Genomic DNA, 103,232 nt, shown 5'->3' on the forward strand with positions numbered 1-103,232 from the left:
GGGCCGTCCGCGGGGATGGGGCTGAGGGTCGGTTCCTGTCCCGGTGCAGCCGCCGCCGGGCAGACCGCCTGGCTTGGCCGCAGCCACGGCGACATCTAGCCCCGGTTCTGCGAGGCTGGGCGCGCCAGCCAGCTTGGGAGTTGCCCGGCGCCTGTAGCTGGGCGCCCAAGTGGTGGAGCATGGCCTGGGCGGCCTCTGGATCGCGGGTGCGCCTGGCCTGAGAGCCCGCCAGACCCTGCCCCGCCCGGCTCCTCCTCTGCCAGAGCTCCAGACCTCTAGCCAGGGGCCCTCTGCAGCCACTGGGGACGGGGCTGAGGGCCGGTTCCCGCCCCTGTGCAGCTGCTGCAGGGCAGACCGCCTGGCTTGGCCGCAGCCACAGGGACATCTGGACCTGGTTCCGAGATGTGGGGAGTGCGGGCGGGCTCCGGAGTTGCCTGGAGGCTGCTGCCTGCACACAGAAGGCGGCTGCAGCTTGGGTGCCCAGGTGGGCTGGAGGTGCATGGCCTGGTCGGCCTCGGGATAGCCAGCGCTCCCAGCGTGAGGGTCCCCAGGCCGCGCCTCCCGCCCACTCCTCCATCTGAGGGAGATCGGGGCCGCTGGCATGGGCACTCGGCAGTCACCCCGTGTCGGGTTGAGCGGCGGGTTCTCAGTTCTCGCTCCTGTGCAGCCGCCGCAGGGCAGAATGTCTGGCTTGGCCGCAGCCACTGGGACACCTGGCCCTGGTTCTGCGATGCTGGGAACGCGAGCGGGCTAGGGGGTTGCCAGCCAGCTGCTGCCTGCACACAGAGGGCGACTGCAGGTTGGGCGCCCAGGCGGCGGAGCATGGTCTGGGTGGCCTCTGGAATGCGTGCGTGCCAGGCCTGAGGGCCCCCCTGGTGGTGCCACCTGCCCCGGTCTTCCTCTGCCGGAGCCTGGAGCAGCTGGAATGGCCACTCTGCAGTCACAGGGGATAGAGTTAAGTTTTCTTATCCCACGCATGCACACGAAAAGGTAACTATTCTGTGAGGTAATTAACATGTTAATTGACTACATTTTGGTAATCATTTCAGAATGTGCATATAAACGCATCACATGTACAATTTTTATTTCTCTATCACACCTCAGTAAAGCTGAAATAATGCACAGGATTGAAAGGATAAACCCACAGTTCTATAGTCACAGTTGGACGCTTCAATACCTCATTTTAATTAATGGATAGAAAACCCAGACAGAAGCTTCATGAGACATACAAGACTTAAACAACAGTATAATCCACTGAGAGCTAATACACATATACAGAACAGTCCATCCAACAACAGCAGAATATACATTCTTTTCAAGTGTATGTGGAACTTTCTCTAGGATAGGCCATATCTTCGTCCACAAAATATGTCCTAATCATTTTTAAAAGTTTGAAATCATACAAAATATAATTTACAACCACAATGGAAGAAACAACAGATAAATAAGTGAAAACTGGAAAATTCACAAAAATGTGGAAATTAAACAATACGGTCTTCAACTACCAGTGAGTGAAAAATAAATCACAAGCAAAATTATAAAATATCTTGAGACAAATTAAAATAAAAACAAAACATACCAAAACTTGTTGAATGCAGTGAAAGTAGAGTTCATAGGAAAATGTATGGATATAAACAACTACATTTAAGAAAAAATCTCAAATCAATATCCTCACTCTATACCTAAAGACAGTAGAAGAAAACAAAAAAAGACTAAATCCAAAGCTAGCAGAAGGAAAGAAACAATAAAGAGCATAATTAGAGCATAAATCAACAAAATAGAAGGTTGGAGAGCAGTAGAAAAAATAAACATAGATTCTTTGAAAGATCAAGCCTTTCACTATATTGACTGAGCAAAAGATGGAAGACTAATTATTAAAATAATAAATGAAAGCAGAGCCATTACTACCAACTTTACAGAAATACAAAAGGATTACGGGAGTACACTGTGAACAACTGTCTAACAACAAATTAGGTGCCCTGGATGAAATGGACGAATCGCTAGAAAGACACAAACTACCAAAGTGGCTCAAGAAGAAAGAGAAAATCTGAATAGACCTATAACCTAGGAGACTGAATTAGTAATCGAAAGCGATTACTTGTTATTCATTAATAAAATGCAAGACAAAACCAAAATGAGATGCCACTTTGCATCCACTAGTAAGGCTTTCATAACAACGACACAGAACATAAATGTTGCTAAGGAGGTGGAGAAATTGGAGCCCTCATGAACTGGCTGCTAGGAATAGAAAATGATGCACTTGCTGTGGAAAACAGTTTGGTGGTTCCTCACAGAATCACACGGAGAACCAGAAATTCCACTCCTAGGTATTATTCACACACAAAAAATTGACAGCAGGGTCTGGAACAGATATTTTTATACTGAAGTTAATTGCAGTATTATTCGTTATAGCCAAAAGGCAGAGACAACCTATGTCCATCAACAAATGAATGGATACACAAAATATGATACATAAATAATAGAATATTATTCAGCCATTAAAGAGGATGAAGTTCTGATACATGCAACATGGGTGAAACTTGGAAACATGATGTTGAGTGAAGTAAGCCAGACATGAAAGGACAGATGTTGTATTATTCCACTGATATGAAATATCTAGAATAGGCAAATTTGTGAAAATAGAATGAAGATTAGTGTTTCCCAGAGACTGGGGAGAGGAAGCAATGCTGAGTTATTGTTTAATGGGTACTTTATTTCTGTTTGTGATAGAAATGAAGATGCTGGTTGTACAAAACTGGGAATGTACTTAATGCTACTGAATTATATACTTAAAGTTAAAATTTTAACATAATTTAAAAATTTAAATATAGATCTGAGAATTATTCCTATATCCATTTTTATTTAAAAGTTATTTGCTCAATTGCCAAATATTAAGGTTTTTCTGAATATATTTTTGTTATTGACTTAATTTAGTCCTATTTTGCTCAGATACAAACTCTGAGCAAAATTTTGATTTACGATTTAAATCCTTTTATATTTATTGAGAATTATTTTATGGTCCAGTATTTAATCTATCTTGATTAATGTTCCACATACACTTGAAAAGTAGATCTGATGATCATCACCTTTACTCTGTTGATGTCTGTTTCACACATTTTGAAGTTTCACTAGGTTCACCCATTTAAGATTGTTAATTTTACGAACTGGCCTATTTTGATTATGACTCGACACCTTTATCTTTGGCAGTACTCCTGTTCTGAAGACCACTTTATCTAATATTAATATAGGCACAGCAACTCTTTTAGGATTAGTATTTGCATGGCACATTTACATCTATACTTTTGCCTAAATGTTGTGTCTGTATCTAAAATGTGGTTCTTGTGAGCAGCATAGTGTTGGGCCTTGTTTATTTATTTATTGTTTAATCTCATCTGAAAATCTGAACTTTGAAATTAAGATATCCAGTCCTTCTATATTTATGTTTTAGAAACAGGGTCTGGCTCGGTCACACAGGCTGGGGTGCAGTGGCATGATCATTGCTCATTGTAACCTTGAACTCCTAGGGTCAAAGGATCCTCTCACCTCAGCCTCCTGAGTAGCTAGGAATGCAGGGATATAGCACTGTGCCTGGCTAATTTTTTAGTATTTAAATTTTTTTTTTGCAGACACAGGATCTCACTATGTTGCCAGGGCTGGTCTCAGACTCCTGGTCTCAAGTCGTCTTCCCACCTCAGCTCCCAGAGTGCTGGGGTTACAGGTGTGAGCTATGAAGGCTGGGCCCTTTTATATTTAATGTAATGGTTGAAATGACTAGATTTAAGTGTACCCTGTTGCTATTTGTTTTCTGTCTCTGTTTCTTTTTTTCTTGATTCTGTCTTTAGTGTGATTATTTTTTAGTCTTCTGTTTTCTCTCTTCTGCTGGCTTTTTAGCTATATCTGTTTGTTTCAATTTTTTAAATTGTTAGTTGAAAGATTACAATACATAGGCCAGACGTGGTGGCTCACACCTGTAATCCCAGCACTTTGGGAGGCCGAGGCCTGCAGATCACATGAGGCCCAAAGTTCAAGACCAGCCTGGCCAATATGGTGAAACCCTGTCTCTGCTAAAAATACAAACCAATCCAGGCGTGGTGGCATGCTCCTGTAATCCCAGCTACTTGGGAAGCTGGGCATGAGAATCGCTTGAACCCAGGAGGTGGAGATTGCAGTGAGCCGAGATCACGCCACTGCACTTCAGCCTGGGTGACAGAGCGAGACTCCGTCTCAAAAAAAAAAAAAAATTACAATATGTGTCTTTATCACAGTCTACCTTGAATTTATATATATATATAAATATATATATATATATATTTTTTTTGAGATGGAGTCTTGCTCTGTCGCCCAGGCTGGAGTGCAGTGGCACAATCTTGGCTCACTGCAAGCTCCACCTCCCAGGTTCACACCATTCTCCTGCCTCAGCCTTCCGAGTAGCTGGGACTACAGGTGCCCACCACCACGCCCAGCTAATTTTTTTGTATTTTTAGTAGAGACGGGGTTTCACCGTGTTAGCCAGGATGGTCTCGATCTCCTGACCTCGTGATCCACCCGTCTTGGCCTCCCAAATTGCTAGGATCAGAGGAGTGAGCCACCGCGCCCGGGCTGAATTAATATTTTAACACTTTTGTTAAAGATAAGAGCCTTAAAATGGTACAATTCCAATTACTCTCTTCTGTCCTTTATGTTAGTTTTGTCACTTATTTTTTTTCTGCATGTTTGTTGTGAGTTATCAGGAATTATTGTTGGATTTTGCCAAAATTCTTTTATGTCTTTTGACATGATTCTATTGATTTTCTACTTTATTTTATTTATATGATGTACAATGTTCATTGTGTTTTAGATAGTAAACCAAATTTGCATTACTAGTATTAATTCCAGAGACATGTAGTGTATGATCGTTTTACATACTGTTGGATGTAATTTGCTTCCAGGTTGTTAAATACGTTTGGATGTAAACTTATGAGAGATATTGTTTGGCACTTTCCTTTTCTTCTGATATCTCCATCCTGCTTTGGTATCAAGCTAATACTGGCTTTCTAAAATGTTTTGGCATATCTTCTCTTCTGTATTTGCTGGAAATGTTTGTGTATGACTGGTATACTTTCTTCTTTAAATGTTAGATGGAATTCATGGGTTAAGGCATCTAGCACTACACTCTTCTTAGGGGGAATATGTTTAATTACTAATTCAATTTTTTTTTACTTTATATACATCTATTAAGATTTTCTATTTGTTCTTTAGTCAATTTTGCTACTTAATGTCTTTATTGGAATTTGCTTATTTCATAAATGAAATTATGTTCCTCATAATACCTTAAATTCTTTTAAAATTTCTGTTGAATCTGTTGTGAGGTTCTATCTTCCACTCTTTTTTTTTTTTTCTCTCAGACAGAGTCTCGCTCTTGTCACCCAGGCTGGATCCAGCATCCTGCTACTGGATATATAGAAAAAAGAGAAATATTATATCTTTGAGATATGGAATCAACCTAAGTGCTGCTCTAAGCATACAAGTGCAGATATCTTTTTTATATAGTATGTCTCCTTTATGTATATATCCAGTAGCAGGATTGCTGTATTCCGTATCTTCATGATAGCAAAGATATGAAATCAATCTAAGTGTCCATCAATAAATGATTGGCTAAAGAAAATATGGTATGCATACAGCGGAATACTATGCAGCCATAAAAACAACAAAATCCACAATATTCTTACGTAACAAATCTGCACACGTATCCCTATGTCTAAAATAAACTTCAAAATTTAAAAAAGAATGAAATTATGTCTTTTGCAGCAACATGGATGGCAATGAAGGTCATCATCTTAAGTAAAATAACAGAAACAGAAAGTCAAATACTGCATGTCCTCACTTATAAATAGGAGCTAAATAACACATACTCATGGACACAGAGAGTGGAATAATAGTCATTGGAGGCTCAGAAGGGTGTGTGAGTGAGAGGCGTGAGGGTTGAGAAATCTCCTAGTGGATATAATATGCACTCTTCAGGGAATGTTTACACTACGAGTCCAGACTTTACCACTACGCAGTATGTTCATGTAACAAAACTACACTTGTACCCCTTAAATTTATACAAATACAAATTAAAACATGCATCAGAGAGGACCTTAATTTTTCTTTTCTCTTTCTCTCTTTCTTTCTTTCTTCTTTTTGACAGAGTTTTGCTCTTGTCACCCAGGCTGGAGTGCAGTGGTGTGATCTCGGCTCACTGCAACCTCTGCCTCCCGGATTCAAGCGATTCTCCTGCCTCAGCCTCGAGAGTAGCTGGGATTCCAGGTCTGTGCCGCCACTAGTAGTCTGTGCCGCCACTAGTAGAGACGGGGTTTTAACACGTTGGCCAGGCTGGTCTTGAACTCCTGACCTCAGATGATCTGCCTGCCTTGGCCTCCCAAAGTGCTGGGATTATAGGCGTGAGTCACTGCGCCTGGCCAAAATCAGTTATCAATTAATTTTTAAACATGTAACTAGCAGGGGTCCCAGTAGTGGGGGGACCATTATTGCATGCTTTGAAATTTGAGGGTCCCATTCTGCTTATTAATCTCTAGGGAGCAAAAAACAAAACAAAAAAACAGAACAAACCAAAAAACTCTATGATGCCTATCAGGGAATGTTTAAGGTTTGTACAGTGTTTTGTTTTACAGTGTGTTTGACACAGAATTTTGTTTTACTTGATGGGCAGGCTGTGATCTAATTGCCTAGTTATGACAATTTTTCCCTAGATGCATAAATTTTTTTCTGAGACTGGCAGACCACTAGGGGTCACCTTGCCTGCCTGTGTACTGGTTAATTAATCCTTACCCAAGAGACTTTTCCTTCCAAGACTTTTTCTTCCAAGACTGTCCTAATAGCTTTTTAATTTTTTTTGTTTGTTTTTGTTTTTGTTTTTTAGACAGAATCTTGCTCTGTCGCTCAGGCTGGAGTGCGATGGCACAATCTCGGCTTACTGCAACCTCTACCTCCCAGATTCAAGCAATTCTCCTGTCTCAGCCTCCTGAGGAGCTGGGACTACAGGCATGCCCACCATGCCCAACTAATTTTTTTATTTTTTCTGGAGAAGGGGTTTTCCCATGTTGGTCAGACTGGTCTGGAACTCCTGACCTCAGGTGTTCCACCCGCCTTGGCCTTCCAAAGTGCTGTAATTGCAGGCATGAGCCACCACACCTGGCCCCTAATGGCTTTGAAAGGGTTGACTCAGGCTCACCTTTATAGAAAGTAGATTTTGCTCTCAAGAAACATTTAGGGCCAGGCGCAGTGGCTCATGCATGTAATTTGGGAGGCTGAGGCAGTAGGATCCACTGAGGCCGGGAGTTCAGGACTGGCCTGGGCTACATAGTGAGACCCTGTCTCTACAAGATACAAAAAAACCAAAAAATTAGCCGGGTGTGCTGGCATGTGCCTGTAGTCCCAGCTGCTGGGGAAGCTGTGGCGAGAGGATCACTTGAGCCCAGGAGGCCGAGGCTACAGTGAACTATGATTGCACCACTGCACTCTTGCCAGGGTGACAGAGCAAGACCCTGTCTAAAAATATGTATATATTTTACACTAGTTCCTTATTAATTTTTTAAATATGATTTTCTGCAGAATCCTGGCAATGTCTTTTTTTAAATCTATGAACATGAACACATAACATTCTCACTGATTCTGTTAACATAATTTATTACATTAATGGATTTCCAAGTGTTGACTCTCCCTTGCATTTCTGGCACAAAAGGCAGTGGGATTATGATGTAACGTTTCAATGTGCTCACACAGTGGCTTCTAGGTGCTGACACAATGGCTTCTAATATTTGAAAAGTTTACATTTATATTCACATGTCCTATACTTTTGTAATACATGGCTCAAACCAGGGTAAGATCTCATATCACCTTTATGCACCCTTCCTGAAAACTATTGGGAAGATTGACTAAGACTTGAATAGTTTAGGTAACATCAGGTTATCAGTTAGTTTACTAGTAGAATTTCTCTCTGGATCATATGAATTTGGTGCTTCTGTGTATATGAGGGACTCTGATAAATGTCTCTTTTTCTTTTATAAATATTGTACAGTTTAGAATCTCTCTCTCTCTAGGGGTAAATGTTAATAAAATATATATTTATAGAATATATAACATCTACATTTGATTGTTAATTTACATTGGAACGCCCAACATTGTTCCCATTTATTTTTCATATCAGTATTTGACTTCAAGTTGCTGTTTGCACTGTAATCTGTTCACATATCCTTCTCAAGTTCCTCGCATGATCCCATCTCTCTGTTCACAGTGAAATAATAGTTTGGCTCAGGAATCTGAGGATTAACAGAAAATTGGGTTTTCTGTAGGGGAGCATCTCAGGAAAGCACAGACTCCAGTAAGACACGTGTGCTCTGCTGCCAGCCCCTAGTCTAAATTCACACCTTCCTGCTCCTTCCCTTGGAGCCCCTTCCTGTTGCCTCCAGAGATGATGGAAAGCAAGAGCCTCTGCCAAACACTCTCATCTTGCTAGAGATGCCCGCTAGAATGTGGGGAAAAGAAAGAGAGAGCAGACTGTTACTGTGTCTATGTAGAAAGAAGTGGACATAAGAGACTCCATTTTGTTCTGTACTAAGAAAAATTCTTCTGCCTTGAGATGCTGTTAATCTGTAAGCGTAGCCCCAAACCTGTGCTCCCAGAGACGTGTGCTGTGTTGACTCAAGGTTTAATGGATTTAGGGCTATGCAGGATGTGCTTTGTTAAACAAGTGCTTGAAGGCAGTATGCTTGTTAAAAGTCATCACTACTCTCTAATCTCAAGTACCCAGGGACACAATACACTGCAGAAGGCCACAGGGACCTCTGCCTAGGAAAGCCAGGTATTGTCCAAGGTTTCTCCCCATGTGATAGCCTGAGACATGGCCTCCTGCGAAGCGAAAGACCTGACCATCCCCCAGCCCAACACCCATAAAGGGTCTGTGCTGAGGAGGATTAGTGAAAGAGGAAGGCCTCTTTGCAGTTGAGACAAGAGGAAGGCATCTGTCTCCTGCTCACCCCTGGGCAATGGAATGTCTTGGTGTAAAACCCAATTGTATGTTCCATCTACTGAGATAGGAGAAAACCACCTTAGGGCTGGAGGTGAGACATGCTGGCGGCAATACTGCTCTTTAATGCACCGAGATGTTTGTGTATGTGCACATCAAAGCACAACACCTTTTCTTAACCTTGTTTATGACACAGAGACCTTTGTTCACGTTTTCCTGCTGACCCTCTCCCCACTATTACCCTATTTTCCTGCCACATCCCCCTCTCCGAGATGGTAGAGATAATGATCAATAAATACTGAGGGAACTCAGAGACTGGGGCCGGCGCGGGTCCTCCGTATGCTGAGTGCCGGTCCCCTGGGCCCACTTTTCTTTCTCTATACTTTGTCTCTGTGTCTCTTTCTTCTCTCAGTCTCTGGTCCCATCTGATGAGAAACACCCACAGGTGTGGAGGGGCTGGCCCCTTCATAGAAAATTGTACTTGTTTTTGGTAATTGGTAACTGGGACAAAGTTTATGGAAATATCTTTAGCTCCCCAAATGTGCACTGTCATTGTTGCCACAGGTGAAATGCTCATTGCAGTGATGTGAAAAGGTGAGGTCACAGGACACAAACCCATATCTGAGACCTGGATGCCTCCCTCCACGCACTTACCCACTGGCTGTCCTGAGCATCACCCTGCACCTGTTGTCCCAGCAACAAGGGAAAAATAAGGTGAGTATTTTCTATTTCAGTCTAGAAGGCATAGCCTGCAAGGGAAGGAAGTGTGCTGGGAGATGGAGCAGGGCTTTTGTCTGGAAAACAGGATTCTGGCCTAGAAACTAAGTCAGTGCCAATGCAATGCAGGGAAGGGGAAATCATCACTGGGTCATGGGCTGTACTCGTGGAGAAGGAATGAAGGTCAAGACCATAAACCAGCCCCTAACTGCTTCTCATTTAATGTAATCCTCACTGTTCATCATTGTTGGTTTGAATAAAGTCATGAAATCTTTTTTTTTTTTTTTTTTTTTTTTGAGACAGGGTCTCATTCTATTGCTCAGGCTGGAGTGAAGTGGTGCAATTGTAGCTCACTGCAGCCTTGAATACCTCAGCTCAAACGATCCTCCCACCTCAGCCTCCTGAGTAGCTGGGACCACAGGCAAGTGCCAGCACACTCAGCAAACTTAAAAAAAAAATTTGTAGAGACAGGCTCTCCCTATGTTGCTCAGGCTGGTCTCCGGGCCTCAAGCAATCCTCTTGCTTCAGCCTCCCAAAGTGTTGGGATTATAGGCATGAGCCATCACACCCAGCCTATTTTTAAGTTCTCTAATATAATCTGGAAATTAATTTGCCAGCTGCCCTGTCTTATCTGCATGAACATTTCCAAGATTTGTAGAGGTGTTTCTATGACACCTCCATGCCTGTGATCATGTATAAGATGTAGCTGATTGAATTACCTTATTCTGTTCAGAAATAGTAAATATAGTGTTTTCACCAACTCTGTGCATAGAATATATTAAATGGAGACCATAAGTGTGTCATGACAGAAAAAATCTATTGTCTCTTTATTATGGTGAGACTCTTTTCCCTCATGAAATCAGCAAAGAAAAGTAACTGAATTTAGCTTTTTGTGTCAGAAAAAAACATTATGCTCTTCAGCAGTTTTCAGAATTGCATTATTTTTGATCTTTCCTCTTGTTTGAAAATGTTTTCATGTCATCCCCAGGCTCAGTGCTCATCTTGGTACTATTTTGGGTCAATGTATAATCATTACCTCCAGTTTTTCTTGTGCATAATGGACTTGAGTTTTAATATAGTGAACCATTCTGACATTGAAATACTATATTTGATATTTTCATATTCACAAGTCCTCATTTTCTTTCTACACTCATGGTAATTTAGTTTCTCCTCTGCAATGTTTTCCCTCCTACTCATTTTCCTGCCCCCTTGCTTAGCACACGGTCATTCCATTATGCCCTCCTTCTTGGTTAAGATGGAAAAGAACCTCCTCTTTTAATTCCATTTGTGCATTTAAGAAATTCCATTTGATTGTATATAATTATTCTTCTAAGATTATGCTAAGATCAGCCCATCTATATTTTACTTGGATCTCTGATCACTATAGATATTTGCCTATAAAACAAGCATTGGTGTTTTCAATCACCATCGAAACGAAAAAACTCAAAACGATTCTTTTAAAAACTCACAAGAGATACAAAAATATTTTTTAAATACATGGATTGTCTTAAAAATTATCTCTCTCTGTTGCTATGACAGCATAGTGGTCAAGTCCATTGTCAGCTTCTGACACTGCCTCTTACAAGGAGGTGACTTTGGAAATGTCATTCAGCCTTCCTGTGCCCGAAATCACCTCACCTGTCAAATGGGAACAATAAAGCACTTCAAAGAATTGTTGTAAAAGTTCTATGTAAAACACTTCTTATAGTACTCTTATGCTAGGAATATATATCTATACACACATATATTTTTATAGCGAAACTCTCAGGAAGAGGAAAATGAAGTTTAATAGGAAATTAATGGCTTGAAAACAATGGTACATGGAAAAGAGTGGCTTTCAGTTGCCATGGTACAACAGGCCTCTTGTTTCCACTCCGGATCCTCTCACTCTGAATAGGATGATCAGTCATTGAAAAAAGACAAATGGCCTCCAGGGATGTGGCAATAGGAATGATCTTCTTATCTCAGACCACAGTAGGATTCCTGGGCAATTGCTTTCTTCTTCACCATTATAGTTATTTATTTCACCAGATGCACATTAAGGTCCACAGATCTGATTCTGCAGCACCTGACTGTAGCCAACTCCTTGGTCTTTCTCTCTAAAGAATGCTCCATATCCTTGTCAATGCTTGGTATTGGAAATCCTTTTAATTTAAGTCATTCTGGTGGTAGTTTTGGTATCTCATTATAATTTCAATGTCCATGATACAGCTATTTTTTTTTTTTTTTTGAGACAGGGTCTGACTCTGTTGCCCAGGCTGTAGTGCAGTGGTACCATCTCTCTCACTGCAACCTCTGCCTCGCAGTTTCAAGTGTTTCCTGTGCCTTGGCCTCCTTAGTAGCTGGGATTATAGGTGCACACCACCAAGCCCAGGTAATTTTTGTATTTTTAGTAGAGATGGGGTTTTGTCATGTTGCCCAGGCTGGTCTCCAACTCCTGGCCTCAAGGAATCCACCCACCTCGACCTCCCAAAGTGTTGAGATTACAGGCATGAGCCACTATGCCCAGCCATGACATAGCTATTAATATAGAACTTTTCATGTGGGCCTATAGGTCAATCTAGGAATTTGCCCTTTCAGAGGCTATTCATATTTATATGCATATTGGTACATGGCAGGGGTTGGTGTATACACCTTGGTGTATGGCTGAGCCATAAATGGAGCACACCTGAGAATAACCCTCTTCTAAGTGTGTTTGGAGTCCCAGGCTAAGGAATCCAGGAGTAGGCAACACTGAGATTCACTACTTATCTATGAAGGACAGCCATACCCCTGCCCCATCCCTTGGAACACAGGCTGTACAGGTGATCAAGGCCCTTTATTTTGGGTTAAATGGAGATTGCTAGAAGGAGGCTTCTAAGTGAAAATGCTATATGGACTACATGCTTTTCTTTTTTTATACAAACGGTAGCGTTTCTCCAGGCCAGCCCACCACCACTGGACCACCCCTGTATGTAACTCCTGAATAAACATGATGTTTCCTTCACTGGTTCTGTCTCTCCTATAGTGCCATCCCAATCGGAATCAATGGGGATCCGGAAGGACAATTGGCCATTTAGATAACATTTGAAAATTAACCAATGTAATTGGTTGCATTGCAACATTATTATTAAAATATTATTTTTAAATTATTATTATATAACAGTAACATATTATTATTAAAAATACATATGAACATTTCAATAAAGGCAGAAAAAGCACTTGATATTGAATGCTTTCCTCTTGATTTTACAACCAAGACAAGGAAGCCCATTATCACTATTTCTATTCAATAGTGGACATACTAGCCAGCAACAAAACTAAAAGGTATAAAGATTACAGGAAAGTTAAACCCATCTCTATTCATAGATTGCAAGATTGTAATCACATAAATTCCAAAAGACTCTACAGAGTCTTTTGGACTCTCTTACAAATAATAAGGGAACTTAGCAAGATGCTTGAATATAACATCGATATGTAAAAATCAATAGCATTTCTATATTCTTACAACAAACGAGAATATAAAAAAATAAAATGCTATTTAACATCGCATTTAAAACACTGCTCAAGAATAAATCTAATGAAAGATATGTTTGATCTCTATACTGCAATCGATCCAAGCACAACTTGGATCCAAACATTAAGATATAAATATGTGTACAATCTGCAAAATATTGCCAGGAGAAATTAGAGGCCACTTAAATAAATGGTGGGAAAGAATGATATTAATGGATTGAAGTACTTAGTATTGTTAATATACTAGTTTTCCCCAAACAGATCTACAGATCCAACGCAAGACCAGTACAAATCCCAGTAGTTTTGTTTTTTTTTAAACTGACAAGCTAATTCCAAAATTCACCTAGAAATACAATGGCCTTAGAATAAGCCAAAGCAATCTTGGGAGAATAAAGTCACAGGACTTCAAGACTTATTATAAAGCTACATGAATTAACACAGTTTGGTAGTGGTATAAAGTTAGAAAAAGACCACTCCCTCCAGCTCCCCACTCTGCCCCCATCCCTGGAAGGCGCTGGCAGCTTTCCCCATCCGATCTGCATGGGTCAAAGGGCGCTGACGGAGGGCCTGACCGACTGGGGTGGAAAACAAAGCGGCCCTGAGATCACTTTAGGCCACATTCTGCCCCTCAGTGGTTTCGGATAGAAAAGGTTTTCCTTCTTGGTCTAGGAAGCCCACTAAGAAGAAAGCCTGGGCTGTGGAGTTATGAGGAAGGGAATGAATAGTACGCGGACGCCAAGCGCGTCTCCCCAGGAACCAGAAGGCCTTTAGCGCTATTAGTTCAGAACGACTTCCAGCGAGTCCCAGCCCTTTTCCCTTCCCAGCGCAACGATCGCGGGAACCGAGGCGCCATCCAGGCCCCTCTGTTCCCTGAAAAGACCACGCAGCTGCCAGTGACATCACGGAGACGAAAGGGCTTGGCTACCTGTGGTAGCCATGATAACACCTAGGGAAAACGGAGCTCGAAGTAGCTTATGTTATTTATTTATTTATTTATTTATTTACTTATTTATTGAGAAGGAGTCTTGGTCTGTCGCCCAGGCTGTGGTGCAGTGGCGCGATCTCTGCTCACTGCAACCTCTGCCTCCCAGGTTCAAGCGATTCTCCTGCCTCAGCCTCCCGAGTAGCTGGGATTACAGGCGCCCACCATCACGGCCCGCTAATTTTTGTATTTTTCGTAGACGGGGTTTCAACATCTTGGCTAGGCTGGTCTTGAACTCCCGACTTCATGATCTACCCGTCTCGGACTCCCAAAGTGCTGGGATTAGAGGCGTGAGCCACGGCGCCCGGCCCGGAGCTTGTGTTACTAAAGGACACGCAAACGCCCTTAACTGCTAAGCTCCTGAGGGGTAACAGTATGCTACAAAAGTGCTTCTGAGCTACTACTCCTGGAGGCTTGGTCGGAGTGACCGCGGCGGTGAGCGCAGTGGAAGAGAAGGAAAACGTGACGGCCCGGGCCTCCGTAACCATGGCTGCGAGGGGCGGGGACTGGGAGCGCGGGTCCCGGGCCAGGGTGCGGGCTGGGAAGACTCGGTCCTCCACTGCCCCAGCAGGCCACGCGCCCGCGCCTAGCCTCCCGTCCCGCTAGCAGCACGCTGCGTGGCTGCTCGTTGGCTACTTAGGACAGAAGCTCGGTTGGGGTTTCTGCAGAAGTTTCCCTCTTGGGCGGTGGCGGAGCCGATAAGCGCGCTAGTAGCAGCTCTGGCGGAAGCAACAGTGACTACGAGGGATGGCGGCGGCTGCAACAGGACCTGCAGCATCCCAGAGGTGCCTGTTTTTCCTTCCCTTTGCTATTTATTTTATTCCCCTTTCCTTGGCTAGTGGGTCCTGCTGAAGTCGTTGTTTTCCTGACAGGTTTTTTCCAGAGCTTCTCAGATGCTCTAATCCACGGCGGCGTTAGAGGTGAGAGAGCCTTTTCTGCTTCCTCCACCCCTGGCTGACGCGCCTCCTCCCAGCAGCACCTGATTGGGACCCAGGGTCCTGTGGATGCTGCGTCTCCGCCCCAGTATTGAGATTCTCAGTCTCCTTGCGTTATCTCAGACTCCTGTCTTGCCCTTTCCACTTCCAGACTCTTGCATTCCTGCAGCTTCTGAGAAAAACCTCCTCCATTTCTTGGGAGCATGGTTGACAACTGTAGTTGGGCTGAAAGGATTTTTTTTTAATGGCAGTTATGACTAGATGAGAAAAGCGGACTCTGGGCTCGATGAACATTAATTTTTTCGTTTGACAATCATTGTTGCCATTCTTATGTAAAACTGTCGGTATGAAGTCAGTCTACTGGAACAAAAACCTTTTCCCTCACGTCCCTGAAACTTTCCAGATGTCTTATCATAGTTCATATTCACTCATTTGTTTATTCTCAAAAAATGTTTTAGGAGTTGCAGTGTGCAAAGGCGCTGTTTGCTATGGGTTAGTCTTAGTTATATACTTAGCTAACCTAGAAATCACTTGTTGTAGGTGTGCAGTGAAGACAAACTATAAAGCTGTAAAGGAATGTAAAAGAGCAAGAGTTAAATAATAAGAGATAAAGAAGAGCCTAAACTAAAGATAAATGATGCTGTGGGTCACAGAATTTAACCAGGAGGTTTTTTTGTTTTGTTTTTCGTTTTTTTTGCTTTAAAACACAGAAAAAAGGAAACCCTGTTTTGTTGTTATGATCTAACATAAGTAACATTAACAATTTGAGGCAAGACAGCGTCTTTTCTAGCTATGGCTTTTATAAGAAATGTGCCATAGGGTGCTGGAGCCTCTGTTAAGGTGATATTTGAGCAGAGACCTGAAGGAGCAAGAGAATTCGCTTAGAAGTTCTGTGGAAAGAGCATTCCAGGGAGGACCAAGAGCCAGTGCAGAGATCCTGAAGTAGGCATGAAGTTAGCCTGTGTATGGAGCAGCAAAAAGGCCCTTTTTATTAGAGGGCCCATTTGATTAGGAGATAAGGTTGGACAGGAAACTAGGAGCCAGGTCCTGTATGGCCTTTTAGGGCCCAGGTATGTTTTTTGAATCTAAATATATAGACCTTTAGATACCAGCAATAAGGCTTCTGGGATCAGTTTTGGGATAATGTTACAGGAAGCAGTGAAAATTTTTCTCTGTAATTCCTTATATTAGATAGCTATTACTTTGAATTAACATTTCTTAATTGTCATGTTAGGGCTAGTGCATCCTTTGGAAATCCAGTTTATATAAAAGTTGCTTTTAGGCTGGGCGCGGTGGCTCATGTCTGTAATCCCAGCTCTTTGGGAGGCCAAAGAGGGTGGATCCCTTGAGGTTAGGAGTTTGAGACCAACCTGGCCAACATGGTGAAACCCTGTTTGTACTAAAAATACAAAACAAACATTAGCCGGGTGTGGTGGTGTGGATCTGTTGTCCCAGCTACTCGGGAGGCTGAGGCAGGAGAATCGCTTTAACCTGGGAAGCGGAGTTTGCAGTGAGCTGAGATGGTGCCCCTGCACTCCAGCCTGGGTGACAGAGTGAGACTCTGTCTCCAAAAAAAAAGTTGCTTTTAAAGAATATTAATAAACTTCATTGTCACTTTCCATCTTATTTTACTTATTAATTTTTTTTCTGACACAGAGTTTCACTCTGTCACCGAGGCTGTAGTGCAATGGCACGATCTCGTCTCACTGCAACCTCCGTCTCCCAGGTTCAAGCGATTCTCCTGCCTCAGTCTCCCAAGTTGCTGGGATTATAGGCGCACACCACCATACCCGGCTAATTTTTGTACTTTTTAGTAGAGATGGGGTTTTGCCATGTTGGCCAGGCTGGTCTCAAACTCCTGATCTAAGGTGATCTGCCTACCTCGGCTTCCCAAAGTACTGGGTTTACAGGTGTGACCGTGCCTGGCCTTAAATTTTTTATTGAGGCATATATGACATATGTAAATAACACAAATTTTAAGTCTACAGTTTGATGAGTTTTTACATATGTGTACACCACCCAGATCAAGATATAGAGCATTTCCATTCATAAAGTTCCTTCATGCTCCTTCCCAGCCAGCAGTTCTTCTTACTGTCCTGCTGACTGCTGTTTTGACCTCCATCACCATCTGTTCATTTTGCTTGTTCTCGACTCATAAACAGAATCATACAGTAGGTGCTTTGTTCAATGTAGGCTGTCTGTTTTTGCTTTAATCATTCCATGAGTATACCTCCATATTGTGTGAAGCAATAGTTCTTTTGCATTGCTGTGTAGTATTCCATTGTATAATTGTATAAATATATGTTGTATAAATGTAAGTATAGCACAATTTATTCTAATTGGACATCTGTTTTATTTCTAGTTGCTAGCTAGCATAAATAAAGCTCCTGTGAGTACTCTTTTGTGTATTTTGGTGAACACATGCATTTCTTTCTTTTGATTGTATATACCTAGGAGTAGAACTGGATAGAATAGTCATGTGGTTAGCACTGGTACCTTGGCTTTTAATGTGTGGCTCTTGGGCCAGCAGTAACAGCATGACGTGGCAATTCACTAGAAGTGCAAATTCTTATTGAAAGTCCTTATGGACCAGGCACGGTGGCTCACGCCTGTAATCCCAGCACTTGCCTCAGCCTCCCAAAGTGCTAGGATTACAGGTGTGAGCCACCATGCCCGGCCCTAGAAATGCAAATTCTCAGGACCCACCACAGACCCAGAATCAGAAACCCTGGGTGTGGGGAGGATGATCATGATAAGAACCAGCTGTGTTAAGAAGAAATGTTCTTTTTAAACTGTGAGATGACCTCACAAAGATGAACAGGTCAATGTAAATTATTAAATAATTGGTAATGATATGTAGGGCTGAAACATTGATGATGAATGTGAGTGTATTTCTCCTGGATTGTCCCAAGGGCTACTTTAACAGCCATTTGGGATTCAGGTCACTTGGTATCATGTGAGTTAAAATGTGTATATTTGATATAAGGTCATCCAATTAGGAATAAAGGGGAATATTCTTATCACATAGGCTGTTTCACATTTTTGATTCATTCAACAAAGAATGAACATTGAGTGGTGAATGTTGTACTGGAAATCAGGAATCTAAGGATGAATAAACTTGAATGAGTGAGTTTTCAGTCTAGTGGAAAGACAAGTCAACAGATCATTAAAATATAAGGTAACTACTGTAATGGGGTTGTGTATAAAAGAGCATAGCAGAATAGAATCTGACTGAGGGAGTTAAAAACTTTACAGAGGAGGTTGCAAAATTCAGTAGGGAGAGAAAACGTGTGAATTTTGAGAATCGTTCAGGGCCCAGTATGTGTGGTGGTTAAGAGCCCAGGCTCTGGAGTCAGAGACTCTTGGGTCAAAATTCTGGTTTCATGATAACGGTGTAACTTCAGTAAGGTTCCTGTCATCAGTCCAGAGCAGACTTCTTATCTGTCAAATGGGAACAAATAGGACCTACTTGAAAGGTTTATTATGAAGATAAGTGAGGTACCCTGTATCATATGCTTAGTACAGTGCCAGGCACATGGTAAATACTACGTAACTGTTTGGGGAATGATACAAGTTGTTTGGTAGTATTAGAACATAAAATGTGAGGAGGCAAGTGCTAGGAGATAAAGGTTAAGCAAGTGGAGAGAGGCCAGGCCATCAAAGGCATTAAATCTCAACAGATGTTTTTCAGTTTTATCATATGATCATGGAGACCTGTGAAGAATTTGGAGGAAGGAAATGCAATTTTCTGAATTACAAAACCTACTTTAAAAGCAGAGTAGATAATGAATTGGAGGAGACACAAGGGATAGTGGATAGCAGGAAGATGGTGGTACAGACCAGGTCAAAGATGAATATCTGCATGCAGGGCAGTGATTGTGGGCATGGAGGGGAGTTGTTTTATGTAAAATGCACTGGACTTGGTGATGATTGGAATATAAGGGATGACTCCCGAGTTTCTGGCTGGGGGAATGTAGTAGGAATTGGTGCCTTTCACTTAAATAGCACCTAGGATGATAGCACTTAGAAGATTGCATTCAGCATGGGGGAATAGGTTTGAAGAGAGGAATTAGTTATAGATTTTGAATATTCGTATATGAATTGCCTCTGGGACATTTCGGGTGAAGTCTAGAGAAAACTGCTGATATTGCACAGGAGCACTGTCTAGGCTCTCAAGATAGACTTGAGTCATCAGGATGATTCAAGACATAAGTGAAGCCCCCGACACCACTTAAAGAGTCAAAGAATGTTTCTAAAGGGGAGGAAGTCTAAGTACTGAGCCCAAGGGAAACATTAGGTGTTTTTTTTTTTTTTTTTTTTTTTTTTGAGATGGAGTTTCACTCTTGTCACCCAGGCTGGAGTACAATGGCATGATCTTGGCTCCCTGCAACCTCCGCCTCCTGGGTTCAAGTGATTCTCCTGCCTCAGCCTCCCAAGTAGCTGGGATTACAGGCATATACCACCATGCCCAGCTAATTTTTGTATTTTTGGTAGAGATGGGGTTTCGCCATGTTGGTCAGGCTGAGTCTCGAACTCCTGACCTCAGGTGATCCACCTGCCTCGGCCTCCCAAAGTGCTGGGATTACAGGTGTGAGCCACTGCGCCCAGCCTGGAAACATTAGTTTTTAAAAAGCAACAGAATGGTAAGCTGAAAGGTCTGGTTATTGTCAGGGGCCACAGAGAGATCAAGTCAGATAGGAATCAGTTGGATTTGATAAGGGGTGACTGGTGGCTTTGAGAAGATTAAGACTAGAGAGGCAAACATTTTTATATTTTGTGGCAAAGGAGATGTGGTCAAATTAGAGATTGGGGAAAAGGCGGAAAAAGTCTGCAAGGAGAGAAATCAGTACTTTTCATTGAGTGCCTACTGGATGCCAGGTATAGATCTTAAGTAAGCCCCAAATCCTGGAGTGATCTTCAATTTCTCTTAGCCCACATTGGCAAGTCTTGCTGGCCCTAATATATTCCAGCTCATGTATTTCTCTTCATCACCTCTGTGGCTAATATCCTTTTCTGGCCTAGACTTAATGTATTAGTTTCCTAAGAAGTCTCCGCTTCCAGTCCTGATTTGTTATAATGTATTCACCATACAGCAACCAGAATGACATTTGAAGAGTAAATTGGACCATTTCTCTCTCCTACTAACAATGAACTTTCCATGGCTTTCCATCACACCTAAGGTCCAAATTCCTTTTAACAGCCTGCAAGGTACAAAGTGAGGCCCTTGAAGTAGCATCTTATAGCTTCTTTGCTCTCTTAGTTTGAGCCACACTTTGGGTTTCTGTTGATTGAATGCAACCCCAGGTGAATTGAGGGGCATCTGTATTCATTGCTTTGTGAGAATTATCTATTAGGTTAAGGCAAAGTCAGTGACACATGTGGCTATTGAAATAATTTTACCATTTAAGAAAACTACCAAATCCCTAGAGTTTGTAGGTAGTTGGCAGAAAATAAGTGTTCCTGTGTTCCTGCACCTGTCCTTGATCTCCCTAATTGTGTAATCTCTTACATCATTATTTTTCCAGCTACCACACCTATATGTTGTGACTGCACAGGGTGAAAAAGTTTTAATCTCTCTAATGTTAACTCTTGATCAGTTGCCATAGCCATCTATTAGATTATATCTGGGTTTTGAACAGAATGTTTAATTGCATTTTATTAGAGTTGTGTGCTATTGATAGAGAATAAGAGAGGGCCAGGTCAGCTTGATGGTGTAGGTATTAATTGTCTTAACCTCTCTGAGCTCTATATTTAACTTTTAGTCTTTTTTTATTGGACAGCTTCACATTTTCTAGGAATTTCAAATTCTATATCATGTTTGAATCTTCTCCAAGTTAGAAGGAGAAAATCTGTAATGGTCAATGTATATCAATTAAACTCTTCAGAATATGTGAGGTGATAATAATTACCATTTATTGAGTTCTGTAGGTCAGGAACTAAATGCTTTTTTTTTTTTTTTTTTTGAGACGGAGTTTCACTCTTGTCGCCCAGGCTGGAGTGCAGTGGTGTGTTCTCAGATCACTGCAACTTCCGCCTCCTAGGTTCAAGCAATTCTCCTGCCTCGGCCTCCCAAGTAGCTGGGATTGCAGGCATGCGCCACCGTGCCTGGATAATTTTTGTTTTTTTAGTAAAGGTGGGGTTTCACCATATTGGCCAGGCTGGCCTTGAACTCCTTACCTCAGGTGATCTGCCTGCCTCAGTCTCCCAGAGTGCTGGGATTACAGGCATGAGCCACCATACCTGACCCCTAAATGCTTTACAGTACAGAAATACTATGTTAGATTGTCTACTTTTGGGAGGAGGGGCAGCAGAAGGGGAGATCCTCTTTTTTTTTTTTTTTCTGTTTTAGCTTTTTATTTTGAAATAATTTTAGATTTACAGAGGAGTTGCAAAGCTAGTATAGAAAGTTTCAACATACCCTTCACCCAGCTTCTCTTAATGTTAACAATTTATGTAACCCTGGTTCAAAACTAAGAAATTAACACTGGTACAATACTAATAACAGAACTACAGACCTTATTCCAGTTTCACCAGTTTTTTCACTAATGTCCTTTTTGTGTTCCAGGATACCACATTGCATTTAGTTATCAGATCTCTTTAGTCTCCTATCTGTGAATAGGATAATCTCTGACAGTTTCTCAGTCTTTCCTTGGCTTTCACGACCTTGACAATTTTGAAGATTACACGTCAAGTATTTTGTAGAATATTCCCTCAATTTGGGTTTATTTGATGTTTTTTCATGATTAACTGAAGTTTTGCATTGGAATAATTTTTTAAATATTGATAGTATCCATCTATCTATATATAACAGATATAGATATATAATTCTGCAACTTTCTATTTTCATTCAAAAATATGACTGAGATATATCCATGTTGATACATGCAGATCAAAGTCACTTCTTTTATTTTTTATTATTATTATTTTTGGAGACAGGGTCTTTCTCTGTCACCCAGGCTTGAGTGCAGTGGCACGATCACAGCTTATTGCAGCCTTGACCTCCCAGGCTCAAGTGATCCTCCCACCTCAGCCCCCTGAGTAGCAGTTGCAACTACATGCTGGAGCTACCACACCCGGCTGATTTTTAAAAACTTTTTGTAGAAGTGAGGTCTCACTATGTTGCCCATGCTTCATTTAAATTCTCTATAGAATTTTATTATATAAATATTCTACATTTTAGTTAGCCATTCCCCCATTGGTGGGCATTTAGCTGATTCTAAATTTTCTTTCTCTCTTTGTCTTTTTTTTTTTTTTTTTGAGACAAAGTTTCACTCTGTCACCCAGGCTGGAATGCAGTGGTGCAATCTCGGCTCACTGCAACCTCTGCCTCCTGGGTTCAGGCGATTCTCCTGCGTCAGCCTCCTGAGTAGCTGAGATTACAGGTGTGCGCCACCACACCTAATTTTTGTATTTTTAGTAGAGACAAGGTTTCACCATGTTGGTCAGACTGGTCTTGAACTCCTGACCTCATGATATGCCAGCCTTGGCCTCCCAAAATGCTGAGATTACATATTCATTCTTTTTATTATTGATTTGTTAAGAGTCCTTTATAGACAAATCCTTTGTCTTTTGTATATTGCAAATAGTTTTCCCCTTATTCTGTTATCTTTTAACTTTGTTTTCAGTTTTTTTCTAGTTATTCCATCTCTCTGATTTTTTAAATTCTTTTTTCTGATTTATTTTTTAAAACAAAGTTCTTGATTATAAAAGTAATACAAACACCGTAAGAAATTAATACAAAAGTACAAAGAAGAAACCACCCCATCTTATCACTGAGAGAAAACAACATAATCAATTACGTATTTCCCTGTAGTCTTTTGTGTGTGCAGTTTTTTTTCACAGTTGTGATCACATTCATTTGTGTGTGTCTGTATATTTGTTTTTCTCTCAGTACCATAGTCTTTAGACACAAACCCCGGCCTTTTTTCGTTTCTTCTTCTTTTTTTTTTTTGGAGATGGAGTCTCCCTCTGTTGCCCAGGCTGGAGTTCAGTGGCATGATCTTGGCTTACTGCAACCTCCGCCTCCCGGGTTCAAGCGATTCTCCTGCCTCAGCCTCCTGAGTAGCTGGGACTACAGGTGCGTGCCACCATGCCCAGCTAATTTTTATATTTTTAGTAGAGATGGGGTTTCGCCATGTTGGTCAGGCTGGTCTTGAACTCCTGACCTCAAATGATCCACCTGCCTTGGCTTCCCAAAGTGATGGGATTACAGGTGTGAGCCACCACATCCTGCCACCCTGGGCTTTTTTCAAATGCACTTGGTTTAAAGATTGTGTTATGCCAGCTTCCAACCCCTATTCCTCTTTTCCATATATCTTGAGAAATTTAGAAGGTGAGGGGCCCAAGGTCTATCCTCAGCTGACCTGAAGCGAAGTTGGCTGAGAAGCACAAGAAGGGGTAGATCTAAGTGCTCTGGCGGAGCACTTATTAAAAAGACGCAGAGGTTCTGGTTGACTGCAAGCCCAATGTGAGTCAACAGTATGGGTGCCAAGAACTTTATCACACGAGTGCAAAGCGATAGGTCCCAAAAGGAGGAAGCTATAGTCCTGCTTTGCTCTGATGATACCACAAACATTTGGTTCAGTCTTGGGTGACGTATTCTAAAGAAATCACAGACAAATCTACCATTTACATGAGAGGGATAAAGACCCTCAAAACCAGGGCAGAGGAGGAACAATGGAAGGAACGGGAGACACTGATGTGGAATGAGAAGACCTTGGGCAGAGGTGATAGAAGTAAAGTATCTGAAAAGTCAAAGGTCCAAGAGAGATTAGACGTTTGTTCTCTGTGGCTCCAAGGCATGGAATTTGGGCTCTGAGAGTGGAAGTTTAGACACATTTTCTCACTGGTGAGAGCTGCCCGGACCAAGGAATTCAGTCCTCTGGAAATAGCTGGCTGCAGGCCGGGCACGGTGGCTCATGCCTGTAATCCCAGCACTTTGGGAGGCCGAGGTGGGCGTATCATGAGGTCAGGAGATCGACACCATCCTGGCTAACATGGTGAAACCCCGTCTCTACTAAAAATACAAAAAAATTAGCCGGGCGTGGTGGCGGTCGCCGGTAGTCCCAGCTACTCGAGAGGCTGAGGCAGGAGAATGGCGTGAACCTGGGAGGCGGAGGTTGCAGTGAGCAGAGATCGCGCCACTGCACTCCAGCCTGGGCGACAGAGCGAGACTCTGTCTAAAAAAAAAAAAAAAAAAAAAAAAAAAAAAAAAAAAAAGAGAAATAGCTGGCTGCTTTTGCGGAGTCTTCCTGCTGAGTTGCTGGTGGTGGGGTGAAAATTTATTGAGTGCTTACTGTGTACCAGGAACCTGCTGAGGGTCTCACCTATATTGTGTGATTTCATCCCGTCAACACCCTTTGATGTGGGGACTGTTGTTCCCCATCCTGGTGTTACAAATGTGGGCACCGGGTATAGGAGGTCAGGTACCTCACCCGAGGTTACAGTTTGTAAGTGGTGGTACTGGGACTGGAACTCGTTCTGACAAATTTTAAAGCTGGTGTTTTTAGCCCTCAAGGGGATTCGAGTGTGCCATGGGGGTGTGGACGCATGAGGGGCCTTGAGGTCCATTAGACCAAAACATTCTGTGACTCCTCCCAAGGAAAAGCTTCTTCTGGATGAGACACAGTGGAGAGGTTAGCCCGGGGCCCGGCTGAGGGGCGCAGGCAGAATGCCAAGGGATGGAAACCCTCAGAAGGGCAAAGCTGGTGTTCCGTCGTTTGAAGATCTCCAGACCCGCGGGACAGACAGACGCAGCACGGTCAGGGAGTGTCGGCTTCGCCGAGCTCTGCGGCGGAGCTGGAGGACGGAACAGCGCGCCGGTCCCTGGGCGGGCGCGAGCAGGGGGGCGGCGCGGGGCGGTGCCGGGCGGTGCCCGGCGGCGGAGGCGGGGAGGGCGCCCGCCGAGGCGGCTGCGGCAGTTGAGCGCTGGGATTGTTGCGGTGCGCTGGAGCCGGTGAGTGCGGCGGCACCCGTGGGCTGGCGGGAGGGGAAGGAGCAGGCGAGCGGGGAGCTAGGTGGGGAGGTGCGCGGCCTAACACGCGACCCCAGGGTAGCGGCCGCCGCCTGCCCCCGCCCCCGTCCGCCAGGGACCATGGCCCCCAGGCCCCTCTCCTTAGGCCGAGTCCCCGCCAGCGCGCTCGCGGACGCCGCACGCCTCCCAACTCCCTCGGTGCGGCCCCCGCCCCACGGCAGCCACTTCCTCCGCGCCGCCGCGACGCCTCCGGCCCATGTCACGCTCGCGCCGTTGTTTCCCAGCCGCCCGCTCGCTGGGACCCCGCCTCAGCCCTGGAGCGCGGCCGTTCGCCGCGTTCCGCCCTCTCCCCCCTTTCCTCAGTCCTGCTGATGTCCTCCAGCTGATTCCAGGCTGTTCCCAGCCACCCCTGAGGTCGTTCTTTCGCTTCTTGTAAAAGCCTCCCGGCCCTCTGAGCTCCCTCGGTCGCCTCCCGAGAAGCCAACGGGCCTCTGGTGGAGCGCCAGGTTGACAGCATTTTAGCAGGACCGCGAGAAACCGGGGAGCTCCTCTTACGAGGAAAAACTCCAAGATTACGTCCCTGTTATCTTTCCTCCAAATAGTTTCTGATAATAAGTTATTTGTTTAAAAATTATGTTTTAATTAGAATTTGATGGCTTTTAAAAAACTTACTGACACTCAACATGTTTGTTTTTGTAGGAGCTGACCAAGGCTTTGGAACAGAAACCAGATGATGCACAATATTATCGTTAAAGAGCTTATTGTCACATTCTTCTTGGGAATTACTGTGGTAATTTTTCTTATAAAGTATATTGCCCCTTTTTAATAAGTTACTTATACATTTTACCCATGACCAATTAATCAAATAAAATAAAGGTTGTCTTTGAGGATTTTTGAGTTGGTCTTTCATACAAGGTAAAGTAGCTCAAGTGCGACAGACATGTTGAGCAACACCTATTTAAATTTTATGGATGTCTCTTTTTCCTTCAGTGGGTGGATAATGTATATAGGTTTCATTCATAGTTATTGAGTAGGCTGATAAAGAATGGTGTCACATTTACTATTTGACAGAGTATTAAAATGACGTGCTCTTCTTTGTATTTTTTTATAAAAAAGAATGTGGCATGGTGGCTCACGCCTGTAATCCCAGCACTTTGGGAGGCCAAAGCAGGAGGATCACACGAGCCCAAGAGTTCGAGTCTAGCCTGGACAACATAGCAAGACCCTATCTATATTAAAAAATAATGTATTCCTGTACTGTGTAACTTAAAAAATTATTCTGATGAAGAATCTGGATAGGGAAAAACTGAATATCTTTTTTTTTTTTTGATGGAGTTTTGCTCTTATTGCCTAGGCTGGAGTGCAGTGCCACAATCTCATCTCACTGTAGCCTCTGCCTCCTAGGTTCAAGTGATTCTCCTGCTTCAACTTCCCAGGTAGCTGGGACTACAGGTGCATGCCACCATGCCTGGCTAATTTTGTATTTTTGGCAGAGAGGGGGTTTCACCATGTTGGCCAGGCTGGTCTCAAACTCCTGACCACAGGTGATCCGCCCACCTCAGCCTCTCAGAGTGTTGGGTGCTGGGATTATAGGCGGCAGCCACTGCACCCAGCCAAATTACATAAATGATGCTAATGAGTAAAGGAGATGAATTTTGTCACACAGCTTTATTCACTGACCGAAGAGAGCTTTAAGAAGGAAGCTAAATGTTAAGCCAAAAGGAAGGTACAAGAGTAATATTTATTTGAATTCTGTGTTGGATTAGCTTTTCCTAATTTAAAACCATTTGGCGTTTCTATTAACTCGAAAACTTAGAAATCTAAAACTGATCCGTATTCTGTGTGTATTTGCTAGAATCTGTAAATAACTGACAAAAAACCATCTTTTTCTTTTTTTCTTTTTTTTTTTTGAGACGGAGTCTCGCTCTGTTGCGCAGGCTGGAGTACAGTGGCACAATCTTGGCTCACTGCAACCTCTGCCTCCCAGGTTCAAGCGATTCTCCTGCCTCAGCCTCCTGAGTAGCTGGGACTACAGGCGTGTGCCACCAGATCCGGCTAATTTTTAATTTTTTTTTTTTAATAGAGACAGGGTTTCACTGTGTTAGCCAGGCTGGTCTCGATTTCTTGACCTCGTGATCCACCTGCCTCGGCCTCCCAAAGTGCTGGGATTACATGCGTGAGCTACCATGCCCAGCCAAAAACCCATCCTTTTCTACATAGTTGCTGTTGCTGATGCAAAGAAGTCTCGCGAATTCAATCCAAATAATTCCACTGCTGTGCTGAGAAAAGGGTATGCAATAGCTACTGTTTTTGTTGAGCTTGGACTGTAAATAGGAGATGTGTAATTTGTTGAATGAGTTCAGTGTAAGCTTTAAAAGTAGTAAAATTCTGTATTTATAGCAGAGATATGATTCAATGTTAAATATAAAGTTATAGTTGTTTTGTTAACCATAGTATGTGATGGAGATCTATACTTAATATATTTAAAAATAGCGATGATTGAAATAACTGCAAAGTATAGATGAAACTGACGAATTTCACATTCTTTTTTTATTTAAAATTTGGAATTTACCATATTTAACTGACTAGGGGACATCCTGTTCTTCAGCCAAGCTGAATAGGCTACATTTAATGGTGTGAAAGCTCTGTATCTATGTGCTTTATATCCCATCTTGTTTCTGTTAATAAGTTAACTTTATTCTTTAAGTAAGAAACTGCTTTAATTCCTTTGTATATATTTTGGAATAAGCAAGTACGTAAAATTAAAGTGAAATTCCTTCTGAAGTAAGTTCTAAAATTGAATTTTACTGGAAATTGTACTAGATGTTAACAGTATTTTAGAAAGTCTCTTGGCTTACTAACATATACTTAAAATAAATTTTTTCTTTCAACAATAGAAAATACTAAGATGTTTTTATTTAGAAAGAAGGCTATTTTCCAGATCTTGTGTGTGTGTTAATTTGTTTTAAATATGTTCATGCAGAATATGTGAATACCATTAAAAAAACTATGCTGCTGCTCTAGAAACTTTTATAGAAGGACAAAAATTAGTAAGTATTAAATTATGGTTTTATAAACTTAACCCATTTCTGTCTTAAATACCAAAGCTGAATTTTGTTAATGTTAATCTCAAGTTAATTACAGAAACCCAATACCTGTTTTTCTTACCTTAATTACATTTCATATTGATTACAGATATGAGATCACTTAAAATTGGTTAAATTAGCCTTTTAGCATTTAAACCACAGATAAACTTACCATTAGAAGTAAAAAACTATATGGAAACACTTAACGTGCTCTCTATATTTAGTCTGGCTTTTTTTTTTCTTTTCTTTTGTTTATTTTATTTTATTTTATTTTTTGAGACAGAGTCTCGCACTGTCACCCAGGCTGGAGTGCAGTGGCGTGATCTCGGCTCACTGCAACCTCCGCCTCCTGGGTTCAAGTGATTCTCCTGCCTCAGCCTCCCGAGTAGCTAGGACTACAGGCGTGTGCCACCAGGCCCAGCTAATTTTTGTATTTTTAGTAGAGGTGGGGTTTCACAATGTTGGCCAGGATGGTCTCGATCTCTTGACCTCGTGATCCACCCGCCTCGGCCTCCCAAAGTGCTGGGATTACAGGTGTGAGCCACCAGCGCCTGGCCTGGCTTTGTTTTTTCTAATGGAGAAATGAAAGTTTAATTTGCCTTCTTGGTCAGAAGTCTGTTCATTTTAAGTTAAGAATGCTGAGATGGGAAATCTTAACAATAAGGTTTTTATGGAGAAGTGAAGTGTACATTTGGATAAATTATGAGAGAGTACAGAAGAAACGCAGAGTTTTGAGAGTATTGTTAGTTTTTAATGTTATATTTTTGAGGGGAATATATGAAAATTATCACAGCATTGTGGATATTTAGACATATATAGGAATTGTGAGAGCAAGAATTTTAAAATTGGACAAATACTAAGACAGAGGTTGTGAGTAATCCCAGAAAATTGTAGACTACATAATCCTACTTGTACTATTATTTTATCTTTATGTTATGATAGAGTTTTATCACAATTCTGTAAAGCAGTGGTTCTTAACTGGAAACAGTTGTTTCCCTGGAAACTTAAGGCAATGTTTGAAGAGATTTTTGATTATCATGAGTGGTGGATGGGGGATGAGTTACTGACATCTAATGAGTATAAACCAGGGAGGTGCTACGAAACAGCCCATAATGGCCAGGACAGTCCTGCCCAACAGAGAAGTATCTGGTTCAAAATGTCGTTAGTGCTGAGTTAAGAAACTCTGCTCTTACGTGTTATATATTAAATTCTTGCTCTGTACTGCTTTGAATGTTTGCTTTTCTGCTGTATACCTACTCAAAAAAGGGATTTTAGGCCTGATTACACAAATGGAAGCTACAGATTAGGAAAGGAAAGGTCTGGGTGACAGGGTTTATTGTCAAATTTGCTTATCCCAGTTTCAGTTTTGGTATGTGAATAATAGGGCTATTCAGTCAGGAAGACAGCATATCTACACTCCTAGCAAATTCCAGAGTCAAGTTATCTAGTTCTTTGATACATACTTGAAACCCCTGAAAAAACATGAGTCATACCATCCTCTACATTTTCTTTTTTTTGAGACAAGGTCTCACTCTGTTGCCCAGGCTGGAATGCAGTGGTGTGATCTTGGGTCACTGCAACCTCCGCCTCCTGAGCTCAAGTGATTCACCCACCCCAGCCCCCCAAGTCACTGGGGCTATAGGCACGTGCCACCACATCTGACGAAATTTTGCTTTTTTTTTCTCAGAGACAGGGTTTCACCCTGTTACAAAGGCTGGTCTTGAACTCCTGGGCTAAAGTGATCCACCTGCCTCAGCCTCCCAAAGTGTTGGGGTTACAGGCGTGAGCCTTAATGCCTGACCTCATCCTCTGCATTTCTAGGCCTTATTACTTTTAAGAGCAATAGAAAAGTTTCCTGCCTAAATTCCTTTCTTTTTTTTTCTTCTTTTTGGACCTGGGGGCACAGAGCCTTACTCTTTCACCCAGACTTGAGCGCAATGGCACCATCATAGTTCACTGCAGCCTTGAATTCCCGGGCTCAAGCTGTCCTTCTGCCTCTGCCTCCTGAGTAGCTGGGAATACAGGCATGTGCCATCACACTAAGCTAATTCATTAAACATTTTTATGTAGAGATGAGGTCTCGCTACATTGCCCAGACTGGTCTCTGAACTCCTGGCCTCAAATGATCCTACTGTCTTGGCCTCCCAAAGCGCTGGCATTACAGACATGAGCCACTGCACTTGGCCCCTAAATTCTTTCCTTGAGTTTTCTTTCTTTCTTTCCTTTCTTTCATTTTCTGTCCTTCCTTTCCTTCCTTTTTTCCTTTCTTTCTCTTTTTCTTTCTTTTTCTTTTTTTTTTTTTTTTTTTGAGACAGAGTCTCGCCTGTCTCCCAGCCTGGAGTGCAATGGTGCATTCTCGGCTCACTGCAACCTCTGCTTCCTGGGTTCAAGTGATTCTCCTGCCTCAGCCTCCAGAGAAGCTGGGATTACAGGTGTGTGCCACCACACCCAGTTAATTTTTTTATCTTTAGTAGAGGTGGGGGTTTCACCATGTTGGCCAGGCTGGTCTCAAACTCCTGACTTCGTGATCCACCCGCCTCAGCCTCCCAAAGTGCTGGGATTACAGACGTGAGCCACTGCGTCCAGCCGAATAATATCTTAATATCATGCCATTGAAATTTATTCTCTAATTACTTCAGAGGTGGCCTTCAGAAGAAGGCCTCTTTGGTAAAATTGCTATTGAGGATATTTCACTAAAAAACAAATTTATCTTTAAATTTAAATCCAGGAAAAATGTAAGTTAAACTTTTAGGCTTCTATTTTTATCAGACAGGGTAAAAAATTTATAACTCAGAATATTACCTTTTCCCCTCTTTGTGTGATAGACTGCTTGGTTTTAGTTACCGATTATTTAAAATAATAGTTATTCAAACCCTCTTCCCTAAAATATAGTGTGAGTGAGAGAGTATATTTAAAATTTTTATTAAGGCCCATGTAGTTGTATTTCTTTTATAAATTAGTAAATTAGAAAATTTTGTTTTAAGAGATTTTTTAATTTAAAATTTCCAGATTACTCTTGGCTGGAGTTAACTTGAATTAGTAGGCTTTTATTTAGAGTACTTTCAATGTTTTTAATGTATTTCATTATGCACTGTGTATAAATGTAATCATTGTTCTGTGTCTCCAGAAATGAATAATTTGTTTATGCATACATTTACACTATTATCTGTAAGTATATAATTTATTACCTGTAGCCTCTTGACCCCCATGTAACTTGGATATATGAGAAAACTTCACAGAATTTAAAGATGCTTCTTGGTGTTGGTAGGAAAGGGATGGGAACAGATAAAGCCACTGAGAGAATAGTGGACTGAATAGGTAGCCGCATTGAAGAGCAAGCTGGGGCTGGGAAAGGCTTATGGACCTCAACTCAGCTCCCAGTTACCAAGCCTCCTCCCCACCCTAACTAATGGCATTTTGGGAGTCTGATTTAGATCTGACTTTGTTGTGTGGGTGAGGAAACTTCTCTAAGGGCAGAGGGATTGAGGGAAATGTACATTATTTATATCTATGAAATTAGTGAGGTCAACTGTAGATAAAATTAATTTTAAAAAAATCAAAATGTTTCAGGATGAAGAACTAAATGTTAAACTATTGATATGTTTATAGCTATAACAGTTTGCCATAAGTTCTGTTAAGACAGGTTTTATTCACTGCTGACTCCCCAGTGCCTAGAACAGTGCCTGGGATGCAGTAGGTATTTAATAAGTATTTGCTGATTAATAGGTTATGCAGATGAGTGATGTGATAGGTTTTTCTTTCTAGGTGCAGATGCTAATTTCAGTGACTGGATTAAAAGGTGTCAAGAAGCTCAGAATGGTATGTAGATCTCCCATGGTATTTCAATTTAAAAAGAAGTAAACATTTGAAATTTTTTGGTTTAAACAAATTTGTTTTTACCTTTATAATTTATTTTATTTTATTTTATTTTTTTTCAAAACATGTTATGATAAACACGCACAATTTTAAATTTTCCTTATGTACGTCTTCATCTGGCTGTTCATTTTTATCTTTTATACTATTTTTTTTTTTCATTTTTAAATTTATTTTGAGATATAGTCTCTGTCACCCAGGCCAAAGAACAGTGGCACAATCATAGCTCACTGCAGCCTTGAACTTCTGGGCTCAAGTGATCCTCCCACCTCAGTCTCCAAAGTAGCTGGGACTACACCCAGCTTTTTTTTTTTTTTTTTTTAAGTTTTTTTTGTAGAGACAAAGTTTTGCTATGTTGCCCAGGCTGGACTTGAACTCTTGGCCTCAGACAGTCTTCCTGCCTCCCATAGTGCTAGGATTACAGAAGCGACAGCTCATTTTGTTTATTTTTTGAGACGAGGCCTTGCTCTGTCACCCAGGCTGAAGTGCAGTGGCGCGACCTTAGGTCACTGCAACCTTCAAATCCTGGGCTCAAATGATCCTCCCAACTCAGCCTCCTAAGTAGCTGGGACTACAGTCATGTGCTACCATGCCTGGCTAGTTTGTATTTTTTTTTTTTTAATTGTATTTGTTGATCATTCTTGGGTGTTTCTCGGAGAGGGGGATGTGGCAGGGTCATAGGATAATAGTGGAGAGAAGGTCAGCAGATAAACACGTGAACAAAGGTCTCTGGTTTTCCTAGGCAGAAGTCCCTGCGGCCTTCCGCAGTGTTTGTGTCCCTGGGTACTTGAGATTAGGGAGTGGTGATGACTCTTAACAAGCATGCTGCCTTCAAGCATCTGTTTAACAAAGCACGTCTTGCACCGCCCTTAATCCATTTAACCCTGAGTTGACACAGCACATGTTTCAGAGGGCACGGGGTTGGGGGTAAGGTTATAGATTAACAGCATCCCAAGGCAGAAGAATTTTTTCTTAGTACAGAACAAAATGGAGTCTCCTATGTCTACTTCTTTCTACACAGACACAGTAACAATCTGATCTCTCTTTCTTTTCACCACTTTCCCCCTTTTCGACAAAACCGCCATCGTCATCATGGCCCGTTCTCAATGGTCGCTGTCTCTTCGGAGCTGTTGGGTACATCTCCCAGACAGGGTGGCGGCCGGGCAGAGGCGCTCCTCACCTCCCAGATGGGGCGGCCAGGCAGAGGCGCTCCTCACCTCCCAGACGGGGTGGCCGGGCAGAGGTGCTCTTCACCTCCCAGATGGGGAGGCCGGGCAGAGGCGCTCCCCACTTCCCAGATGGGGCGGCTGCTGGGCAGAGGCGCTCCTCAGTTCCCAGACAGGGCAGCCAGGCAGAGGCGCTCCTCACATCTTAGACGGGGCGGCCGCCAGGCAGAGGTGCTCCTCACCTCCCAGACGGGGTGGCGGCCGGGCAGAGGCTGTAATCTTAGCACTTTGGGAGGCCAAGGCAGGCGGCTGGGAGGTGGAGGTTGTAATCCGAGATCACGCCAGTGCACTCCAGCCTGCAATCCCAGGCACTCGGCAGGCTGAGGCAGGAGAATCACGGGAGCCCGAGGCAGGGAGGTTGCAGCTAGCGAAGATCACGGCAGTACAGTCCAGGCTTGGCAACAGAGGGAGAAGAAAAGAAAAGAAAAGAAAGAAGGAAAGAAAGGAGGGAGGGAGGGAAGGAAGGAAGGCTATAATTTATTTTAAGTAGTACATGTTTCCTTAAATGTAGACTTTCAAAAATATACTGTTTTTTGCCTAGCTTCTTAGGTTGAAAAGGAGATTTGGGTGGATTAGCTGGTATGGCATATCGGTAAGAAACTACTAAGGAGTCTAGGCTGGGCACAGTGGCTCACACCTGTAATCCCAGCATTTTGGGAGGCTGAGGCGGGCGGATCACGAGGTCAGGAGACTGAGACCATCTTGGGCAACATGGTGAAACCCTATCTCTGCTAAGAAAATACAAAAATTAGCCGGGTGTGGTGGTGCGTGCCTGTAGCCCCAGGTAGTCGGGAGGCTGAGGCAGGAGAATCCCTTGAACCTGGGAGGCGGAGGTTGCAGTGAGCTGAGATCACGCCACTGCACTCCAGCCCAGGCGACAGAACGAGTCTCTGTCTCAAAAAAAAAAATTACTAAGGAGTCTAAAATGAATTCAGGAGGCAAAATGAACCCACTTTTCTTTAGTTGAAAGGTATGGAGAATTGGCTTGCTTAATCAGTGTGTTTGTGCAATAAAAATCATATAAATACCTTTGCGTTTAAATGTGCTGTTAACTGAAAATGCTTCCTTTTTATGTTTTAATAGGCTCAGAATCTGAGGTGGTAAGTCCAGAGTTTTCATTCTTCATGTTTTTATTTACTTAGGTTAAATTTCAAGTACCAAATATATTTGAGACAGGACTCAGGATGAGCTCTTTGTCAGTTAAATATTAAGCAATTCCATTTAAGTACTGGTTCCTCTAGGAACTGAAATAAAACCATTTTTTCATAAATATGGAAGTTTCTAGTCATGAAATTTATTGGGCTAGTTTAATGAATTTATTGTGTGGTTAAAATCGATTTGGTATGTTTTAGTATGGTCAAAATGATTATTTATCTGTTCCTTACTAAAACCTTATTACATTTATTTAGGTCCAACAGTTTGAATCACTTGTAGGGCTTTTTATGATAGGCTAAGACAAAAGTTAAGGAAAATTGGAAATGTTTATCTTTAATTCAGTATAATGTTTATTGTTTTGGGCATGAAGACCTTCAAGTCTTTTCAGTTATTAAAAATTATGGTGGAATTGAATAAAAGTAACTTTTAGTTTTTTTTTTTTTTAAAAGACAGGGTCTTGCTCTGTTACACAGGCTGGAGTGCAGTGGTGCCATCATAGCTCACTGCAGCCTCAAACTCCTGGGCTCAAGCAGTCTTCCTGCCTCAGCCTCCCAAGTAGCTGGGACTACAGGTGCATGTCACCCCACCAAGCCTGCTAATACATTCTATTTCTTGAAAAAGGTTTTTAGGCTGGGTGCAGATTCTTATGCCTGTAATCCCAGCACTTTGGGAGGCTGAGGCAGGCGGATCAGTTGAGGTCAGGAGTTCAAGACCAGCCTGGCCAACATAGTGAAACCCTGTCTCTACTAAAAATACAAAAATGAGCCAGGTGTGGTGGTAGGCCCCTGTAATCCCAGCTACTCAGGAAGCTGAGGCGGGAGAAACCCTGGAGCCCAGGAGGTGGAGGTTGCAGTGACCCAAAATCATGCCACTGTACTGCAGTCTGGGTGACAGAGCGAAACTCCGTATTAAAAAAAAAAAAAGACAAACTACCATAAAGATGAATCTGCTTTTTTGTTTTGTTTTTTAATTACGCTAAATATTATGTTACTTCATTATGAGGGAACAATGAAAAATTACAGTTTAAGTAATTAAGTTTTAGATTCCTTTATATTTTCAAAAAGAAAGCTATACAATAGAATTAATATTCAGAGAATATTTAACTATCACTCAAAATATGTAGATAATAGCCAGGCGTGGTGGCTCACACCTGTAATACCACCACTTTTGGAGGCTGAGTTGGGCAGATCGCCTGAGGTCAGGAGTTATACACCAGCCTGGCCAACATAGCGAAACCCTATCTCTAGTAAAAATACAAAAATTAGCTGGTCGTGTTGGCATGCGCCTGTAATCCCAGCTACTCTGGAGGCTGCAGCAGAAGAATCACTTGAGCCTGGGAGATGGAGGTTGCAGTGAGCCGAGATCACGCCACTGCACTCCAGCCTGAGTGACAGAGTGAGACTCTGCCTCAATTTTAAAAAAAAGTGTAGATAATAGTGTAATTTAGTAAGAAAAGTACTGAACTGAAAATCAAGAAATCTGACTCGGGATCTTTGATAGCCCTGAGAATTAAGTCTAGGCACAAAATGACTATGACTAAATTTTTAGTACCTTTGAAAGGAAGTCCGTGGACCAAATGAGCTCTGGAGTCCTTTCAGCTGTAAAATTGTATGAAGGTATAATGATAAATGAGTTCAGGCGAATAAACGATATAGGTAGGCTTTTTCCATGGCTACTCCTTTTTTATGTTTAATTAATTAATTAATTTTTGAGACAGAGACTCTCTCTGTTGCCCAGGCTGGAGTGCAGTGGCCCAGTCTCAGCTCACTGCAACATCTGCCTCTCTGGTTCAAGCGATTCTCCTGTCTCAGCATGGCTAATTTTTGTATTTTTAGTAGAGACGGGGTTTCACTATGTTGGCCAGGCTGGACCCGAACTCCTGACCTCAAGTGATCTGCCAGTCTCAGCCTCCCAGTGTGGGTGACAGTGAGACTCTGCCTCAATTTTTTAAAAAATGTAGATAATAATGTAATTTAGTAAGAAAAGTACTGAACTGAAAATCAAGATATCTGACTCTGGATCTTGGCTTGCCCTGTGAACTTAGTCTAGGCACAAAATGACTATGACTAAATTCTCAGTACTTTTGAAAGGAAGTTCGTGGACCAAATGAACTCTGGAGTCCTTCAGCTGTAAAATTACATGAAGGTATAATGGTAAATGAGTTAATGTAAATAAATGATATAGGTAGGCTTTTTCCATTACTACTGATTTATTTATTTATTTTTTATTTTTATTTTTTGAGACAGCGTCTGTCTGTTGCCCAGGCTGGAATGCAGTGGTACAATCCCAGCTCACTGCAACCTCCACCTCCTGGGTTCAAGTGATTCTCCTGCCTCGGCCTTCTGAGTAGCTGGGACTACAGGTGCCTGCTGCCATACCCGGCTGATTTTTATATTGAGATGGGATTTCACCGTTGTTGACCAGGCTGGTCTCAAACTTCTGACTTTAAGTGATCCGCCTGTGTTGGCCTCCCAAAGTGCTGGGATTGCAGGTGTGGGCCACGGCGTCCGGCCACTACTCCTTTTTATACAAAGTCCTGCAGCAAACTGTGTTACTGTTTATTAAGTTGAAGTTCTAAGGACATGTGAAGTTTCCTATTGTGGAATAGGATCAGGATTGGCCTGTGTCATGAAGAATGATAACTGGGCCTGCAGAAAGGAGACAGGTTCGGAGGGTTGGAGCAGGAAGTGCGAAGTGAAGTAGTTTTTTGCATCTAGCTAAAAAGGATCTGCCTATTTATTCATTTAAAGATTATGAAGAACAGAGCTGGTTAATTATGAGGCAGATTTATGAAATAGCTGCTTGGGACAATAGAAAGTGAGAAAAGGGATGAAATCTTATCAAGTTTTTTGTTTTTTTTTTTTTTGAGACAGAGTTTCGCTCTTGTTGCCCAGGCTGGCGTGCAGCGGCATGATCTCAGATCATTGCAACGTCCACCTCCTGGGTTCAAGCAATTCTCCTGCTTTAGCTTCCTGTGTAGCTGGGGTTATAGGCACACGCCACCATGCCTGGCTAATTTCTGTATTTTTAGTAGAAACGGGGGTTTCACCATGTTGACCAGGCTGGTCTCGAACTCCTGATCTCAGGTGATCCACCCACCTCGGCCTCCGAAAGTGCTGAGATTACAGGTGTGAGCTACCATGCCCGGCCCTTATCAGGATTTTGGTCTATCTCTGGTCCTGTCCCCATGGTGTAGAATTTGTTTAATAAAATAATTTTGAGTAATCAAGCACAAAACTCTAGGTAGATTTGAAAGGGAGATATTTCTGAAAATTATAAATTTGATTTTTTTGGTGTATGTCTATCAAGAGATTGGTAATGCATGTCCATTTGAAGTAATTTGAGTGTGAATAAATGATAAATGACTTAAGAGCTTGTATTACTGAGCCATCTCATATACTGGTGGAAGAATAGCATGTGTGGTAAATACACAGATCTGTGTGGCTAGAGTTGAGGATGTAATTAAGCACTCATCTCTCATTCTTTTTTCTGTTTTGTATCTTGCATTTGTTGATTTTGACCATTTTTCAATCCTACTTAGTATGTTCTCAGTTTGCCTTTCTTCTCCTTTCATCTTCAAATGCTAAGCAGCTACTTTTCTTCCTTGTATAGTAGTTCGTTTATGTATACATTTCATATCCCTCATTCCTATGTAAGTCTCTGAGGTTAAGAAGCATGTCTTTTTTTTTTTTTTTTGAGACAGAGTCTCACTCTGTTGCCCAGGCTGGAGTGCAGTGGCACGATCACGGCTCACTGCAAGCTCCGCCTCCTGGGTTGATGCCATTCTCCTGCCTCAGCCTCCCGAATAGCTGGGACCACAGGCACCTGCCACCATGCCCGGCTAATTTTTTGTATTTTTAGTAGAGATGGGGTTTCACCGTGTTAGCCAGGATGGTCTCCATCTCCTGACCTTGTGATCCATCCTCCTTGGCCTCCTGAAGTGCTGGGATTACAGGCGTGAGCCACTGCACCCGGCCAGAAGCATGTCTTGTTTGTATGTTTGTATGTGCCCCAGTTAGGGTTCACAGATAAAGTACAGCATGCTCAATTAAGTTTGTATTTCTGATAAACAATGAATTATTTATTTAGGTGGGTTTTTTTTGTTTGTTTTTTTGTTTTTTGTTTTTTTGAGATAGAGTCTCACTCTGTCGCCCAGGCTGGAGTGCAGTGGCCCAGTCTTGGCTCACTGCAACCTCTCCCTCTCTGGTTCAAGCGATTCTCCTTTCTCAGCCTCCTGAGTAGCTGGAATTACAGGCATGTGCCACCACACGTGGCTAATTTTTGTATTTTTAGTAAAGACGGGGGTTTCACTATATTGGCCAGGCTGGATTCGAACTCCTGACCTCAAGTGATTCACCCGCCTCGGCCTCCCATATGTTGGAATTATGGGCGTGAGCCACTGCACCTGGCCTATTTTTTTTTATTATATAAGTGTGTTCTGTGTTGCATTTTTGTTTGCTAAACTTGGCAGCCCTTGCCATGTGTATTGCACAGTGGGTGCTTAGTTCAGTGAATCAATCAAAATTGAGTTCTAGTTTTAGTCCTGTGACACTGGCAGAGTATTTTTATTCTTAGTTTTGCAGGTGAAAAAAAATCTGAAGTTAATCGACTCTAAATCTTTCCCCAAGCTTACCTAGTTAACTAATTGCTCAGCCTGGCCCAGGACACATACATACACTTGACTCCCAACCAAACTAGTACGCCTTTGCTTAGTTTTTTCCTCAGTTTTGAATTGAAGAACTTAGATTCTAAGAATTTGTTCTAAAGGATGATTATTTTTCTTGTCCTGTCCCTGGAATCTCCATATTTTATACATATATATATGTATAATATATATACACATATGTGTTATATATATTATATGTATTAATATATATGTAATATATATACACACACACACACACACACACATAATCTTGTTAGATTACTAACTCTAAAAACTATTTGGGGGAAAACAAATTGAAAGAAGTTTTCTTAATTATGTCTTAAGGGAAATAAATGATAAAAATATTTCAATTTCCTTTTTTATACAGTAGAGGGAGACAGTATTCGAATACGGAAAATAAAATCTGTGGGTTACTGAGGCTTACTTTGTGGACACTAAGAGAGAACAGTACTAAAATAATTTGCTGTCCATGTATTCAGGTATCTTGATTGTATTTCACTGTTCGGATATCTTGGACCTTTGTGCATTAAGAAAAGATGCATTTTGCTGGGGAGAATCTGCTTAGTATTAGAGCTTCTGTAAAATTTGCAGCTTAAAAGGGTGATTTCTGTGCTTTTGAGAATTCTCTTTTCTTTCCCACCTTCAAGGTTGAATGAATGTTGCATGTCCATGTGTAGTCGGTGGTTAAATGTTATTAATTTGAGTGATATATAATTTGCGATGAAAGTAGGAAGAGAAAGAGGTAAAACCCTGAAATTAATGAAATAGCATTTCTTAACTGTTTTACGATATAATATCTAATATGTTTTTTCCAAGCCAGGGTTCATATTTTTTCAGTGTCTCTGACAGTTATTTCTACCTTTTGCTGAATATCACCTTTCACGTTAGCCTATTAATTTTTTAGAAATTAAGAAACTATAATTTTTTATTTCTTCTTGTTAATTTAATGACACTCTTCTCTGGTCACAGTCTCAGAATTGTGACTTTAGTGTCACCTATATTGTGAAATATTCATTTTAAAAATTAGGTTTTTTTTTTTTTTGAGACGGAGTCTCGCTCTGTTGCCCAGGTGGAGTACATTGGCATGATCTCAACTCACTGCAACCTCCACCTGCTGGGTTCAAGCAATTCTCTTGCCTTAGCCTCCTGAGTGGCTGAGACTACCACAGGCGCACACCACCATGCCCAGCTAATTTTTTGTATTTTTAGTAGAGATGAGCAGGCTGGTCTGGAACTCCTGACCTCATGATCTGCCCGCCTCAGCCTCCCAAAGTGCTGGAATTATAGGCATGAGCCACCGCGCCTGACATTAATTTTTATTCCTTTTAAGAATTAGAATTCTCAGTCTTTTGGGGTGAATTTGCCCTTGTGGAAATGTTGTTTTCTTCCTATTTTTAGTCAGAATAATTTTTCTGTATTAATACAAAATGTGAAAGCCTGGAATTGTGGGAATTAAAAATGTATGTCTTAGAAACAAAATAGCCTCCTTTTCTCTCCCTAAAATTTGAGAAGTTTTAAAGTAATCCCTTTTTTTAATGTTCAGAGAAGAATATTTGTATGTTAAAGAATCCTGGTGATAATGTAATGGAATGGGGTATCTGGGCATGGTGCTCCTGCTTGTCTGAATACATATATATGGGAATTTTAAAAATTGTTGCTTTAACATCTTGCTTCATACAGTGGCCATGATAATAGTGAGAATTGTTTAATTTTTTTTAACTGAGTTAAAAAAAATCCACAAATTGTAGATCTTGGAATGTATTCTTGTTACTTTTCATATATTTTGTAACATATATTCATATATTTTTAAAGAAGACTTTTACTCTACATAATTTTTAAACAGCTATACGTTGTCAATATTTTTATCATGTCCTGACATACTAAAAAGCAAAGTATTTCGTCCTATGCATGTACTGTACCTTATTTAGCCAGCTCCATTTTGTTTGTCCTGTGGATAATTATAATAGCTGTTTTGACTGTTTTACCACATGCCAGGCACTGTACTGTGTGTTATTTCATGTAATTCTCATAGTTACTGCATGGTGTAGGTATTTTTATCCCCAGTTTACAGGTAGAGAAACTGAACTCAGAGATGTTAAATAATTTGTCCAGGTTTTTTGGATTATACTGATGAAGATACTGATAACATTCTGTTGTCAGTTATTTGTCAGAAAGGGTTCTTTATTTTTCTTATACATAATATCATTTATTCTTGAGAACCCTAAATGAGTTATTCTTGGGAACCTAAATGAGTTAGGGCCTACTAAGTCATTTGCAATACAATGCAATAGGAAAAATTGAGGCTCACTGAGATTAAGTTGCTTGCTTATGGTTATACATCCAACAAATGGCATCCATTTCCGACTCTTTCTGTTTACACAACTGATTGTTTTGTCCCAACCCCTGCTTATTTCTGAGGAAACAAGTAAAAATTCTAGCTGAAAAAGACATTTCCTGCAAATTTTTTCATATTTTGACTCCCTCCTCTCTGAAATATGGATAACGGTCTTTTTTTAATAGGGTGATTTTATTAAGTGAGATAATGCATGTGAAGCATGTAGCACACAGGGTATATGATAGTCAATAAATGTTACTGGTACTATGTCTATTATTTTATTTTGGTTATTTAGATTTTTATTCAGGCTGTAAAAGCAGTAAATGCATATTATACCATATCATAGAAAATCTGGAAAAGATAAAGGAGCCTAGGAAGTAATCCACTCAGACTCACCACTGATGACATTTTAACATATTTCCCTCGGGATAACTCGTTATTTCCTGATACATAGGTCGATCACTACACATGACACATACTGGAATCTTTTTACTTATGGGAATGTCTCTTCTGATTAATTAAGAAGAACAGAGGCTGTGTCCTCATGTACCAGCACTGTTTCTAGCTCAGAGTAGGTACTCAGCAAATATTTGAAATGAGCTGTTAGAAGCTTGAGAGAAGACCTTTCAGGTCTTCTCCATTCTTTGCCATTTTTTGCATTTAAAAAAGGATTATAAAAAGATTTTAGTTTAAAGACAAAGAAGGTAGATGTACTAGTTTGAGCTCAGGAAGGCTGAGCTATTATTAGACAAAGGAATTTGATGTAACAATGAAATGTGCAAAGAGCTCAGTAAGAGTATGTTGGGAAGGTTGCATTCTGTCGATCGGGGGAGCAATTATTTAATGAGTACAGTCTTGAAGTATATGGTTCTCAAAAGTTTGCCAATAAATTGCCCAGCTCTTTAGTCTCTGGGAAAGATCTCTTCATGTTAGTCTGTAGTGGCAAGTGGAATCTTACTTACCACTTAAGATGGTGGTGTCTGGATATCATGATTGCTTAAGAGTAATGACATCTCTTTAATTTTTGAAGTTTCTTTCATTGGAAAAAATGAAACTCTGTGCTATGCAGAGGAGACTTTAGAGGTGGATGGATGGTAATACATATAATGTTGAGAACTAATGATCCAGCACAGTAAGGATTCTTATTGATAACCCGTGAATACTCTTTTGGGATATTAACACCTTGAGAGCCTTCCCGGTACATGTGAGAGCAACATTCAAGCAAACTACCAAAGTTTTAAGTTAACTTTTAAAGTATTTTTGACTTAAATGAAAATAGAATCATTTCTTAATGGGTGCAATAAAAACCTCTGAAATTGGACTAGTGCTAGTTCTAGAACTATCTTCCAGAATCAAGACTTAAAACTTCATTTTTAAAAACATTGAAACATTTGAAAGTGCAAGCATTGAAAGTGAATTAAGTGTAAAAAGGAATTCATAGAAAATTAGCCCCTCCCTTTTCCTTTTTTTTTTTTCTTTGCTGGGGGAGACAGAGTCTTACTCTGTTGCCTATGCTGGAGTGCAGTGGCACTATCATGGCTCACTGCAGTCTCAACTACCTGGGCTCAAGTAATCCTTCCACTTCAGCCTCCCAAAGTGCCAGGATTACAGGTGTGAGCCACTGCACCCAGCCCCCTTTACCTTTCTGAAAAAGATGCTTTAAGTGGTTTATTACATGCAGCTATTTTGGTGAATGATTAAGTATAATTTCAAAAGTGAAGGTCAGCTTGTCTCAGCTGAAACGGGTCGTTACTAAGAGCTTTTCCTTTGGCTTCATAAAGTCCTCTCTGTGCATACTGCACACTTACTCAGGTTATGATGGCTGTCAGTAGATGTGAATACTAGTCTGTGCTGCTTTTCAGGTGAAACAAGGAACTTTTTATAGATGATGTGTACATAGTTACAGGAACATGAAGTGTGAATATACGGTGCCCTGTGGCCAAGTTTAGTGTGGTGATGAACACAGTACTTTCCAGGCCCTCATTTTTCAGATGAGTTGAAGATTAAAGGAGCAAGATGCAGTTTTAATCTTTCAGGTAATATTAACAGTTCTTTTCAGTAACTGTTGCTGTGTCATTGCCAGCTATTGGATTTCTGTCTCCGTTTGATAAATATCCCAGCAGTGACACCTTAAAGTAACCAGAGTACTGTCACTTAATACTGTCTATGAGAAATTATTGGTAGTATATTACTTTATAAAAAACTAGCTGGGCGCAGTGGCTCACACTTGTAGTCCTAACTACTCGGGAGGCTGAGGCAGGAGAATCACTTGAACCCGGGAGGCAGAGGTTGCAGTGAGCCGAGATCACACCACTGCACTCCAGCCTGGGTGACAGAGACTCTGTCTCAAAAAAAAAAAAAAAAAATCATAGTTTACTTTAGGGAATTCTAGAGATTCTTGTGAAATATTTGTTTTTATGTATGTAGAGTTTAAACATGTAAATTACACTGAAGATACTATACTCTGCCCTTATCCCGGTGACATGGTTTTATATTTTTCTTATTATGAAAACAGTTGTTTATTACATTTCTTTACTCCTAAAGAAAATAAAAATAAACACTCAAAACCACATACCCCACATACACATACCATCACGTGATGTCTGATTAAAAATGTTGGCAGCTTTCCCTATGTTAGCACTTTGTTAGGGTATTTTAAGGTGCAAATTTTGAAGGTCTTTTTGCTAAAGGCAGATGGTATAAAGATTACTAGGAATTGCTAGTTTAAGTGAGTCATCTGATAAAAAGAAGTCAAAGAACCTAGGGGTGAATGGGCTTCTCTTTTTGTTAAGTCTGCCTTTTGATTTTTTAATTCTGCTTGCAAAAGTAATGATCCTTTTCATGGAAAAAAGTTAGAATATAACATTCTAACTCAATTCTTCATTTAAACTGTTTTATATAATGTTGTTATGGTGCTTACTTTAATATTTGCATTAAAAATGCTGATTTTACCCAGTTAAAAATAGAGGTGAGAGCATTATTTGAATAAAGAAAACAGAAGGTAGATATAAATGCTATGTGAGTGTGTGTTTAGGGGTAAGGATAGACTCGGGACTAGCCTTGATTAGAGAGTAAAAGATGCTATTAGGATACTATTAATTTTTCATTTTAGTAAATGAACTTAGTCTAGCATTCAGAAGTTCTTAACAGTCTGCCTTCTGCTTCTTTTTTTCTTTTTTTTTTTCTGAGATGGAGTTTTGCTCTTGTTGCCCAGGCTGGAGTGCAGTGGTACAATCTTGGCTCACTGCAACCTCTGCCTCCCAGGTCTCAGCCTGCTAAGTAGCTGGGATTAGAGGCATGCACCACCGTGCCCAGGTAATTTTGTATTTTTAGTAGAGACGGGGGTTTCTCCATGATGGTCAGGCTGGTCTCGAACTCCTGACCTCAGGTGATCCACCCACCTCGGCCTCCCAAAGTGCTGGGATTACAGGTGTGAGCCACCACGCCCGACTCTGCTTCTTTTTTATCGTATTTTTCACTGCTCTGATTTTTTTTCAAGTCAAGTCCTGAACTTGACGCAAATTAATCTTCTCCATACTCGCCTATGCAGTGTCCTTGCATACCCCAGTGCTCCAGTTAGGCCATTCCCTGTGCCTCTTGCAAATGCTTTTGCCCTCCAAAGCCCTTCAGAGTGTATAAAGCCTTTCCTCTTCACAGTCAGGTGTGGTCTCTGCTGAGCTTTTAGCACATTTATTTATTTAGAACTTCAGTAACTTTCTTAAAGTATCTCACATACTTCCAAATGGTCGAAGATGTGTCTTTAATATTTTAAAAATCCAGCCAGGTGTGGTGGCTCATGCCTGTAATCCTAGCACTTTGGGAGGCCGAGGTGGGAGAATGGCTTGAGGCCAGGAGTTTCAGACCAGCATGGGCAACATAGTGAGACCCCGTCTCTACAAAAAATAAAAAAAATTAACTGGGAGTGGTGGCACATGTCTGTAGTCCCAGCTACTCAGGAAGCTGAGACCGGAGAATCACTTGAGCCCAGTTCAACACTGCAGAGAGCTATGATCCTTCCACTGCACTCCAGCCTGGGAGACAGAGCAAGCCCCTTTCTCTACAAATAAAATAAAAATCCCCACCATCTTGAGGACTATACCATCTTATACTGAGTGTTTAGTAATTATTTGTTGAATGAATGAATGCAAAAATGTTAGTATTAGTTGTATTATGTTTATACAATGAAATGTTTCTCCACTGTAAAACAGGTGAATGCACATGTAAATACAGTAATGATTTTAGAATCAGATTTCTTAATAGTGGCATTATTGACATTTTGGGGGATTGCCCTGTACACTGTAGGATGTTTAGTAGCAACTGTGGTCTCTACTCACTAGATTTCATTACCACATCTCCCCTCAAATCCAGTTGTGACAACTCACAATGTCTCCAGACACTGCCATATATCTTTTTGGTGTTTCAGAGAAGCTGAGTAAAAGTAGATCTCTCCATATTAACTAAAGGATAATGGTTAACATCTGTGTGGTACTTTGCGTATAAAGTGCTTTCACATATATCACTCATTCATTAAGTTGTTAAGCATTTACTGAGCTTCGCTACATGCTATACGCCTCTACTGGACACCAGAGTATAATATACCGGTGAAGTACTCCTTGAACTTGAGGCATCATCAAAAATGTGACTTCCCATGAAAAGCCTTCTCCCACTTTGTTAAGTCACTCTGCCCTTCTTATTGTCTAATGCCGCACTCTGTCTCCTTTGCAATATTTTCTATTCTGCTCTCGTTAAGGGTAGGTGTCGTGTCCGTTCTGTCACCTCTGTGAGGTCTTGAATGCAAGACCTAGTGTACTGCTAGGCCCAAAACAGGCACTCAGTGAAACCAGTTGAGTCGGTGGAAGAATGGATGAAAGCAACGTGCTTATAGGAAAGAGACAAGCCAAGATTCATTGCTACACAATATGATGGGTACCAAGGCAGAGAAGTGGGTTGAGGGCGTTGTGTTAGTCTGTTTTGAGCTGCTATAGCAGGATACCACAGACTGGGTAATTTATAAAGAACAGGAATTTGTTTCCTCACAGTCCTGGAAGTTAGGAAGTGCAAGATGAAGGCACTGGCAGGTTCATTTATCTGGTGAGGGTCTAGTCTCTCTGCTTCCAAGATGGTGCCTTGATTGTTGCATCCTTGAGGAGTGGGGGAAGAATGCTGTGTCTTCATATAACAGAAGGCAGAAGAACAAAAAGGGATGAACTCCCTCTTTCAAGCCCTTTTATAAGGGCACCTAATCCCATTCACAAGATAGGAGCCCTCGTGGCCTAATCACCCTTTAAAGGCCCCACCTCTTAACACTATCACATTAGCAACACTTAGTTTTAGACGAGGCACATTGAAACCATAGCAGGTATAAAAGACAAGCATTTAATCAGACTGTTTGTCAGTTGATAATTTTTCGTTCCCTCCAGGAGACCTGTCTATGAGTGGCTGAGAGACCTGTTTAATTCTGGGGTATAGAATTAAGATGGCCATCTGCCTGCAAGTAGAGTTAAGCTGCATTCTCCCAAATCAACTTTGTTCATAATAAAAGGAATGTTGTGGCCTCCATATGCCATACTCTTTATCGTCAATTTCTTAAATAGTTCACAGCTTGGTTAGAGAAGAGGCAGGCTATCTATTGCCCCATCCTCTACCTTTAAAAAAAAAAAAAAACAACTAAATACCTAGTCGCTATATTGTTATTCTTTTGTCTGTTAGTGCTCTCCTTAACACGTATAAAAATAGACCAAACTGACATGATCATATTTTAGAAAAATACTATTTTCTTTTTTTTGGAAAGGAAACAGAAAAAAAAGATAGATGGCTTAAATTGTCTACTTATCATAACATAGAATTAGAAATCCCAGTCTTTGTGGCTGCCAAAAAGAAAAAAAAAAAAGAATGGCCAAAAAATGAAATCAAATAAAAGTCTTTCATGCCTCTCTTCCTATGACTGTTAATATGAAGAAACTTAATAGTTCTGAAAATAAAGATGTAAATTGCTGCAGAATATAAAACAGGATAAAGTCACGATAGCCAAAATGTGGAAGCAACCCAAATGTTCATCCATGGATGAATGGATAAACAATATGAGGTATATATGTACGGTGGAATATGATTCACCCTTAAAAAGAAGTGCAATTCTTACATATGCTACAACGTAGATGAACCTTGAGGACATTATACTAAGTGAAGTAAGCAGGTCACGGAAGGACAAATATATGATTCCACTCATGTGAGGTACCTAGAATAGGCAAATTCGTAGAGACAGAAAGTAGTTTCCAGGGGCTGGGGATAGGGAAGAATAGAGAGTTAGTGTTTAATTGGTAGAGACTTTCTGTTTGGGATGATTCTTTTAAAAGTTCAGGGGATGGATAGTAGCGATGACTACATAACAGTGTGAATGTACTTCACACTATGGAGTTGCACAATTAAACATGGTTAAGATGGTACATTTTTGTGTATTTTACCATAAGAAAAAAAAATTAGGGCTGGGCAAGGTGGCTTACATCTAATCCCAACACATTGAGAGGCCAAGGCGGGAGGATCACTTGAGCCCAGGAGTTTGAGACCAGCCTGGGCAACATAGTGAGACGCCATCTCTAACAAAAAATAATAATAATAAATTAGCCAGACCTGGTGGTGTGCGCCTATAGTCCCAGCTACTCAGGAGGCTGAGGCATGATCTGTGATCATGCCACTGCACTCCAGCCTGGACGACAGAGTGAGAACTTGCCTCGAAAAAAAAAATTAGTATGATAAAGCGCAGACTATGTATATAATGAAGATACTTCAACCATTTGAAGGAGTGTTCTGTTCTCAAGCCAAATAGAGAACCACATACTATCCCAGAAAAAAACAGCAAAGGATCCAGGGAAGCTAGAAAGGCTGGTGTTTTGTGGCTGAGGTCAGTAGAGATGACTGCTCTGTTCATGGAATCCCATGGATACTTATCTTCATCTTCTTAGCCACCAGTGACAGGGTACTGCTTGACAGACTGACCCTGTGGTGTGAATATCACATACATTATCACTGAATTTTTGAAACACCTTATAAAGTAGACATTCTCATTTATAGGAATTTAATACCTTTCTGAAATTTGGTAAGTGGTGCAGCCAACACTTAAACCCTAGATCAGCAGACTCCAAAATTGAAGTACTTTCCTCAGTATATCCCAAGAATGGCTTTAGGAAGAATTATATGGATAATCTGGAGTAAAAGGAACAGGAATTTCTTCATTTAGGTCAGCAAGATGTGCTGACAAGATGACCACAAATGCAGGAATGTTGGAGTGGTGGTTAATATTTAGATGAGAAATCCTTAGAGTTTAAAGAGTGGAATAGCAATGCAAGTTTCTGGCGCTACTTCAGTAGGGATCTGGAACTGATGGAAGGGGAAAAAATTAAAGCCAGAAAGCTCAGTGGAGCAGATGTCATAGTGGCCACAGCGAAACAAAGATTTTCAAAATGAGATGCTAAGTGAGAAACAACAACTGAGGAGAGAAGTAATTTCTCCAGGGTCACAATGGGCATAAGGAGAATCGTTCTTTTAGACTCTAGGTGAGCTCGTAGTAATCCAAGGATTGGTGATGTAGGCCACTGAGTTCTGGCTTTGAGTACATCTCTAATCCCTAAACCTTCACTAAGAGGGAGGTGAAGGGAGTCAGGTGTGCCACATGTCTGGCTACTGAAAAATGCCTAGATGGGAAAGGAGTTTGAAATATTGTCCTAAAATGAAGTTTCTGAGTTAAATGGGCCAGATTTCACCATGTGTTCACTGTTATTACTGTGTAAAATCAAGAGATTTAAATGAGATTAAGATCTTTAATTAGCTTTCTGAGATATTGAAGTGTAAGAACCTGGCCAGGCACAATGGCTCACGCCTGTAATCTCAGCACTTTGGGAGGCTGAGGCAGGCGGGTCACCTGAGGTCAGGAGTTCAAGACCAGCCTGGCTAACATGGTGAAACTCTGTCTCTACCAAAAATACAAAAATTAGCCAGGCATGGTGGCGCATGCCTGTAATCCTAGCTACTCGGAAGGCTGAGGCAGGAGAATCGCTTGAACCCCGGAGGCGGAGGTTGCAGTGAGCCAAGATTGTGCCACTGCACTCCAGCCTGGGTGATAGAGTGAGACTGTGTCTCAAAAAGAAAAAAAGAAAGGAAAACTAAGAACCCAGTGACCTCTGCCACATACATTGCCTGACTGGTTAATGTGGTGACATACTGAGCCCCAAACTGGCATATGTAATCTCTGGTCACTTCTACACCAAAGCTGTTAGCCCAACTTGGCAATGAAGGCCAAGCTAAGAAGAGTCAGGAATTATGAAGCACAAAGCATAGAATATCAAAACTAGAAAGAAAAATATCTGTTTTCCTAATGCTTTCATTTTATAGATGTGGAAAATTGAGGACCAAGGAGAGTACCTTGCCAGCAATTTTGTAGTTATGGTTTTAGATGAAGAGCTGCACAGTGTTAGGGGAAATTCTGAATAGTGTTCAAGTCCTCCAGCCAGCAGCAGCAGAATGTGGTTTTTAGTGTGCACTATGCAAGTAGTGCTTCAGATGGAGCTTATTCTTATTTTTAAGTTATTTTATTTTTTATTTGATTAATTCATTTATTTTTATATATTTTAACAGATTTAGTGACATAAAATTACATATGGTGTACAATTTGATGGTTGATATACACATGCATTGTGAAATGATCATCACAATCAAGCTAATTAACCTATTATCACCTCTTCATAGTTACTACTTTGTGCATGCATGTGTATTTATTTTATTTATGAAATAATTTTAGACTGACAGAAAAGTTGCAGAAATAGTAGAGTTCACATGTATCTACCACTTTGCTTCCCCGATGTTAAAAACTTATATAACTATAGTTCAATAATCAAAATGAGGAAATTAGCTTTGATACAATACTATGAATTAAACTACAGCCCTTTGATTTTCACCATCTCCTCCCACCCCCTACCATGCCTTTTTAATGTTCTAGGATATCATCTAAGATCCCACGTTGCATTCGTTTATATGGCCCCTCAGTTTCCTCCAGTCTGTGACAGTTGTTCCGTATTTCCTTGTCTTTCATGGACTCTTGATGAGTACTGGTCAGCTGTTTTGTAAAATGATCCTCAGTTTGGGTTTGTCCATGTTTTCCTCATGATTAGACTGAGGTGATGGGTTGGGGGGAAGAAGATCACAAGGTGAAATGCTCTTGTTATTTCCTATCGGGGTACAGGATGCCAGCGTGGCTTATTAGTGATATTTACTGCGATCATTTGGTTAAGGTGGCATCTCCCAGGTTTCTTTATTGTAAAGTTTCTTTTCTCCCTTTGCAAATGATAAACATCTTAGAGATGCTTTGAGACTGTGGTAGCATCCTGTTTCTTCTCAAACTTTTGGCTGCTGATTTTCGCATTCCTTGGTGGATCTTGTCAACGGTTACTAATGTGGTGTTCAAGTGGGGGTTTTGTATTTTACTCATACCTTCTACATTAATTGGAATTTTGTAAGGAAGAAGTGTCTTTTCTCATACATTTATTTATTGAATTATTTTCTATGTCCGTATGGATTTATGGGTATTTATTTTGTCCTATGGGATTGTGTTAGTTCTTGCCTTGCTATAAAGGAATACCTGACACTAGGTAATTCATAAAGAAAATAGGGCCGGGTGTGGTGGCTCACTCCTGTAATCCCAGCAGTTTGGGAGGCCAACACGGGCCAATCACTTGAGGTCAGGAGTTCGAGACCAGCCTGGCTGAATAGTACTTGGTTGTGTGAGTGTGTATGTGTGTGTATATATATTTATATATATATAATTTTATATATTTATATATATTTATATAGTCACCCAGGCTGGAGTGCAGTGGTGTGATCCCGGCTCAGTGCAACCTCTGCCTCCTGGGTTCAAGTGATTCTTCTGCATCAACCTCCCGAGTAACTGGGATTACAAACGTGTGCCACCACACCTGGCTAATTTTTGTATTTTTAGTAGAGACAGGATTTTACTATGTTGGCCAGGCTGGTCTTGAACTCCTGACCTCCAGTAATCCACCCACCTCAGCCTCCCAAAGTGCTGGGATTACAGGCATGACCCACTGCACCTGGTCAAGAAAGGTACTTTAGACAATGCCCGAGTTGAGGATTTGGCCTGTGACTCGCTGCAGTTGCCACACTGTGGCCTTAGAACAGTCTTATCCAGTCCTGAAAACCCTAGTGCCTTGGAAACATCAGGACTGGTCAGAAGGACAGTAAATCCTCAAGGCGCCAGCCTTGTAATACCTCCCCCAAGATTGAGGGGTATTACAAACTCTCTGCAGGACCCATATCCTGGGTGTGGACACCCAGTCCTGCTAGGACCTGCTTTGAGAATAGTTGATCCCAGCCATGAAACTGCCTGATGCCTTCAGCGAAGCACGCAGGAAAGGCTCAAGTGATCCTCCTGTATCAGCCTCATGAGTAGCCAGTAGCTGGGACCACAGGCGGTCACCACCACAGCTGCCTAATTTTTTTTGTAGAGACAGGTTTCATCATGTTGCTGTTCTGGAACTCCTGAACTCAAGTGATGTGCCTGCCTCAGTCTACCAAAGTGCTGGGATTACAGGCATGAGCCTGTATATACTCTGTATATATATATATACACACAATAAGGTATGAGTTTATAGATTCCTGTTCTCTGCAACTAGTGACTATGTTGCCCAGGCTGGTCTTGAACTCTTGGGCTCAAGTGATCCTACCGCCTTGGCCTCCCCAAGTGCTGGGATTACAGACACGAATCACCAGACTCAGTCTGATTTTTGTATTTTTTTGTAGAGATGGGGTTTTTCTATGTTGCCCAGGCTGGTCTCAAACTCCTGGGCTCAAGCAGTCCACCTGCATCAGCCTCCCAAAGTGCTAGGATTACAGGCATGAGCCATAATGCCTGACCCTTTGCCCACTTTTAAATGGAATTATTATCATGTTTTACTGATGAGGTATTTGAGTTTCTTGTGTATTCTGGATGTTAATTCCTTGTTGGATGAACAGTTTGCAAATGTTTTCTCCCATTTAACAGGTTGTCTCTTCACTGTGTTGTTTCCTCTGATGTGCAGAAGTTTTGTAGTTTAATATAGTCCAATTTGTCTACTTTTGTTTTTGTTGCCCGTGCTTTTGAAGTCTTAGCCATGAAATCTTTTCCTAGACCAGTGTCCTGAAGGCTTCCCCCTATGTTTTCTTCTAGCAGTTTTATGGTTTCAGGCCTTATGGTTGTCTTTAATCCATCTTCAGTTGATTTTTGCATATAGTGAAAGGTAGAAGGTTAGTTGCGTTCTTTTGCATATGGATATCCACTTTTCCCAGCACCATTTATTGAAGAGAATGTCCTTTCCCCAGTGAATGTCCTTGACACCTTTGTTGAAAATCAGCAGCAAATGTAGGGATCTATTTCTGAGTTTTCTATTCTGTTTCATTTTATACCAATACCATGATGTTTTGGTCACTAGAGCCTTGTAATATATGTTGGAGTCAGATAGTATAATGTCTCCAGCTTTCTTTCTGCTTAGGATTGCTTTGGCTATTTGAGCTTTTTTGTTCCATATGAATTTTAGGATTATTTTTTCTACTTCTGTGAAAAATGACATTGGTATTTTGATAGAGATTTTATTAAATCTGTAGATTGCTTTGGGTTGTATGGTCATTTTAACAGTATTAATATTTTCTGATCCATGAGCATGGATTTGATTTCCATTTCTTTATGTCCTCTTCAACTTCTTTCATCGGCGTTCTGTAGTTTTCCTTGTAGAGGTTTTTCACCTACTTGAAACCCCGTCTCTATTAAAAATACAAAAATTGGCTGGGCACGGTGGCTCACGCCTGTAATCCCAGCACTTTGGGAGGCTGAGGCGGGCGGATCACGAGGTCAGGAGATCGAGATCATCCTGGCTAACACAGTGAAACCCTGTCTCCACTAAAAAAATACAAAAAATTAGCCGGGCGTGGTGGCGGGCGCCTGTGGTCCCAGCTACTCCAGAGGCTGAGGCGGGAGAATGGCATGAACCCAGGAGGCGGAGCTTGCAGTGAGCCAAGATCGTACCACTGCACTCCAGCCTGGGCAACAGAGTGAGACTCCATCTCAAAAAATAAAAATAAAAAAATACAAAAATTAGCCGGGTGTCATGGCGGGCACCTGTAGTCCAGCTACTCAGGAGACTGGGGCAGGAGAATCGCTTGAACCCGGGAGGTGGAGGTTGCATTGCACTCCAGCCTGGGCAACAGAATGAGACTGTCTCAAAAAAAAAAAAAAAAAAAAATTGATCCCCGTAAAAGTCATTGTTTATAAGATCAGAATTAACCTTCCTAAAGCAAATATTGTTCCCTCCTGTTTATCATCTTTTCTTTTTGAAAGAAAGATAACCAGTTTAAGAAGTGCCACAGGCTGGGCGCCGTGGCTCACACCTGTAATCCCAGCACTTTGGGAAGCCGAGGTGGGAGGACCACAAGGTCAGGAGATTGAGAGCAACCTGACCAACATGATGAAACCCCGTCTCTACCAAAAATACAAAAATTATCTGGGCATAGTGGTGCGTGCCTGCAATCCCAGCTACTCGGGAGGCTGAGGCAGGAGAATCACTTGAATCAGAGTCAGAGGTGGAGTCACAGGTTGCAAGAAGCCAAGATCACGCCACTGAACTCCAGCCTGGCAACAGAGCGAGACTCCGTCTCAAAAAAAAAAAAAAAAAGAAGTGCCACCAGGTGCGGTGGCTCATACCTGTAATCCCAGCACTTTGGGAGGCTGAGGTGGGCAGATCACCTGAGGGCGGAAGTTCGAGACCAGCCTGGCTAACATGGTGAAACCCTGTCTCTACTAAAAAAAATACAAAAATTAGCCGGGCATGGTGGCTCATGCCTGTAGTCCCAGCTACTCGGGAGGCTGAGGCAGAAGAATCGCTTGAACCCAGGAGATGGAGGTTGCAGTGAGCCAAGATCGTGCCACTGCACTCCAGCCTGGGTGACAGAGTGAGACTCTGTCTCAAAAAAACAAAACAAAACAAAACAGTCTGAGTCTGAGCAACATAGTGAGACCTCTAAAAAAAAAAAAAAAAAAATTCTTCCCGCCTCAGCCTCCTATCTGGGATTACAGGCGCACACTACTGCCCCCAACATGACAAATGTTTTAGGGGTTTTGAACTTTTTATTTGTTTATTTGGTCTTACTGTGTTGCCCAGGCTAGTCTTGAACTCTTTGAGCTCCTGCTTCTGCCTCCCAAACAGCTAGAATTACAGGTGTGAGCCACCATGCCCAGCCAACAAGTGAGTTTTTAAAGTAAAAAAGAAGAGGCAGTTTCCAAGTTGTTTACCAAGAGTTTACATTAAAATAACAAACTATAGATTGGCTATACCTACCTTTTTTTTTTGAGATGGAGTCTTTTTCTGTCGCCCAGGCTAGAGTACAGTGGTGGGATCTTGGCTCACTGCAACCTCCACCTCCCGGGTTCAAGCGATTCTCCTGCCTCAGTCTCCTGAGTAGCTGGGATTACAAACACATGCCACCATGCCCGGCTAATTTTTTTATTTTAATTAATTAATTAATTAATTTATTTATTTATTTTTTGAGACAGAGTCTCGCTGTTGCCCAGGCTGGAGTGCAGTGACATGATCTCGGCTCACTGCAAGCTCCGCCTCCCAGGTTCACGCCATTCTCCTGTCTCAGCCTCCGGAGTAGCTGGGACCACAGGCGCCCACCACCACGCCTGGCTAATTTTTTGTATTTTTAGTAGAGACAGGGTTTCACCGTGTTAGCCAGGATGGTCTCGATCTCCTGACCTCGTGATCCGCCCGCCTCAGCCTCCCAAATTGCTGGGATTACAGGTGTGAGCCACCACGCCCAGCCCCAGCTAATTTTTTTTTTTTATATATTTTTAGTAGAGATGGGGTTTCACCATGTTGGCCAGGATGGTCTTGAACTCCAGAGCTCAGGTGATCCGCCCACCTCGGCCTCCCAAAGTGCTGGGATTACAGGCGTGAGCCATCGAGCCTGGTCTATACCTTGTGTTTTTCATCACAAGTTCCAGGAACATGAAGATAATGGGTGAGGCAGCTAGTCAGGATCAAAATACTTTTATTTTTATTTATTTATTTATTTCTGAGACAGGATCGTGATCACTCTGTTTCCCTTAAGTGTAGTGGTGCGATCTTGGCTCACTGAAGCCTCAACCTCCTGGGCTTTCGCAGTCCTCCCACCTCAGCACCCCTAGTAGCTAGGACCAATAATTAGCTGGGCTTGTGCAACACCAAGCCCAGATAATTATTTATTTTATTATTTTTTATTTTTTATTTTGTGTGTGTGTGTCGGAGTTTTGCTCTTCTTGCCCAGGCTGGAGCGATCTTGGCTTACCGCAACCTCTGCCTCCCAGGTTTAAGTGATTCTCCTGCCTCAGCTTCCCGAGTAGCTGGGATTACAGGCATGCACCACCACGCCCGGCTAATTTTGAATTTTTAGAAGAGACGGGGTTTCTCCATGTTGGTCAGGCTGGTCTTGAACTCCTGACCTCAGGTGATCCACCCGCCTCGGCCTCCCAAAGTGCTGGGATTACAGGCATGAGCCACCGCACCCGGCCTATTTATTTTTTTTGTAGAGACAAGGTCTCACTATGTTACCCAGGCTGGTCTTTAACTCCTGATCTCAAGCCATCCTCCTGCCTTAGCCTCCCAAAGTGGGGAGATTACAGGCGTGAGCCACTATACCTGGCCAAATGCCTTTAAATCAGCGGTCCCCACTGGGCGTGATGGCTCACGCCTGTAATCCCAGCACTTTGGGAGGCCGAGGTGGGTGGATCACGAGGTCAGGAGATCGAGACCATCCTGGCTAACACGGTGAAACCCCATCTCTACTAAATATACAAAAAAATTAGCCGGGTGTGGTGGTGGGTGCCTGTAGTCCCATCTATTCAGGAGGCTGAGGCAGGAAAGAATGGCGTGAACCCAGGAGGTGGAGCTTGCAGTGAGCGGAGATCCCGCCACTACACTCCAGCCTGGGTGACAGAGCAAGACTGTCTCAAAAAAAAAAAAAAAAAAAAAAAAAAAAAAAAAAAAAATCAGCGGTCCCCAACCTTTTTGGCACCAGGTTTCATGGAAGACAATTTTTTTACAGGGTGGGGGCAATAGGATGAAACTGTTTCACTTCAGATCATCAGGCATTAGTTAGATTCTCATAAGGAGTGTGCAACACAGATCCCTCACATGCGCAGTTCACAATAGGATTTGTGCTCTTATAAGAATCTGATGCCCTGCTGATCTCACAGGAGGCAGAGCTCAGGCAGTAATATGCACCTGCTGCTCACCTCCTACTGTGTGGCTGGTTCCTAACAGGTCATGGACTGTACCACGACCATACCGGTCTGTGGCCCAGGGGATGGAGACCCCTGCTTTAACAATAGCCTTTGGGCCAGGTGAGGTGGCTCATGCCTGAAATCCCAGCACTTTCGGAGGTGGAGGCAGGATGATGACTTGAGCACAGGAGTTTGAGACCAGCCTGGGCAACATGGCAAGACCCCATCTTTAAAAAAAAAATTTTTTTTTTTTTTGAGACGGAGTCTCGCTCTTGTCCCCCTGGCTGGAGTGCAGTGGCGCGGTCTCAGCTCACTGCAGCTTCCGTCTCTTGACAGTTCACAGGTTCATGCGATTTCTCCTGCCTCAGTCTCCCAAGTAGCTGGGATTACAGGCGCCTGCCACCACAACCGGCTAATTTTTGTATTTTTAGTAGAGATGGGGTTTCACCATGTTGGCCAGGCTGGTCTCAAACTCCTGACCTCAGGTGATCTACCCACCTTGGCCTCTCAAAGTGCTGGGACTGCACTTTGGCCACTGCACCCGGCCAAAAAAAATTATTTTTTTAATTAGCTGGGTGTAGTGGCATGTACCTGTGGTCCCAGCTACTCGGGAGGCTGAGGCAGAAGGATTGCTTGAGCCTAGGAAGTCAAGGCTGCAGGTAACTGTGTTTGCACCAGTGCATTCCAGCCTGGACTATAGAGGGAGACCCTGTCTCAAATAAACAAAATAACACAAAACAAAAATACATAAAATGACTTTGGACATGTGTGTGAGGGGTGCATAACTGAAGTCCTGTCCTCACCTCCTTGGGCCTGATGAATGTTGCATACCTCACATAGCTCACTGCTCTGAACGGTTTTCCTTTTCTCACAGTAATCTTTCTAATGTGCCCCTGGCAATCTGTGCATATCATAGCACCCCCCATGCTGCACTGCATTTATGTGTCTATTTCCTCTCAGCCTCTGAAGTGCCATTGAGAATGAGCCATTCATTCATTCATTCAAAAAATTTATTGAGTGCCTCCTATGTGACAGGCCCTGTGCTAATATCAGGGATACAGTAGTAAATGAGACAGAAATAAGTGGTCCTTGCCCTTGTGGAGCTTACCTTCTGTCTCTTTCTGAGACAGAAACAGATAAAAACAAGTAGTTAGTGCATAATATTATTACAAGTTTTGGTGAGTACCAGTGAAAGTGACTAAAAAGGTGCCTACTACTGAAAATGTTAGGGCAGGATACAATTTTATTTTAATTATATATTTATTTATTTTTGAGTCAGGGTCTTGCTCTGTCACCCAGTCTAGAGTACAGTGGTACAATCATGGCTCACTGCAGCCTCAAGCTCCCAGGCTCAAGCAATCCCACCTCCCACCTCAGCCTCCCAAGTAGCTGGGACTACAGATATGTGCCACCACACCTAGTTAATTTTTTTTTTTTTTTTTTGAGACGGAGTTTCACTCTGTCATCCAGGCTGGAGTGCAGTGGCACGATCTCAGCTCACTGCAACCTCCACCCTCTGGTTTCAAATGATTGTCCTTGCTCAGCCTCCTGAGTAGCTGGGACTACAGGTGCCTGCCACCGCGCCCGGCTAATTTTTTGTATTTTTAGTAGAGATGGGGTTTCACCATCTTGGCCAGGCTGGTCTTGAACTCCTGACCTCGTGATCCACCCGCCTCAGCCTCCCAAAGTGCTGGGATTACAGGCGTGAGCCACCGTGCCTGGCCCACACCTAGCTAATTTTTGTTTTTTGGTTTTTGTTTTTTTGAGACAGAGCAACATGCTGTTGCTAAGGCTGAAGTGCAGTGGCACAATCTCAGCTCACTGCAACCTCCGCCTCCCAAGTTCAAGCAAGTCTCCTGCCTCAGCCTCCCAAGTAGCTGGAATTACAGGCACGTGCCACCAGGCCCGGTTAATGTTTGTATTTTTTTTAGTAGAGACGGGGTTTCGCCATGTTGGCCAGGCTGGTCTCAAAACCATGACCTCAGATGACCCACCCGCCTTGGCCTCCCAAAGTGCTGGGATTACAGGTGTGAGCCACCACGCCTGGCCTTAATTTTTATATATATATTTTTTGAGATGGAGTCTCACTTTGTCGCCCAGCCTAGAGTGCAGTGGCACAATCTTGGCTCACTGCAACCTCTGCCGCCTGGGTTCAAGCGATTGTCTTGCCTCAGCCTCCTGAGTAGCTGGGATTACACCTGCCACTGTGCCCGGCTAATTTTTGTATTTTTAGTAGAGATGGGGTTTCACCATCTTGGTCAGGCTGGTCTTGAACTCCTGACCTCATGATCCACCCGCCTCGGCCTTCCAAAGTGCTGGGATTACAGGCGTGAGCCACCACACCCGGCCTAAGTTTTGTTTTTTTTTAATAGAGATGGAGTTTCACTATGTTGTCCAGGCTGGTTTCGAACTCCTGGACTCCCACCACGGCCTTCCAAAGTTCTGAGATTACAGTGTGTCAATTCTTGACCATTCTTGACCATGGGGCTTGATCATTAAGTATGGAATGAATAGTCAATTCATTTCACAGCTTTTTGGTCTTTCTTAGACTTCAATGATGCTGCTTCTTCCCCTCTGTCAATTCAAATTCAAACCATGCTTCAACACTTAGCACAAGCTCCATTCCTCCAGTAAACCTTATCAATCTAAACATTCTGAGCAAAGACAGCAGCAAGGTCAAAGGCCCAGGAAATAAATCAAATTAGAGTAAGAAAACTCCTAAGTAGTTCAGTGCAACTGGGGCACAAAATTTGAGGGAGACAATGGTTAAAGGAAAGACGGAAAGGATTGACTATGGTCACAATCATTCAGTAAACATTTATTAAGTACCTACAATGTGCTAGGTATTGGGCATGTACACATGGTCCTTGTTTTCATGTGTTCACAGTCAAGGGCAAAAAGAGACAACTGGGCTGGGCAAGTGGCTCATGCTTATAATCCCAGTGCTTTGGGAGGCTGATGAGGGAGGACTGTTTGAGGTTCTGAGGTCAAGACCACTACCAAATATTAAAAAATTAGCTGGGCATGGTGGCATATACCTGTAGTCCTAGCTACTTGGGAGGATCACTTGAGCCCAGGTATCCCAAGCTGCAGTGAGCTACAACTGCACTGCAGCCTGGGTGACAGTGAGATCCTGTCTCTAAAAAAATAGTAATAAATTTAAAAAGTAAAACAAAAGGAGAGACAATTGATAATCAGAAATTGTAAAAAGCATTAAAAGGAAAATGGATGATATAAGAGAAAGCTTTTAGAAAACATATCGGCCAGGCCAGGTGTGGTGGGTCACGCCTGTTATCCTAGCACTTGGGGAGGCTAAGGTGGGCTGATTGCCTGAGATCGGAGTCCAAGACCAGCCTGGGGAACATGGTGAAACCCTGTCTCTACTAAAATACAAAAAATTAGCCAGGCGAGGTGGTGTGCACCTGTAGTCCCAGCTACTTGGGAGGCTGAGGCATGAGAATTGCTTGAACCCCGGAGGTGGAGGAGGTTGCAGTAAGCTGAGATCTTGCCACTGCCCTCCAGCCTGGGCAACAGAGCAAGACTCTGTCTCAAAAAAAAAAAAAAAAAAAAAAAAAAAGAAAGGAGGGAGGGCAGGAGGGAAGGAAGGGAGGGAAGGAGGGAGGGAGAAAGAAAGAGAAAACATAACAGCCTGGGCGTGGTGGCTCACGCCTCTAATCCCAGTACTTTGGGAGGCAGAGGAGGGCAGATCACTTGACGGGTTCAAGACCAGTCTGGCCAACATGGTGGTCTACTCTACTAAAAATGCAAAAATTAGCCAGGTGTGGTGGTGTGTGGCTGTAATCCTAGCTACTCCGGAGGCTGAGGCAGAAGAATCACTTGAACTTGGGAGGTGGAAGTTGCAGTAAGCTGAGATCTTGCCACTGCACTCCAGCCTGGGTGACAGAGCAAGACTCCATCTCAAAAAAAAAAAAAAAAGAAAGAAAAGAAAAGATATCTATATTTGTTTAGAGAATGTATTTTAGGCCTTTAGTTAAGACCTTGGCCGGGCGCAGTTGGCTCAAGCCTGTAATCCTAGCACTTTGGGAGGCCAAGGTGGGAGGATCACTTGAGTCCAGGAATTTGAGACCAGCCTGGGCAACATGGTGAAATCCCGTCTCTACAAAAAATTAGTCGAGTGTGTGGTGCACGCCTGTGGTTCCAGCTAGCCAGGAAGCTGGGGTGGGAGGATGGTTTGAGCCCAGAGGTGATATTTATGCTGAGAGGTGAAAGATGAAAAGGAGAAAAAGCCAAGAAAGCACATTCCAAATGGAACAAACAGCTTGGGTGAAGTCCCGGAGTTAGGAAAGAACTTAATACAACGAAGGAACTGAAAGAAGGCTGATGTTGCTGGAGCTCAGGGAACCAGGGGTGGAGTAGCAAGAAAAATGATGGGGGCCAGGCAGTGGCCGATGCCTGTAATCCCAGCACTTTCGAAGGCCGAGGCCAGCAGATTCCTTGCCCTCAGGAGTTTGAAACCAGCCTGGGCAACATGGCGAAAGTCTACACAAAAATACAGAAATTAGCCAGGCATGGTGGTGCGCGTGTGTAGTCTCTATTACTCAGGAGGCTGAGGTGTAATTCCACCATGTATTCCAGCCTAGGCGACAGAGCGAGAACTTGCCCTTCTTCTCCCACAAAAAAGATGGAATAGCTGGGCAAGGTGGCTCACCCCTGTAATCCCAGCACTTTTGGAGGCTGAGATGAGCGGATCACTTGAGGTCAGGAGTTTGAGACCAGCCTAGCCAACGTGGTGAAACCTCGTCTTTACTAAAAATACAAAAATGAGCCGGGTGTGGTGGCATGCGCTTGTAGTCCCAGCTACTCTACTCAGGAGGCTGAGGCAGGAGAATCGCTTGAATCTGGGAGGCGGAGGTTGCAGTGATCTAAGATTGCACCACTGCACTCCAGCCTGGGCGACAGAGCAAGACTGTCTCAAAAAAAAAACAACAAAAAACAAAGATGGAATAGCAAGTAAAGGGCCAATGATCATGACTTTATGGAAGTTGAAGTTTGTATTTAGTTTTAAGTACAATTGGAAGACACTGATGAGTTTTTAAAAGGAAGTGACATGATAGAATTTCTATTTTAGAAAACTAATTCTGGCAGCTGTGTGGAAAATGAATTGAAAATGGACATACCGCTCTTGTGAAACTTCCTTAAAAAGCTATTGCATAGCCGGGTGCGGTGGCTCACGCCTGTAATCCTAGCACTTTGGGAGGCCGAGGCGGGTGGGTCATGAGGTCAGGAGATCAAGACCATCCTGGCTAACACAGTGAAACTCCGTGTCTACTAAAAAATAAAAAAATTAGCTGGGCGTGGTGGCGGGCGCCTGTAGTCCCAGCTACTTGGCAGGCTGAGGCAGGAGAATCACTTGAACCCGGGAGGCGGAGCTTGCAGTGAACCGAGATCATGCCACTGCACTCCGGCCTGGGCGACAGAGTGAGACTCTGTCTCAAAAATAAATAATAAATAATAAAAAATTAAACTATTGCATAAACTGACCTGCACTGTTTGAAGTCAGAATAGTGATTAATGTTGGGGGCAGGGAGTTACTAGAGGGCAGCATGAGGGGACATTCTGAAGGTGCAGGAAATGTTCCGCTTATTTTCTGGGAGCTGACTATATGGGTATGTTTGGTTTGTTAGTATTCAAGCTTTACACTTGGGATATGTAAATTTTTCCTTATGTATATTGTACTTCAATACAAATCTTTAGACTGGGCACGGTGGCTCACCCCTGTAATCCCAGCATTTTGGGAGACTGAGGAGGGCAGATCACTTGAGGCCAGAGTTCGAGATCAGCCTGGCCATCATGGTGAAACTGTCTCTACTAAAAATACAAAAATTGGCCTGCTGTGTTGGCGCATGCCTGTAATCCCAGCTACTTGGGAAGCCGAGGCACAAGAATCAATTGAACCAGGAGGTGGAGGTTGCAGTAAACTGAGATCGACCCACTGCACTCTAGCCTGGGCAACAGAGGGACACTCTCTCTCTCAAAAAAAAAAAAATAGAGAGAGAGAGAGAGAGAGAGAAATAGTTGAACTTAGATGATCCTGCATTAGGAAATAAAATGAAACATATAACGGTTATTACTGGAATAACTGACAAAATTTAAAGATGGAATTTGTATACTAGTATTGAGTCACGATTAAATTTCCTTAATTTCATAATCGGGCTGTGCTTATATAAGAGGTAGTCCTTGATCTTAGTAGATACATACCAAAGTATTTAGGGAGATGTGTGATTGGTTTTCAAATGGTTTTGCAAAATAATATGTAAATACATAGGTAAAGATAAACGTGGCAAAATAGTAACACTAAGTGAATCTAGGTGAAGAGTATATGCGCATTCATTATATTCTTGCAACATTTGTTTTAAATTTTTAATATTTTAAAAATAGGCCGGGAGCAGTGGCTCAGGCCTGTAATCCCAGCATGTCGGGAGGCCAAGGTGAGCGGGTCACTGGAGGTCAGGAGTTTGAGACCAGCCTAGGCAACATGAGGAAACCCCATCTCTAGTGAAAATACAAAAATTAGACAGGTGTGATGGCACCTGCCTGTAATCCCAGCTTCTCAGGAGGCTGAGGCACGAGAATCGCTTGAGCCTGGGAGACGGAGGCTGTAGGGAGCTGAGATCGTGCCACTGCACTCCAGCCTGGGCGACAGAGCGAGACTACGCCAAAAATAAATAAATAAATAAATAAAAATAAAAATAACTAAATTACTTGAAATTGTAATAAGCTAAGTAATAAGTAAAAACTGGAGAAAAGACATAACAATAATTCGAGAACAAGATGATGTGACGGGCTAAATCTGGCAGTGAAGACACAGAAAAATGAGTAAATTCAAGGTATGTTTTGGAGGTAAAACTGACAAGGTTTGTTAACTTGTAAGGTGTAGCAAATAAAGAAGAGGAATAACTGCTGTTTAAACAACCTGACCAAAAGGACCAAACTAGCTCCGCCCTTCCCTTTTGCACCCACGCGAAGGAAGTGAGGAAAAGAAAGCAATGGCCTAGCTACCGGCAGGCTTCCGTTCTAGCGTCGCGAAGAGGCCGTAAAGCAGAGAAACCCGTTTGTCCTCTCCCCTAATGGGCGGGCTTTGAGACTGCCTGGCCAATGGCAAGCGAGTAATCGAGGGATAATCCAATAGCTCTGGAGTGGGTGGAGTCCTGAGGAATTGGGGTGGGCTGGACTTGGGCCTGGAGTTAGGCATTTCCGCCCACGTGGGAAGCTATGCCGTACAGACCCGGCTAGAATCTGAAGTGCGGGAGAGTGCTGGACCCCAAGTGATGGGGCCGACGCCAGCTGGAGAGCAGCTTCGCGGAGCGACTGGAGAGCCAGAGGTGGGTTGAGCCATCGGGGAGGAACAGAGGCTCAATGTGCGCTCCCTTGGCTGCAGGGCTCGAGATAGCGTGGCCTGACAGCTTGCCGGTGAAAGCCATGCCGGCGGCCCATTCTGGAGGATGTTTCCAGCCTGTGGCACTGAGACAGGGCTTGCTAGGGGAAATGGAACCTGGCAGTATTTGGTTAGAAGCAGTGAAGCCAGTAGAGCCTCTGCTCCCTTCTGGAGCTCTGCACCTCAAAGTTGAAGAGACCTACACTTGGGTCGTTTCCTTTATTTGGTCCTCCTTGACGATAAGCCGGATCTTCCTCCACAGAATTTGTGTCCAGTTCTGCGCTCCCCGCTGTAGCGGAGGGCATACGGTGCCTCTCCTGGAGCGCTCCAGTAAGGCTCTCTGGGATGAGAGGGATCGTGGAGGGGATGGGCCCACGGCTGTAGGGGAAAAGGTTTGGGATCCTGCACGCTTGCCTTTGAATCCTGCTCATAGTACGGGTGTACCAGTTGTGGAACCTCGAGTGACTAGTGGGACTTCAAGTGTCTTCAAGAATTATTTTGAGGATTTAATGACTTGCTAAATGTATCCTCTGGGGTCCAGTCGGTTCTAGCTCCTTCCATCAGTGAGTACTTAGCATATACTGAGGCAGTCAGGGCTTCCTAGAGGAGGTGGAACCTGGCAGGATCTGGTTGGAGCGAGAATGGAAAAGACATTTGAGAAGTCCCAGGCCTGTATCAGCAGAAGAGGAAACTTCTTGAAAATAGAAGGGGCCTGGGCATAGGGCAGGGCTCAGTCAGCTTTTTTTTTTTTTTTTTTTTTTTTTTGACAGTCTTGCTCTGTTGCCCAGGGTAGAATGCAATGGCATGATCTCGGCTCACTTCAGCCTCTGCCTCCTGGGTTCAAGTGATTTTCCTGCCTCAGTCTCCCGAGTAGCTGAGATTACAGGCATGTGCCACCACACCCGGCTAATTTTTGTATTTTTAACAGAGACGGGGTTTCCCCATGTTGGCCAGGCTGATTTCGAACTCCTGACTTCAGCTGATCCGCCCAGCTCCGCCTCCCAAACTGCTGGGATTACAGGCGTCAGCCACCGTCTCCAGCTTGGGCCCAGTCAGCTTCTATCCCTACCAATTCCAAACAGAGCTCCATGCTTGTGGTGTCAGGTAGACACGAGAGCTCTTAACTCAAGGAATTTTCGGCTCAGCACTCAGTGATGTTCATCCAAGTAACGATTCTCCTGAGTTTTACAAAATCTGACTCCTACTCAAAAGAGGGACGGAGCAGGTGAAGCTTTTACCCACAACCTATCATGGTGGCACTTTAGGCAGCAGATGCTAGATACCTATTACCTCACAATGGCTTCTCCCTCACTGGCCACAGGTGATGGAACCAGCCCTGGAAGGCACAGGCAAAGAGGGGAAGAAGGTATCCTCCAGGAAGCGTACATTGGCTGAACCTCCAGCGAAGGGCCTCCTGCAGCCAGTGAAGCTCAGCAGGGCAGAACTGTACAAGGAGCCTACCAATGAGGAGCTTAATCGCCTTCGGGAGACTGAGAGCTTGTTCCACTCCAGCTTGCTTCGTTTACAGGTACTGTTGAGTTTCTGCAGCTTTTGTTCGAGGGGTGTACCTGGGACCCTGAGGCTGATGGACTGTCTTCTACCCTCTCTTACAGGTAGAGGAGCTACTAAAGGAAGTAAGGCTGTCAGAGAAGAAGAAGGATCGGATTGATGCCTTCCTACGGGAGGTCAACCAGCGGGTCGTGAGGGTGCCCTCAGTCCCTGAGACAGAGGTAAGCAAGTGGCCTGCGGAACTGGGAAGCCCAAGAGAGACCTCTAGTGGGGGTATATCAAACAGGGGCCATGCTGTTACTCTCTTTAAGGGTTGGGGTGCAGGGAGCTCATTCTCACAGCAAGGAAGCTTAGCTGGGAGCGTGGTCATTTGTGTATTCATTCAGCAAGTACTTACATGCCTTGCAGTATTTGTGTTCTTAAGATATATCAGTAAACAATAGCCTATGCTCTAATGTTGAGGTTATAGTTAATAGATAGGCATGACAGGTAAACTCTATGGCAGTGTTAGAATGTGGTAAACACTGGAAAAAGGAAAAAGTAGGACAAGCAATGTAAGGGGATTGGGAGTATTAGAGGATGGGAGTGGTTTACAAGTTTAAAGGGGGTGTTCACAAAGTAGGCCTTATTGAAGTGACATTTGTGTAAAGACTTGAAGTAGGTGAATCAGCTATATGGATATCTAAGGAAATAAAAGCATTCCAGGAAGGGGGAACAGCCAGTACAAAGGCACAAAGGCAGGAATGTTGCAGTTACATTCCTTGGAATGAATGAGGAAGATAGAAGGAAATGAGTTCAGAAAGGTGATGGGGAAAAGTAGCATATCATGCAGGGCATTGTGTCCCGAAATAAGGACTTTGGCTGTTGCTCTGGGTGAGATGGGGAACCACTGCTGGGTTTTATTTTGCAGAGCAGTGATGCCTTCTCACTTTTAAAAGTTTACTTTTTTTTTTTTTTTTTTTTTGAGACGAAGTCTCGCTTTTGTCCTCCAGACTGGAGTGCAATGGTCCGATCTCAGTTCACTGCAGCCTCCACCTCTCGGGTTCAAGCAATTCTCCTGCCTCAGCCTCCCGAGTAGCTGGGATTACCACACCCGGCTAATTTTTTTTGTATTTTTAGTAGAGAGGGGGTTTCACCATGTTGGCCAGGTTAGTCTTGAACTCCTGACCTCAGGTAATCTGCTCGCCTCGGCCTTCCAAAGTGCTGGGATTACAGGTGTGAGCCACCGCGCCCAGCCTAAAAAGTTCACTTTTCCAGCCTTAAAAAGTTTAGTTTTAGAAAAATTTACTCCGGCTCTTGTGTCAAAAGTAGAATGGAGAGGGACAGTGATGAGATTAGAGAGACCAGTTAGGAACTAGTCTAGGCACTGAGAAATGGTGGCTCCTCAAACTAGGGAGGAAAGTAGAGAAGTGATCCATTTCTTTTTATTTTTTTTTAATTTTTTTCCTCTCTCTGTTTTAAAAAAGTTTTCTTTTTAGAGAAGTGATCCATTTCTGAATACATTTTGATAGTAAAATGGGTATTCTTTTTTTTTTTTGAGATGGAGTCTTGCTCTGTCACCCAGGCTGTAGTGCAGTGGTGTGATCTCGGCTCACTGCATGCTCCACCTCCCGGGTTCACGCCATTCTCCTGCCTCAGCCTCCCCAGCAGCTGGGACTACAGGCGCACGCCGCCACGCCTGGCTAATTTTTTTTGTATTTTTAGTAGAGACGGGGTTTCACTGTGTTAGCCAGGATGGTCTCGATCTCCTGACCTCGTGATCCGCCCACCTCGGCCTCCCAAAGTGCTGGGATTACAGGCGTGAGCCACTCGTGCCCAGCTCGTAAAATGGGTATTCTTAACAGAGTTAAGTTAAGGTGATTTAAGTGGTTTTGGTTTGAGCAACTCATATGGAGTTGTCTTAGCAAGGAAGACATAGTTATGGGAAGATTGGGAGTTTGGTTTCAAACATATTGATGTGTTAAAATGTCTTCTAGACATAAAGGATACATGTGAGGAAGGCAGTTGAATCAGTATGTGTCCCTGTCTCTGCCCCCACAGCTCACTGACCAGGCATGGCTCCCTGCTGGGGTTCGAGTGCCCCTCCACCAAGTGCCCTATGCCGTGAAGGGCTGTTTCCGCTTCCTGCCCCCAGCCCAGGTTACTGTTGTGGGCAGCTACCTTCTGGGCACCTGCATCCGGCCAGACATCAATGTGGATGTGGCACTGACCATGCCCAGGGTAAGGTCCAGGGTTTAGGGGATAGAGGCCCACCACCTGACTACCTACAAATCCTGGATCCCTCTTTCTTATCTGCCGCTTGCCAGGGGATTGAAGTCAGAATTGTAAATCAGAAGAGCCGACCATTGCAAGCATCCTGAAGGCAGCTTAGATCCCTCGGGCCAGTTGCTGTCCTTTTGGAGCTTTGCCCTCCTGATATGAGAACTGGGCATAGTGTTGCTACCCGTGGCTCAGGCACTTCTGTCAGCAGAGGAGCCCTGGCTCTCTCACCTTGGTTTCACCTTGGCCCACAGCTCCACAAGCACTTATGTACCTGGCCTTCTCTTCTCCCCTGGCCCCTCCAGGAAATCCTACAGGACAAGGATGGGCTGAACCAGCGCTACTTCCGCAAGCGTGCCCTCTACCTGGCCCACTTGGCTCACCACCTGGCCAAGGACCCCCTCTTTGGCAGTGTTTGCTTCTCCTACACAAATGGCTGCCACCTGAAACCCTCACTGTTGCTGCGGCCGCGTGGTGAGAGGCATACATTGGGCTGAGGGCATAGCATGGGGTGGTCAATCTGGAGGAGGAGGCGCAGAGGCACAGAGGCCTCAAGTATGGGGCACAGGATGAGGAGTCCTCTGGTTCCAAGGGCTCCTGCAGAGTCTCAGCAGCCACTGTCTCTGACAGGAAAGGATGAGTGCCTGGTCACTGTACGTCTGCATCCGTGCCCTCCACCTGACTTCTTCCGCCCGTGCCGCTTGCTGCCAACCAAGAACAATGTGCGCTCTGCCTGGTACCGAGGGCAGAGTCCTGCAGGGGATGGTGAGCAGGCCCTGGTGTTGAGGTGGAGCTGGAGGGAAGAGGTGTGGGGACTTTTCCTCTCATGGCTTCCTTTTCATCCCACAGGTAGCCCAGAGCCTCCTACCCCCCACTATAACACATGGGTCCTGCAAGATACAGTTCTCGAGTCCCATTTGCAGCTCCTGTCAACCATTCTGAGCTCAGCCCAGGGCCTGAAGGATGGCGTGGCACTTCTGAAGGTCTGGCTGCAGCAGCGGGAGCTGGACAAGGTGAGTTGGGGGTGGCCCAGCTTCCCTACCTGAGCGCCTGTGTGATGGGCAGGCTCTGACCTCAGGCCTCTCCCTGTCTCTTTCAGGGCCGGGGTGGGTTTACTGGGTTCCTTGTCTCCATGCTGGTTGTCTTCCTTGTGTCTACACGCAAGATCCATACCACCATGAGTGGCTACCAGGTCCTGAGAAGCGTCTTGCAGTTTCTGGGTGAGGCAACTAGGTGGGGAAAGGCCAGGGGCTCCACTCCTCTTGGGAATCCTCTCATCCCAGTAGGGGTCTTTTGGTGTTTTGCCGTCAGACAGATGAGCAAACTGAATCGGCTGAGGGAGGGTGTCATTAGGGCTGGGTCCCCAGAAGGGGATACCTTCTAATACACTTGTGGTTCACTTCAGCCACTACAGACCTGACAGTCAACGGGATCAGTTTATGTCGCAGCTCAGATCCCTCTTTGGTGAGTTGGGGAAGGGCCAGGTCTATGCCAGGAGGCCTGCAAGTAAGGTGCCAATCCTGACCTGCTTCTCTCTACACCCCCCAAGCCGGCCCTGGCTGACTTCCACCAGGCCTTCTCCGTTGTCTTCCTGGACTCCTCAGGCCGTCTCAACCTCTGTGCTGATGTCACTGCCTCTACTTACCACCAGGTACCAATGGGCCCCCAATCTGTGTTCCCCTGATGTCTCAGCCCAGACTCTGTCTCTTTTGCAAGTACCAGAACCCCAGAAACTCCTCTTCAAAGAGCTAAGTTTAGGGCATGTCTCCTGGTCTGAGCCCTTGGATCAATGAAGGGCACAGGGATGGTCCCTTCTGTGGCTCCAGGTGCAGCATGAGGCACGGCTGTCTATGATGTTGCTGGACAGCAGAGCTGACGACGGGTTCCAGCTGCTGTTGATGACTCCCAAACCCATGATCCGGGCTTTCGACCATGTCCTGCAGTGAGTTTAGGGGTGACAGGGTATGTTGGCGGGTCCTGTCTCTTTGGGGCTACAGTGGTGGGGCAAAGGTCTTCAGACAGGTGCTCAGATCATTCAGGGAGGAGGTGGTACTAGGGGCCAGCAACCTGATTACCCCTCTTTGGCCCTCTGTACCCCTCCAGTCTATATCCACTGAGTCGCCTGCAGGCAGCGTGCCACCGGCTGAAGCTCTGGCCAGAGCTGCAGGACAATGGTGGGGACTATGTCTCAGCTGCTTTGGGCCCCCTGACCACCCTCCTGGAGCAGGGCCTGGGGGCTCGGCTGAACCTGCTGGCTCACTCTCGATCCCCAGTCCCAGAGGTGAGGTGGTGTATGTTGGGGAGTTTGGGTCTGAGTTGGGCTGGATCCAGGGTCCCAAGAGACACAAAGGACACACCATTCCTCCAGCTGGGCATTTCTAGCTAGCTAGAAAATAGGTTTCTACGCCAGGCTGGAGGATTGGAGGACTGAGCCAGCCTTTTGAAATCCTGCAGTGGGACATCAGCCAAGATCCACCAAAGCACAAAGACTCTGGGACCCTGACCCTGGGACTTCTTCTCCGGCCTGAGGGACTGACCAGCGTCCTTGAGCTGGGTCCAGAGGCAGACCAGCCTGAGGTGGGGGACCCCAGCATGTACACTGGAAGGAATGGGGTGGCTCTTCCTCATGGCACCTGGACTGAAGCTTGTTAGGGAGGGTCCACAGAGCCCTTCCTTCCCCAGCTCTACTACCACCCTTGCCTCCTCAGGCTGCTAAATTCCGCCAGTTCTGGGGATCCCGCTCGGAGCTTCGGCGTTTCCAGGACGGAGCCATTCGGGAAGCTGTGGTCTGGGAGGCAGCCTCTATGTCCCAGAAGCGCCTTATTCCCCACCAGGTGGTCACCCACCTCTTGGCACTGTGAGTGTTGGCATGTGGATTCCAGGAGGCAGTGTGGGCTGGGGAGCCTTTGCAGGGATCTGGCCCAGGCAGTTGAGCGAGAACATAGCCCCAAATTTTCTCACTGTGTCTCTGCCTCTTTTTCAGCCATGCTGACATCCCAGAAACCTGTGTCCACTATGTGGGGGGCCCCCTGGATGCACTTATCCAAGGCCTGAAAGAGGTAAGGGTCTTGGGGTCAAGGCTAGTGATTGTAGAGTAACCAATCTGGGGAGAGAGTCCTCTCCGCCTCAGCCAGCTTGCACTTCCTGGCATATCCAGCAGGCGGCGGTGCTGGCTCTGCTGCAGCCTGAGATGGGGCAGAATCCAGGTGAAGCTGGCCTGAGCTGGGGCAGAATCCAGGTGAAGCTGGCCTTCTGTAGGGTCCAGCCTCATGACTGTCTTCTCCCTCTCAGACCTCCAGCACAGGCGAGGAGGCCCTGGCAGTGGCAGTACGTTGCTACGACGACCTCAGTCGCCTACTGTGGGGGCTAGAGGGTCTCCCACTGACCGTGTCTGCTGTTCAGGGAGCTCACCCAGTGCTGCGCTACACAGAGGTGAGGTGCAACGGTGCAGGTGACCTTTCTGCTTAGTGGCCCCACCTCTGCTCCAGTCACCCAGTAGTCCCCACTTCCAACTCCTGACTCTGGGCACTCCCTCCCAGTCCCAGGCCCCTTCCTCAGCCCCTCTTCTTCCACAGGTGTTCCCACCAACTCCAGTCCGTCCAGCCTCCTCCTTCTATGAGCCTCTGCGGGAGCGGTCCTCACTGCTGCCCCGGCTCAATAAGCCCTGTCCGGCCTACGTGGAGCCCATGACCGGTAAGAGGGCCCTTGGGAGGGAGTGGGAGGGATAGTTCCAGCTCCAGGCCACAGTATGAGACCTCTGACTCATCTTCTTCCTCAGTGGTTTGTCACTTGGAGGGCAGTGGCCAGTGGCCACAGGACGCTGAGGCCGTGCAGCGGGTCCGAGCTGCCTTCCAGCTGCGCCTGGCAGAGCTGTTGACACAACAGCATGGTCTGCAGTGCCGTGCCACTGCCACGCACACGGATGTCCTTAAGGTTAGGCTGGTGCAGGCAGATATGTCCCCAGGGAGTGGGGGCACCAGGGATGTCAGGGCGTGGAAGAAGACACCCCTGTGGGTACCACGCTGGGGAATAGGGCTGTAGGCCACAGAGTACTCCTGGGGTCCTGGGCTGACACATCCTTCTCTTTCCGTACCTTCTTCCAACAGGATGGATTTGTGTTTCGGATTCACGTGGCCTATCAGCGGGAGCCCCAGATCCTGAAGGAGGTGCAGAGCCCAGAGGGGATGATCTCGCTGAGGGACACACCTGCTTCCCTCCGCCTTGAGAGAGACACAAGGCAGTTGCCGCTGCTCACCAGTGCCCTGCACGGGTGAGGCCACTGACACAGCTTCTCCCTGTCTGTAGGCCCCCTCCTGCCCCCATTCTCCTCGCCTAGCCACCTGTCTCTCTGGGGGCCAGATGGTATCATAGTTAGGAGTATGAGTTCTGGAGTCAGGCAGGTTCTGGAATCCTGGCTCTGCCACTTACTGAGTGTGACCCTGTGGTGAGATTTTCCTCCTTGGTCCCTATATTTCTCATCTGTAAAATGGAAATAACACTAAGGTCAACTTCTTGGTGCATTTGTTAAGAGAATATGAAATTACATATGTAACCTATTATCACTGAGGCTGGCTTTGGGTAGGGGCTGGATGAACAGTGGCAGTAGGGCCCTGAGTCTCACTGACACTCCCCTGTTCTCCGCAGACTGCAGCAGCAGCACCCAGCCTTCTCTGGTGTGGCACGGCTGGCCAAGCGGTGGGTGCGTGCCCAGCTTCTTGGTGAGGGTTTCACTGATGAGAGCCTGGATCTGGTGGCCGCTGCCCTTTTCCTGCACCCTGAGCCCTTCACCCCTCCGAGGTGATTCCCTCCACTTTTTCCCTAGCTGAGAAGTTTCCTTGCGGCCAGCTATCATCCTTCGTGCTGCACCCTAAGTCTACATGGGAATGGGTGGTTGAGCAAGTGGCAGAAGGGGTTCTAAGATGCCCTGCCCTGCCAATCCACACCAGGGGGTCTGAGCTCCATAGCCTGAGGGAAGCCTGGGGATATGTGGCTGGGCCCTGGATTCTTTGCTTACTCCAGCCCTTTAGTTCCCCCCAGGTTGGTTTCCTTCGATTCCTTTTCTTGGTATCAACGTTTGATTGGAAGAACAACCCCCTCATTGTCAACCTCAATAATGAGCTCACTGGTAAGTGGTAGAACAGGGGTCAGACTGCTGGAAGAACAGCTCTTTATGGATTGCAGGCAAGGGTTTCCCTGGCAGTGTTAGGTTTTCTCTGTGCCTCCCCAGCCCCAGAAGTCTAAGCCTGACATGAAGAAGAGGTCCAGGTGAACAGCCTGACCATTATGACATGGTTTGCTCTTAATTGTCAGAGACAGAATGATAGGGTGGTAAGCAAGCTACCTGGCGGGGGGCTGTGGAAGGAAGAGGAGAATAGAAGGGGGATCCTGAATACCAGCTAAGAAGTATTAGGGCACGGAGCTAGGAAGTGTAGCACAGATACTCAGACCTCTTGGTGGGGGTGGGAGTGGTGATTTCTGGTTGTAACATGAGGCACTCGGTCTCTGCAGAGAGCAGGGTGTCAGGTTCCTAATTCCCCAGGTGTGTGGAAGCCCATGGTGGGAGGGGGCCAGGGGCAAGACTCAGCTTGTGTAGGCCGGGAAACCAGACTGGGGGTGCCAAGCAGTGGAAAATTCTGCCTCTGGGCTGAGGTTGGGAGATTAATGCCCCACCCAGCTGAGGCAAATGCGATGTCCCTTTCATCACCTTTGCCACTTGGTGGGGGGGGAGTGTTGAAAAATACCTGTGATGAGCAGCTGTTGGGGGCACCGTAGGAGGACCTGGGGGAGTAGAGAGTGTCTTACAGGGAGGGGCAGGCTGACCCAGGACCCATTCTTGTCTCTAGTGGAGGAGCAGGTGGAGATCCGCAGTGGCTTCCTGGCAGCTCGGGCACAGCTCCCCGTCATGGTCATTGTTACCCCCCAAGACCGCAAAAACTCTGTGTGGACACAGAATGGACCCTCAGCCCAGGTTCAACCCCATACCTGCCCCCTAATGTGTGGTTTCCTTCCCACGGAAAAAGCAGGCCCAGCCTGACCTGGGAGAGACCCACTGTCAGTTCCAGTCTGATGTGTCTGTACCCCGCAGATCCTGCAGCAGCTTGTGATTCTGGCAGCTGAAGCCCTGCCCATGTTAGAGAAGCAGCTCATGGATCCCTGGGGACCTGGGGACATCAGGGTAAGCTTCTGACCAGCAGTGACTCCAGGGCCTCTGGGGATTCTGTCTTTGGAAGTTCAGCATTCAGGGATCTCACAGACCAGGTCCACCTGTTTGGTGAGACTGAACAGAGGAGGTGTTGAAGCTGCTGTGGTGCCTGGGGTGGCAGAGCCTGGGGAACCTGGGTTCCATCTGGGTCTCCTGTTTCTAGCCTGTGCTCCTCCTGCTGGGCTATGCAACAGCTGTTTCCTCTGTGGGTCTTGGTGCTTCAGTCTTCAAATGGGCAGGTGGGCCCATGGAGGGTGGTCAGATGAAAGGGAAGGAGGAAACCAAGGTGGGCGTGTGGAGAGGTTTGTGGTCCAGTTCCTCAGTCAAGGGGGTCCTGCTGACCCTTCCTTCTCCACTTCCTTAGACAGTGTTCCGGCCGCCCTTGGACATTTACGATGTGCTGATTCGCCTGTCTCCTCGCCATATCCCACGGCACCGCCAGGCTGTGGACTCACCAGCTGCCTCCTTCTGCCGGGGCCTGCTCAGCCAGCCGGGGCCCTCATCCCTGATGCCCGTGCTGGGCTATGATCCTCCTCAGCTCTATCTGACACAGCTCAGGGTTGGTCCTAAACAGCTGAATGACCCTGGGAAGGGGACTTCCAGGTGAAGCTGAGGCTGTGGAGGAGCTGTTAAATGCCTGCTTATAATCTTCTCTGTTCTGTCCCTTTCTAGGAGGCCTTTGGGGATCTGGCCCTTTTCTTCTATGACCAGCATGGTGGAGAGGTGATTGGTGTCCTCTGGAAGCCCACCAGCTTCCAGCCCCAGCCCTTCAAGGTGTGCTGGCTGGTGACAGCTGTGTTCCTGAGTGTGTGCACGTGGTTCCGTGTGGGCATGCATGTCTGTGTGTAGTCTGTCCTATGGGCAAACCCGTGTTAGGTGCGGAGTGTATGGGCTTGTGTTTCTATCCCCACCACCCCCACTCTGTACCCAGCTTGGTGTCTCTGGGTGTGCCATTGTGACACTCAACCCACATCTCTGATTTCCCCAGGCCTCCAGCACAAAGGGTCGCATGGTGATGTCTCGAGGTGGGGAGCTAGTAATGGTGCCCAATGTAGAAGCAATCCTGGAGGACTTTGCTGTGCTGGGTGAAGGCCTGGTGCAGACTGTGGAGGCCCGAAGTGAGAGGTGGACTGTGTGATCCCAGCTCTGGAGCAAGCTGTAGATGGACAGCAGGACATTGGACCTCTAGAGCAAGATGTCAGTAGGATGACCTCCACCCTCGTTGGACATGAATCCTCCATGGAGGGCCTGCTGGCTGAACATGCTGAATCATCTCCAACAAAACCCAGCCCCAACTTTCTCTCTGATGCTCCAGCATTGGGGCAGGGGCATGGTGGCCCGTGTAGTCTCCTGGGCCTGACCATCCCAGAAGAGGAGTGGGAGCCAGCTCAGAGAAGGAACTGAACCCAGGAGATCCATCCACCTATTCGCCCTGGGCCTGGACCTCCCCGCGATTTCCCACTCCTTTCTTAGTCTTCTTCCAGAAACAGAGAAGGGGATGTGTGCCTGGGAGAGGCTCTGTCTCTTTCCTACTCCCAGGACCTGTGCCTAGACTTAGCATGCCCTTCACTGCAGCGTCAGGCCTTTAGATGGGACCCAGAGAAAATGTGGCCCTCTAGGAGTCACATCACCGACACTGAGCAGTGGAAAGGGGCTATATGTGTATGAATAGACCACATTGAGGGAGCACAATGCCCTCCTGTGTTGATGCCACTTCCCAGGGTGGAGACAGTGGAAAAGAACCGAGGACAGGAAAGGATTGGGTAGGTGAAGGGGTCGGGGGACTGGTAGTCACCCAGTCTTGGAGAGGTGCAAAAAGCACTGGGGGCTACCCATTCGCTGCATCTGCCCTGGCTGTTTGCCCGTTCATGTCACAAACTGCCACTACTATGTACCTGCAGTGGGGTTGCAGAGATGGGGGAGACTCAAGTCTTGTTCCCCAGGAGCTCCCAGGGCCCAAGGAGGAGAATGCTGCCTCCTTTCAGTCTGGTCTACACCCCCTTTCTGGCAGCCTCTCTGCTTCCTGTAATTCTGGCTATTTTTCCAGACCCAGCTCAAATAGTGCCCCTCCTTAAGCCCGTCCCTCGCCCCCAGCCTGAGGTGATCTTTCCCTCCTCTGAACTATTAGAGCAGTTACTGTCTGTTCAGTTTGCTTGGCAGGCACACACAGTGGTATAAATTCTATTGTTTTGAACTCTGATTTAAAATTCAATTGCAGCTGGGCGCGGTGGCTCATGCTTGTAATCCCAACACTTAGGGAGTCAGGAGAATCACTTGAGCTCAGAAGTTCTAGACCAATCTGGGCAACAGAGAGACCCCATCTCTTTTAAATAAAAAGTTAAGTTGCTTAATTTCCCCCGTATTCCTGGCCTGTCTGCCCCTTTCACATAATTTTAACCTGGTTTCCTTAAACTCCTTGAGGGCAAGGAACATGTTTGAACATAGACTTCTTCGTGTCCTTCCCAGCACCTATTACAGTGCTTTGCTCAGGGGCCATCCAGCACAGGCAGATGGAGGGCAGAGAAGCCCACTGGAAGATTGCAGAGTAAAGGGAATCCATTTGTGAACTCTGCGTGCAACAAGTGGGTGGTGACGGTGAAAGAGAAAGCCTAAGAGATTATAGAGTTGACGTTTATTGAGTGCTTAATAGGTGCCAGGCGGGGTTAGGTGGTGGTATCCGTATCTTATGTGCGGAAACTTGTCGTACAGTCATACGAGCCGTATGGAGTAGGTACTTTTATTTACCTTCATTTTCTGAGTGAGAGAACAGGCTCAGCGCAGGGGCCCGTTGTGTGAGGAACTTTGATGCCTGGCTAGCAAGCTCCGTCCTCAAGATGAGAAGCTGCATGTGAGAACTCTGGCCTCCAGTTCTGTCTCAACTGTTGGTCTTTGTGAATCACTGCTTGCCTCTGCTGTCACTGCCATGGAGCACCTCAGCCCAGGGTTGAAATTAGAATAGGGAGAGAATAAATTGGCTGGCTGTGTGAGCTGGAGTCCACATCTCTCCCTCTGCTATTCATTCTTGAGCTTCAAGCATCAACGTGCCAGGCTTTATTTTCCGGGAGTGAAATGTAATCCCATCCCTTGTGGAGCCCCGTGGTCCATGGTCACCCTTGGCTTTTCCTCTTGCCTCCCTTGGTCCCTTGGGCTATTTGTCCACAGTCCCTCCATGGGCTCCTGGGAGGGCCAGGGGTTGCTGGAAGCCTAGCAGGAAGCCTTATGTGTGAGCAAGTGCACACAGGATAATGGTTAAGCATCCTCATGGATGTGCCTGCCTTGGCGGGTCTCTGCCTTTAATTTTGCAGGTGTGGCAGATCACCTGTTTCATCCCCAGATCAGTTGCCTGTAGCTTCAGGCCCTTCACAAACCCAGCTCTTGATTATCCCCATGGGGGAGGGGGTGGAATCTGCCCCCAGGCAGGACTATAGCAGGTGGCTCTAAGAGATGCAGTTACCAGTCCCAATGGGAAATGAGCCCTGGCCCTGCCACCTCATGTGGCCCTGTGCAAATCACTTACCTTTGCTGGGCTCAGTCTTCCAACCCATAGAATAGGCATGGTAATGGCTTTGTCAGCTGACCATTGCCCAGTGTGGCAAGGAAAGAGGGCTGAGAATTTAGAACCCTAAGGCACTGCACCATACCTTACTGTTCTCCCTGCTCCAGTTCCACTGGGAAGGTGGGTAGGCAGGAAGCCCTGGGTCCAATTTCTTTCTTTCTTTCTTTTTTTTTTTTTTGAGACTGAGTTTCACTCTTGCCCAGGCTGGAGTGCAATGGCATGGTCTTGGCTCACTGCAACCTCCGCCTCCCAGGTTCAATCGATTCTCCTGCCTCAGCCTCCCGAGTAGCTGTGATTATAGGTGCCTGCCACCACGTCCTGCTGATTTTTTGTATTTTTAGTAGAGACGGAGTTTTGCCATGTTGGCCAGGCTGGTCCCGAACTCCTGACCTCAGGTGATCCACCCACCTCAGCCTCCCAAAGTGTTGGAATTACAGGTGTGAACCACTGTGCCCGGCCCTAATTTCAGTCCCTCACAGTTGCAGCTCTAACCTGTTTTCCTCAGGGTTTCTCTGGAAAACAGGTGAGCAAGCTAGTGTTCAAGATGACTGCCCTAGGCTCCTTTGCCCCAGCCCAGGATGACTCTTGTCTAGCCACAGAGGCCCCAGCTCCAGAGTAGGGAGGTGCTCAGGCTTTAGCTGAGGGGCCAGGGCAGGGGAGGTTGGAGATGGGCAGTCAGGAGCTGGAACCCCAGGGGAAGGGAAGGAGAAAAGGCTAGCAGGAAGCCTTATGTGTGAGCAAGTGTACACAGGATAATGGTTAAGCATCCTCATGGATGTACCTGCCTTGGTGGGTCTCTGCCTTTAACTTCACAGGAGGACAGAGACAGAGTGGATCTTAAGTATGGCATGATTTGTCTGTTCTGTGTGTGGTGCACGTGCACGCGTCTGTATGCACTAGTCTGTCTGTGTCGGTATTCACCTCCAGCTCTGGTTTGCTGCAAAAGGGGAACTCTGCCCTGTTTTTTAGAGGGCAGGTTAGAAAAAGCTCTCAAGTCGGAGGCAGGGACCCTGGTTTTCTTCCCCTGGCTTTAAATAAAGCTTTTCCTAGTTTTTGTTTGTTTGTTTGTTTGTTTTTAAGAGACTGGGGGTCTCACTATGTTGCCCAGGCTGGTCTCAAATTCCTGGGCTCAAGTGATCCTCCCATCTTGGCCTCCCAAAGTGCTAGGATACAGAGTTTCCCGTGTTCTGACTGACCTAAGCCTCATTTAGTGAACTCAACAAGGGTCCTCCTTTCTGGCTGTGGTATCTGACAACCCCCTCTACCCCAGAATCCTGTTAGCTGAAGACCCTATTTTCCTCTGCCCAGGCTCCATACTTTGGGGGAAAAAAGCAAGACCCCCAAGCCTAAGGGGTCCATATAGCATGTTATATCAATGAAATCCTCAGGGCTACTCAGTCCCTGACCTATTAAGTCAGATTTAGGCTAGCCAGCCCCCTTCCCCAAGTTTACATGTAACCCCCCCCAACATCCGGTACTTGCTTTATGAGTCACAGATTAATCCAGGTGAGTGATAAGGGCGAGGGGAAGCCTGGGGCACGTGAGTCACCCGTACCCTTCACAGGAAAGGCCAATCTGCTCATCTACCCCGAGAGGGAGAAGGAGGAGGCATCTCACACTGCCCCAGGGAACCAAGGAGGACCAAGAACAAGGGTGTTTCAAACCAGAGGGAGACTTCCTCTTCTGCTTCAGAAATGAGTGGGGAGGATAATTTTCTGGTTTATATCAGGCCAAGATGTGTAGGAACTTGTCTAGGGTCACACAGGAACTTGGGGGGTACAGCTACTGAGAATCTAGGTGTCCTGGCTCCAGGCAAGCCACCTGCTTGAACCTGGCTTTCCTGGGGCCAAGGGGTGGAGTGTGGAGGAAGAAAGGACTAGAAAGGCCTGAGCTGCAGACCTCTCCAGTGGGGCAGGGGAGTAGGGAAAAGCCAGGAGCTTCACCTGTTCTGGGCCACTTGCCAGCCTAACCCCCTCTCCTTCCCAAGGGTTTTTTTTTTTTTTTTTTTTGGAGATGCCCAGACTGGGGTGCAGTGGCCCGATCTCGGCTCACTGTAACCTCCACCTCCCAGGTTCAAGCGATTCCCCTGCCTCAGTCTCCCAAGTAGCTGCGATTACAGACACTCGCCATCATGCCTGGCTAACTTTTGTAGTTTTGTAGAGACGGGGGGTGGGGTTTCACCATGTTGCCTAGGCCGGTCTTGAACTCCTGACCTCAGGTGATCCACCCACCTCAGCTTCCCAAAGTGCTGGGATTACAGGCATTTGCCACTGCGCCTGGCCTGCCCAAGGCTTTTGAATGCAGCTTTTATCAGCAGCCCAGAGGAGCAGGGTGAAGGATGTGGACAGTGGGGTTGTGCAGGGAGAGAGGGAGTATGAGCATTCTGGTCAACTTCAGCTCAAGCCTAAATCTCTGTTCCCTGGCCTGGGAGCTCAAAAGCAGGACCCAGCTCTCCTCTATTCTCCCAGATTGGAAACCTCCACAGGTCAGGGCTTGGGTCTCCCAAGGACTGAAGAGGCCAAGGTTGGGCCCTATCTGAAGGGACAAGGAAGCACTCAGACAGCCCCAGTTCCACTTGATGACCAACAGTTTGGATGAAAAAGATAGTTATGGCCAGGCACGGTGGCTCACGCCTGTAATCCCAGCACTTTGGGAGGCCGAGGCGGGCAGATCATGAGGTCAGGAGTTCGAGAGCAGCCTGGCCAATATGGTGAAACCCCGTCTCTACTGAAAATACAAAAAGTAGCCGGGTGTGGTGGCATGCGCGTGTAATCCCAGCTACTCAGGAGGCTGAGGCAGAAGAATTGCTTGAACCTGGGAGGCAGAGGTTGCAGTGAGCTGAGATTGCATCACTGTACTCCAGCCTGGGTGACAGAGCAAGACTCCATCTCAAAAGAAAAAAATAATAATTATGGCATCCTGCCCTTTCCCCAGTCTCCCTCCACAACTTCCACAATTCCCCCACCCCCATCTCCCAACCTATGGGGTCTCTCTGGAGCCTAGTTCTCACTGACCCCCAGTCTCGAGACCAGGAAGTCATTCTTGAATTCTGACTTTGGAATCTCCTGCTGCAGCCTGTTCCCTCCCCTGGATTCTTCCCCTGACTCCTCTTGCCTGGGGTGGGTTCCTAGTGGCTCCCCTATAATTAGCCACCAGACAGGGCTGGCCAGAGGGTAGAGTGTACTGGGGCTCATGCACAACCACCACCTAATGCATTGCCAAATGCATAGCCTCCTCCTGCCACCTCCTCCCCAGCCCTCACCCGCACCCCCTGCTCTTAGACCACAGGCCTTTTGGAGAACCATTGTCTTACTGGCCTCTCGGTCCCCACCTGAGGTTCCTGTCCACCCAGTTCTGCCCCCTTCAACTTCTTCAGCTGCTTGCCAGCTTGCCCTCCTCATTCTGCCTCCTAAACCCTTCTCCCTCCCCACAGCCATTGCCGGCCATCTAGCCTCACTTCCTCCTCCCAGGCCTCCAGCCTCTGTCTCTCTCTTCCAACCCGTCTTCCACTCAGCAGCTAGAGGGGTCCTTCTAAATGGTAGATAGAAACCATGTCACTTCCCTGCTTAAAACCTTCAGGGCTGCCATTAGCCACTGTTCTTAGTGGTGTCACATTTGTCCATTGTAATCTCGTTCAGAACCCTGATGTAAGGCTGGGCGCGGTGGCTCACACCTGTAATCCCAGCACTTTGGGAGGCCACAGCAGGTGGATCACCTGAGGTCAGAAGTTTGAGACCAGCCTGACCAACATGGTGAAACCCCGTTTCTACTAAAAATACAAAATTGGCTGGGTGTGGTGGCGCATGCCTGTAATCCCAGCTACTTGGGAGGCTGAGGCAGGAGAATCGCCTTGAAAAGGAGAATCACTTGAAAACCTGGGAGGTGGAGGTTGCAGTGAACTGAGATCGCGCCATTGTACTCCAGCCTGGGCAACGAGAGCAAAACTCAGTCTCAAAAAAAAAAAAAAAAGAGCCCTCACGTAAAATGGTTAAGATGTTTCGGTTGAAGCAGGAGGTGGGGCCAAGGCTTTGCCTTATCGGCTTCCTTCTCTCCACCTCCAGCGGCAGCAGTCCCTATAACGGCTTCCTTAGAACCTCAGGGCTCAACGAATATCTACGTTCAAATACCTCTTGGCCCTGGGTAAGCTTCTGGCCATCATTATGGAACCCAAGGCCCTTCCCACACTACCTGGGTCCTTTCCTCGCCTCCTTGCTGCTGATCTTGTCCTGACTAGGCAGGCAGTCAGCCCTGCTAGAGTCTGGCCCTGCAGTCTCTCACCTGGAAAACCCTCCATAAAATCCCCAGCCAAATGTTTCTTCCTCTAGTAAGCCCTCTGATTGTCCCAGCCCAAAGGATGCTCCATGCGCCCTTCCTGGCTGCAGGGGCCAGGCTAATGCTGGGCGCCAGTTTAGGCTACCTAGGGAGGCTGTGAGCTTTGTTTCTTTTCTTTTTTTCTTTTTTTTTTTTTTTTTAAGATGGAGTTTCACTCTTGTTGCCCAGGCTGGAGTGCAATGGCATGATCTCAGCTCACCGCAACTTCCGCCTCCCGAGTTCAAGTGACTCTCCGGCCTCAGCCTCCTGAGTAGTTGGGAACACAGGCTTGTGCCACCACACCCGGCTAATTTTGTATTTTTAGTAGAGATGGGGTTTCTGCATGTTGGTCAGGCTGGTCTTGAACTCCCAGCCTCAGGTGATCCACCCACCTCGGCCTCCCAACGTGCCGGAATTACAGGCATGAGCCACCGCGCCCGGCTGAAATTTCTTTTTTCTTTTTCTTTTCCTTTTCCTTTTTTTTTTTTTTTTTTTTTTGAGACGGAGTCTCGCTCTGTTGTCTGGGTGGAGTGCAGTGGTGCAATCTCGGCTCACTGCAACCTCTGCCTCCCAGGTTCAAGCAATTTCCTGCCTCAGCCTCAGCCTCCTGAGTAGCTGGGACTACAGGCGTGCGCCACCACGCCCAGCTATTTTTGTTTGTTTGTTTTTAGTAGAGAAGGGGTTTCACCATGTTGGCCAGGATCATCTCAATCTCTTGACCTCATGATCTGCCCGCCTCCCAAAGTGCTGGGATTACAGGCGTGAGCCACTGTGCCCAGCCACCTGTGAGCTTTCTTTTCCTCCTCCATCTCTTGTCCTGACCCCTCATCCTCTTAAGCAACCCTCTCCTGGTTCCAGAAGCTTTCCTGCCAGTGAGGATGGAGATGGGAAATCAGAAAACCTAGGGGCTCCAGGCATCCTGAGGTGTGAACCAGAGCCCTCCAGAGCCCCTAGGCCTGTCACAGTGATGACTGGTCTGTGTCAACTCCGTATCACTAACTCCCTTCCCCCTGAGGCTGGCATGGGACCTCGCAACAGATGCCCATCTCCTATCTCTGGTTTTTATAAACACGTGACCCAGACCCACAGCCTGGCCCAGACAGGGGCACACAAGGAGATGCACACATGAGCCTCCCATGTAGCTGGGATTACAGGCGTGTGCCACTACGCCCAGCTAATTTTTGTATTTTTAGTAGAGACGGGGTTTCACTATGTTGGTCAGGCTGGTCTTGAACTCTTGACCTCGTGATCTGCCCGCCTTGGCCTCCCAAAGTGCTGGGATTACAGGTGTGAGCCACCACGCCCAGCCTAGTACAGTTTTCAAAGCCGGAAACATACAATCTTCTTTGATTCTTACAAAGGCCCCACTGGGAGGTGGGGGCCCCCTTCAACTGAAACCTCCAGGTGACAGATGAAGACACTGAGAGAGACTCTGTGGGGGTGGGGGAAGAGAGCCATCTAGGTGACCTTACTGTTCAGTAGCCAAGCCAAGCCTGGAGCTCAGATTCTGGGTGTGCAAGAGAGTTTTGTCCCCATCAGCCTAGTCCCTAGGACTCTGCACCCTTAGCCTCTAGGTCTAAGCCTCCATCCTATCGCTCTGCTGTCTCAACATGACCCTTAGCTGTCCTAAGCCCTCAAAGGCTGCTGAGGGCAGGTCAGGGACACCAGGCTGTGAACCCAGAGTTCCCAGGATATGGGTCAAAGGTTGATTCTTCTCAAGGCCCAGCTGGACATCCGGCTGAAGGTGCCCAAGACTGGGGGAGTTTGTATTCATGGGCTGTCCCCCAGATCACCCGTTTAAAGATGGGAGTAGCTGCGTTGACACAGGAGGAGGAGTCTGGGGACACTCATAATAGGGTGATTCATCTCAGCTCTCCGCTCCTGATTCCAGTCCACAGCCAGCTCCCCACCCTTGAAGCCTAGACGCAGGAACAGTTTTCAACAGTGGCCTAAGAGTGGGGGCACACTCTGGAAAGCAGGATTGAGCATGGAGGGACTCAATGGGGTTCTGTGCCCGGGCTCCCTGCTCTCCCTGTGCTCCCTAGTCCTTCTGCCCTGTTTACCTGTCCTCCCCATCCCTGTGGGGTTTGAATCCCAGATCAGCACTCAGTGGCTGAGTGACCTCAGCAGGTGACTACTCTCTAAATCTCAGTTTTGTCATCTGTGAAATGGGGAAAATACACTCACTTCTGGGAGCTGTTTTGCAAAGTGGGAGGAAGTGCTTCCTAAACTAGAATATGTCTGCATGTCTGCTTTGCTCTGCCCCTCCCCCACCCCACTCCAATGATCTGGAAGAGATTGGGGGTTTGGGGGTACTCTAGAGTGAGTAGCTTTCTATGTCTCCACCCCCACCTCTGACTCACTAACAACAAGGAAGGCCCAGGTCTCTTTCTTTGCTGGTTCGGGCTGCTCCCATTCAAACAGAAAGAGTTTGGGGTCAGGAAATGAAAGGTGTGGCACTCCAACCCCTTAAAAGGGCCCCAGCCAGCCCCTCTGGTCCAGCAGGCTGGGACTTGCATCCTTAGCCCTTCCCTTGCCTGGGAACCCACTCCTCCAGCTCTGACCTTAAAGAAGTCATGGCCTCCCACGGGGTGGATGGGGCTGTTCAGGCCCCTTCGCTGGCTCAGCTCCCCCCACCCAGGTGAGACACAGGCCTTGCTCAAGATGCCCTGGGAGGAGGGGGAACCTCCTCATCGGTCTCCTCCCAGAGCACCCGGGAGGGCTGGCTCCCAGCCTGCACTCAGCCCTGGCTCTCCTTCCCAAAGCACAAGTGGAAGCCCTGAGGACCCTGGGCAAGCTGTGATTCAGAGGGCTGGGGCCTCACCAAGCTCAGTCTCTTCTCTGTGGAGCCATGCTTTCTTCCGCCTTTGGCTCTAGGGGGCGCCAACCACATTGACTACAATGGGAATGCTGCCCCCAGGGTCGCACAATGGAGCAGTGGGCTTCTGCCTGCCACAGTCAGGCCAGCCTGGTGCTTCTGCACAGGCATCCTCAGATCCTGACCCCTTTCTGTCCCAGGTGACCCAAGGAGGGCTGACAGGAATAAGGAGACTATGGAAAGTACTGCATCCTTCCCCTTCCTCCAGCCAGAGTCCTCTCACATCCACTAAGAAGAAGCAAGAAGATCTACCCATATCTTCTCAGCTCCAACTCTAGCCACTCCAACGTGTATGTGTATGTATATGTATCAACATGCATGTACACATGAGGTATGGACATGAATGAGTTTGGTGGGAGTTCACGGAGTCATGGTCCTGAAGGTTGGGCCCTGATGGAGGGGCTGGGGAACAAGGACATTGAGACCCAGCCCTTGTTCTGCTAGCTAAACCATGTGCGTTGGCATGCAGCTGCATTGACTGGAGGGGGTTGCAAAGATGCTCTATGGTGATCTGCAGTCCAGGATTATAGATAGACACATACATGCATGCATACATGGGTGAGTACAGGTAGCTGCATATGTGTAAATAAATGCTGCTCAACGTATATAAGACAGACAAATCCACAATTGTGTGTTTAACTAGCTACTTCCTTGTGCAGCCCACGAGAAAACCTATGTGAGTTGAATGCAGACAGATGTGTGTGCAGGTTGCTTTTTTGTTTGTTTGTTTTTTGAGACGGAGTCTGTCTCTGTTGCCCAGGCTGGAGTGTAGTGGTGCGATCTCTGCTCACTGCAACCTCAGCCTCCTGGGCTCAAACGATTCTCCGGCCTCAGCCTCCCGAGTAGCTGGGATTACAGGTGCCTACCACCATGCCTGGCTAATTTTTTTTTTTTTTTTTTTTTTTTGGTGGGAGGATGGAATTTCGCTCTTGTTGCCCAGGCTGGAGTGCAATGGCGCGATCTTGACTCACTGCAAGCTCTGCCTCCCGGGTTCAAGCGATTCTTCTGCCTCAGCCTCCCGAGTAGCTGGGACTACAGGCGTGTGCCACCACGCCTGGCTAATTTTTGTATTTTTAGTAGAGATGGGATTTGTCCATGTTGGCCAGGCTGGTCTTGAACTCCTGACCTCAGGTGATCCATCTGCCTTGGCCTCCCAAAGTGCTGGGATTACAGGAGCAAGCCATCGTACCCGGCCTAATTTTTGTATTTTTAGTGGAGACAGGGTTTTACCATGTTGGCCAGGCTGGTCTTGAACTCCTGACCTAAAATGATCTGCCTGGCTCGGCCTCCCAAAGTGCTGGGATTACAGGCATGAGCCACTGTGCCCGGCTCCAGGTTCCTCTTTTTTTTTTTTTTTTTTTTGTGACGGAGTCTTGCTCTGTTGCCCAGGCAAGAGTGCAGTGGTGCCATCTTGGCTCACTGCAAGCTCTGCCTCCCAGGTTCACGCCATTCTCCTGCCTCAGCCTCCCGAGTAGCTGGGACTACAGGCGCCCGCCACCACACCCAGCTAATTTTTTTTTGTATTTTTAGTAGAGATGGGGTTTCACCTTGTTGGCCAGGATGGTCTCGATCTCCTGACCTCGTGATCCTCCCACCTCAGCCTCCCAAAGAGCTGAGATTGTAGGCGTGAGCCACCACGCCCGGCCTCCAGGTTGCTTTTATAAGGGAAGAGGAAAAGAAATAAAAAATAGAAGTGTGTGTAGTATCTGCTGGTGGAAGAGCTTCCCCTGTTTTTCTCCCCTGCTCTGGTTCCCAGGCTAGATTTGGATGCCAGCAGGCCCAGGATGGGACAGGGTGAGGATGGGGTGTTGTGGGCTGGGGTTCCCCATTTTCTTTCAGTGTTGAGGAGTCCCTTGCCAGTTTCTGCCCTGTGCTGCCTTTGCAGCTCCACTTGAGGCAGGGATGGGCTGGATGCATATTATAGGGTGGGAGGAAAAGGGGGCAGCATAGCAGGGGTGCTCTACCACTCCCATAGCCTGTGATCTGGGCCCTGGCACCAGGAGTCTGTGGTTCTGTCTTGAGTCACAGGCTGGCAGTGGGGCCAGAGGGCAGGTAGTCAGTGATGGCTCCCTGATTCACCATGGGGCCTCCCAGCCTATAGAGGCCTGGAGGGTGGGGTGCATCTTTCTGGGTCAAGGGTCATTAGAGTCCTCATGTGGGGGTTCTATATATGTGTGAGCCCATGGCGAGGCTCTCATGTGAATGGGATCCCTGATCATGGGAGCAGAGCTCAGTGTCTATAGGCAAGTGTGTGATTGCAAACCACAGAGGGTGTGTGTGTGTCTGTGTGTTTGTGTGTGTGTATGCGCAAGTGCCTGCATGTATGTGAATCTACTTTATGTGTATGCTAAACCCATCTCTTTGGGCATGAACCACCTCTGGGACTGGGAGCCCTTATTTGCTTTCTTTTCTTTTGTTTTTTAACATGCCTATCTAGGCCAGGTACAGTGGCTCATGCCTATAATCCCAGCACTTTGGGAGGCCGAGACGGGTGGATCACCTGAGGTCAGGAGTTCGAGACCAGCCTGGCCAACATGGTGAAACCCCGTCTCTGCTAAATAAAAAAAAAAAAAAAAAAAAAAAAAAATTGGCTGGGCATGGTGGTACATGCCTGTAATCCCAGCTACTCGGGAAGCTGAAGCAGGAGAATCGCTTGAACCCAGGTGGAGTGATCTTGGCTCACTGCAACCTCTGCCTCCTGGGTTCAAGTGATCCTCCTGTCTCAGCCTCCCGAGTAGCTGGGATTACAGGCGTGTGGCAGAGGTGGTTGATGCCCAGAGAGATGGGTTTAGCAATACTCATAATCCTACAATCCCAGCACTCTATGAGGCCAAGGTGAGCAAATTGCTTGAGCTCGGGAGTTCCAGACCAGCCTGGCCAACATGGCGAAACCCCTTCTCTACAAACAATACAAAAATTAGCCGGGCATCATGATGCATGCCTGTAGTCCCAGCTATTTGAGAGGCTGAGGTGGGAGGATTGTTTGATCCCACGAGCTAGAGGCTGGAGTGAGTCATCATCCATGTTTTTAAGAGCTTGTTTAGCTTCTTCTGCTACCTCTCGTGACACAACCTGTCCACTTGAAGGGTCCATGCCTATCTGTCCTGAAATGTCAATGGTCCTGTCACCTAACACAGTTTGACTGTAGGTCCCAGTGGCCCCTGGGGCTTTCTTGGTGCTGATCACATTTCTGATCAAGGACGACAGGGCTAACCCTTCTCTCTTTTGGTCCCTCTGGGAGAGGAACCTCTGCACTAGCCCTGCTCGCTTCTCATTGAACCGTGGGAGCCCTTATTTCTTTTTTTTTTTTTTTTTTTGAGACGGAGTTTGGCTCTTGTTGCTCAGGCTGGAGTGCAATGGCACGATCTCAGGTCACTGCAACTTCCGCCTCCTGGGTTCAAGTGATTCTCCTGCCTCAGCCTCCCAAACAGCTGAGATTACAGGCACCCGCCATCACGCCCGGCTAATTTTTGGTATTTTTAGTAGAGACAGCGTTTCACCATGTTGGTCAGTCTGGTCTTGAACTCCTGACCTCAGGTGATCTGCCCTCCTCGGCCTCCCAAAGTGCTGGGATTATAGGCGTGAGCCACTGCGCCCAGCCGGGGGCCCTTATTTCTCATATTCATCCCTCAAGGGACAAGTCCTCAGGGTCATTAGCCCACCTGGATTAAGTCCCTCTGGAAAATGATTTCTTTGATCCCCTCTGGCAATGCAATGCTGCCATAGAAGCTCGGCATAAGGGCATGTTGTTTGCTCCCAGGCCACCAGATGTTTCCTTGTTATTAAAAGCAGCATAGAGGGCAAGGTTGCACTTTGGGAGGCGGAGGTGGGAGGATCGTTTAAAGCCAGGAGTTTGAGACTAACCTGGGCAACATAGAAAGACCTCATTTTTACAACAGATTTTTAAAAATTAGCTGAGTGTCATGGTGGCACATAGTCCCTATAGTCCCATCCATTCTGGAGGCTGAGGTGGGAGGATCGCTTGGGCCCAGGAGTTCGAGGCTACAGTGAGCTGTGATTGCACCACAGCCTGGGTGATGGAGCAAGACCCTACTCTTTAAAGAGAGAGCGAGGGCAAGGTTGTCCCATGATCCCCCTCAGATAGGGCTGACTCCCCCACAATTAAGTTTGCTTAAAGAGACAGACTTGCCGGGCGCAGTGGCCCATGCCTGTAATCCCAGCACTTTGGGAGGCTGAGGCGGGTGGATAACTTTTGGTCAGGAGTTCGAAATCAGCCTGGTCAACGTGGTGAAACCCCATCTCCACTAAAAAAACAAAAATTAGCTGGGCATGGTGGCGTGTGCCTGTAATCACAGCTAATCGGGAAGCTAAGGCAGGAGAATCACTTGAACCTGGGAGGTGGAGGTTGCAGGGAGCCGAGATCACGCCATTGCACTCCACCTAGGTGACAGAGAGAGACTCCGTCTAAAAAAAAAAAAAAGAGACAGACTCTTCCTTGGCCAGGGGTAAGTCAGATGGGAGAGGAGAGGGTTAAAAACAGCTGGGACTCAGCCTGCTGGCAAACATGTGGCATGTGGCATGTCAGGGCAACTGCAGCTCAGCCTCTGGAGCCATGTGAACAATGCACGCAGGTACACATGTGACAAGCTAGGTCACCCAGCCATGTTCAACAGGCATGTGCACAGCCACGAGGAATGCCCAGCCGTACAATTAGGCACACAGGACATCCGCCATGTGTAGACACAGCTGTGGACATAGCTGGCCAGGACATGCAACACACGACGTGCTCATAGCACAAGGAGAAGGGCCCATGAAGTCTGGTTGGAACTCAGCACGTGTGTCTGTGTGCCCACCTGGGTCTAGACTGCTGCCGCCCTGACACCAGCTGTCCCCTTGAAGGGTCCGTGCCTTATCTGTCCTGACGGAAGAGACAGTGTTTCTTCTCACTCGGGGCTCGCAGCCTCCTTCCTCCTCCTGCCTCGAACTGAGGACCTGTTGGGTCCAGTCATCCTGGAGAGATGCGGCCAGTTTCTTTCTGACAGGTCTCCTCCTGCCCTCAAGGAAGTGGGGTGATCCCAGGGCCCAGGTGGTCTCTATGACAGCTGCATCCTCTCCAGCCATGGCCCTGAACCCTGCCTATAATCCCACCATTGGCTCTCAGATCTGCCTAAGCCTCTCAGCCCCCATGACGTCCCCTCCCCTATGCGCCCTCCGAAGGCCACCGGTCCCTCAAAGCTCCTCACACTCCATGCCCGCAGCTCCCTCCACCCGGCGTCCGCACCAGCCTCCCAGCGGAGGTGGGGCGGGGGCGAGGGGGCGCCAACACCTCGGCGCTCCGGGACTGCAGGGCGGGACTGCCGGGTGGGGCTGCATGACGGGCGGGGCCCGTGTCTCCCGCGCTCCTATAAAGGGAGCCACCAGCGCTGGAGGCCGCTGCTCGCTGCGCCCGCCGCCTCCCGCCACCCCTGCTCGCCCGACAGCGCCGCCGCCTGCCCCGCCATGGGTCGACAGAAGGAGCTGGTGTCCCGCTGCGGGGAGATGCTCCACATCCGCTACCGGCTGCTCCGACAGGCGCTGGCCGAGTGCCTGGGGACCCTTATCCTCGTGGTGAGTGGAGGGAGCCGGGGAAGCCCTTCTCTCTCCAGCCCTTGCACTCCTCAAACTCTCACTTCCCCGAAGGGGCTGTGTTTTCCAAGGTAGCCTGGACCCACCTCCCCAGCTCTGACCCCCACGCTTAACCGCGGAGGATCAAGCTGACTTCCAAAGTCCTCTTCCCCACGGTTCTAACCCCTTCTCTGACAGCTCCGACTCTTGTCAGAATGACAGCTGTTACTTCCCAGTGACAGTGCCGATCGTTTACCCTCCCACAAGTGACTCAGCCCACAGGCTGGGGGCAGCGGTTACGCTTGCAGTCTGGGACCTCCAGCCACTTCCCCTGCCTCCCACAGGCCTCCAGGTTCCCAGAATCTCAGCCCCCAGATGTAGGGGAGGGGGCGGAGGCAAATGAGCCATTATTAGGTTATTTGGGTCCTGGGTGTCTGGCCTCTAATGAATAATTAAGCCTCAAAAAGTCCAAAAGTTGCAGTGAGTGAGGACAGTTTGCACGAGTGGGGGCAGAGGGCGCAGGCCACATAGGCTGCAAACAGCGAAGTGGGAAGGGAGGCAGATTCTGACGGTAGAAGGGTGGGAGGAAGCTAGGCCCAGGCACAGAGGATGCGTGTCTAAAGTTGCTCTCCTGGTGCTCAGCGACTCCCAGGCCCTATCTGTTATCCAGACAGATGCTGGCAGCGTCTGTGCAGAAGGCGACAAGCATTCTAGTTATTCCCTGGTCTCTTGGTTAGTCTGTGGGTTCTTGAGTGAGTATTTCCCTGCCTGAGTTACTCCTCAGTCCTAGTTACTCCTTGGTTACACCAGTTTCACCCTGGTTTTGTTCTGGGTGACTCTGTTTGCACTTCTTAGGTCTGGCAGACCCATCAGTTATGGTTCTATTTCCTGTCCCAGTTACTCTCTGATTTTTCAGCCGCTCATGTGGTTACACCTGTTTTCCTCTGGGTTCAGTTGCTACATTGCAGTGGGTGGATTACTCCGTTCCTGCCCCAGCCCTAGGTACTACAGACCAGCTGGCCCACGGTGGACTAGGAAGCTTAACTAAGGGCAAGTAGGGATCCCCAAATGGTTGAGGATCAGGATCTATGGGCAGAGGAGGGCTGAAACCCACTTCTGGCTTCCAAGAATAGGAAGTGGGGAAGCCACAGGGGGTATTTTATCCACAGCCTCCCATAAGATTAGTCGTCGTATCAGCCAGCCCTAGCCCCTCTCTCCTGTGCCAAGAAGGCAATGGGAGGTGGCCTTTATCACTCTCCTGCCTCGGAGCCCCCACTCCTATCGGAGTCCTGAGTCCAGCCACCTGTTTTAGAGCAGCCAGGCTAGGGGAGGATGATGTCTTCTATTTTCCTAGAGGGGCCTCCTCATTCCCTCCCAAGTCTCAGTTCACTCTCTCACAAAGGAGCCGTTAGTCTTCCCACTGAGCCCCAGGATCATCAGGCTTATCCCAGACCACAAAAGAAGGGTGTTAAATTTGTGGGGGAAGGGTTGCAGGCTCAGATGGATGTGAGGTATTGGATATCAGTGAGAAGCAGAATTTCAAGGACTGCATGAACTGGAGGGGCAGGCCTGGGAATCCTTTGTAGTGGGCGAGTGCCTGCCTGCACGCCTGTGTGTTGGGAGCCTAGGACTGCAGTGGCAGAATCAGGGTTGGCTTTGGGGTGAGGAAAGCCCCTTTCTCTGAGATACCTGGTGTGAGGACAGGGGGCGGTGCTGGCCGCGAACTCAGGGCAGGGGGTGGGGGAGGAAGAGGAAGATTAGCCCCAAGGTGGTGGAACTGGCTCTGACAGCTCCTCCCTCCAAGGCCTCCTGGGATGGAGCCAGGTCTGAGCCTTTGGCAGGCAAGGAGCTGCGGCCAGGGCCTCCTAAGCAGGGCAGGGCGCCTCAGACCCTCACGTGCCTGTCTCCCACCACCCCTCCTCACACATACACCTGCAATCTCTGATCTTTGCTCTCACCTGCCTGCACACCTTCGCCCCATGTCATTGCTGCTGGCTTCTCCGTTATCTCTTGGTCGTTCTGGGATGATAATCAAAAAGCTTAACCATGCAGTACAACAGGCACTGACCCATCAGAATAAACAGGGCCCGTAGCACAGGTCCTGGAAACTGCCTGCTCTGTGGGCATAAAACCTTTAGTTATGGGCAGGTGGGAGAGGAGACCAGTGGAAGTCATTGGAGCAGCTTTGAGGGACATGCAGGGGGCTCAGGGCAGCAATTCTTTATAGCTGCTGCAGAAGTATTTTCAGGCTTGAACAAGGGGAACAGACATAGTATGTTCTTTTTCTTTTTTAAATAGAGACAAGGTCTCACTATGTTGCCCAGGCTGGTCTCAAACTCCTGGGTTCAAGATCCTCCCATCTCAGCCTCTAAAGTGCTGGGATTACAGGTATGAGCCACCACAGCTGGCTCCAGTATGTTCTATATTTGTAGAACATCAGGGCTCTTAGTCTCTTTTAGTTCCCCCATTTTTGGCAGAAAGTTTAGAACCGATCTCCCCATTTCTACTGCCCTGGGTCCCAGGCTGGGGATAGTAGGAGGAGCCACACAGATCTCTGTCTGTAGGACCTCCAAATCTGAGTGGGGAATCTGGACCCCCGAGAGCAGAGAGGTCATGGGTGGAGAGAGGAGATACTGGGACAGGGACAGGTAAAGGAAGGGGAGGTTGCTGAGGGGGACATGGTGAGGGCTGGGGCTCTGGCATCCTGGACTCAGGAGAAGTGGATTCAACCTCACTTCTGGTCTCCTCCCTATTTATTTGTGCCGCCCATTGCCACTACTACCACCACCACATGAGCTTTTCTTTTCAACTCTTTTTTTTTAATTTAACTTTTTTTTTTTTTTTTTTTTTTGAGATGGAGTCCCGCTCTGTCGCCCAGGCTGGAGTGCAGTGGCGCAGTCTTGGCTCACTGCAACATCTGCCTCCCATGTTCAAGTGATTCTCCTGCCTCAGCCTCCTGAGTAGCTGGGATTACAGGCGTCTGCTACCACGCCTGGCTAATTTTTGTATTTTTAGTAGAGATGGGGTTTTGCTATGTTGGCCAGGCTGGTCTCGAACTCCTGACCTCAGGTGATCCACCCACCTCGGCCTACCAAAATGCTGGGATTACAGTGTGAGCCACTGCACCGGGCCTACATGAGCTTTTCTTTGGGGCAGCTGGGGGATGAGTGAGAGGCTTCCCACCTTTATGGTCCAGGCCTGAAGGGCTGCAGAGAAACTTGTGCTAAGGTGAAAGCTGTTCCCCTACACCTACGCCTGCTGAAATTCAAGGAAAATCAGTGAAGATGGTTCAGTCATCTTCTAGGATCCCAGTCGCAGACCCTGCTTCCAGCCCTTTCCATAGGGTCCTCTCATATTAGAGTTGGGACAGTGGGGGTGGGAAGGCATGTGTCCTTTTGCTGGAGAGTGCAATTGCAGCAGAAGGGGTTTGGGTTGGGTTCCAGGAAGGGCCTCTAGTCCTCCCAGTGGTGGCGGGTGGGCAGGTTGCTGGCTTTACCCCTTCCTTCTGGAGTGAGAGTTGCTGGTCCTCACGCTCCCTGCCTGTTCTTCTTCCTGACAGATGTTTGGCTGTGGCTCCGTGGCCCAGGTTGTGCTCAGCCGGGGCACCCACGGTGGTTTCCTCACCATCAACCTGGCCTTTGGCTTTGCTGTCACTCTGGGCATCCTCATCGCTGGCCAGGTCTCTGGTAAGGCCTTAACCCTGCTCCCAGCCCTTTGCCCTCAATAGCATTCCCACTAGGTGTCCTGGCATTCCTAAGGGCAGGTCACAGCTGTGGCCTCTGCTTTGGCCCCTTGGGAAAGGAGGGTGGGGAAGAAGCTTGACACTTAGAACATTCGACTCTCACCTTGGAATCAGAGATTGTCAGCTAACCTGTTACATAGACCAACCGGCATCCTGTGCAAGAAACCCCTCTCTGCACCCCTTCGCAGGGGACCCTAGCCTCCCGACTGTGGCAGGCTGCAGCTAATAGGTCCCATGTCCCCTCTGCCCAGGGGCCCACCTGAACCCTGCCGTGACGTTTGCCATGTGCGTCCTGGCTCGTGAGCCCTGGATCAAGCTGCCTATCTACACTCTGGCACAGACACTGGGAGCCTTCTTGGGTGCTGGAATAGTTTTTGGGCTGTATTATGGTAAGCATTCCCCACCCTGTCCTACTCCACTACCCCCGTCCCTCTGTTCAGGACCTGCTGGCACCAGGCCTTTTGATGACAGACGGCTAGGGCCTGCCCAGGCCCCGGGCTCATGACTCACTCATTCACGCACAGGGCCAAGGTGGGGGGCACGAGGGGAAAGAAACAAGTTGGGCAATAACAGAGTCTCAGGCCCTCCACCCCACCCCACGTCACCCCCTCTGCCTGCTGCAATACAGCAGTATGGCTACTTACCCATAACTCGTGGGAGGGTGGGGAGGGCACACCTGAGAGGGAAGGCCAGGCTCAGGCCTCTCCCCTGACTCACTCTGGGTCTAATCTGTCACCAGATGCAATCTGGGGCTTTGGCAACAACCAGCTTTTTGTTTCGGGCCCCAATGGCACAGCTGGCATCTTTGCTACCTACCCCTCTGGACACTTGGATATGACCAATGGCTTCTTTGACCAGGTATGGGCTGGGGACACGTGAGGGGAACGCAGGGAGGGGACCGAGTTGCCTTGGTAGCTCATGGGCTGGTTGGGGGACAGGACTCCTCGACTGTAGCAGGGTTTCTCAAATCTGTGGGGTGGGGTAACCTGCATCAGAACATGGTGGCAGGTACTTGCAAAACATGCGGCTCTCCAGCGGGTTCTTGTCACGCAGACATTCTAGCACCATTGCTTTCAGGAGAAAAGCATGGGCGGGCGCTGACAAGAGTTTAAGAGCTAGAGGGAAGACGGGGATGGAAGGAGGGGTCAGAGAAAGGGAGGGAGCTGCTGCTCACCCTGTTCTCCCCACTCCCCAGTTCATAGGCACAGCCTCCCTTATCGTGTGTGTGCTGGCCATTGTTGACCCCTACAACAACCCCGTCCCCCGAGGCCTGGAGGCCTTCACCGTGGGCCTGGTGGTCCTGGTCATTGGCACCTCCATGGGCTTCAACTCTGGCTATGCTGTCAACCCTGCCCGGGACTTTGGCCCCCGCCTTTTTACAGCCCTTGCGGGCTGGGGCTCTGGAGTCTTCACGTGAGTACAGCCCCCACCCAGCTCACCCCAGCCTGCCTCTCCTCTGCCCTGCCCCCCATGTCCCTGACTATTGAGTGTCTGTCCCCGCAGGACCGGCCGGCATTGGTGGTGGGTGCCCATCGTGTCCCCACTCCTGGGCTCCGTTGCGGGTGTCTTTGTGTACCAGCTGATGATCGGCTGCCACCTGGAGCAGCCCCCACCCTCCACCGAGCAAGAGAATGTGAAGCTGGCCCATGTGAAGCACAAGGAGCAGATCTGAGTGGGCAGGGGCCATCTCCCCACTCCGCTGCCCTGGCCTTGAGCATCCACTGACTGTCCAAGGGCCACTCCCAAGAAGCCCCCTTCACGATCCACCCTTTCAGGCTAAGAAGCTCCCTATCTACCCTCACCCCACGAGACAGCCCCTTCAGGATTTCCACTGGACCTTGCCCAAATAGCACCTTAGGCCACTGCCCCTAAGCTGGGATGGAACCGGAATTTGGGTCAATACATCCTTTTGTCTCCCAAGGGAAGAAAATGGGCAGCAGGTATGTGTGTGTGTGTATGTGTGTGCAAGTGTGTGTGTGTGTGTGTGTGTGTGTGTGTGGTTTCCCAGATATTCAGGACAAGGGACCAGTCGGAAGGGATTCTGGCTGTTGGGGGAGCCCAGAGACAGGGAAAGGCAGTCTGTCCATCTGTGCATAAGGAGAGGAAAGTTCCAGGGTGTGTATGTTTCAGGGCTTCACATGGAGGAGCTGCAGGTAGATATGTGTTTCTGTGTATGTGTATGTCTGCCTTTTTTTCTAAGTGGGGGCTTCTACGGGCTTTTGGGAGGTAGGGTGGATGTGGGTAGGGCTGGGAGGAGGGGGCCACAGCTCAGGTTTGGAGCTCTGGATGTACATACGTAAGTAGGAGCAGTGGGACATGTTTCTGTCATAATGCAGGCATGAAGGGTTGGGTGAAGTCAGGTCATAAGTCTCATGTTTGCTTTTGTTTTGTTTTGTTTTTAATGTATGTAGCAGATGTTACAGTCTTAGGGATCCGAGACGGGAGACCCCACTTTAGAAAGGGTCGTCACTCCTTTAATCCTCTACTCAACAATGTACTCTTTTATCTTTTATATTAAAAAATAAATAAATATGTGCCTAAAACCTCCAGTTGTGCAAATATCTTTCTGCTTGCTCTGCTGCTTTTCTGGGGCCAGTTAAGGAGCTTCAGCATGCCCACACTGACCCAGGGTGCCTGGCTGAGTGTCTGATCTGGTCAGGTTACCCTGGGGGTCATACAGAGAGGTTAGAGAGCCTCTTCACCAAGCCTCTCAGTTTGAACTCTATGGTCCCAAACTTTCCCCCAAGTTTCCATCCTCATGGGTACCCCCAGCATAATGAATGCAATCTTCTTCCTAATCCCTGTACCCACACATCAGCCCAGAAAGGCTTGAGCCCCATGCAGGGAAGATCTTGCTGCAGAGCTGCCCAATGAGGAGAACTGCTGCCCAGGAGGTGGTGAGTTCCCTGTTCCTGGAGGAGACCCATCAGACTGGGAACCTGTATTGTCCTCCACAACCTGCAGCTATTCAGGCTCCATAACCTCCACCCAGACCTTGGCCACAGCCCCCTTGGCAGCCTCCCTGCCTCCAGGCCTGCCCCAGTCAGTCCACAAAGCAACCAGAGGGATCTCTTCAAAACCCCTGCTGAAAGTGCCCAACTGGAGACCATCCACAACCCTCCATCTGGTGTTCAGGACCTCAGAATGGGTAGGCTCCTGACCCTACCCCTCCTGTCACACAGCTCCATCCACCTCAGTCTACTTTATGTGTTTCTATGTTTTTGTGTCTTCAGGCTTTGCTCCAAAGTCCCAACTCACATCTTTGCTCATTAAAGTCCTCATGATCTGCTTTAATGCCTCTTCCTCCGGGAAGCCATCCCTGCTCTGCCTCACTCTTCCAGCATCTTCTAGTCAGCTGTCTTAAGTGCCGAGACCCGCAGTTGCGTTCACGCTCATCTCCCCTTCTGCTTCATTTCTTCAGTCATTTCTTCACTTCTACAGAGGCACCTCTGTGCCCAGTAAGGCAGGGGGTTGGAAGATTGACTCTGGCACTCTGACTTGCCCAGAAAAGCAACGGGCTCAGCACACCTGAGAACAGGAAGCTTTTCTCGTTTGCTTCTTCCTTACCATACCCTCCTCAAGTTTCATCAAGGGAAACTTCATGCGATACGAGGGAAGGCATCCCCTATCCAATCCCTCCTCTGAGCGAACCCCATGGGAGCCAGAGGATCCCTGGGTGTGGCAGGCGAATTGTGGTTTTTAGAAGCTAAGCCAACTTTTGCTCTCCAGCCTTCACAGATGAGATCACGGCCCAGAGAGGGTGGGTGGCAAACACAGGGTCACACAGCCAAGAATCTGCCTGGGGAGGTGAGGGCAGGAGAAGGCAATACCATTTTAGGTTTCTATCCCTTCTTTGTCCCCAGCTCCCAAGAGGCGTGTCTGGAATGTTGGAGGGACCTGAGCCAAGAGGGAGTGTCCCCTTCCCAGGCCCTGGGGGGAGGAAGGGCAAACCTTGGGAGGGGAATACAGTTGCAGAGGGTCATTCCAGCCACACCAGTCCCACCTGGGCTGCCCTCACCCTGCTGTCCTCCCCAGCATGCACCATGTCCTTCTGTCACCCATTTCTCTCAAATTCTGCTGCTGACCCTGACCAGTCAGCCTAGGGGGTGGTGGCAGCACTTTTGGTGCAGTAATTAATGGGTAGGCAAACCTGGGTTCCTGGCCCAGCAAGGATTCTCTAGCTGGGTGACCTTGGGGTAGTCATGTTCTTTTCCTGAACCTCCCTTATCTGTGAATTGGGAGATATTGAGAGGAGGAAATAATGGAAGATGATTCATGGAAAGGACTTAACACAGTGACCAGCAGATGGTAAATCCTCAATAAATGTCACCTCGTGATTTTTCCTGCAGAACCAGAGATGGGGGTGGGGAGGCAGTGGAGGGAGGATGCTAAAGGCTGTTTTTTTTAAAGGTCATTGAATTCAATATCCTCTTCCTCCTCAGATTCCTTCCACGGATTCTGAATTTCCCGAGAAAGGGGAGGGAGGAAGTGTGAGGGCGATAGCGAGCTGTGTCCTGACTTCAGAAGGCTCTTGGGAGAGATAGAGGGGAGACAAGAGGGGCTCACACACAGGATGCGGGGCAAAGAAGCACGTGGCCGCAACCAAGGGAACGTGTTGCCTGGAGGGTCAGGCCATGTGACAGAGGGTAAGGCCCGGCCAGGACCGGGAGCAGTGGGTCAGGGCAGGGGCTGAAAGGGACATGAGCCAGGCAGCAGCTGTGTAACCCCTCCAGGGGTAGGAGGGAAGCTCCCCACCTCCTCACCCCACCTCCAAGTGTACCTTCCACCAGCAGTTCTGGCTGTCAGAAAGTTCTAGCAAGACAACTCTTCATCTCCTTTAGGAAGGTATCTTCTCCCGGCCGGGCACGGTGGCTCACAACTGTAATCCCAGCACTTTGGGAGGCCGAGGCAGGCGAATCACAAGGTCAGGAGATCAAGACCATCCTCGCTAATACGGTGAAACCCCGTCTCTACTAAATAATACAAAAAATTAGCTGGGTGTGGCGGCGGGTGCCTGTAGTCCCAGCTACTCGGGAGGCCAAGGCAGGAGAATGGCGTGAACCCGGGAGGTGGAGCTTGCAGTGAGTCGAAATCACGCCACTGCACTCCAGCCTGGGCGACAGAGCAAGACTCCGTCTCAAAAAAAAAAAAAAAAAAAAAAAAGCCGGGCGCAGTGGCTCACGCTTGTAATCTCAGCACTTTGGGAGGCCAAGGTGGGTGGATCACGAGGTCAGGAGTTCGAGACCAGCGTGGCCAACACAGTGAAACCCCATCTCTACTAAAAATACAAAAATTAGCTGGGTGTGGTGACACACGCCTGTAGTCCCATCTACTTGGGAGGCTGAGGTGGGAGAACCGCTTGAACCCAGGAGGCAGAGGTTGCAGTGACCTGAGACCATGCCATTGCACTCCAGCCTGGGTGACAGAGTGAGACTCAGTCTCAAAAAAAAAAAAAAAGAAAAAGAAGGTATCTTCTCCCATTCCATGTAATCCATTTTCTGGTGAGGACATGGAGGGAGAGTTGCATCTCCCATGTCACCTCTGTCCCTTCTTCCTGTGCTGAGCCATCTCCACAGCCCACTTTGGAGGAGCTCATGTTTCCTTAAAATTCGGATCTGCTTGGGTTAAAATCAGTCTCTGTGAAATTTGAGCTTGGTTCCTGTTTCTTAGTGTGCCTGCCTCAGTGTGTGTGTGTACACAGGCAAGTGTGCACTTCTCAGTGTTTCTGGTTGTGCCTTTCTTTCAATGTATCTGGTTATGTCTCTGCGGGTCCAAACCTCTGGCAGACCACGTCTCTGTCTCTTTCCAAGTATCTCTTACTGCCTGACTCTTTGTGTCTGGGTCTTTCTTTTATTATTATTATTTTTTTTTTTTTATTTTTTGAGATGGAGTTTTGCTCTTGTCATCCAGGCTGGAGTGCAATGGTGTGATCTCAGCTCACTGCAACCTCTGCCTCCTGGGTTGAAGCAATTCTCCTGCCTCAGCCTCCCGAGTAGCCGGGATTACAGGCACATGCCACCATGCCCAGCTAATTTTTGTATTTTTAGTAGAGACAGGGTTTCACCGTGTTGCCCAGGCTGGTCTCGAACTCCTGACCTCAGGCGATCCACCTGCCTTGGCCACCCATAGTGCTGGGATTACAGGCATGAACCACAGTGCCCAGCCTTGTGTCTGGGTCTTTCTTTGTGAACCTCTGAGTGAACATCCTGGACTGTGACCCTCAGACCACATCTCCGCATGTTCCTCTGAGCCCCTCTCTCAGTGTACTTTGAGTACACCTCTGGGTACTCAGTGCGTATCTCTGCCTGCCAGCCCAGTCCCGCTTGTGTTCCCCTAGGGCAGGCCTCCTCCTTAATTCCTGGTAATGAGCTCCCTCCTTCCTCTTTCCTCTTGATGTTGTTTTTCTGAAAACCTAGGTGGGGCACCTCTAGGCTTGGGGAAACGTGGGCGGGGTAGAGTTGGGTGGGGTGGGAAGGGGAGAAGAGGAACTACTCCACCCAGTACAGGGACCCCAGGGGCCAGAGACAGCCTGGATCCCCGAGGAAGGGTTTGTGAGGTTGCTGGCCTAAGCAGGGCCCCGCAACTTCTGGCTGGGAGGAGGAAGCCTGTCTTGGGGGTAGGACCCCTGAGCTATGGGCCCTGGGAATGTGGTAGTACAAAGAAAGGAGATATGGAGATGGAGACCCTGGGGCTGCCAGGGAGACTGGAAGGAGGCTTCCTGGGTAGAACCTCGGAGTCTGACGGGGGTAGGGAATGGGTGCATCTGCCCCCAGCTGGGGATGGGCTCCTCAGGGACTCAGCATCTCCATGCCCCGGGCTTTGGCCTTTGATGCCAGGTTTGTCTGAGGTAAGGAAGGGGGTGGCAGCGGAAACACAGAGGATGTGTCTGGTCTGGGCACCTAGGCTGTGGAGGGTGCCAGGAGAGGACACCTCCTCTTTGTGTAAAGGCAAAACTAGAGTCTCATCTAGAGTCACAGAGCAGTGCAGCAGAGCCTGCACTAGACCCCAGTCTTCTCAACCCCTTCCCCAGAGAGCATTTTGCAACATCTCAGGGAGCAGGGCTCTGAATGCAGATTACCTGGGTTCCAAACGAGCCTTTCCCAGCCACGGGATCTTGGGTGGGTGGGAGGCTCCATCTGCCCCAGATCCAGTCCCTATCCTGCTCTGTGTCTCAGGAGGCTAATCTCTACGGGCGGCATTCCCGGGGCCTTCTTGCCCTCAGGCTTCGAGCTGCGTTTGGCAAATGGGAGACACAGCTAGGAAACCAGAGGGCAGGGAGGGTGGGGGGATAAAGGTCAGGGTATTCATGACTTTTCCAGGGCTCTGGTTTTTCCTGCATTCTAGAACACTGCTCTCCCCTTGCCTCTTCTGGCTGAGGGGGAATGGCTGCTGTTGGTTAGTCCCCAAGCCGTCTCTGGTTGGTCCCCTTGACTCTACCGCCACCTCTGTAAATAGTCCCTCCTCAGGCTCTCTTCAGTGAAACCTCAGAGGACACGATCTGTTTCTGCTGCATCCCTGACTGACGTCACCTCTCTGAATATTAGTTTCTTCCTCTGTGAAATGGGGATAGTAATAGTATCTACCTCATTAGGTTGTGCAAGGTGGGGTAAGTGGATTAACGCGTGCATCAGAACAATGCCAGATGTGGCAGTAAGGGCTTTTGAAGTGGAGGCTATAATGATGGTAACGATGACTCCTCCTGAGCTCCCTGTATACTGTGGGGAAGGAAAGCATGAAGACAGGCTTGGAAGTGACGCCTGATTCCCCAAGGCCATCTGCTCTAGTTCCAGGAGCTTGGAGCTTCTGTGGGGCCTTAGTCAGCCTGGGAGTTAAGCCCCAGTCCCACCAGCTTCAGTGGAGTCAGCTTTCCCCAGGCAGCCTGGGCTTAGGGGAGATGGAAGCCAGAGTCTCTTTCCCACCCTGGGCCTTCTCCAGAAAATTCAGGCTCCTGAGAAAGGAAGGGCTGGACATCCCATCCCCTCGTGGGGCTCAGGGGATATGGTAGGGGTTGAGAGTGGTGATGGCGATGAAACAGGGGTTCACAGGGTGGTATATGTGGCATCATGGCCAGGAGTCAATCCCAGAAGGTTGAGGGCACAAGCAAAAATCCCAATCTGTGTTTACTAATCTTGTTTCACAGCCTCCTATCAGGAAGTTCTTTCTGAGGTCTCCTTGACATCCCACTTTAGCTCCTCAAGAACAGGGCAGAAACCAGGACAATTGCAGTGACTCTGGGGACCTCTTCCAGCTCTCACCAACACACTGAGAGTCCCAGCAGCTTTGGGAGCCAGAAAAGAATCGGTGCCCTTTCCCAGCCCCGTGTATGGCCAAAGCACACTAGGGGACACTAACCGGCATGTCTTAGGGACAGCTGAGATTGACAGTGGGGTGGGGTGATGAGTGGGCTGCAAACAAGCCACCCTGACTCCTCTAGGGGCCCCCATCCTCTATTGCCTTGGTCATACCTCCAGGTCAGAGTGAAATATAATGGGTGAAGAAGGAATGGGTGGCACCGTCCCCTGCTTCTAGAGATTGCTGGGGATAAAGCCTTAAACCAGATCCAATTGCCTTGGCCAACTTCTTTGGTCTCTTGCGTCGGGGAAGCTGTTTCAGGGACAATCCCATGGCTCTGTGGTCTTGCCTTTTTCAGAAGCTCCTATGAGGAGCAATGGGTTCTTGTCACACTTCCTGGCACAGCTTAGTGCTAAAGAGGTCTGTTTGGGAGAGGCTGGGGGAAGGGACCCTGGGAGCCCCGATAATCATCTTGATATGGTCGGCTGCTCAGCTCCATGGAGATGCCCCCCACAGCCGGGGAGGCACCTGGAATGCCTGGCCACCACCCCCGTCCTTCGCCTCTCCGTCCAGGGTCACTGCCAGGGCTGGGCTGGAAAGCAGCTGAGAGAGAGGAGGAGGCGGCCTGGCTTGAGGTGGGAGGTGGGCTGTGGGCCCCAGTCTCAGGGTGCTCATTCCTGACAGAGGCGACCTTTAGCTGGGGGATCCCCACTTCCATGTCGGGGTGGGGAGGGGAGAGTGATCCCTGGCCTGTGGACAAAGTCTTCCCTTATC

The 103,232-nt window shown here is 46.7% G+C and overlaps 2 protein-coding genes and 1 pseudogene across 12 annotated transcripts; all 3 read left to right on the forward strand.

Annotated features, from left to right (window-relative positions):
- On the forward strand, positions 11,648–11,831 carry PONPYGV1R-PS1857 (vomeronasal 1 receptor ponPygV1R-ps1857 pseudogene; annotated as a pseudogene).
- On the forward strand, positions 14,231–76,465 carry NOL6 (nucleolar protein 6). Of its 11 annotated transcripts, XM_054519746.2 has the most exons (31): positions 14,789–14,986; positions 25,809–25,899; positions 28,093–28,159; positions 31,323–31,363; positions 31,961–32,014; positions 34,378–34,394; positions 65,466–65,672; positions 65,758–65,874; positions 67,694–67,873; positions 68,218–68,386; positions 68,543–68,677; positions 68,762–68,925; positions 69,012–69,132; positions 69,318–69,376; positions 69,462–69,563; positions 69,739–69,854; positions 70,016–70,193; positions 70,367–70,489; positions 70,621–70,769; positions 70,896–70,971; positions 71,204–71,344; positions 71,488–71,605; positions 71,691–71,845; positions 72,019–72,182; positions 72,557–72,709; positions 72,940–73,037; positions 73,756–73,880; positions 73,998–74,087; positions 74,479–74,673; positions 74,787–74,888; positions 75,103–76,465. In XM_054519746.2, exons 7-31 carry the CDS (start codon positions 65,469–65,471, stop codon positions 75,250–75,252), a joined length of 3,384 nt encoding a protein of 1,127 aa, XP_054375721.2. In that variant the 5' UTR covers positions 14,789–14,986; positions 25,809–25,899; positions 28,093–28,159; positions 31,323–31,363; positions 31,961–32,014; positions 34,378–34,394; positions 65,466–65,468; the 3' UTR covers positions 75,253–76,465. The 11 variants fall into 11 exon arrangements, with proteins under 11 accessions (XP_024107945.3, XP_054375714.2, XP_054375719.2 ...); XM_054519739.2 differs by lacking the exon at positions 34,378–34,394 and having other exon boundaries at positions 14,788–14,986; XM_063713980.1 differs by lacking the exon at positions 31,323–31,363 and having other exon boundaries at positions 31,947–32,014.
- An 11,910-nt stretch (positions 76,466–88,375) lies between these two features.
- On the forward strand, positions 88,376–96,709 carry AQP3 (aquaporin 3 (Gill blood group)). Its single transcript, XM_024252257.3, has 6 exons — positions 88,376–90,427; positions 93,984–94,110; positions 94,418–94,555; positions 94,906–95,024; positions 95,362–95,579; positions 95,670–96,709. The coding sequence occupies exons 1-6, from the start codon at positions 90,023–90,025 to the stop codon at positions 95,836–95,838; spliced, it is 1,176 nt and encodes a 391-aa protein (XP_024108025.2). The 5' UTR covers positions 88,376–90,022; the 3' UTR covers positions 95,839–96,709.
- Positions 96,710–103,232: the final 6,523 nt, after the last annotated feature.

Source organism: Pongo abelii, chromosome 13, assembly GCF_028885655.2.
Source record: "Pongo abelii isolate AG06213 chromosome 13, NHGRI_mPonAbe1-v2.0_pri, whole genome shotgun sequence".
NCBI classification, from domain to species: domain Eukaryota; kingdom Metazoa; phylum Chordata; class Mammalia; order Primates; family Hominidae; genus Pongo; species Pongo abelii.

What these genes read in the sequence shown, in the direction of transcription:
- NOL6 (XM_054519739.2), top strand. Translation starts at nt 31,325, where the DNA reads ATGAATAATTTGTTTATGCATACATTTACACTATTATCT. An exon ending in ATACATTTACACTATTATCT is followed by an intron (nt 31,364 to 31,960) that starts GTAAGTATATAA and finishes TTTTCTTTCTAG; the next exon opens with GTGCAGATGCTAATTTCAGT. An exon ending in CTACGTGGAGCCCATGACCG is followed by an intron (nt 71,606 to 71,690) that starts GTAAGAGGGCCC and finishes CTTCTTCCTCAG; the next exon opens with TGGTTTGTCACTTGGAGGGC.
- AQP3 (XM_024252257.3), top strand. Translation starts at nt 90,023, where the DNA reads ATGCGCCCTCCGAAGGCCACCGGTCCCTCAAAGCTCCTCACACTCCAT. An exon ending in CCAATGGCTTCTTTGACCAG is followed by an intron (nt 95,025 to 95,361) that starts GTATGGGCTGGG and finishes CCCACTCCCCAG; the next exon opens with TTCATAGGCACAGCCTCCCT. An exon ending in TGGGGCTCTGGAGTCTTCAC is followed by an intron (nt 95,580 to 95,669) that starts GTGAGTACAGCC and finishes CTGTCCCCGCAG; the next exon opens with GACCGGCCGGCATTGGTGGT.